The sequence below is a fragment of the Haliotis cracherodii genome, unplaced genomic scaffold, assembly GCF_022045235.1.
Source record: "Haliotis cracherodii isolate W230 unplaced genomic scaffold, xgHalCrac1.p SCAF_17, whole genome shotgun sequence".
NCBI classification, from domain to species: domain Eukaryota; kingdom Metazoa; phylum Mollusca; class Gastropoda; order Lepetellida; family Haliotidae; genus Haliotis; species Haliotis cracherodii.
Window position 1 is genome coordinate 862666 of NW_027266272.1, and position 144179 is coordinate 1006844.

At 41.0% G+C, this 144179-nt stretch overlaps 6 protein-coding genes across 6 annotated transcripts; 1 reads left to right on the plus strand and 5 right to left on the minus strand.

The window, feature by feature from the left end:
• Window positions 1-10880: 10880 nt before the first annotated feature.
• LOC139464813 (aquaporin-11-like) lies at window positions 10881-34800 on the plus strand. Its single transcript, XM_071246331.1, has 3 exons — window positions 10881-11123; window positions 23081-23723; window positions 25393-34800. The coding sequence occupies exons 2-3, from the start codon at window positions 23084-23086 to the stop codon at window positions 25650-25652; spliced, it is 900 nt and encodes a 299-aa protein (XP_071102432.1). The 5' UTR covers window positions 10881-11123; window positions 23081-23083; the 3' UTR covers window positions 25653-34800.
• An 11035-nt stretch (window positions 34801-45835) lies between these two features.
• On the minus strand, window positions 45836-46438 carry LOC139464212 (uncharacterized). Its single transcript, XM_071245735.1, has one exon. It carries the CDS (start codon window positions 46436-46438, stop codon window positions 45836-45838), a length of 603 nt encoding a protein of 200 aa, XP_071101836.1.
• A 3370-nt stretch (window positions 46439-49808) lies between these two features.
• LOC139465093 (uncharacterized) lies at window positions 49809-54065 on the minus strand. The gene is made up of 2 exons (XM_071246786.1): window positions 51155-54065; window positions 49809-50164 (listed from the first exon to the last, which is right to left on the minus strand). Exons 1-2 carry the CDS (start codon window positions 54063-54065, stop codon window positions 49809-49811), a joined length of 3267 nt encoding a protein of 1088 aa, XP_071102887.1.
• Window positions 54066-57110: 3045 nt separating this feature from the next.
• Window positions 57111-64132, minus strand: LOC139465095 (sodium- and chloride-dependent glycine transporter 1-like). Its single transcript, XM_071246787.1, has 7 exons — window positions 64120-64132; window positions 61558-61670; window positions 60266-60394; window positions 59524-59623; window positions 58924-59024; window positions 58557-58727; window positions 57111-57215 (listed from the first exon to the last, which is right to left on the minus strand). Exons 1-7 carry the CDS (start codon window positions 64130-64132, stop codon window positions 57111-57113), a joined length of 732 nt encoding a protein of 243 aa, XP_071102888.1.
• Window positions 64133-64145: 13 nt separating this feature from the next.
• On the minus strand, window positions 64146-71100 carry LOC139465096 (sodium- and chloride-dependent glycine transporter 1-like). Its single transcript, XM_071246788.1, has 7 exons — window positions 71088-71100; window positions 68526-68638; window positions 67234-67362; window positions 66493-66592; window positions 65894-65994; window positions 65527-65697; window positions 64146-64250 (listed from the first exon to the last, which is right to left on the minus strand). Exons 1-7 carry the CDS (start codon window positions 71098-71100, stop codon window positions 64146-64148), a joined length of 732 nt encoding a protein of 243 aa, XP_071102889.1.
• A 13-nt stretch (window positions 71101-71113) lies between these two features.
• LOC139465097 (sodium- and chloride-dependent glycine transporter 1-like) lies at window positions 71114-84931 on the minus strand. The gene is made up of 13 exons (XM_071246789.1): window positions 84817-84931; window positions 84281-84412; window positions 79939-80215; window positions 79477-79609; window positions 79119-79253; window positions 78337-78440; window positions 77257-77381; window positions 75498-75610; window positions 74202-74330; window positions 73461-73560; window positions 72862-72962; window positions 72495-72665; window positions 71114-71218 (listed from the first exon to the last, which is right to left on the minus strand). The coding sequence occupies exons 1-13, from the start codon at window positions 84929-84931 to the stop codon at window positions 71114-71116; spliced, it is 1740 nt and encodes a 579-aa protein (XP_071102890.1).
• Window positions 84932-144179: the final 59248 nt, after the last annotated feature.

The window sequence follows — 144179 nt, forward strand, 5'->3', positions numbered from 1 at the left end:
AGGCGTCCGGCCTCTGATCAGAAGGTCCGTGGTTCGAATCCCATGACGGGACTCGGAGTCTTTATGGCTGCTTCATGTAAAAATAAGCGAGGCATGTGGGATGTGATGAGCAATACAAGCGATATGTTCAATCTTACAATCATGTCGTGTACAAATAATTTGAAGCACTTGTAAAATGTCCCCGCTCTGTCCTCCCGGCCACTGGATTGGCTTTGCGGGAAGATCATGTACTCTGCAGCCGCGGACTTCTGCAATGTGACTTATGTGGCATAAAACAATATTTACTCACTAACACTTTGACAGGCTCATGGTAGTGTAGGCGTCTTGCATACATCACACCTACTGGCGCAGTTCACCGAGAAAATATACAATGATTTGTATTCATGATCATTCTGCAACAAAAGCGATCGATGACTATTGTCATGGGGATGTGACTATACACGCTGTTCAGTGCTAATGGTTTCTGACAACATAAATAGACACTGAAGGAAGCTGCCTAACACAACAACGCCAACACCAGTTGGCTCTTCATCATTCTAACCCGGGGGCGTTTGGTTGGATGTTTAGGAGAGGGTTTTCTCGTCAAACGAAATGACCGGGTTTGTTCCCCAAATGGGTACAATGTGTGAAGTCCATTTCCGGTGCTTAGGAGGTGGACAACTTTACTCACTCATTCACTTTTATAACCGCGTGCACTGACATAAACTATGGAAACACTTGGTCCTTGAGTGTTTGGTCTACTCGCTCCGTCGATGGCGGTGGGGTGGCCCAGTTGGTAAAGCGTTCGCTCGTCACGCCGAAGGCCCGGGTTTGATTCCCCATATGGGTACAATGTTTAAAGCACTTTTGTGGTATCCCCGGCTGTGATATTGCTGTGATATTGTTCTAATATTGCTAGAAACAAACATATTCTCTTACTCCAAGGCCTCCGTGGGGCTGTAGTATCTAGTAATCTCTAACCGAAGTGCCTGTCATGAGACAATCGGTTCGAGAGTAGCACCAGTATTCCTTCACACTAACGTGCGGTGTTTAATGTGATATTCATGCTGTGGCGCATACTTAGTATTACCATTTATCAGCATTTCACCCCAAAGTATCCAATGTAACTATTGAGAGTTGTGCGTATATGCAACGTTCAGATTAAATTGCATTTGAAGTTGGTGCGTAGAAAGGTAAGGCCATCTCGAACACAAGTGTTTATCACCTTTCTGGTTTTAAATGGATAATGGTTTATTTTTAATTTTATTTTTAATTTCGATTTTCCAACTACAGCTACGTTGGTACTAAGTAAAACAAATGACACCCCTTCAATCCACCAAAAACCTCTGCCCCGACTGGTTTCTGGATCCTCCGCGTGGTATCGCTCCTCTTCCTTCCAAGCCTGTCGCAGGAACGAACGGGAACCAGTCTACCCGATTTACAAACTCACAAACGACGTTATATTTACTAGTCATCGGGACCGGTAACACTAAAAAGTGCAACTTCAGAATGTTAAAAAACGATAATTTTCTAAATAATGTGGAACCGGAACCTCATGCTACATACGCATAGATGACTTTTTGAATTTCGAAAGAATAGGTTCGGGCAGATTGCAGGGGCAGACTTTGATGAGAAATGATATATTTTATGTGGCCTTCTGCGGACCATGGGTCCAGTGATCGCTTCAAATCGTTGTCATTTGAATGTTTTTTCATCTGCAATGTGTTTTTGTATCGGAATGTTTAACCTTTGCATTGTTTACGCAGAATTGTTAACATTTTACCACAATCTAGCCTTGTTAATAAAACTGACATTTAATGGCTGCTTTGTTATCGTTGATATTTTATTATTCACATTCCTCCATCACCCGTCAATGCCAAAGACCGGTTGGAGGAAATTGCCATGTTAACCAACGCATGAAGCCACGGCCTGGAGGAGTACCAGTGTGGGTTCAGACCAAAGAGTACTCAAATAACATCAGCAGTATGTCTAGTGCCATGCGCAGTAGTGTTGGCACACAGCCCATGGACCAGTGAAGATCGTGGATAGAATTGGTCTTCAGCAACCCATGCTTGTCTCCCCCCGTGAAGATCGGGGTTAGAATCGGTCTTGAGCAACCCATACTTGTCGAAAGAGGCGACTAACGGGAACTGATGCATGTCATCGTATACCAATTGCATGGATCGATGCTCATGATACCATTCACCTGATTGTCTGGTCCAGACTCGATTATTTACAGATCCCCGTCATGTAGCTGGAATATTGCTGAGTGCGGCGTTAAACAACAAACAAACAAACAAACAAGGTTTACAATAATTGAATGTACACGCTGATGGCAAAAGTGCCAAATAATGCCTTCTGTAAATCTCAAGAGGCGAGGACGAAGCAACAGGAATGATGTTCACCATTAGTCGATCCATTACGTCACTTCCTCAAAGCTACGTTTATATTGTGCCCAACGTGTCGCTCTGCTTGTAACTGTAAACACAGTATGCTTGAAGTTTTCAATACGAAAGCAAGGGGCCTGCAACTTTATGTCAGGGGAGGATTTAGCTTCATGACGGCGGTCTGTAAAAAATCGACCAATAATCTTGTAAGTGAAGTTAAACCTACGTTTCACCTCACCTTTGCGCCAGTAGAGACTCGTGAAGATGCGGGTTGAGAATAGGTCTTCAGCAACTGATGCTTCCCGTAGGAGTCGACTATGTTTGTCGTTACAGGCGCCTAACGGGACCAGGTGGTCAGACTCGCTTACTTGGTTGAAGCATGTCGTATCCCAACTGCGTAAATAGATATCACTGCTCATGATGTCAATCACTGGACTGTTTGGTCCTGACTCGATTATTTACAGACCGCTGTCATATAGATGTAACATTGCTGAGTGCCGCGTTAAAAAACAAACTAACAAACAAAGCATCTGTTGAGTGAGTGAGTATGGTTTTACGCCGCTTTTATCAATATTCCAGCAATATCACGGCGGGGTACACCAGAAATGGACTTCACACATTGTACCCATGTCGGGAATCATCTGTTGATGTGAGCTCGTACTTGCGACCATCCTCGGGAACACGCAGTATTGTAGTACCAACTTGTCAGCTGAAACATGATCCTACACATTTACAAACTGAGAACAATGTCACATGTAGATATTTGCTAAAGGTACTTACGAGTACAGGTGATAGGGAAGTAAAGCATGGACGGTTCGTAACGCTGTCCCTGGTGAATGCTAAGATACAACATTCAAGTTGTACTAGCCTGGGGATACCTTAAGACAAAACAATGGAGAGCACTAATATAGTTCTATAGAGAGCACTAATATAGTTCTACCCTCAGAAGCTCCATGATAACACATAATTGCGTCTTAAAGTTAGCTGTCTTTTGTCTTGCGGACATGTATGTTAAGGTCCAAAAATAGCCATTAACAGGCCTGGATATTGCGTGAGTGAATGTTTTTTTACGCAATATTCAATTTTTCGATTACTGCGTTACAGACATGCACGCGTTGGTCTATAGCAGGAAGCTGGAGACTATCCCCGTCCGTGCAACTTTGATTCCAACGGTTATCTGACGACTGAACCTGGATTTGAATCAATCTAACAGTTTAGGATTGCAATGATGAACTATATAAACTGTCTCAGATTTGCGCTCCATTTAAGCTCGGTTATGACCTATGCGAACGCGAAATCTGAGTAACAGCAAATACCATTGTGTGCGTGATGATTCTTAACTGCGAATTGCTGATGGAATATTATCTATCATTTCTGCTGTGACAGCCAGCTGCTGCTTTATTATAGATGTAATGAGTAAATGTGTCAGGCATAAATTAGTCTGCTCAACATTTTCGTCGTTTCTGTTGCCAGTTAAATTAAAATCTGAAAGCGATATGAGTTAGTTTCATAGTCAATTAGTTTCCACCAGCTGCACATAGACTTTACCGATGGTATCGGATCTGCATATATACGTCTCGCCTGTCACACTGAAATATTCTCCTGCACATGTTCAAGCAGCCACAGATGAGTTTCACTTCGTTGAGGAAATTCGTTCTGAAGTTAATCCCAGCTATTGCCAAAAGCCGCTTTCGGCTTTTGGCAATATTACAGCAATAGGTGGAGAACATCGATACGTGTGTATGTGTGCGTGCGTGAATATGTCATGCGGTTTGAGAATACGAAAATTCTGAATATAACGAGGTGTCATCATTTGTGAGTGAGGGAGGGAGTGAGTGAGTTGGGTTTTTAACGCCGCTTTTAACATTATTGCAGTTATATCACGGCGTCTCAGCTTAATGTGGGAGGAAAGGCCGAGGTGATTCAGATCTTAGACATTTACCACTTCCGTGAAACCCACGAGCACAGGTATAGTGCTGTCAAACCTAGAAACATAATATGTGCGAACCGGGATTCGAACCCACAGTCATGGGTTTCTGGCGTGCCCAAGGGTCGCAACCCTGCACAGCGAATCGCGGCGCCTTAGACGACTGGGCCACCCGTGCCCACTCTTTATTTGTGTTGTGACGGTGAGTGAGGGAGTGAGTAATTCACGACTGAAAACACCATTTACGTTATTTCATCTCTCAGGATAATGTGAGTAAGATCAGTAAAGGCCAACTATTTGCGATATACTGTAAATATTCTCCCACCGAACATAATTTATGAATATTTACGCCACTGCTACTCGTTCCGGCAGCTGTGTTCCATCCCGTGTCAAACCAAAGGCAAACTAGTATCCCGTTACTCCAATCTGATAATGAATTAGTATTAGATGTTCATCATTACTGATACTGAGTTCCCATCACGCCCATCTCCTTACTCACAAGTCACGGGCTGGAATCCATCGACTCCTGAATGGACAGTCATTTCTTGCTCGTATCGATTTCCATATTGGCATCAAATGGATTGATTTATTAACATTTATATTGTTTTTTTTTATGAATATAGTAGAGATCATGTTCCGTACAGTTCACATATGCTGTAATAGTCATGCATGGTAGTCAAAGCTATCTGACATACTTTATTATAATCCGTTTATGCACGTTGCCCATCATATTTTTCCATATTCACACGCGCGCTGCTCATTTGAATGAGTTTGGAATATAGTTTACTTTTGTCACTTCCTATCCCTGTTCTGAAACACTTTTTTAAATTTATCTGAGGATATATAAACTTAATATATAGTAAGGAAAAACCTATATACTTGCACATGCATCTGGTTATAATAAGCGTACCTTGGAAGATATACTCTTAAAAAAATAAAACGCACAGTTCATTTGACATGACTATCAAAAATCGGTATATTAATTTGATATATGTTATTTGAAAATGTTGTTGGCCTGATATTCGACAAACGGTGCGTCAAAACGCAACCATTGTCGATTTGCAATGTCTTAAACGGCGTTGTTTTCACACTTGTTCAAAAATGGCATGGAGGAAAACAGTGAGTGAGTGAGTGAGTTAATATTCAACGTCACATCGGCAATATTTCAGCCATACCGTAACGAGAAGTTATACATTAAATATACATATATTTAGACTTTATAAAAACCTGTCATCGATGGACAGTATGATAACTAGAATATCATAGATACGATTTTTTTAAAACTAGTTTAGGAACATCTAAAAGCAACAAAACTAAGTGAACAACACAATATATAAATGGGCTAGAGATCGCCAGTAACTAAAGGGAGATCACCATACCAGGGATCATGGGGACTTACAGTACCTTTGCTTCCTGCATGGACCAGGAAAACAGTGAAGCAACATGCACGTGCAAGTTATGGCATTCGTAACTCGTGGTAGTGGCTAGAAAAAGGCAAGCATAAGCCAATAATTGTTCATTCAATGCCGAGACTCAGCGCTACCGATCGGAACATCGCCATAGGACGTATCCAAAGAGGGAAATCGCAGTCATCTGTTGCACGCCACTTCAACGTCCACCACAGCTCCATTTGCCGTCTTTGTGGCCAATACACACAGTTCAATTCCACTGCAGACCGTCCGAGAACCGGCCGTCTAAGACTTACCACCCCTGCACAGGATCGCTACATTCGACATACGTCATCGCAACGCCACAGCTGCAGAGACTGCAGGACGCATCCCTGGTTTGAGGAGGATATCGGACCAGACTGTCATCATCCTACATCACGAGATCTGACTTCAGGGAAATGTGACAGCAAATCACTACATGAATCAAATTCTTCAACCTCACCTTCTTCCAATCATTGACCGCCAGAGGGAGCTGTTTCAACAAGACAACACTCCACCGTACACAGTTCGTGTCACGGTAGACTATCTTCATAATGCCAACAACAACGGCTTGCCCTGGCCGTCGAGATCTCCAGATCTCAACCCAATCGAACACCTCTGTACGTCAACGTCAGAATACGCCAGAGACACTCCCGCAACTGGCCAACGCGTTACAAGCAGAATGGCGCCTATTTCCGCAGGACACAATCTATACACATATTCAGTCAGTGTCGAGGAGATGCAGAGCCACGATTGCTGCCCGGGGCGGTCACACGAGATACTGTGTTCAGCGCCACCTTGTGGCCTTATGTGACATGACAATAAACAGTTTTCAATGCCTTTGTACAACGACAACGTGTGACTATCGAGCTCCAAACTTTCATATTTGTATCTATGATATTAAATTAAATATATCGACTTTATTAGGTACAATAAATTTACTGAAAATATACCTGTGCGTTTCGTTTGTTGGAGAGTGTATATTCCATGCATTCACATATGCATAGACTAACAAAAGAAATTGTAATTATTCGTAAGAACCTTTCCTCTTCTGCTCTTCATGTGCGGAATCAAGCAAACTAGACTTGGTTATTTTGATCTGGACTAATTCAATCTCCTCATTTTCACGTGGATCCATGACGTACATGGCTAAACGTGATCCATTTTGATCTCAAGAAGATGAAGGTATATGTTACTTAAATAATAAATTAACTTGTACAAAACGAAGACTCATAGGCCGGTTTATTGAACCTTTGTCCCCTAACCAAGCAGTGATCGAGTCATTTACTTCACAATTTAAACGTTCAACTGAACCTTGGACTTGTGGGTGTCTGGGCTTCCCATTGGCCACCAGAAGGCCATGGACACTTGAGCCCAGTGACAACAGATACAGTAACCTCCCTACAATATCACTCTTCACAATTTGACTTAGTAGTAGAGGTGTTAGTAGTAGTACCAGTGGAAGTAGTAGTAGTAGCAGTAGTAGTAGTAGCTGTAGTAATAGTAGTAGTAGTAGTAGTAGTGGTAGCGGTAGTAGTAGTAGTAGTAGCAGTAGTAGTAGTAGTAGTAATAGCAGTAGTAGTAGTAGCAGTGGTAGTAGTAGAAGTAGCAGCAGTAGTAGTAGTAGCAGCAGTAGCAGCAGTAGTAGTAGTAGTGATAGTAGTAGAAGAAGTTGCAGTAGTAGTAGTGGCAGCAACAGCAATAGTAGTAGTATTAGAAGTTGTAGTAGTAGTAGTAGCAGCAGTAGTAGCAGCAGCAGCCCTTAGTTTGCAGTTGTATATTACAAGCATAAGAAACAACAGCAGCAGCAGCACTGTGATCAGTAACGCCAGTACTATATGGAAACAAGTAGACGGAGCAGCAGCCACAACAGTGACGTTAGTAGCTTGACATCATTACAGTAGTAGTTGTTGTAGCAGTTATTGTACTAGGCTGGAGGTAGTAGCAGCAGCAACAACAGTATCAGGACAGTGAAGTACATGGCTATACGTGGAGTTGTGCTGATGAGTCGGTAAGACAGACAAACCAAACAGACATCACCACGCTGACAAACAACATGTCAGCATGTTCGCGATGTACATGCACAGACTTTTGTAACATATGAAAAATCAAAGCTGGATCAGGTGATACACTCCATGTCTTATAACGTGGTCATATGATCAGAATAATTAAATGACTGCTGTGTCGGTTTATGTATAATCCATCGGAATTTACGGTTTGTGTCATAAGTACTTGACAGATTTGTAACAGCAGATATATCTGGTTGTATACCGCTCAACTGTTGGAAGGGGTACAGAAATATGTATACTGTTAGTCAGAAGATAGGAACTATCCAATTAAGGGGCGAACATTTGATAATGCTTCATTGTGTTGGGAAAAGGAATTGTCTGCCACAATAATTCCATTGTTGCAATGTGTTTTGTAGCAAAGATTAGTTAGTCTCATATTTTTACTAGAAAACAATTCTGCTTTTGTAGCAGATGTACCTGAAACATATCTGGTCTCTATACAAAATCCCTGCCCACTTCAGTGATTGATATCATGAGCATCGATCCACGATGACATGCATCTGACCTCCCGATCCCGTTAGTCGCCTCTTACGACAAGCATAGTCGCCTCTTACGACAAGCATAGTCGCCTGTTACGGCAAGCGTGGGTTGCTGAAGACCTGTTCTACCCCTTATCTACATAACTATGTATAAATTGGATATAAGTTATTGGAAAATTTTAGTGGCCTGACATTCGACAAACGGTGCGTCAAAACGCAACCATTGTCGATTTGCAATGTCTTAAACGGCGTTGTTTTCACACTTGTTCAAAAATGTCATGGAGGAAAACAGTAATGGAAAATGCACGTGCAAGTTATGGCATTCGTAACTCGTGGTAGTGGCTATAAAAAGGCAAGCATAAGCCAATAATGTGTCATTCAACTGCCAACATTTTTCGTGTTCGAAGATACCGAGACTCAGCGCTGCCGATCGTAACATCGCCATAGGACGTATCCAAAGAGGGGAATCGCAGTCGGCCGACCAAGAGTTACCCCTCTTGCACAGGATCGCTACATTCGATTGTTCCACCTACGTCATCGCAATGCCAGAGCTACGGAGTCTGCAGGACGCGAACCAGACTGTCAGGAACCATCTTCGCGAGGCTGGAATCTGAGCCAGAAGACCAGTTATCGTCCCTGTTTTGAAAAAAATCCATCGACAGTGACGCTTGCGTTGGTTATTAACGTTTTGCCCCACATTGTGTGTGTGTGTGTGTGCGTGTGTGTGTGTGTGTGTGTGAGGGGGGGGGGGGGGGATACCCTACACCTCCACGAGATCTGACTTGGTTGTGGTTCAGTGAAATTTGACAGCAAATCGCTCCATGAATCAAATTCCTCGACCTCACCTACTTCAAATCATTGACCGCTAGAGATAATGTTTCAACTGAGCAACGCTCCAGCGCATACAGTTCAGCGATGAGCATCGGTAAGGACATGACGATAGCGTGGAAAAGCATCAAAAGTATGCAAATATACGGATTAAATACACTATAATATGTACAAAGGGGATGACGATGCGCGCCCACTGTAGACAATCTGTCACATGCTGCCTATGGAAATACTAATATAACAGATAATATGTGATAATAGAATTGATTTCGCAAGCTCCGACGTTCATACCATGGTTGGCCCTCACTCTATGAACGTTTAGACTCCAAGGAACACACAGAGTGAAAGTCAATTCTTATCATTTTTCTTATACATACATACGTTAACAAGTGTGCAACACTTTAATCGCGTGAAATCCTAAGTTGGCTACGATCCTTACGCAGCGTGCCTGGGGCCAATAATTATAAGATACAAAACGTCAGCGCCAGAGAACATCGTCTCGACCATCCATCTAAACAGACCACACTGACCGCAAAAGATAATTAACGGTGAAAGTCACATGAATGGATCGGCGAACACCTGTGATGCCACCAGGTGCCATGTAAACAACCCCTATACTAATTACATTTATGATATTAACCTGTTTATATTGAAACACAGATGAACTTAATCGAATTTCGAAATTATAAATGACCTTTCTCTCACGAAAGGCTCGCGGCTTGCACTATTCATTCACTCGGGACAGATCGTGTGTACGTCCTCGCAGCTTATTGGCTTTACTCTCATTAGGATTCGGGGGTATTTTTATTAAATCGATTATCTTTCTCCGAGTGGTTTATGTTATCAGTTACAGGTGGCATGGACAAAGGACATGTTTTGTGATAAGTGTACTCCCAAAGCACTTGTCATGGTACCAGTATTTAGAACTAAGTTGTTTGTTTGTTTGATGTTTAACGCCGCATTGAGCAATGTTCCAGCTATATGACGGTGGTCTGTAAATAATCGAGCCTGGACCAGACAACCCAGTGATTGACATCATGAGCATCGATACAAGTAATTGGGATACGATGACATGTATCAACCAAGTCAGCGAGCCTGACCACCCGATCCCGTTAGTCGCCTTTTACAAGCATAGTCCGCCTTTTACGTATACGACAAGCATGGGTTGCTGAAGACCTGTTCTTCAGCGGTACTTCATAACTAAGTGTAACCACTCGTGTCCCGAGTATATTCAGTGTGTGACTGTCTGGTGTATTTGAAAGTTAACGCCATTGTGTTCATCCGCCGTCCGTGTATATTATGTGTGTCACACTGCCCTGTATAGATCAAGTTAATAACGTCAGTATATAACTGCGTACATAATTTTAAAAATTACATGAAAAAACAAAATTGAGTCTTCACTCGAGCGAACTTTAACAAATTCTGTCAGTCTGCCTCAGGGGTAAACACGCACGCGCACGCGCACGCACACGAATCACCACTGATTCACCAGGTAGAATATGCAAACGGCAGTGAGATTCTCTAGTGCAGGTTGGTAAAGTATTAGACAATGATTGCATGAACATAACGAATTACAAAACTAAAACTAAAGCTATACAATTTAAAGAGCAAAATGCTTGAAAAGGAAATCGTTTTCTCTGTGCGCGACTGTGCCACACTCCGTTGTTCCATCCGATAGTTACCTCCCCTGGTGATATACAACACCCAGTTGATATCAAAAGGCCTGATTCAAGTGTCGTGCCGCAGCACCGCGCATGCGCTCTATGCACAAGCTGTCACCGACTTGTTCTCGACGTGAGACGAGCGTGGCAATGTTTACAAGCGGCGGTGGGAAAGTGACATCGAATTCCAATACACGAGGGTCGACAACAGTTAGGAGATAGCCCCATTCGTAGACCTGTACACCGACATCGCGCCTGTCAACTGATCGACTCGCACGAGCTGGGACGCACGCCGGTACCATCTCGAAAACTCACGATTTCACTTCAAGTTGTCAGTCAGTCAGCGATTGGATTCGGAAAGTCACGGTAGGAGGACATTTACACAGACTGTCACGGAGACTACATACCGATATAGTCTCTGATTTACAGTTGTATGTTAGTTGTCACTCCTGCTGCACAAGGCTAGGCCGATTTTTTGTGTAGTCAGGATCGAATTTTAAGCAGTTTATGAATGAGGTGAAGACTTAGGCTATCAGAGGTACGTGCCATGGGCCACGCCGAGTGTGTGTTTACATGTAACATAATCATTGCGTTACTTTTATAGGCATGCTCTTATCTAGTTGACGTAAGTTACTGACAGTCTACTTTGTTTGATCACGACAAGGAGTATTATGGTTAATCCATAATCGTTATTCATACACAACGCTTCCGGACTATTTGTGTTTGTTTGTTGTTTAACGCCACACTCAGCAATATTCCAACTGTATGACGGTTTCTGTCAATAATCGAGTCTAAACCAGACAATCCAGTGATTGACATCATGAACATCGATGTAGGCAATTGGAATTTGCTGCTTTGCATTATCCAAGTCAGCGAGACTGACCAACCGATCTGAAAATGAAGAGAGTCTCTGCGCTCCTTTTTATTATATTTTTTGTTAAGATAATTTAACAACTGTTTTTTTTCTGTATGATATCTACTTTTCAGATTTTAGTCTACTCGATCCCCTTAGTCGCCTCTTATGACAAGCATAGTTGCCTCAAACGACAAGCATGGGTTGCTGTAGACTAATTCTAACCCAGATTTTCCCGGGTCTCGAGACTATTTAAGTGTTCCTTTATGATAGAATTAGCCCCAAACGTTGTGTTTGTCTGATCAAAGACATCCATACATCTTTATACGTCTTTGGTATAATTATTATAATACCTTATACATTGATGTTTAGGTGTTATAACCATACTACTCCTTGTCATGTTGACATACAACGTCTGAATGCCAAAAAGACTCATACACTATTTGAATAATAAAAAGTCTTAATTAGAAACATTATATTGCTGTTTTTATTTTATAGTTGTTTAGTTTTTGTACAGATAGCTAATTGAATATATTGTGATGTTCTGAAACATTGCACCTATTCTGTCATTCGTTGTTAATATATATCACAGCTGTCATGGCAATAACTGGTATGTAAATTCACAAAAAAATGTAAAAACATAAATTCTATTTGGAGCATTATCAAACTTATCATAGACTCATAGATATAGTTATAACCTCGATTATGTAAATATATGTTATAATAGCTGTAGCTCAACATGTTGTATGCAGAATCAACATTATTATCTATAAATGGTATTCTCTTATCAAAGTCTTAACAGTAAATTGTGTATTATCTAAATTAGGTATACAAGCTCGATCATCTTCAGTATATTTGTGACCTGTGAAATCTGGGGTAGATATGTATCCAGCAGCCCATGCTTGCCGTGAAAGGCAACTATGCTTGTCGTAAACGGCAACTCATGGGATCGGGTGGTCAGGCTCGTTGTCTTGATTGATGCATGTTATTGTTTCCCAATTACGTGGATACGTCCAGACTCAATTATTTACAGACTGCCATCATATAGCTGGAATATTGCTGAGTGCGGCTTTAAACAACAAGCAAACGAACAGAGTTTAAGTTCATAAGTACTTCTACAATCTGGTATTTCTGCATTCCATTGAAACAGAAAACATCCCACACTTGTTTGCCTGGTCCTGTAACGGTGTCTCACTGCTCTCAACACTCCCAGTATCCCATGAAATAAACACTCCATGTATCCCTAGCAAACAGGAATAGCATTCCCAATTATGCAGTCTGTGACGTGACGCGCTGCAGTCTGAATCTTGAGTCTATTAAATGTTTTCTGGTCAAGTATAATCAGCTTATACTTTCCACCAAACTCGTAATCAGATCGTGTATTTTGACATGATAAGTCTGTGAATGAAGACCTGACCCTCTATCGTGTCCATAGGAGGTCAAGTCACGTGAGCACTTAAAGAACTTTGATCACCCAATCTGACTGAAGGATACTTGTGTTCTTGAGTCAATCAGATGTCTGCTTTCTAAGATGATTCATCTGCATGTCTTTACCATCTTGATTCTGAAATCTTGATTTGTACAAAAGAAAACCACAAGTTAATGAACACAAATATCCCTAGATGCAGTGTCTGAAACTCAGCAGTGTGAACCGTGAGCCCTAAGGGCCAGGACATTTAAACAACTGTAGGCCCAGTAGAAACACTGTGAACCCCAAAATGTTAGCTGAAGCAGGGAGACAAATTCTTGCAATATTAATAACAAAACACAACCAACCAGAAGCTATCACACCGAGTTCCCAGAGACTCTGTGGTGACAGATGAAGCCTACATTTATCAGGAAATTATCAGCTTGTAAAACATCTTTGCGACTACATGTATACTCGGACCCCATGGTACCGCGGCATTCATCGTATCGCGGCATTTGTGATTTCCGATAGTTCACGCGGGACATGCCTCTTAGCGGCTGTCTATTAATGCAAATCGGTAACCAGGAAGTGCTCACTTCGTAAACAATTTCAATTTCCTCGGAATGTTCTGTCTGCTGTAAGTAAGGAGTTATTAATCCGTTGATACATATTTCTGGCATCTGTTGTAATATTGCCTTACCCCCATCTATCCATGGCCAACGATATAACCCGCAGTTCCCCAAGTAAACTTTCTCTATCGACCTGAACTAGATCATCTGCATATTCATGGCGACTAATGAGGTAACGGAAGTTATGTAGTCTGTACATTTTTTCCCGCTCTGTGCCCAGAATCTATTGGGAGATCATAAGGGCCATAATGCCAAACTTAGAAATACGTTCTTCACTAGTAATCAAAAGATAAAAACATACTTTGGGCATACTAGGGGTGCTTTTTATATATTTATTGTTGGCTTTTAACGTTTTTCCATTTTGTGACAAATTATTGCCACCCAATTTTTTTTAGACAATCTTAAAATATCATTTCTGATATTTTGTTGTTGACTTATAAAAATATTTTTCTCTTACTTTTCGGTGAAAATGCATTGAATACATATTGCCGATAACACATTTAGAATTTTACTTGTGCTGTCTTTGCACTTGTCTGGACAAATCACTGATGTCTGGCATGATCATACCAAGTGGTTTGTAGATTTATGTCCAATTCGGACCTCCATACACAACTTTTCTCTGTACCGCGATATGATGGAGTTCTCTCCCTTGTCAAACAGAGCGCGAGGCCCGGCTTTTACTCGGAGCTACTAATGTAAATAATTAACTTTTATCAGTAAAATATGCGTTGTTTGATAACATGAATGATATCTGATACAGAGAACACGAATAATCATAAAGGTTAGTGAGTGCATTTTGTTCTGTTTAGTGTACATGACAAGTACCGCGATACCCCGAGGTTGCAGGCTACTAACCATTTGAAAGATCTAATCCTACTGCTTATACAAATTAAAGTGTTAATCACATTACTTAAATAATGCTTAATAAATTATTACTTGAAAAAACTTCAGGCTGTAAGGGCCTGCTGAAATGTAAAATTATCAGCCCAAGAACAAATCTGTTGGCATGGGGCCTATTGGCCGATGTCTTTTTTTAACCCTGCCTAGATAGTAGAGCAGGGACGATTAACAAACTGTGCAATCTGATAGGTATCACAATAGCTTGCTCACGATCAGATATGTGTCACGATACTTGTGCTCGGTACAACGGGTGAAAGTTTTTACGTTTTCACTACTAATCACTGTTTGGTGTAACAATTATAAAAGCAAGCATTAAAGTTAAGAATCAATATTGTTTACTTAGTGTGCAACTGTGATCGATTCTTATATTGAGAAGTAAAACATTGCGATCTATCAATGCATCAGTTTATTGTCCCACGACTACCAGGTGGTACTCCCCTGTTGGGTGTAGATGGCAGTCAGATGTAACAGGTGTATAACATCAGTGTTCAAAATACCTGCCTGCCTGACCGTCCGAGACGGGTTGATTTCAACTTGGGCTGCCAGATTTTCAAATCCCCCTGCCCGACGGTCGGGTTATATTTCATATGTGAAAATATTCTAAATATTTCCCGATGATAAGCATTAATTCACATGTAAAGATGAATGATAAAATGTAACCAAAAAGAAATGTTAGCTTATCCTGAGAAACATATGATTATAGTGGGCCGGCAGGTTTTGGTCAGGGCTGGCCAGTATTTTAGCTAGCCAGTCCTGTGGTCTGGCTGAAATTTTAGGGAGTTTCATACCCTGATAACATCCACAAGAGGAGAGTGGGAGAGTCAGTTTAATTTTACGTTCAGAGCTACAGATAAGCAGTGTATTTGCATAAAATACCTCCCTGATCCCACAAAATATTCCACACCCAATCACTTTCAATTAACTTGCATACAGAAACGCATGCATAAAATGAAAAACTCAAATGTATAAAAACAGCTTGCATAAATACCCAATGAAGCTTTTCTTAAAATGTTCACTAATTTTAGGAAAACCCAATATAATGAGTGATGAATAGATGAGTGAAAAAATATTGATTACCCAATGAAGAATGTAATAACCCCATTTAAATGGAAACATTAGAGTAAAAACTCAATTGATCAAAAAAGTTATCTGGAGCTCTGATGTGCTTTTAGCAATATTCCAGCAATATCACGGCGGGGAACACCAGAAGTGGGCTTCACACATTGTACCCATGTCAGGAATCGAAACCAGGTCTTCAGCGTGATGAGCAAACGCTTTAACCACTAGGCTACCCAACATAAGAATGGAGGCATGGCCTATATAACCTTCATCCAGAAGTTGTTGCTTGGGTTGTGTTCAGGGAAAGAGATCAGATATGCTGGTCGGAATCTTTTGCACACTTGTACTGAGAAATGAGAAGTCTTGATGCTGAATGTTCAATTGACACTACCTCCTGATCGGGGTCACCAGATCTTTACATGAAGAGGTATCGTATCAGGGTAAAAGATCTGATAATTATGATATCTTGTAGTAAACATTTATGTTATAACACTAAAATTTACTGAAAACGATACCAAACTTCAAGCTGGGGCATGTCAGCATGTAAGCTTATGGCATTAACATAATGAGCTGAATATGGACATGAAAATCATTCAGATTGCAAAGTATTTCAGATATTTGTTGGTTTGCAGTGAATGACCCTGATTTATCAATAAACATGAGGGGCGGTCTGGTAGTCTAGAGATTAAAGAGTTTGCTCGGCACACCCAAGACCCGTGTTCGATTCCCCCATGGGTACAATTTGTGAAGCCCATTTCAAGCCCATTTCTGGTGTCCCACGCTGTGATATTGCAGGGATTATCGTGTAATATTTTACCTATGAGAGAAAATCTCCTCTGGTCCAGTGAGATTTTTTGTCGTGTAATGAGATTTTGCTAATTTTCAGAGATATTTCAACTTCACACAGTGGAAACTGTATTTAATTTTCGGTACTTGTGACTTGAATAATGTTGCAAATAATGGTGCAAGATTATATGGATATATCCCCGGATATCCTATTTTCGAACATTAATTATTTCTCTGCACATATTTATAAATAATACGTTAGTATTAACAAAACATAACATTAGTACTTATATTTTTGTTGATTGTCTACTTCAGGAGAAATTACACTATTATTTATGTATTTCTGTCCATTGTCGACTTTACGGGGAAATATTTGCGAGGACAATTATAGATCATATAGGAGGCATGTTTACCACCATCAGATGTTCATTTCATTGACAAGCAGGAAGCAACAATCTGAAGTTATCCAATTGTTTTGTAGTGAAAACAGTACCAGCGTTTGGGCAACCATATCTCAACTAAAAATTCATTCTGGTTCAAAATTGTTTTGTTTTCTTTGTTCTCAGTTATGCAAGTGTGCCAAGGATTGTTCCGTGAAGTGATTGAGTAGTAAGTTTGAAGTAGACCCCACAGTGTTCAACCATGCACGGCTGTGTTTAACTGGATAGAAATCAATGCATAAAACAATTACAGAACATATGTCACAATAACAGCGGTGTTGTTTGAATAGCTTAGTGCCACAATACCAGCAGTAATTTTATTTGCTGCAGCTATCTACTTGCTCAAACTGTCTTTAACATCTTTTGCGTTTGTTCTTACTTAAAACATTGCTAAACAGCAGCAGAACATACATCCCATCACTGGCTTGATGACTTTGTAGATGTAAGTGATGGCTGTGACCATCCTCGATTACCCATTGTATTATTACCTCTCCATTCGATTATGATATACACTCAAACACTGTTGTGTCGAACTTTGATTTTGTAGAAACATACTGACTGACTCGATGTAAAAGTTTGGTTCCTGCATATACTTTCTTTAGTCATCATTTTCTGTTTTGTTGAACCTTGCATAACTCGAAGTATTTACTTAGGTCCCTTCAACTTTGACTCAACAGTGTTTGACAATACATACTCTTGATCTGACTGTACATACCCTGGATCTGACTGTACATACCCTGGATCTGACTGTACATACCCTTGATCTGACTGTACATACCCTGGATCTTACTGAACATACCCTGGATCTGACTACATACCCTGGATCTGACTACATACCCTGGATCTTACTGAACATACCCTGGATCTTACTGAACATACCCTGGATCTTACTGAACATACCCTGGATCTGACTACATACCCTGGATCTGACTGTACATACTCTTGATCTGACTGTACATACCCTGGATCTGACTGTACATACCCTGGATCTGACTGTACATACCCTGGATCTGACTGTACATACCCTGGATCTGACTACATACCCTGGATCTGACTGTACTTACCCTGGATCTGACTACAAACCCTGGATCTGACTACATACCCTGGATCTGACTGTTCATACCCTGGATCGGACTGTACATACCCTGGATCTGACTACTTACCCTGGATCTGACTGTACCTACCCTTGATCTGACTGTACATACCCTAGATCTGACTGTACATACCCTGGATCTGACTGTAAATACCCTAGATCTGACTACATACCCTGGATCTGACTGAACATACCCTGGATCTGACTGTACATACCCTGGATCTGACTGTACATACCCTGGATCTGACTACATACCTTAGATCTGACTGTACACACCCTGGATCTGACTACATACCTTAGATCTGACTGTACATACCCTGGATCTGACTACATACCTTAGATCTGACTGTACATACCCTGGATCGGACAACATACCCTGGATCTGACTACTTACCCTGGATCTTACTGAACATACCCTGGATCTGACTGTACATACCCTGGATCTGACTGTACATACCCTGGATCTGACTGTACATACCCTGGATCTGACTACATACCTTAGATCTGACTGCACATACCCTGGATCTGACTGTACATACCCTGGATCTGACTACATACCCTGGATCTGCCTGTACATACCCTTGATCTGACTGTACATACCCTGGATCTGACTGTACATACCCTGGATCTGACTACATACCCTGGATCTGACTGTACATACCCTGGATCTTACTGTACATACCCTAGATCTGACTGTACATACCCTGGATCTGACTACATACCCTGGATCTGACTACAAACCCTGGATCTGACTACATACCCTGGATCTGACTGTTCATACCCTGGATTGGACTGTACATACCCTGGATCTGACTGTACATACCCTGGATCTGACTGTACATACCCTGGATCTGACTACATACCCTGGATCTTACTGAACATACCCTGGATCTGACTGTTCATACCCTGGATCTGACTGTACATACTCTGGATCTGACTGTACATACCCTGGATCTGACTACATACCCTTGATCTGACTGTACATACCCTGGATCTGACTACATGCCCTGGATGTGACTACATACCCTGGATCTGACTACATACCCTTGATCTTACTGTACATACCCTAGATCTGACTGTACATACCCTGGATCTGACTGTACATACCCTGGATCTGACTACATACCTTAGATCTGACTGTACATACCCTGGATCTGACTGTACATACCCTGGATCTGACTACATACCCTGGATCTGACTGTACATACCCTTGATCTCACTGTACATACCCTGGATCTGACTGTACATACCCTGGATCTGACTACATACCCTGGATCTGACTGTACATACCCTGGATCTTACTGTACATACCCTAGATCTGACTGTACATACCCTGGATCTGACTACATACCCTGGATCTGACTACAAACCCTGGATCTGACTATATACCCTGGATCGGACTGTTCATACCCTGGATCGGACTGTACATACCCTGGATCTGACTGTACATACCCTGGATCTGACTGTACATACCCTGGATCTGACTACATACCCTGGATCTTACTGAACATACCCTGGATCTGACTACATACCCTGGATCTGACTGTACATACCCTGGATCTGACTGTACATACCCTGGATCTGACTACATACCTTAGATCTGACTGTACATACCCTGGATCTGACGACATACCTTAGATCTGACTGTACATACCCTGGATCGGACTACATACCCTGGATCTGACTGTACATACCCTGGATCTGACTGTACATACCCTGGATCTGACTGTACATACCCTGGATCTGACTACATACCCTTGATCTAACTACATACTCTGGATCTGACTGTACATACCTTAGATCTGACTGTACATACCCTGGATCGGACTACATACCCTTGATCTGACTGTACATACCCTGGATCTGACTACATACCCTGGATCTGACTGTACATACCCTGGATCTTACTGTACATACCCTAGATCTGACTGTACATACCCTGGATCTGACTACATACCCTGGATCTGACTACAAACCCTGGATCTGACTACATACCTTGGATCTGACTTTTTATACCCTGGATCGGACTGTACATACCCTGGATCGGACTGTACATACCCTGGATCTGACTACATACCCTGGATCTTACTGAACATACCCTGGATCTGACTACATACCCTGGATCTTACTGAACATACCCTGGATCTTACTGAACATACCCTGGATGTTACTGATCATACCCTGGATCTGACTACATACCCTGGATCTGACTGTACATACCCTGGATCTGACTGTACAAACCCAGGGTCTGACTGTACATACCCTGGATCTGACAGTACATACCCTGGATCTGACTGTACATACCCTGGATCTGACTACATACCTTAGATCTGACTGTACATACCCTGGATCTGACTACATACCTTAGATCTGACTGTAGATACCGTAGATCTGACTACATACCTTAGATCTGACTGTACATACCCTGGATCTGACTACATACCTTAGATCTGACTGTACGTACCCTGGATCGGACTACATACCCTGGATCTGACTGTACATACCCTGGATCTGACTGTACATAACCTGGATCTGACTCCATACCCTTGATCTAACTACATATCCTAAATCTGACTACATACCCTGGATCTGACTACATACCCTGGATCTGACTGTACATACCCTGGATCTGACTGTACATACCCTGGATCTGACTACATACTCTGGATCTGACTACATACTCTGGATCTGACTGTACATACCCTGGATCTGACTGTACGTACCCTGGATCTGACTGTACATACCTGGATCTGACTACATACCCTGGATCTCTCTGTACATACCCTTGCTCTGACTACATACCTGGATCTGACTACATACCCTGGATCTGACTACAATCCCTGGATCTGACTGTATATACCCTAGATCTGACTGTACATACCCTTGATCTGACTGTACATACCCTAGATCTGACTGTACATACCCTGGATCTGACTGTACATACCCTGGATCTGACTACATACCCTGGTCTGACTGTACATACCCTTGATCTGACTGTACATACCCTTGATCTGACTACATACTCTGGATCTGACTGTACATACCCTAGATCTGACTGTACATACCCTGGATCCATGTCCCAAGACTTCACTTGTGTGGCTTACATAGCACAGTTTACACTCAACAACAACTCAGAATAACTCTTATTAACAAGAGTTTTGCCTGGAACCATATGCAGCATCTAAGAGGCCTCGTTCAAGCAAGCCTAGACATATTTAAAATGAATGTTTTACTATAAATCAGAATGAACTTCCATCTGAAACAGATGTTTCTTGAGTATGAAGACAGGCGAGGTTTGTTTGTTTGTTTGTTTGTTTGTTTGTTTGTTTGTTGTTTAACACCACTCAGCAATATTCCAGCTACGTGACAGTCTGGACCAGACAATCCAGTGCTTGACATAATGAGTATTTGGGATACGATGACATACATCAACCAAGTCAGCAAGCCTGACCACCCAATCCTGTTCGCCTCTTACAACAAGCAAGGTCGCCTTTTATGGCAAGCTTGGGTTGCTGTGAAACCTATTCGGAGACAGGCGGTAGTCCTTTTGCTACCAGGTGTTCAAGGGTGTATTTGAAACAGTACATAATACAAGACAAGTATATGTGATATTGTTACTGCAGAGTACCAGGTGTTACCAATATCCTGCTATTCAATTGGATGACTATGTTTTAGTGTTGTGTCTTTCGACCTGGACTCAAAACGAGGCTTTTGTGTGAGATGGGTCCAGGGTATTTATTTACCATAAAAGATTGGAGACAGGGTACACTGGATGATCAAGGATGTGCTGTGATAATTTCATCGTGTCTGTTTCAGTGCGTTGTGCCTGTAATACATGTTTAACATGGTGGCAGAATACCTTTTGAGGGGTCAGATTGTTATTTATGAATAGCTCTTGAAAAAAGCACAAATGTTGTTCAAATTGCTCTTCACCATTGTCCGAAATAACTGCCTGGCTGCCTGTGGCTGGTAACATTTCTGTTGGGTTGAATGAAATTTTACTCCACCTGTCTGACTGTCTGGCAGATAACTTTAAGGCTACCTACATATTCAGTTTCATTCATATTTATTATAGTCATCATCTGGTCTGTCTGTCTCTCCGTAATTTGCTTCCGGAGCATAACTTGGATACCGTGAACGATTTTTCACCAAACTTGGTACATGTATTCACCAGGGGCTGAAGTTGTGCCTTTTGCTGTTGTGTGGCCGGGGGATTTGTTGTTGAACTTGTTATTCTCAAGTAGATATTTGCATTATTTCAACTGAATCAATATGGCGATTTTTCAATATTTAAAATGTCTGAATGTGGGCAGGCCTTTATAGGTCACATGCCCTCCCATCTTGTTGGGTTTAAAAATGATTTCAAACACTACCCCACACATACGAGTAGGGATATATCTAGACCTGCTCAGAGGCTGATATTTGGCAGCAAATGTTAGTTAAAATTCACAAGTTTCAATTAAATTATCTCAAGTCCTGTTATTGTAGTGACTTAAACTTATCAGAGGTGACTTGTATTTCACTGACAACTGGACCAATAAACAGTGAGAGGCTCCAGCGATTAGTTATGCATTAATACATTGAATGCAATCTCAAAATACCTCTGACTTTAAATAATAAAAACTGAAGGAGAATGTAAATAATGAGGGCAAGTAAGGACTTTTTAAGTATTTTTTTATAATGACAAAAGTGTTGAGGGAGGAATATTTTTTATTTTCTTCCCACCAAGCATACTAACAAAAATGAAACAACTCTGTGCACATTGCACCTATCTCTTTAATGCAATGTCGGCTGTAAAATTGTCTGCTTCATCTGATGCATGGAAGTTTGATGCAGAAAATAAAAATGACTGACACATGTGGTTAAAGTGACACACTAATATTTTGTTCGAGGTTACCATGATTACTGTGTCATGGTGGTCAGTAAGGTGCCACAATTCGTTGTGCAGAGTTCTGTCCCATGGTCTTGTTAGTATCCACCAATCGTAGGTTCGAAAACAAGATTGCCTCTGATAATGATTCTCCATTTACCATCACCATGATCACCATATCTGCAATAAAACGGATGTGCTATTGAAAGTGACCCTATTCCACACTCACTAAGTTTAGTTCAGCTGATGTTTCTGCTTTTGATATTTTTTTGTTTCTCTCTCCAGAAAATGAACTGGCGACAGCTATGGGCGATCACAGTGGGGCATGACCCATCAGTTGACTTCCTCCATCCTCTGATAGCAGCGTTCCTGTTCTACATCATCGCATACACCGCGTGTTTCACGTTCTACACAATTTCCTACCAACTCTTCCCAAACTCACTCAAGATCTACATCCTCGACTTCTTCAAGACCCTCGTCATTTGCTCCTATCCGTACGGCCATGGACTTGTTCGCAATTTTTCCGGACATGTTGGATACTGTGCAGTTGCCGTACCCTTAGTGATGTTGACGTTGCACACGTTCAAAGAAGGGTCACCATCACCGCTGTCTGTGTTTGAAGACTTCCTTGCCAAAAAGTTATCCCTGTTTAAGACTCTTGTAAGAATCGTTGTCCAGACGGCAGCAGGGTTCGCGTCATTCCGGCTTGTTCACTTGATCTGGTCGCTTGAGTTTCACCCTGATCATGTTAAGAGCATGAGAGCAGTGGGCTGTGACACGGACCTCAAGGTTTCCATATTTGTGGGCTTCCTCATCGAAATGATGGGAGTGTTGTATGATACTTGGCTCTCCTATCAACCTCTCTTCAGATTCTCACTCCTGGATGAAGCAGTGAAGACCTTGAATGGCACCATCTTGGTTTGCCTTGGTAAGGCAAAAATATTTCTTAATATTTGTTCATCACCTCACTAACTAATTGGGAGATATGCATACAGTGTTTCCAGTGTACAGCTAGGTTACCTGTAGATTTGACCGTGCCAAATTGAATTTGGAAACGAATGTGCAGCAAATGTTAAATTGAGTGCGGATTTAGTCTACAGGTAACCTAGCTCTACATTGAAACAAAATATATTTATCTCCATTCTACCAGGACTAAATAAAACACAAACTCTTTGGTGTTAGTAAATATATTGAGTGAAGCGCCATGGGTTGAGTCCAGTGTTTTGAGTGGGTTCTTGATCTTAATTACGGAATTACCGACAACTGCCATTTAACAAAATATCATGCTCTATATACTCGAGCAATTTGTTGACACCTTAATGGTGTCACTATTATCATGTCATATTCCGGGGTGGAATAGGTCTTCAGCAACCCATGCTTGCCGTAAAAGGTGACTATGCTTGTCGTAAAAGGCGACTAACAGAATCGGGTGGTCAGGCTCGCTGACCTGGTTGATGCATGTCATCAACCCCAATTGCGTGGATCGATGCTCATGATATTAATCACTGGATTGCCTGGTCCAGACTCGATTATGTACAGACCGCCATCATATAGCTGGAATATTGTTGAGTGCGGCGTTAAACAAACAAACCAAAAAGATATTATTATTTAAATATGCCTACTGACAATGGCTGAAAAAAGTACTTTTCTATGAATATTAGCCGCCGCCATGATGCTGCCATAGTTTCAGAGGGAGTTTGAATAAGACTGACCAATCAGAATGGAGTAATTTCCACATTCATGGTAGAATTAGCCTTTATTGCCCCGTTGTACCTGTCTGTAGATGCAGAAAATTGCAATGTATTTTACCATTTTTATCTTACCAGTGGCAGAGTGAATCAGGAGGTTTAATTAAAAAAATGTTCTTCCATGACGCTGACAAGTCCTTCGTGATCCATCATTTAATACAGGCTGGGATTTGTGCAAGGCACAGAACATTGTTTCGGTCACTGCTTCAAAGTACATTATTTTCTTTGGAAGGAGGAGTCCTAAAATTATTTTTTTAAATCATATTTGCAGGACATCCCGCATGTCCAGTGAATTGTTTCGTCTTTTCTGTGTAAATCCTGAGGACAATTTTTTTTAATATATGCCATGCCTCTTCAGAATATTGAATGGTCAGTCCCTTGTCATCAGATTGTTGCTCATTATATCAATCACTGGATTGTTTGTTTGTTTGATGTTAAACGCCGTACTCAGCAATATTTCAGATATATGACAGCGGTCTGTAAACAATTGAGTCTGGACCAGACAACCCAGTGATTGACATCCTGAGCATTGATCCATGCAATTGGGATACAATGATATCCATCAACCAGGTCAGCGAGCCTGTCCACCCAATCCCGCTTGTCACCTCTTATGACAAGCATAGTCACTTTTTACGGCAAGAATGGGTTGCTGAAGGCCTATTCTACCCCGGATCTTCACAGGTCAGTCACTGGATTGTCTGGTCCAGACTTGATTTGCAGGCTGCCATCATGTAGCTGGAATATTGCTGAATGCTACGTTAACAACAAACAGCATTTAAGATTGATATAGTCTGATGTCACTTCTGTTATCTCATTGTTATAATGCTGACATAACACATTTCTTCACAGGACTTCATCTGACCGGGATGTACATGCAGCCAGCGATGGCCTCCGGTTTGTCCTTCGGATGCAAAGGCACGTCGGCATGGGAACACGTCTTGGTATACTGGGTTGGGGCGTTCCTTGGTTGCTATGGTGCTATTGTTCTCAACAAGTACGTACACTTCAGCCTGGTGAAGGGGAAAGACAAGTCTGCCACCAACGGTCATAGAAAAGGAGTCAAGAATGGATTTCACGGAAAAAATACTAAACTGAAGAGGAGCAATTAGATTATATTTGCCAATCAGGGTGATTTGACCATTAGTTGGTGACGAGTATGTATTTCATTATTAAGTAACAGTGGTCAACCCATTTGGGGATTCTCAGCATGAATGTAAGGGAAGAGGGATGTTCACCAGTCATGATGAGCTGTTTATGCACAGCTCATCTGTTGACAGGGATGTTCACCAGTCATGATGAGCTGTTTGTACATGGCTCATCTGTTGACAGGGATGTTCACCAGTCATGATGAGCTGTTTATACACAGCTCATCTGTTGACAGGGATGTTCACCAGTCATGATGAGCTGTTTGTACACGGCTCATCTGTTGACAGGGATGTTCCTTTTGTAGGTGGTGACTGAATGTAAATGATTGTGTAGATATGTTGGTATGGAAGTGGACATTGCCAATGAACCAATGTGTTTTCATATCTACACATTTCCTTACGATCTTGTCCAATGTTTGTAACAGAATGAAACATCACGATATTGCTTTAAAAAATTGAGAAGAATATGTTAGATTTACTACAATTTTCCTGTTTAACAGTAAACAGTTTGTTGACCTTTTTCACTAATTTAACCATGTAATAGACCATGCTTATGAAATCTGACTATTCACACAGTATTGAAATAATATGTTTGGAATCTTACTGTATAGGGAATACATATATAAACCTGATTCCTACTATTGTGATATGAGTATTGGCAGGGAGAAGGCCTATAACATGTGTAAGGTTGGGGCACTAGTTCAGTTGAATAAGTTCTGTTAGTTCCCTGTGCAGCCTCAGATCTGTGTTCATCATGTACATGGGGCGGTCGGGTCATCATTTTCAGGCGATGCCAGTTTTCTGATTGTGTGTCATCAGCCCACTGGACCAAACAGAATTTCACTGAACTTGGGCTTTGCACTAATGTATTACGTCACAGGCTGGATGTAAGCATGACACTTGAAACTTCAGTTTGTGAGGTTGACTACTGATAACTAAGGTATGGCCATTTTAAGGCAATATATATGTTTCTTTTACACACAATGTCCCCCACAGTGAGCTTGCCTGATAAAAGTTCATCAGATTTTTATATCTTGTCAGCAGCAGTAGCAGCTGTGAATTGTTTTGTTTCCTCAATGTTTATTTTTCTTAAAATGTTGATTGATATATCAGCGTCATGACATGTTGTTCAATTTTAGCCATCTTAGGATGTTGATTCAAGAAACAGCTTGACATTACTTCTTTGTAATGAGTGTTCAAGTATTTTAAGATGTTTGTTTATCTTTCATTTTTAATAAAATTTCCATTTTTATCCAGACATAAGACACAACCATGAAATATGGTCTGTCTCAATCGTCCACTGGAATATGTCATTTCCTGGACAAGTTGGACCTTTTAACATTTTTAGATACATTTACATTTACTTTTACTCAACGTGCTTAATGAAGTCTTTTCTGTATTCTAGCTTTTACTTGTCTTCCAAAATATACGTCAGTGGTCACGTTTTGTAGATGGTACATAGGTTAATCATTTTCTGAGTCATTAGGTCAAGGTTGGATCTTATACAAAGTGTCAGTCAGTTGGGAAGACTGGTTATCAGAGCATGATCCACCATGTCCACCCCAAGTTGTAACGTAATCCTGACCAAGAATTGCACCATCATCAAAGTGATATAGTTTTATGAATCAGGCTTTCATGAATAATGAACATTAAAATGCATTTAGAAATCAGCCTCAACTCAACATAGACAGACATATCAGTTCATATGACACATGGGAAAAGTAGAGAAATTCCTTTGGGTGATGGAGTGATCTTTGTTGAGGAAGCAGAAAGGGTGAGGATGACAGGGACTTTGTCGATATTCGACCACAAGACATCAATAATTGTTAGTAAATATCCCCAAATTGGATTTACAGATGTCCAAACTCACCTTATACACTAGTAACTAAAGTGACGGTTTTGTAGAGGGGACTTGTTTTTCACTGACAAGTTTTAGCAAATTAGCAATTTTTTGGGTCAAAAATTTCCTGTCAAGGGCATTAAATTTGGAATCCCTGATAAGTCTGGGTGATACATTTAGTGTTGACTTGGGTTTTAGGCTTTTTTTTAACATATTTGGTTATTGTGAGTGCATTTTTTTATGTATTGCATGTCCAGGACTTGTACAGATATCTAAATATAGTTTGCAGTTTGAAGGGGTAACATTGCACAACCTTGTACACTGACCACGCTCTCCATGCTTGACAAGTCAGATTTTCTGATATAAGGTAGCAATTCAGTTTACATGTACAGTTTTGTTTTTAAGACCACAAGGCTTGTTTCTATGTTTATTTAACATGTAACAGATTTTTCAAATTCTCAAATTCACATGTGCGCACTGATCCCAACATAACCAGTTTGTTTGCACAACTCATTCTGATTTTTTTTCCCATAGAGCTTGCCTGTAATGAATTAAAACCTTTCTGGCATACTGGTTCATGGTTGTGTATGTGTGGCGTCATCTTTGTAATAAATAGAGGTGGATTTAGGTCTCTATCTATTGTTATGAAAGTTACAAACATCAATATCAGTAATTATATTCCTTTCCATACAGGATGTCTTCACACAATACCAGAATGATTGCCTTCATTCAGGATTGCAGAAACAAATTAATAAATATTATTATACCAGAATCTTGGAAATCTGATCTGGGAAGTAATGATATCTGTATACAGGCCCTGTGCTATCTCTACCTCTGTTCATTTCTAGTCCACATGGAGGGCCCTGATAAGAGAAACTGAGCTGGTAATATCCCTAACACATGCTGGTGTACACACGTGTCCATGGTGTAGCTCAGTGTCTTATCTTGATAAATTAAGTATGTCATTTTCCTGATCAATGTTCTATGTATACTTGACCGTGTTTCGATGTACAAGTTAGGTGAGAGAATTGTTTGTTGATAAAACGCCTGGTACAAAATGACCAAATATCAAAAGCATTACATTAATGATGTCTGCTGAATAGACGTCCTTGAAGACAGATGTTTCTGAAGCGCTATCATCTGACCAGGCCTGAAAGGTGGTAGGGCTGATGTTGTGGCAAGTCAAAGTCATCTATCGGTGAAGGCATACATAAACGTTTTACATTTTCAATTTCTCTCTGAAATGGATTCGTGGGTTCAGCTGTGTGGATGTTTCTTACAGTAGGGTACACGTTTTGTCTATAGCACCATAAATGGAATTTCAATAAAGTTGCCAGGTAGATATCATGGACTTTTGAAAAAATAAGAAAAATGAAAAAATCTTCTCCGTGTACTTGGAACTGGGTAGTTCTGAGTTTTCTTTGAGGCAACTTGATCAAAAGTCAAACATGGCTGACAGCAGCCATATTAGAAAATATAAAACAGTCAGTGAAGCTGAGACTTCATGTGCCTGTTCCCACCCCTGTTCCTACCCTTTTTCCCACCCCTGTTTCCACCCTTTTTCCCACCCCTGTTTCCACCCCTTTTTCCCACCCCTGTTCCAAACCCCTTTTCCCCACCCCTGTTCTCACCCGTTCCCACCCTTTTTCCCACCCCCGTTCCCACCCCTGTTCTCACCCCTGCCCCCGTTCCCACCCATGTTCCCACCCCCGTTCCCACCCGTTCCAAACCCCTGTTCCCACTCCAGTTCCCACCCCTGTTCTCACCCGTTCCCACCCTTTTTCCCCACCCCTGTTCCCACCCGTTCCCACCCTTTTTCCCACCCCTGTTCCCACCTGTTCCCACCCCAGTTCCCACCTGTTTGTTCAGGAGGGTGAAGTATGCAACATAGACAACACTGGGAATTGATTCCCTTCTTGTTTTTTATATGATAATTCCATATCTTCAATGTTATAACTTGTGTCTATTATGCCCTGTTTTCGAGGTAGATTGAGTTACATTATGTCACAACAACACTCCCAAACACTCCATGCATGACCCTTCCAGTTGCTCAGTCGATTGCACACTACCAGCAGGTATTCTTAAATGTGTTAACATGGACGTATGGATTATCACTAATCTTAGAATGTTGTTTGCTCGCTTATCCATAAATGATATTTATCCTCAAGCCTCTTATCTGAAGATTATATTTTGAGCAGATTTGTGCTAAGTCTTAATCATGTTATGCAGGACCTATTGCCTTGCCACCTGTATTGTTCATTGTTCAAACCAGACTTGTGTTCGTGCTTGGAACTTGATTTTATGTCTTTCCAAAGAAATTCTATTTTACCCATATTTATCCTCAGAGAATTAACTTACATGCAATTATATGGATAAGTTTTAGTTCAAGAAAAACAACAGTTTTATAGATTTTATTGGTGCTTCTATTTGTTCATGTTTTGTGTGAATTTGGCTGCATACCTACTACCTGTGTTGTATATAGCCTTGGGTGTCTGTCTGTTTGATTGATGTTTATGTTTATACAGTTAATTATTCCTAAACTAAATGGTTATATTTTAATATTAGATGGATCATGGCCATGGACAGTAAGACATGAGTGAGAAATGTCAGATGACTGACTATGTTAATATTTATGTTTCGACCGTGGTAACTCTGGAAAGTGGCAGCATATGGAGAGGGAATTAGTTAAATCAATGAAATAATTGAATATTTAATTAATAATTCTATAGATAACATTTATGATTGTCGTGTCTCTGTGGAATATTGTAATGTTGCAAACATTAAGTACCAGGTATTCAAAATTTGAATTTCATCATTTTGGGACTGGCTCAAACAGGAACAAATTGACAAAAATTACTTGCAAGTCAGCTAAACAATATTAGTAGATGTTTTTATTAATTTTGGCAATATTGAAAAGTATTAACAAGTATATAGTTTTTTGGTTAAGTATTTACTGTGTTCTTGGTACTTCTGTACATGTATGTCTAAGTGTTTTATGTGCCTTAATACCTGTTATTTCTTCAGGTGATCATCACCAGGGCAACAGGTCCGTGTTTTGCCTGTAAAGCGTTCTTGGCTGGCTGTGTTACACGTCTTTTTATTGTCATGTTTACTTAATCAGTGTTCCTTCTATATTCCATTGTCCACAAACTTGACCTCCACAGTCTCATCCATTATAAACGCAATGTTGTACTTTTCCATGTGAAAAGTTTAATTTACAGGATGCAGTTTTGTGTGTTTTTGATTCTTAACATAGTGGATTGAGTGGATAACCAGATTTATGCCAGTATATTTATATTTGTTGTCTTTTCTGAAATGAGTTTTATATATGTCGTGATGATGGTATTGATCTACCATAATATATCCTCCAAACAAACTTACACTGTTTTAGCCTCTTAGTTTTTCATTACAATGTTCACACATTTAATCCTCCGAATTCACATGGTCCATGGTCAAAATATAAATGGAATAACATTTCAAAACAGTTTCTGTTTAAGCTAACACTCCAAGGTTTTGCTGAGGGATGAATTAAATGAAAACATTTTGAAGTCTCAAGTTTTTAATTTTATTCAACATTTGTGCCATATTTGGTGAACATGTATGTAAAACACGTTATGGAGCAAATGTGCTGTATTTTGACAGCAAACATGTTGACAGATGTTCTGATTGTGTTCCTTTGCAGTTTCTCCCATCATTCCACACTCCGCAGACCAATTTGTTTTTTCTTCAAGTTGCTGTGTCCAAAGTTCTTGTTTCAAAATGAGGCAGCATTTTGATTCTTACCAGCATACATCTTTAAGTGACCCTATTCTCATGGATTTGCTCAGTTGTCATGGTTTCATGTTTAGATTTGTACATGCTGCTCAATATGTTTTGATCATATTTTGATGATTGTGTAACTTGATCTTGTGATCTGACCCTATTAATGATGACATGTTAATTGATTGTGTTCACTGTTGACTGCACTCTCTGTTGATCAGTTCATTCAGTTTAGTGGCAGTGGGGTAGTCTTGTGGGCAAGGGGTTTACTTGTGATGCTGAAGGTCTGGGTTTGAAGCCGGAAATAACATCCTGCATTTTGGGTTTCACAATACAATAAAAATCTTTAAATTTTCTACGGAGTATTGTGAAAAGCTTTGTAAAATTTCAGATTGAAGTTACATTTTTGTCATGCTTAGTCTGATCACGACGGTATGTATACACATGGTATAAATTTAGAACTTTATTCATCAACCAGAACATTTTTACCATTTGCATCATGCTCACCATTGTCTTTTTTCTAGTGTATTCTATCCCATTCTGTTGTCAATACCCTGGATTCATTGGCTTCAATAGCTTCATTTTGAACCATATTTGAAATGCTGCTACAATTAGCTATCAGTTCAGATTGAGTGAGAGCATCACGTACCGTGATAAGATGGACATGTGGACATCACTTCTGAAAAGAAAATTTTGTGGCGAATGACTGACTGAGTTAGGGGTTTTATGTGCGCTTTCCGAAATATTGCGTATTTCCCACATAGGCCTGCCAGGCCATTAGTGGATTGGTCGAAAAAGAGTTGTCTGAAGAGGTATGGCAACCTGTTGGATTTTTTTTGTTTGTTGCTTAATTAAATTTGGATAATAATTTGGAATTTTGAAAAATGCCATGCAAAAAAATGGGGAGGATCTCAGGGAGTGTTGGTGTGGTTTTAGTTTTTTTTTAGTTTTAAGAGCTTTTTAGGTTTTTTGTTGTTTTGTGGCATGGGTCCAGGGTATTTATCATAATAGATAGGAGAAGATGAAGCAAAAAGCATTGCTTGTATTTCTCAAGCCCATGGGGTCCCCCACTAGCAGGCAGGCCAGTGTGGACGGTGTGGAGCTGGTCTTGTATATTGTTCCAGCTTCAGCACCTGCCAATCAAGGCGGCCTGAAGCATACAAGACTTACACGTTTCAAGTTGTATTGGTGATTGGGTATGCTAAGTGCAAATATGTGAGACAATACTTCCACAGACTTGTTTTGGTGATGTGGTTATTATACAACTGGTATAACGTGACTACAAAACGTTTCATGGAGTTTTTGAATTCATATTACAATTGCTTGTTAACTTGTTTCACAAAATGCACTACCGTTTCCTAAAAGCTGTAGGTGCACGTGCTTCAGTAACATGATGTGAACATGTTCCTGAGAACATTGAAAAGGTTTTTGTGTGAATTTTGACACCAAACTGTCGAAAATGGACTTGCTCAAATCTCCTTTGTTTTTTACCCTAGTAGCAGTTTCCTCTTTCAAAATGCAGATGACTAGGGTTTTGTAGAAATATGTTTTATTTGTATTTTGTGTCAGATTGTTACATTTTTTCATATGATTTTCTCCTCTCAGAAACTCAAGCTCAATCAGCCCTGAGAATTATTTTTATTCTGTTGTTTTGCTAACTTTATGTTAACATGTTGGCTAAGAGTATCTGCCAACCATTATTAACAATGTTAAACTATTTTTAATGATGGAATATTCACTTGCTCAAACATTAAAGGTTTTTCTTTCTTTTTTTGACAGTTTCAACATCATGCATCATTGAATCCGAGTTTCAATTATAGATTCGATTTCACCCCACAGAAACATTGAATTAAGCAAGAGTTATCTGAGTTGCTATGAATGTTGTGTTACACTCTCAGAGCCATGTCCTATTTTAGAGTATAACCAGATTTTGCAGTTGGATACGAATTGTCTGTTATTTTACAAATAGCCTTGCTCATGGTTGAGAAACTAGTCACTGAAGTTTTGCCAGATGTTTTCATTTTGGTCAGGCCTGCAAGGTGTATGTTGTATGTGCCAGTAGAGAACTTGGAAGATGTCAGAGCCATGCTGGAGGTTGTTGAAGTCCAAACGTAACATTTACCATATTTGACATATTAAGTGCCCTGCTCCAATAGTCACCTCCTGTGCAGACTGAAAATTTACAGGACAGTCCATATTTTGTTGTGTGTAACACACAATTTTTAAGAAAACAGCTGCAGAGCAGATGTATAATTGCCAAGTGACTTTTTGTTGAAATAGTTTTAGTTCCATTGATGTTTGACATGTTTTATGAAACAAAACAAACAGTGCCAAAATTGATGACCGATGCTATTCCCTATTTTGACGAGTATCATATGTTCCTGTGTTTTTTCAGGTGAACAATTAAATTGCCTTTGCATGTGTTTGTGACAGGTGCCACCGGTGGGGCAGGATACGCTAACCTTTTCGCGAACACATGGTATCATTACTATTTGATATTGATTCATAAACACATGCTCATGATGTAGTCGGAGTCGTACGATTGACTATGATTTATGCAGAGATTTCTATTGGATATGGAAAGGGTTTTGTCTCTTTATTATTATTATTATTATTATTATTATTATTATTATTATTATATGACGTACAACATTTAAGTTGGCCAACTTTATACCATGTTTGAGGTAAAAGACAATAAACGAGACAAAACCCTTTCCATATTCATAAGAAATCATGATGGTACGATTGCAACTATGTCATGAGCATGTGTTTATATATAACTATCAAATAGTGATGATACCAGGTGTTCTCGAAATGAGACTATCCTGCGCCACTGGTGGCATCCATCACAAACACATGCAAAGGCCAGTCAAGTACTGGATAGAAGACAAGCGTCCTCATGGCTATTTAGGTATTATTATTAACAAATAACCAGTGCATAACATGTTATTATTTGGTATAACCAGTGTGTAACTTGCATATGACAGCTATAAAACTGCTTTTAATGTGACCAACATTATTAAATAGAGGTGAAGCTAGTTAATACCATGTAGATGTTTTGGCATAGCAAGTGTACAACTAACTCATTTAACAATTTATATCAAACTAGGGACCAGTTGCATCCTTCTGTAATATGTTGGAGACAATATTGGAATAAAGCTTTTGGTCAGGGATGAAATAATTGAACTTGTTACTGAAACAAGAAATATTCAGATATGAATAAAATGTCACTGTTATATAATTAGTCATTAGGATAACAGTGATCCTGATTATCTTTTACAGATGAGAATTTATGTTTATGTTTATGATGCTGCCAATTATCCAGGTTTTTTCTATCCAAAGATGCCTTTATATTTAAGTGATGATGTGCGTTGTCTTGTGTTGTTATCATGTTCAGTAGTATCACTGCTGTATGAAGGCATACAGACTTCCTCCCTGTCATTTTACACAGACCAGTGATTGCCTTAAATGCCTTTTGAATATGAAAGAATGTTGAATGTGACAATAAAATATTTATGCACCTCAGTGAAACTTGTCATCAAACTGTTCAACCTCAACAGGTAAGATAAAATGGGAAAAAGAGCCATCATCATCATCATCATCATCATCATCATCATGCCCTGTTGGCGGCTTAATGATAGTGTCACCATATCGAACTGGCAGCTGTGAACTTAATACCTATTATGATTACGGAAATAGAGCCGTAGGACCCAACCCTCTACAAGGTGACACCATTCCTTGTGCAGAGCGGCACCCTTTAGACACTGCCAGCAACTAATTATCATGGTTTCGATAAAAGATTTGCCCTGATTTTGTTTCTTTGCCAGCAGCACCTTATCCATGCTGGTGGGTTTTCTAAATCACTAAGGCTTACTCCTCCTACTGGCTGGTGGATTTTCTAAATCACTAAGGCTTACTCATCCTACTAGCTGGTGGATTTTCTAAATCACTAAGGCTTACTCCTCCTACTAGCTGGTGGGTTTTCTAAATCACTAAGGCTTACTCCTCCTACTGGCTGGTGGGTTTTCTAAATCACTAAGGCTTACTCCTCCTACAAGCTGGTGGGTTTTCTAAATCACTAAGGCTTACTCCTCCTACTAGCTGGTGGGTTTTCTAAATCACTAAGGCTTACTCCTCCTACTAGCTGGTGGGTTTTCTAAATCACTAAGGCTTACTCCTCCTCATGGCTGGTGGGTTTTCTAAATCACTAAGGCTTACTCCTCCTACTAGCTGGTGGGTTTTCTAAATCACTAAGGCTTACTCCTCCTAATGGCTGGTGGGTTTTCTAAATCACTAAGGCTTACTCCTCCTACTAGCTGGTGGGTTTTCTAAATCACTAAGGCTTACTCCTCCTACAAGCTGGTGGGTTTTCTAAGTCACTAAGGCTTACTCCTCCTACTAGCTGGTGGGTTTTCTTAATCACTAAGGCTTACTCCTACTAGCTGGTGGGTTTTCTAAATCACTAAGGCTTACTCCTCCTACTGGCTGGTGGGTTTTCTAAATCACTAAGGCTTACTCCTCCTACTGGCTGGTGGGTTTTCTAAATCACTAAGGCTTACTCCTCCTACTAGCTGGTGGGTTTTCTAAATCACTAAGGCTTACTCCTCCTACTAGCTGGTGGGTTTTCTTAATCACTAAGGCTTACTCCTCCTACTAGCTGGTGGGTTTTCTAAATCACTAAGGCTTACTCCTACTATCTGGTGGGTTTTCTAAATCACTAAGGCTTACTCCTACTGGCTGGTGGGTTTTCTAAATCACTAAGGCTTACTCCTCCTACTAGCTGGTGGGTTTTCTAAATCACTAAGGCTTACTCCTACTATCTGGTGGGTTTTCTAAATCACTAAGGCTTACTCCTACTGGCTGGTGGGTTTTCTAAATCACTAAGGCTTACTCCTCCTACTGGCTGGTGGGTTTTCTAAATCACTAAGGCTTACTCCTCCTACTAGCTGGTGGGTTTTCTAAATCACTAAGGCTTACTCCTCCTAATGGCTGGTGGGTTTTCTAAATCACTAAGGCTTACTCCTACTGGCTGGTGGGTTTTCTAAATCACTAAGGCTTACTCCTCCTACTAGCTGGTGGGTTTTCTAAATCACTAAGGCTTACTCCTACTATCTGGTGGGTTTTCTAAATCACTAAGGCTTACTCCTACTGGCTGGTGGGTTTTCTAAATCACTAAGGCTTACTCCTCCTAATGGCTGGTGGGTTTTCTAAATCACTAAGGCTTACTCCTCCTACTAGCTGGTGGGTTTTCTAAATCACTAAGGCTTACTCCTCCTACAAGCTGGTGGGTTTTCTAAGTCACTAAGGCTTACTCCTCCTACTAGCTGGTGGGTTTTCTTAATCACTAAGGCTTACTCCTACTAGCTGGTGGGTTTTCTAAATCCTTAAGGCTTACTCCTCCTACTAGCTGGTGGGTTTTCTAAATCACTAAGGCTTACTCCTCCTAATGGCTGGTGGGTTTTCTAAATCACTAAGGCTTACTCCTCCTACTAGCTGGTGGGTTTTCTAAATCACTAAGGCTTACTCCTACTAGCTGGTGGGTTTTCTAAATCACTAAGGCTTACTCCTCCTACTAGCTGGTGGGTTTTCTAAATCACTAAAGCTTACTCCTCCTACTGGCTGGTGGGTTTTCTAAATCACTAAGGCTTACTCCTCCTACTAGCTGGTGGGTTTTCTAAATCACTAAGGCTTACTCCTCCTACTGGCTGGTGGGTTTTCTAAATCACTAAGGCTTACTCCTCCTACTAGCTGGTGGGTTTTCTAAGTCACTAAGGCTTACTCCTACTGGCTGGTGGGTTTTCTAAATCACTAAGGCTTACTCCTACTGGCTGGTGGGTTTTCTAAATCACTAAGGCTTACTCCTACTGGCTGGTGGGTTTTCTAAATCACTAAGGCTTACTCCTACTGGCTGGTGGGTTTTCTAAATCACTAAGGCTTACTCCTCCTACTGGCTGGTGGGTTTTCTAAATCACTAAGGCTTACTCCTCCTACTAGCTGGTGGGTTTTCTAAATCACTAAGGCTTACTCCTCCTACTGGCTGGTGGGTTTTCTAAATCACTAAGGCTTACTCCTCCTACTAGCTGGTGGGTTTTCTAAGTCACTAAGGCTTACTCCTCCTACTGGCTGGTGGGTTTTCTAAATCACTAAGGCTTACTCCTACTGGCTGGTGGGTTTTCTAAATCACTAAGGCTTACTCCTACTGGCTGGTGGGTTTTCTAAATCACTAAGGCTTACTCCTACTGGCTGGTGGGTTTTCTAAATCACTAAGGCTTACTCCTCCTACTAGCTGGTGGGTTTTCTAAATCACTAAGGCTTACTCCTCCTACTGGCTGGTGGGTTTTCTAAGTCACTAAGGCTTACTCCTCCTACTGGCTGGTGGGTTTTCTAAATCACTAAGGCTTACTCCTCCTACTGGCTGGTGGGTTTTCTAAATCACTAAGGCTTACTCCTACTATCTGGTGGGTTTTCTAAATCACTAAGGCTTACTCCTCCTACTAGCTGGTGGGTTTTCTAAATCACTAAGGCTTACTCCTCCTACTAGCTGGTGGGTTTTCTAAGTCACTAAGGCTTTCTCCTCCTTCTAGCTGGTGGGTTTTTCAAGGGAGGTCACTTTACAATAGAAGCTGACGTTGGACTGTCGGCCAACAGAACACTTGACATTTTATGAATGTTTTATTCTACGAGCGCTTCAACGAGTTGCCACTAACACTCATCAGTATACTTACAATAAATACTGCCACATAACACTTAAAACACAAAATAATCAAATGATTTTTATGCAGTATGATGTAGACAGTACCCGTAAACGAGTTATTGGGGTATAGTGTATACCCTGCACCCCATTGCTAGTCGTAAACGTTGACCGAATTGGGTAATCCAGTTGCTGTGGGTGGAAGGCAGAGGCTGGTGTTTGAAGGCATTGGAGCCAGGGAGAGTATTCCTTCTGCCCAACACATGTTTAGATCCATACTTCACCAGATGGGGGTAGTAATGGGTCGGTTCTTTCGTCCTGTCGAATTTGATCATAATCTTATATTTAACATCGTAATTATGAAACATTATCAGTTTTTTATTTTGTCATAAATTTGATCTCGATTCATATGCCTGGCGTCAAATATTGCCATTCTACACCATTTTACCAAAATGCTGTAAAGTAAGCATCAAGCCCTGTGCTTATGATATATTGACACGAATGTGTGTATAGAGGCGTGGGGACAAGTGTAAAACAATGGAGCGCTCAAACAATAGATGACGATTATTTATAGGCCGCCGTCATATTGCTGCAATATCGCTTTGTGCATTAAACAACAACCAACGAAACAAACTAACAAAATCAATGTGAACAGTTAACCTGTCAATGTTTCACATCTTCGTCCATGAACCAGTAATCCATTTGTTGTTGAAGGATTTAGAAAAATTGTATAAGAGGAAGAAATAGTCTCTTATTACAATCATTGATTACAATCAGACTACATATTCGCCATATTACGGCAACATAGACGGATGAACCACGGCGTGGGCGGTATCAGTATGTTCTTGTTTAGCTTTAAAGACTTTTGTATCGCTATAGATAATTAATCAATTTATCTTTGAAAATATTGATTGTTTCATTGAACTTGAAATGTACAGATGTATAAAGTTTGAAAATAAATTTGAGAATTGTTTGATTATGGTTACACTGACAGCCTATCGTATTGCATTGTGTAAATAACGTTCAATCATGAACTATTAATTGAAGAAGGGAGAAAGATGGTTAGTCCGTTTAGTTACGAATGAAAGATTATGTCCTTTGTATCGTTCCAATAATTGAGTCAATGTTTCGAACAGTACATATGTTATCAATTGTTTGGCCCAATATTTGTTTACAGCTCGAAAAAAATCGTGTCAACTTATTCGTCAATATATGATGCTTATTTGATTGTATGGCATATCGTTCGAGGATACTGTCACATGCACTGTATCATGACCCCTTGACGGAAATGAACTCTTCTCTCATCCACAATGGAACCAACGACAACCTTAGAGCCTGTGAGTGACCTCTACATGTGGAGGAGGGTTGTCAACGACTTGGGAACTTGATCTTTCATGCAAAAAATGAATACCATTAGTTTGGTTTTTGAAAAAGCCATTTTCAATTGTTCATTTTCCAAATTTGTTGAGACTGTGTCTCGATGGTACGCATATTGTTACCACGACATAAAATATTAAAATCATCCACAAGAAGGGACCCAACAATGAAAGACTATCAATCTTTATACAACAACACAGTGACCGATAAAATAACTGCCTTGTGGGACACCCTGCTCCTGATTATAATGGTCAGACAGGGTGGAACCCACACGAACCTGACATTGTCTGTCTGTTAAAAATTGGGATATCAACTGAGGCAAACTGGCTCTTAACAACAAATCACGTAGAATGTTTAAAATACCATGCTTCCAAGTGGTATTATAATTTTTTTATGATTTTTCTTTATCGAAAAAGATTGATACTGCAGGTTATTCATTTACAATGACATATTTAACAAAAGATTCCCAACGTACCAGATGGTAAGGGGGACTTCTATTTTGATGTAAACCACTCTGAATGTTACTGATGAGATTGCACGTACCACACCAGTCGATTATTTACCCTTCGTTCCATGATTTTGCAAACACGGCATGTTAGTGATATTGGTCGATGACGAGAGACATCCGTATGGTCCCTACCTGGTTTAAGTATAGGAACAACTATGGTATTACGCCACGAAGGAGGTATGTTCCTGGATGTCCAGATCTGATCAAATACATCTACACGTGTCGGGCAAATTCTTCAAGGGCTTAAGTGAATATTATCAGCTCTCCTTGCAGTATCGTGATCTTGACCTAGTGAAGTATTTAGCTCGTGGAGCGAAAACACTTCATTATAATCTTCTCAATTATGAGAAGTAAAATCAACCCTCTTCCTTTCCTGTTGTTTCTGATACTTCTGAAAGTGAGGAATATAGTTGGAAGAGGAAGAGTGAATGGCAAACGTTTTGCCCTTTTCATTTCCAATGTCTGATTGATCTATTACGAGCTGATCACCTTCTCTGAGATGGTGAACAGTCGATTTTGATACTTTGCCATTAATTTTTGCAATCATGTTCCACACCTTCGGTATTAATTTTAGAGACATCATTCCCAAAAGGTGTCTTGGCACGTGTCATTTTAACATGATTAAAATTATGTACAGTTGGATGTCTTCAACATATTTCTCTGCTTTATTGGCTGCACTTTGTTGCCTGTTTGTACTCATTATCAAACTATGCTTTTCTAATGTGTGGATTTTCGAATCATCATTTGTGTTGGCATTTCTCACAACAGGGATGGTGGAGGCGGCGATTTTGATTTTGATTTTTTTTTTGTACATTTAGTATCTACTAGTATATTGTAGTCATATTCTCCACTTTGATGACATTTCTTGCGATTGTTACATGAATGTGCACAAACTGTTGGCATTTGTAACATCGAAGTGGGTTTGGAATGTATTGATCCAACTGGTGTTAAAATGTCCTGCCTTTACATATTTTGGGCGAGTTGGCTTTAAAAATGTCATGAGAAAAGTATTTGAGTTGAGTTTTTTGTATGTGAAACGGTTCACGTATGTACCTCCCTGATGTTTCAGTTCGTCAGCTATTTCAATTTCTGTAATATCAGAGAGACAATGTTCCCTATTTCTGATAATACCTTTGCTGGAATTTAGAGTTTTGTCAGAGAAATCAGAGTAGAAACTAAATGTTAAGCCGCGTTGATGATCGTTTTGATTTTTACATTCAACATTCAGATCTAATCCTTTTGACATCATGGATCTCCAGTAATGCCATCAAGTGCCTTAGAAATGGCAAATGAGTTGAGTTCTAACGATGTACCATCAATGGCGGAAACCACTAAAATCTAGACCAGTAGTAGAAGAATTCTTTAAACTGGTATTCTCCTCATCTGAGGAATCCTCCAATGAACGTTTTGTTTTGCCACGGGTTGTGCCATGGTAACTGTGTATTTAGTTCATCACGCCAGCTCACTACCAACCATGGAGTGCCATGATTACGATGCTTATAATTAAGGTCTCCTCCCATTAGTAAGACAGCCCAGTTGTGAGACACCTTAAAACAACAATGTCATACCTGGTTGCACATGTTAATCAGGTAATTAACCCCTATCATGAAAATGGACTTGTCTTATTATAGACAAAAGAAATGACTCAAGATGATTGATACCCTCTTTTACATTATTTCATTAAACATTTTAATTCATCCATCCCTTAAATCCGTTGTTTTAAAATATTCGCCACTAAGAGTTCAGTTAAAGTTAATTTCACAGTTCACATCACAGTTCACATCGAGGTTGTCACACTGACACAACCTTAATCCATCATCAGAAGTTTGCAAACAGCATCCAAGAACTGGAGTGGTGTCTTGACACCCTGGGATAGCTGATCCTTCAGTCTGGAAAGTCGATTGTCAATCTCCTTGTACACACGCTTTCTTGCTGGTGGAGCTGCACCTAGGTCTAACTGAGATAGCTTGGTCTTCTCAGATTTCTCAATCTTCTGGATGATCTCGATGAACCTGTAGAGATTAGGATGACGATGATTCAGTGATGCATTGAGGCGACTGTGGAAACCCTCCAGGTTGTTGTTGGTACTTGGACCGAATGTCTGGTGATGGTTCCACAGTGAAAGAGGGAATCTGGCTTCATAATCCACCCAGTTTGTGACTATGTAGTCGTTGAATTCGTCAGCATTCGGTACATCGGGAGACTGGTTCATGGAGTCAATCCATGCATCCTGAACCTGTTGAAGAGGCAGCAGAGGCAAGGCAGCAGCTCGTCGGATCCACTGTTCCACAAGGGGGTTATCTCTGTATCCAACAGCAAGACCAAGCTCCAAGCCAAATCGCCTGGGTAAAGTGGAAGAAACACCCCTTGATGTCTGAACCTTAGAAACTCTGCCCGGAGGGCTCTAATGGTTCTTCTCTTGCTCTCTTCCTTAAGCTGCCAAGGAACTGGATTCTGCTGGTGTCTTCTGGTGGGTGGTTGTGTACAGTGAAATTTCTGACAAAATTTCCAACTGTTGTACATTTGCCAATGCAGGTCTTAACGGTACATCGCCAGTGAGTATCAGTTTGTCTTACTTTGTTCTTGTAGTGGAGATATCCCTGAAAGGGGACCTGGAGAGTACCTCTTTGACTGGTAATGAACTCAACCTGCTGCAGACCTGCCATGATAAACTCATTTATTTCCTGAGAATATTCAAACAGAATTACTGGCCTACTCATATTAATTAATCTGCTAATCATGGGCTGTGACCATTGTTAAGTGGGTAGACTGGCTGTGTTTGATTAATTAATCCCACCTACTCCACTGTCTTACAATGGGTGTCTCACTAATGGGATGTCTTACTAATGGGATGTAACCATAATTAATACCAGTGCGTCACCAACTGGCGTCACCAAGGATACTGAGATACTCATGCAGACAAATTAATTGAAAATTAATTAATCAACCAGATTGGCCTATGAGCAACCGCCTTCCGAGCATACGACTCTAGGCAAATGAAACACTTATTTGTTTTTGTGAACAGGTGAAATTGAATAAAGTAACTTGAACAATTTCCCCCCAAAATAGAATTAGAGATCAGGGGAGCGAGCCGGCCATGGGATGACATTCACTTTGTTTTGTTGAAGAGATTCTTGAACAAGTCGAGCAATATGAGGCCGGTGTCCCGGTATAAACTCTCCCCCGTACAAATTCTCCCCCCGGAGATTTTATACCGGTACAGATTCTCCCCCGGAGAATCTGTTCTGAAATAAAATCTCCCCCGGGCGGATATGTTTCGCGCCCCCCTCAGTATAAAGTCTCCCCCCTGTTTGTTGCAATGTCTTTCAGTACTATACCGGTCGTTGTCATGTTGAAAGGTTATGCCTGGGCCATGACGACGCAAAAACAGTAGAACAACAGGGCCGATGATCTCGTCGCGGTAGCGCTACCCATTGAGATTTCCCTCTACCACTATCATACGGGTCCTCTGTCTTGCTGTAATCCCACCCCATACCATAACGGTATTGCCTTGAAACCGATCTTCTCCCATGACACAATCATTGACGTAACATTCACCTCGACGTCGGTACACTCGAATCCGTCCATCGCTGTGGCTGAGGTGAAAACGAGACTCGTCAGTGAATAGAACTGCATTGCCGTCCAGCGTAGACGCTGTCTGCACCACTGTAGACGTGCTTGGCGGTGTTTTCCTGTCAGAATGGGACCTCTGGCGGGTCTTCTGGCGACAATCCCTGCACATCTGAGGCGACGACGTACGGTTTGTGAAGATATTCGTCGAAGGCCAGGGATGCTTCTTGCAGTCGCTGTTGCTGGCTGGAATCGATTTAGTAGGTGCGTTGTTCGAATCCAGTTGTCTTGTCTATTATTGGTTACGCGTGGCCTGTCACTCCGAGGATGGTCTCTGACTTCATTCGTCTGTTGCCAACGTTGCAATAAACACCTAATGGTGTTTCTGTGGACGTTAAATCGTCTTGCAACATCACGTTGACTCGATCCTGCTCCAAACATACCAATGGCTCGCAGACGCTCATTTTCGGACAGGCGTGACATTGATGTTGGCGTAATATTGAATAATTGCGTAATACCCTATGACGTAAATTGTGAAATTGTGTTGCAAGATACACCAGCGAAACAGCCATGTGGCGTCAGCCTGGCAACAGGGTGCGCTGGGGTCACCGAGTGTGCATAAGCTCCTCTCAATAATCTATCATCTCTACATGCAATGTCGTTGAATAAGCCCAGGGATGGTGAGCTTTTTCGTATTTGTTCGTGAAATTTGTTTCCGCAGAACATGAGCACGCGCGTTGGTATTACACATCATGTACAACAACTGTATGTTAATTAAACGGGTGATCTCTTCACGGGGAAGTAACAAATTTGTAAGTGACACCGATTCCCGCAGTCAATAAGCACCCGCTTTGGTATTCAACATTCTGTTATACCAGCTTAATGTTATTAAACAGTGGTATCTTCAACGGGCGAGCAATAGATGTTTAGTATTATTTCTGGGACTGTATTGCAGGTGTGTCTCGTGTTATATGCGAGACAGTGGCATTGGCTCGGGTCTGGTCTGTTCCCGAAGTCCAATATCCCACCCTTTAATATATCACTGTATTGGTGCCAAAAAAGGTGTCTATCCTTATTATAATTCTCCATTTTATTTTCCACTTGCAGGATATTAAATGACGTTTATAACACTGCTTTGACTATTTTAAATGACGTCATATCTTCTGTTATGCGTGCCAGACGTTTTTTGTTTTTTTGGTTTGTTTTGTTTGTTGTCTAACACCGCAGACGTTTTGTATTAAGTTGAGACAACGAAGCACATTTTCCTGTATTTCGGTTAGGTTGATATAAGATTTTGGCATGACGATGGTGTTTGAGTCTTCTTCCAAGGTTTCTGTATGACGGGCAGAACGTTCATTAAGACGTGATGGGATTGTGTTAATGTAGCAGATTGACATCTCATAGGCTGACACATAGATGTAGCAGTCACATACAACTATAACGTGGACTGATACTGAGACATATGGAATTTAACGCGGCAAAAATTAATGATGATGAGTATATTATAAGCTCCAAAATGCCTATACATACATATATATATATGTGCTGAAACACATACAAACATTAATTGATCGAACGAAGGCACCCTTTTTAACTGTCTTTTATTGAGGTATTGATAGGCAACCCCATATTTTACACAAATCATGAATTCCCAACTAAGCAAACAAACACAATTATTATTGTACAGGTTAGCGAATAAATGACACCAGTTCAGCCCTTGCCTGATGGGTATACAAAGTATCACAAAAAAATGGTCAACAATAGTAGTTAAGTACTTCGGTATGGAACCACCTCAGGATTATGGAACCACTCAGGATTATGGAACCAAGATGGCGGCACATCCTCTGTGACGTCACTTCCGGTCACGTGACCTGCGCAGTGCATGATGGGACTCTGCGCGTGCGCCTCCAAGATGGCGTCGCTTCCGTTTCCGGTGGCGCGCGCCTCCAAGAGGGCGTCGCTTCCGTGTCCGGTGGCGCGCGCCTCCAAGAGGGCGTCGCTTCCGTGTCCGGAGGCGCGCGCCTCCAAGAGGGCGTCGCTTCCGTGTCCGGAGGCGCGCGCCTCCAAGAGGGTGGCGCTTCCGTGTCCGGTGGCGCGCGCCTCCAGGGGGTGGCGGTGGTGGAGGGAGGGAGGGTTGGTGGTGGTGAAGGGAGGGAGGAAGGAAAGGAGGAGGAGACGGGTTCATGGTGTGGGTGGGTGGGTGGGAGGGTCGTCAAAGCAAAGGAGGAAAGTTGTCTTTCGGGAGAGATGGGTGGCCCTGAAAAGGGCCGTTGGAAAACAAACTGGAAACTGGAAACTGGAAACGACAGGAAACGTCAGGAACACTGGAACACTGGAACACTGGAAAAACTGCAAACGATGGGACACTGGTAAAAAACAGTGGGGTAGCATGGCCCCATGCGTTAGTCACTTTGTTCAGATGATCTCTCTTCTTCATCCTCTACTTCCATCTCATCCTCGGACTGAAGGTGTCGTCGGCGCTTTGAAGCGTGCTTTCTTGAGAGGCTTCTGGTCCGTTTTCTTTTCTCTACAAGAGGTGTGATGTCCGCCCGGAGTTGTGCGAGGCATTCTTTTAGGTCGAGGACATCGACGTGCACGTCTTCGATGAGATGAACCACTTGTGTCACGGGTGTCACGGGTGCCACGGGTGTCACGGGTGTCGACGTGGACGGTGTTGCTGACGTTTTCTTTCGACTGGGTTCTGGGCAATCTGCAGCGAAATGACCCAGGGCTTGACAGTTGTAACAGTGGTCCAGGCGATGGGAAGTCTTCTTTCGACTGGGTTCTGGGCAATCTGCAGCGAAATGACCCATGGCTTCACAGTTGTAACAGGGACCCAGGTTCCGATTCTCCTGCTTCTCTTGACTGTTCATCTTCGGACAGACATAGTGACGGTGACCTTGAGTGCCACACTCGAGGCATGTCACTTCAGGGCAGTACAGGTAACTGTGACTGTCGGTCTGGCACTTCATACAACTGTATCGAGCTGGCATGATGGGTTTCATAGAATGCAGTGTGTGTGTGTGTGTGAGTGGCTTCGCTCTTGTTTTGTTTTTTATAGGAGAGGTACTGACATCCTGCTTCCTGATTGGTTCCCCAGGCCGCGCCCCCGATTGGTTCGTTTCGGGGCCTGGTCTGCACCTCGGTTTTCCAAAACGGACCGACCCCTGTGTTTCTTTTCCATAGGAAATGGATTTTACCATGGGAGAGAAAGCACAAGCCCGGTTCGACCATTCAGAGTCCCGCATGACCCGAGCACGGTCTCTGATTGGTCGACAACCCAGGCTTCGGATTGGTCCAATTTCGATCCGGTTTTTTTTATCGGGGTGTGCATTTCGATCCTGTTTTGTTTTTCTTCATCCTACAGACCACAGAACACCACTATGAGTTTTTAAAAAAAAATTTAATCCCCTCGCTCACATGAACCAACACCACAAAACAAAAAGTCACAGGATGAGGGGGGCCGTCCCTGTGACTTTTGTGAACACTGGGGGTATGAACGTCTGTACACTTTGAAAAAAGAAACGTTGTCACTTGGGGTGAACAAGACACTCGACTCTTCTCTTCCGTGCTTCTTGGGACACCAAACGTCTGTATTTTTCGTTCACTTCTCCATCAGGACAAAACACACACAAGTATTCGCAGGGCACTTTGGCGTGCTTCAGATGTTCTTTCCAGGGTTGGTCTGTGGCTTCCCATTGGCGGAGTGCCACACCGCAGCAATAACAGGTCACACAGTCACCTTGTCCTGGATAGAAATAGCCAGCCATGGCCATGTCATACGGGGTCTGGGTCATCTGTTGAGGCCACGTTTTAAAAGATCTCAGACGTTCTTGAAATGAATCATAGTGAGGATGAGAAGGATGACACAGGGTGTAAGAAGGAAAAGGTCCCTCCAGAATGTCACTGAGTCGCCACGTGTCGTCCCTAAAGAGGGAACGTTTTCTCGCTTCTTGTTCTCTCGCCTTTTCAGACACCCACTCGGAATCGGTGACGACATCTCGGGAGGATGACATGGCATTCATAGAACGTCTTTGCTCCATGATGACGGTGACTTCACTGAAAGAAGGTCTGAGGGTTCGCCTGCTTTTATGAAACTCTCCACCCTACTCCCTTCCACGGAAGGTCATGACCTTAGCTTCCACCTCCTCCACCTCATCACGTGACGTCATCCTGTGTTTGGGTTGACGGACACACGGCATGATTCGTGACACGATCCATGACATGACATGGTACACGGGGAGGGGGTGTGGGGATCGATGCGTACTGGAATGACCGACACCAGGCAGCTGATCTTTCAAGCATGGCCTTTCTCTTTTATCTATTTTTTATTTTAATTTTACACTTGGGTGTGCACTGACATGACAGATGCACAGACAGACAGACGGACAGACAACGTCAACGACATCTCAACTCAACCTCTACCCTCGGTTCGGCACTCTATTGGAGTTGAGATCAATCAAGACACAAAGAGTCAGTTCAATCAATCACTGTTTAATCATGAAAAAACCCAATCACAACCAGATACAATGGAAATACGAAAAGTCAATGGAGGAGGGAGTGCTTTGCATGTCCCTACAACAACCACAACAACAACAACAACAATAACGCGACAACGTTTTCCTCTTCCATCTTCAAGCCCATAAGAGGTGGTCCTCCCTCAACCCTGTGAGAGGTCCATCCGTTCAACACGTACAGTCTATGGTCTCCCTGAAACAGACATGACACATCACTTGATCACGGTTGCAGCTTACGTGTTGACAAGTTCTTCGAGTGAAGAGGAGGATCACCATAAGATGTGATCCTCAGCAGATGTGATAGGCATGTCATCATGTGTCATTATGCGGTCATAGGTCAACATACTACAAGTACAGTCTATGAGCTCCAGACCACAGGTATGACACATCACTTGCCCGCTGTTGCAACTGATGTATCTTAACATGTTGTTGTGTCGGCAAATATGACATCCGCGTTGTAGGGGAGTGAGTTGAGCTTCTCCATAAGGATCCAGGTCAATGTCGTTGTCATCAACATCATCATCATCATCTTCATCATCGTCGCAAACCAGGGGCGTACCTGAGGAGTAGACATGATCATCTTCCGGGGATGTTGGTGACCAAGAAGCCTCAAGCAGGGGGAGCGTGTCCAGATCCATGGAAGGGAGAGTGGCCAGCTTGAGCGCTTCATGATCCTCACGGTCACCCGTCGTCATCGTCACAGCAGGGGCATTCGGTGAATAGGTGGGCTCCCGAGGGGTTTGTTCCCACCACTGTTCTAGCACGCCCTGGGCTGAACTGACATCAGGGGTCCTGTCAATCATAGGACAGAGTCCATTTATCATAGGAATAGGTCATGAATATGAATCACATCAAGAATGACTGAGACAAAGAAGAGCAAGGGTACTTACAGCTGTTCTTGAGGAGAGATCTTCAGAGATAATTTCTTCCGTGATCGTCTTTTTGCAGGCGTTGCAGGTTTCAAAAAGGATGTCCCCATCGTTTCGATGTCTGTGGTCGCTGCAGCCGTTGTTGCTGTTGCTGCTGTGGTGGTGGTGGTGGTGGGTGTTGCTGCTGCTGCTGTGGGGATCACAACGACTGTGGGCTTGCTTGTCTTTTTCTTCTGGATCTTCTTTATCGTCTTCTTCGATGTGTCTTTCTCGGGTTCAGTCAGCTTCCTCATCTTTGAACGTATCTGTTCGCACATCAGGTTGTCGCCCTTCGCACGTAACTTGGCGTGCGCGTCGTCGGTCTTCATCTTTAAACACAGCAAGTCGTACACTTCACCCCACAGTTCAGCAGTCATGTCACCGTTCCCATCTCCACTGCTTCCTTGGCCACTCATGTCGCTTCGTGTCTTGTCATTCAATCGTTTCGACATGATGTTGTCCGGATGTTCTGTTCGTTGTTGTTTCTTTCCAAGTCTTCACGGAGGTGTGTCAACACTTGATGGTACTCTCTCCAAACACGTGTTTCTTCCAGATAAAACGCCAACAACCAACACAACGTGAGGAACATCAATCAGAGGGGGCGATGTGGTTGCTTGGTCCGTTCAGTGAAAAGTGATGACCGGAGAGCATCGGGCGTATTAAAAGCCACGGAGGTCCTGCTTTCTGATTGGTCCGTTCCGGTGTCTGGTCTGAGTCTCCATTTTTCCAAACTGGACCGACCCTTGTGTTTCTTTTCCATAGGGTTAGGCTTGTAGCGTGAGAGAGAAAGCACAACCTCGGTTCGACCAATCAGAGCCCACCATGGCTCGAGCACGGTCTCTGATTGGTCGACAACCCAGGCTTCGGATTGGTCCGATTTCGATCCGTTTTTTTTTTTTCTGTAAGGGGTTCATGTCGATTCAGTTTCGATCCCCTTGTCATGCAAAAAATTATAGAAAGTCGTCTCTGTACCCAAAGGGGAGCGTGTCTACAGGTAGGCCTGTGGTGTCGTCATAGACGACACGTCGCTTGTCGTACACGGTACGATAGTCTTTTCGGGTGGGACGGGTCACGAGTGCGTTTTCGTGCCGAGGTCCTTTTCGAATGATCTGATGAGGGTAATCCAAACTGATTTTCTCTTCCTCCTCTTTCCCAGACCGTTGTCCCAGTATCAGTCCTTTCATGGTGTCAAAGTTGAGATGGCGTTGGTTTCGGTAATTCAAAGTGAACCCTCGCACTTTGCAGGTCGTGCGCGTTCCATCGGATCTGGGGTTCATTAACTCATAGCCATAGTTTTTGGGACCTCCTGACACAAACGTCTTGATGGTGTTTCCGTCCAGTTCATCCGTAAACTCACCCAACGAATGACCCAGCTCTGGATTCGCGTCGTGGGGTCGATGAATGTAAATGACGCTGTCCGTGTCAAAGTACAAGACCCTGCGGCCCACCAGGGCAAGGGTCTCGTACAGCTTGAGACGTGCTTGGGCGGTGACCCAAGCAGCGATGGCGACATTGAAATGAGAATGAGGGGTTTGGAATTCTTTCTGCTGGGTATAGGTCACTTCCACCATGTGTTCGTTGACAACGGTCACATCCTCGATGGTATTGCGGTCATCCCTCCACAAGGCAAAGTACTGTGCAGGATCGTTCATATAGACGTTCTGACTGTAGTCTACCCGTTGCCCAAACTTGCCCCAGAGCGAATTCAGTTGCATCTTGGCAATCGTGCGGCGTCCTGGATTTTTTTCGATGCGGTCCTTGTCCAACCGAATGCCTTCTTTGTCGTAGATCTCCTGGATGTAAGCGTCGTGATCCGTACATCCTTCGGGGTATCCGCTGGCTTCGAGCTTCTCCTTGAAATGTCGATCGATGTAAGTGTCAAAGAGTCCCACTTGCTGGGTGTCGGGGTCATGCTGTGCAAAGGTGTCAAAATGCCAAACGTCGTAGATCTGAAGCACCCGGTAGTCATACTTCTTCACGGCTTCCTGGAGTTCTACGGTGGCGTACGTCCCCACCCATGACCTCTCTTCGTCCGTGTGCTCGCAGGGGGAGTCTGACCGGGTATCGGCACACGTACGGCACAAAGGACAGAGCAGTTTGCCGCCCGATCTGTAAGGCAGTAGCGGATGGTAGAGTCGTTTCGGGGGTAGGACACGGCATTGGATCAGGCCTTTCAGTTCAAACAACGTGTCCACAGGGGGTTGATGGAGAAGGGTCGGGTGTCCCGTGGGAAACGCTCCGGTCTTACAAATGTAGGGATAAAGGGAACAAATATCAATGTACTTGATGGTTTCACCTTCTTGGGCTTCGTAGCATAATCGCGTGGCATTGGTGCGTCCTCCATAGAAGGCGTCGCGAGGGTTGAGCGGCCCGGGGACGTGACGACAGTGGGGTCCCTGCAAGAAAGCACGTAGAGCGGAGTCCTCCCGTTGCATTTTCGTAAATTCGTGCTCCCACAGGGCGACGACCCGTTTCACCTCAGGGTGTTGACTCAAGAGACTCAAGCGGTAGTGGGTGTCGGTGTAACGGGCTCCCAACGACGTGCCCAGGACGGGATGCGGTTCTCCACGTCGGGTCTTGTGACAGGTGTTGCACCCATGCCAGAAACAGCCCAGGAATTCGTAGACGGTGCCTGTCGCTGGATCGTACCCATCCACGCTGTACCGATGTTGGCCCTCTCCACAGGTGAACTCTTTTTCACCGCCATTCCTGGCGTGCTGGAGGTGCAGATGGGGGTCCCTTTCCATCAGAGAGTGGAGCCAGTGCATACAGGCCTGGGAATAGTTTCTCTTGGGTTGGTAGCCTTGAGGTGGAAGAATGGCGATGGTATTGGGTTTCAGGTCGTGTTTTCGGAAGGATTTCATGGTGAACGCAGCAGCTGTCATCACTTCCACAAAGGGATCCATGCCCACCGAGTGGATGGCGTTCTGTCGGAAGTCGGCGCATCCCCGTCTCAAAATGTCCACATCGCTCTGGCAGTAAGCTAAAAGTTCTTCTTGTAAGTCGAACAAGGCTCCTTCTTGCACTTTTTGGGTATGCCACTGGAGGAAGGCTGAGCGTTCCGCGGGAGACATGCCATCGGGATCGTACGTGACGGCTGGTGGATAGGGACCTCTGTAGGTCTGGTTGACTCTCGTATTGAAAAAGTGTGGAAAGTACCCTTTCTTCATTTCTTTCAACCCAAAGCTCTTGGGAAAGGCTTTCAGGGGGTAAGGGATGAAATTTAAGCTGTCTTCGAAACACAGCCGTCCCAGGGTCATCTGCAAAATTTGTTGGCCATGTCGAATCTTGGTGGGGAGCGTCACCAGGAGGGGGGACAGGCCCTTCAGGATTAAGTGTAAATCATAGGATCGTGCATTGTGGGCCATCACATAAATGCGATCCTCCTTCGGGACTGTATGGCAGGAGGTGTTCTTGTTCTTTGGCTTCTTTGTTTTCTCCACTTCCATGACCTCTTCCACCTCCTCCACCTCTTCCGTCTCCTCCGCCTCCTGCTGGGGTGATGCATGCCGTTGACGTTTGGTAGCGTCCTTTCTTGAGGGGGTGCCATCCCGTTTTCTTTTTTTCCCCAGGGGGGCTGTTGTCCCCTTGCGTGTGCTGCCCTCCTCTTCCTCCGGGTTGGGCTTCTTCTTCTTGGGTATTTCAGACAACGTGGTCAACCACATACACACATCATGTCGCGTGGTGGGCCCTCGAAACACGATCTCACGGCTGGGACCATACCCTTCTTCTCTCCATGGGCAGTGTTCGCACAAGTTCTTGCTCACTTCACTGATGCATCGTCCACATCCTAGTTGCACCACGCACAAATTTGGAATGTGTTCCCCCGTGTCTTGCATGCATTCAAAATCGTAGAAGACGTATTGGACGTCGTCTTGTACGTGATGTTGTTCCTCTTCCCCCTCCTTCTCCGTTTCCTCTCCCCCCTCCCCCTCCTCCTCCTCCTCCCCCTCCACGTTTTCTTCACGGAGAGGCGTCATGTAACAGCGATGGTCTGGGGTCATGGGTTCTCGGCACACCAAGCAGGGATGTTCTTCGTCGAAGCACTCGTGGTGAACCATGGGGGTCTCCAAGACGCGGACCAGCTGAAAACAGTTCGGGCACCTGTGAATCGATTGACAGGCGCTGGGTTTTCCCTCTGACGGTGACTGGAGATGTCGGGTGTAACACGTTGGATTGGGGAACCAACCTTGACATGTCAAGCAAGGGATCCCGAGCTCTTCCTGGGGTCCGCAATAGCTAGAGTAGAAGCAGCGGTGACAGCGGTATTCCTTGGTGCAGGGATGGGTTTCGGGATGGTCGTAACGTTTGTCGCAGCGTTCGCAGTAATGGACAGACCCGTAAAAAGCGGACATGGAAGTGATGACATCGTAGTGCTGATCATGATGGTATAGATGCAGCACCGTGGCGTGAGGTGGAGCCTCATCACACTTGTACAACAGTCTCTGACCCACCTCTTGACTGTAGACTTTCAGTTGATAATGCAGGAGGGTCAAGGCCCGTCCCACGCGTGCGAGGTCGTCCAGCCCCCGACAGGGACCTTCAGGCAGGCCAAGGCGTCGAAACAAGGCCCGTGCCCGTAGGCCTTGAACGTCGACGCGATTCGTTCTCGTCAGTCTCACTAACTGGGCTTTCCATGCTGGGGTCAGAGGGTGAGGCTTGTGGGCATAATGCTGTGCCACCACCAGGGCCCGTGCCAAACAGGATTGATCTTCGTTCTTGATCCGTACGATGCACCTTTTGCGTGTTAAAAAAGCTTCGAGTCCAATCACGTTTTTCACCCGGGGAGCACCACTGCCCGATCCTAACCTGTCGGGATCTGCGACGTGTACTAAAGTCACATCCATGGTGGCATCGATGTTCAGGTCTTTGTTGGACTGTTGGACTTTTTCCACGGCCTGCAAAATATCCGGCCCATGGAGATCTTCAAAACGTCGAAAGGGAATCCGTATGGGGGTGTTCAAAGCGGGATGATCGATACCTAGACCAATACGATCTCCCTTCTGACCTGACATCTGTTCATAAAAGTCATCGATCACCCTGTCAAATAAAGCTGGCAGTTCCAGGGGGACGCGTTCCGGTGGTACGGTGTCCAAGTAGTCTGGGTTGAAAGTCAAACGATAGGTATGATTAGCAGTTCTTAACCGTCTGGAGCGGGTGGTATCTTTCCTCTCCAAACGATAGGGCGTACTTTGGTTGCTCGTCATGATAGCGATGTGTGTCTGATGAACGTCTGTACTCTAAGAGGGTCTGAACGTCTGATGGATGGACAACCCTTCCCCAAAACAGGATCGAAATCGGACCAATCCGAAGCCTGGATTGTCGACCAATCAGAAGACAGCCTCGACCAATCAGAACACAGCACCCGACCCGAGTTGTGCTTTCTCTCCCATGGTAAAATCCATTTCCTATGGAAAAGAAACACAGGGGTCGGGTCGTTTTGGAAAACCGAGGTGCAGGCCAGGCCCCGAAACGAACCAATCGGTGCGTTGCGTTTTGGACCAACCAGGAAGCAACCCATTTCGATCCGGTTCTTCCCCCATAAAACAAGAGTGGATTCGAATGGGTCAGTGTCACTTGTAAAATTGATGTGATAAAATCAAGAATGGCTGAAACAAAGAAGAGTGGTACGACGACGCGTGGCGAAGATGTGGGAATGGAGGGTACAGATACTCGTGGATGTTGGAGTAAGAGTCATGCCGAGGAGGCGGTGTCACTGCTCAGTCAAACACCATCGCACTATTATCTGCGCTTTGAAAGAAGGCTCGCTTCGTTTGAGACGTGGCCCACGCAAATGTATCAGACTGCTGAAGAGATGGCTCATGCGGGCTTTGTCTACACTCAGGGTGCCGATGGTGTGTGCTGTTTCCAATGTGGTGTGCGGCTGAGACAATGGGCACCCCACGACAATCCTTGGGCGGCACATCACAAGTGGTCCCCAGACTGCGATTACCTCAAGCTAACCGGGCTGGTGAAACACCAGAAGCAACTACAACTACACTATCTCTGCGAAGAGAAACAGAGGTACACGAATGACGTAGCAGAGCCGGTTGCCTAGGAGGACGACGTTTCCCGTGTCCTGCGTTCCCGTTCAAGTTCCCGTTCAAGTTCCTGTTCATACGGCCCTTTTCAGGGCCACCCATCTCACCCAAAAGACAACTTTCTACCTTTGCTTTGCCAACCCCAACCCCAATTTGAAAACACACACACACACACACACACAGGGCACGACGTTTGCATGGCAACACACAAAGTACATGACGTTCACATCGTGACACGAAGTCCATGACGTGTACAAACTTAACGTCACGTAGGTGTATCGATCTTTCTCTATTCATCTCAATACGACACTACTCAATACACACACACACACACACAGGACACCACGTTTTGCCTGACATTCCGATTGGCATGGGAGTGACACACACGTACATCATGTAGGCATTCCCACGTTCATGTCTACCTATGAAGGTCCACCTTCCTTTAGCATTCAGACGACCGTCTACCTCAAAAAAATACCAAGGCTACCCAAGAAGAAAAAAAACCGGATCGAAATCGGACCAATCCGAAGCCTGGGTTATCGACCAATCAGAAGCGGCGCTCGGGCCATGGCGGGCTCTGATTGGCCGAACCGGGGTTGTGCTTTCTCTCCCATGGTAAAATCCATTTCCTATGGAAAAGAAACACAGGGGTCGGTCCGTTTTGGAAAACCGAGGTGCTGACCAGGCCCCGGAACGAACCAATCGGAGCTGCGGCCTGGCGAACCAACCAGGAGGGAGGATGTCAGTACCTCTCCTATAAAACAACAGTGGATTCGAGTGGGTCAGTGTCACTTGTAAAATTGATTTAAAAAGAAAGCATCATCATGAGCAACAGCAACAACAGCAGCAACAACATCAAGTCTGAAAACTGGGATTTAGAAATCGCCACAGTGAAACAACCTTTGCCCCTGTGGAAAGAAGCATCACCACCACCACCATGGTCTCCAGCATGGCAATGCAACAGATGCCAAGGGGGCCTGCCTGTGTACGCCCTTGGTACAAGGGCACGGGATGGGACTTTCGAATGTGTGTACTGCGGCACTGTGCTGAAGGACACCTACGTGCGTCGGTTAACGCACACCAGTAGGTGTCCTGTCAGACGTCAAATGAAAGTCCACCCGTGCCTTTGCACGTTGGCGTGCACATGCATGTAAACATCAAAACGGCCCTTTTCAGGGCCACCCATCTCTCCCGAAAGACAACTTTCCTCCTTTGCTTTGACGACCCTCCCACCCACCCACCCACACCATGAACCCGTCTCCTCCTCCTTTCCTTCCTCCCTCCCTTCACCACCACCAACCCTCCCTCCCTCCACCACCGCCACCCCCTGGAGGCGCGCGCCACCGGACACGGAAGCGCCACCCTCTTGGAGGCGCGCGCCTCCGGACACGGAAGCGACGCCCTCTTGGAGGCGCGCGCCTCCGGACACGGAAGCGACGCCCTCTTGGAGGCGCGCGCCACCGGACACGGAAGCGACGCCCTCTTGGAGGCGCACGCCACCGGAAACGGAAGCGACGCCATCTTGGAGGCGCACGCGCAGAGTCCCATCATGCACTGCGCAGGTCACGTGACCGGAAGTGACGTCACAAAGGATGTGCCGCCATCTTGGTTCCATAATCCTGAGTGGTTCCATAATCCTGAGGTGGTTCCATACCGAAGTACTTAACTACTAACAATGTATGAGTTATGTTCCGGAATTTATATTTACCCTCATTTGAACCCACGTCCAACTTGTTGCGAAGCAAACATAAACAATGAAAATTTAAAAAGAATGCCCAAATACCAGAAGGCGCCAGTTCACATCATGCCCCATATGTATACAAAGTTTCATAAAGAAACATTGAAGGTTTATGAGTTATGAGTTCATTTGACCTGAATTCCAACTTGTTGACTTGCATTCGCAACAAACACAAACTGAAAAAACTTTCTGAACAGCAATAGGCTCCATTTCCGAGCATGTGTCATGTGTATTGACAGTGTCATGACGAAGTATACACAGGTTTGTGACGGACCCCGTTTCTATATACCCGGCAAATCATCGTTCAGGCAATGGACAACAACGAAATTATTGTTAAATGTGTATCTGTCACCACTGTGTGACAAGCTCAGTTAGTGATATCGAAGTCTAGAAATAATACAGGAATATATGTTATATTGATGAGGCTCTCTATATAGCCATTCTGACCATGGGTTCCCATGTTGTTCTATGTTCTATTGTTCATCCTCTGACGCTTGTTCTAGGGGTACATCACTTAGGGCGCTCTCTGGGGAGGGACGGTGCCAGCGTCTGTTGGGCTTCAGAGAAGTCCGCAATTTCTGAAAATAGAACTGTCGCTGAATACACAGAATATGGCTTATAATTGAAATTATTTTATCATATGAAAAATACTATTGACATTTAGAATGGAATCCAATATATTGAACCATTCAAACACGTGTCACTTATTGGGATAAAAAAACAACTCCAGCTTCGATGCAAAGCCTAAAGATCCAGATTCATTTCATTTATCCATTTTAAAGCCGTACAAAGATATATATTTACGGGATCCAGCAAGTGAACGATCAATTCCTGTCTTAGAGATTAACCGTAAACGAAGGAATCCTGTATTCACAGAAAATATTTGTGACAAATTAAATTAGAACCACGTGGACTCAAAAACTCAAAGGATTTGCTTGGATGTGTCCGAATCTCAGAAGCGAACCACGTTCATGTCAGTAGCGGTTTACAAACGTATGGGAAGACTTCATTCATTGATTCAGGGGGCATTGGTCACTAAAGGTGGTGACAATAGATCTAGTTTCGTCTCTCTCTTGAACGATTCAGGAAAATTTGTCAAAAATGAAAGCAAATGTCATCTGAAGTTTACTGAGTAATATCTGCAATGCTAAACATCCTCATTGGTAACATCAATGTGAAATTCGGGGATAAGATATTTAGAATTTTGCATCCCCATGTACATTAATAGTGCTCCCTATCTTGCTGATGTGTTTTTGTATGAATTTGAGTCAGGCAAAATCGAAACAAGTCAATTTGGCCAATACTGTTAATTTCAGGCATATTAATCATCTGAAATAAATTAGAAACAGTCAAATAGCCAATCCCCTTTCACTGAGTTACTCATCTTTACTAAACATATAGAGATATTTGATACATGTTTGTTCTAGGACGTCCTAAACAAAATGAGGTAAATGACGGCATTGCAACTCTGAACCACTTAAAGGCGCGTTTGTAACGGATTTGGGCTCAGATTCGCAATCTTAATCAGACGGCATCGTCTATTCTGTATATTAATCTTCAAATTTTGCTAGATCTGTCAATAATGGACAACAGCTTTCAATAATATCCATATTTCGAAAAAGAATCGACAGGGCCTCATTAATCAAAACATCAACATTTGTCTTCAACCGCGGTTTAATCGTTCATCGTTAAAACAAATTCATAGGCATTTGAATTTATAAATGCATGCATGCATTTCAACCTAGAGAAGTGGCTGAATAATCGCTGACGCCATTGTGTCGTAAGTAAGATAACGTTGGGGTTGGTTTCACTCAGACAGCTTCAAGACAAGAAAACCTCATATAACATTTGTCGTGGGTCGCCAAGATTTCTCATAGCCATGACAACCTCGTGAATAGGTCCCCACGGCTTCAGCTTACCTCCTTTAGCGTATTTCCGGGAGTGTTGTACACTGTCCACAGAAACACAGCGGGGAAAGGAAGGATAGACACACTTGAAATCAGCCATCCCACACGTGTGGCCCAAGTAGGGTAGTCGTAGTCACCGTATTTTGGAGGCCGGTACGAATACAGTGAGTTGCAGTAAATAATCTGTAGGAATACAAAACATCAGAGACCATTAATGATCGTTCTTCTTTAAGCTAATCGTCTTAAAATTTAATTTGCAAATAAACTGCTCTAGGTTCGACACGCTTATTGCTGAAGCTAATGTTTGTATTAATTTGTGACGGATATACGGAGAGAGCAACTGAACCAGCATCTGCATGGATCTTTCCATAAAGCTCACCGTCAACAACACAGGACAGATGAATCGGATTGCTGTCATGATGACCCTGGGGGTGCTCCTCCCCCACATGATGAGGATGTCGTCTTGTAGTTTCTGTGTTCCTGCAGTTTAAGTTGCCAACTCATCACATACGTATTAAATACAAGAACTGCAAGGATGGGGTAACAAGCCTTGAGAGTAGATCTTCAGAACGATAGTTACTTAAACTGCTGTCACCGAGGACATTTTATTAATATGGTAAGTGTCTCAATTGCATTATATAATTTAGGACCCGTGAAGATCCGCTTTAGAAGAGGTCTTCAGCAACCCATGCTTGCCGTAAAAGGCGACTATGCTTGTCGAAAGAGGCGACAAAAGGGGATCGGGTGGTCAGGCTCGCTGACTTGGTTAATGCATGTCATCGCATCTCAATTGCGTGGATCGATGCCCATGATATCAATCACTGGGTTGTCTGGTCCAGACTCGATTATTTACAGACCGCCGCCATATAGCTGGATTATTGCTGAGTGCGGCGTTAAACAACAAACAAATACAATTAAATAAATAGATATAACATGATATGAGTTTCTGTTATTGCAATATCGGCATATGACTTCTCACCATAACACCAGCCCACCACAACACACTCCAACATGGCGTAGAGGGCAAGTGAGGGGAAATAAGCAAACCAGTCCACAAGAGTCAGTACGTAGATGCCACCCTGAAATATTGATACATTTCCAAGTATTCCAGTATGCAGGTAATATGTCAAAGACATTTGGTCCGTCCTTGGTGCCAGTCTCTTACCACATGACCAAAGCAAATTTAATGTTTAGTCTACTATTTCTCTGACATTCTTTAGATCCTAAGCACGTCATGCGAATAATACAGAACGTTTCATGGTAGCACATGTGTATGTAGTTTGTACAGAATGTCAAATTGTCATGATATAGATGATGTAGAAACTATTACCACGTCAACATGTACTTTTGCGCGAGCGCGTGTGTGTGTGAGAGTCTATAAGGTGGGTGAGTGTGTTAGTGGGCGAGTGAGTGAGTTGGGTTTAACGCCGTTTTGACAGTGTTTCAGTTATATCCCGACGTGTCATAACGGAGGAGGAAAGCCCAAAGTGATGCAAGCCCTTCCGCTTCGGTGAAACCCACGAGCACGGGAATGGTGCTGACAAACGTAGACACATACTCGGGGCGAGCCTGTAGACGTATTGGCGGAGACACCAACATGTAGAGTATACAAAACGGATCATCAAAATTGCATATTATTTAAAAATATGTTTTATTAGAAATAACAAGCCTGAATATACGAATCCATTAAGAAAAAGGGGCCAAGCGTCCCTGATCTATACCTGTGTAATATACACGATGCCCATAAGGAAGCTGCTCAAGAGAATTCCACCAATGGCAAGAAAGCGCCACCTCTGTATATTAGGGAATAGATCCCCAAATGCTTCCATCAGTATTTCAACAGTTGGTACCTAAATCATAAATTGTAAAAATTTGATTATGCTTGAACATACGGTCTCATATAGCATATTTACTTCTACATGTCTGTCTATCTGTCCAATATATATAGCTTCTGGTATATATATATATATATATTTGGTTGTGGCAAATGGAAATGATATCATCATATAGGGAGTAGGCGTTAGTTGGTGTGATGAGATGGTGGCGCACATGGTCGCTAAAGACGTCGGGGGTCAATTTCGAAATTTGCATTTTGCAGCCAACGTCACTAATATCGGGTAAAACCGCCTCTGTTGGCCAGACAGAATTCTTAGGGGCATGCTTCTGATGAGTCGACAAATGTCGCTTGATTCATGCTGTTCCACTCGTCAGTTAGAGCAACATCGCGTTCTTTGAGAGTGGTGGTGGATTTTGACGTTGACGTTCACGTCTGCCAATGATCGACGTTCATGGGTTCAAATGACGTGTAGTTAATTGGGAGATGACACACACATGTCATATGTTCAGACGGCTTCTCGTCATGCCGAAGACCCGGGTTCGATTCCCGACATGGGTACAATGTGTGAAGCCCATTTCTTGTGTCCCCCGCCGTGATATTGCTGGAATATTGCTATAGCGGCGTAAAACCATACTCACTCACTCACTCACTCACTCAGACGGCTTCTCAGCGTCTGGGCATGTTCTGTTGCAGCAACTGCCTGTTGAAAACCGGTCCCTTATCCGAGTGGCAGTTTGCAACCGACATCTTAATGCCATCGTTTTTACTTATCTGTCCTGAGCGTCCAGAGCGGCGTCGATCATCGACGTCATGTGTTTGTAGGTATCTGGCCCACACTTTGCTGATGACAGACTGAGAAACATGCAGCGTTTGAGCAGCATTATCATGACACGTGCACACCTGCAACATGGCTATGGCACGTAGACTTTCGGCATATTTCACACGTCGCATGACCAATGCTGTTGCTTCCTTAATGCTTGAATGTGTTTTATAAAGTATCTTGGGGCGCAGTGTTCCAAGAAAACAAGATCCGTCGTCACAACCGAGTTTGAGTGACATTGGTAAATGTATATCTATATGTATGTATGTATCCAAAGTATATATTATACTATCTACATGTACATTCATTTCACCATTGTATCTAGTGAGTGAGTGAGTTAATGCTTTACGTCACACCATTGTATCTATGTGAAGGGTCATCAGCATAACAAAGGTCAACACAGACCACAGCTGCGGCAAAGGAAGGTAAGTCAGGATTTCAGGAAAGACGATGAATGCCAGGTTGAATCCTACATATAAAAACAGAAAGAGATGCAACATCAGCTAAAACCTATATTGAAATAATAGTTAGCATAGGTCCCCGGTGTAGGAGGATCAGGTCACTCTCGGGTGATTACATCCGAAGAGACCCGCGAAGATCCGGGTTAGAATAGATCTTCAGGAACCCATGCTTGCCGTAAAGGACTACTAACGGGATCGGGTGGTTAGGCTCGCTGACTTGGTTGATGCATGTCATCGATCCCACATGCGTGGATCGATGCTCATGATATCAATCACTGGATTGTCTGGTCCAGAATCGATTATTTACAGACCACCGTGATATAGCTGGAACATTACTGAGTGCGGCGTTAAACAGCAAACCAAACCAAAAAAATATCCGAGGATCAAATCACTCCGCATTGGATCAAAACACTCCCTCTTTGCAGAATGAAAACACTCCCCAGGGCGAACATGCTCCGAATTCTTCTTGGTGTATTGGCAACAGGCAGCACCCTGCCCTAATTAATTACTTATCAAAACCTTTAACTTGGCTATATATACAGGTTAAATACTTCATTTATGCGTCAAGATTTAATACAAAAAAGATCCTCACAGCTCTACAAAATATATTTCCAACTCGCCCAATGTTTCTAATGTTTGATGTGACACCCCATCCTTCACTATCCTAACCTTCAGAATATGTGGTAATATTCAATGCTATCAAATGTAAGAGTAATACCAATTACGCTCTACTGCATTAAACAATTGTAAATATAAGTTGATAGAGGACTAACTCTGTTTTGTCAATATACTGACCTATTCTAACCCGGATCGTCACGGTATCGTACTTGTGGAAAGCATGCATACTCGTATACCGTTCACTAGTTCACCGTAAAAAAATCACAAGACTCGAGTTGGATTCATTGTAATAATTATTCTGTAGGGTCTTGGAGACAGATAATACCCAAATTCAGTCACATTAATGTCTGTGTGGTGGTCAAGATTCACCCGTTTTCATTTTCGCTTCTAAAAGGGTCTATTCGTGTTTGGTTTCTGTTAAGTTCGCAATTTGTAATATTCCCAGTTCCTTTAAAGTTCTGAAATGTGTATCAAGCAACCATATGTTTACCTTCCATACATGTAACAAGGGGAGGTAAATGCTCTTGGGTCGGGCTTTTTCAAGCAATGTGGTCAGAGAAGGCACGTGTCAAAGTCACCAAGTCGTAATTATGGTCTAAAACAATGGTAAGCCAGTTTCACAACGTCACGCCTCAAGCAATTACTGCAAATGCAATGTTACATTACATATAGCATCTATATCAAACTTTGAGTTACCTAAAGTATGGTTTATAGAACAGATATATGTTTCCCCATGTGTGTGTTAGTTCACCTGTGTTAGTTTTTGGTTTGTTTTGTTTGTTGTCTAACACCGCAGACGTTTTGTATTAAGTTGAGACAACGAAGCACATTTTCCTGTATTTCGGTTAGGTTGATATAAGATTTTGGCATGACGATGGTGTTTGAGTCTTCTTCCAAGGTTTCTGTATGACGGGCAGAACGTTCATTAAGACGTGATGGGATTGTGTTAATGTAGCAGATTGACATCTCATAGGCTGACACATAGATGTAGCAGTCACATACAACTATAACGTGGACTGATACTGAGACATATGGAATTTAACGCGGCAAAAATTAATGATGATGAGTATATTATAAGCTCCAAAATGCCTATACATACATATATATATATGTGCTGAAACACATACAAACATTAATTGATCGAACGAAGGCACCCTTTTTAACTGTCTTTTATTGAGGTATTGATAGGCAACCCCATATTTTACACAAATCATGAATTCCCAACTAAGCAAACAAACACAATTATTATTGTACAGGTTAGCGAATAAATGACACCAGTTCAGCCCTTGCCTGATGGGTATACAAAGTATCACAAAAAAATGGTCAACAATGTATGAGTTATGTTCCGGAATTTATATTTACCCTCATTTGAACCCACGTCCAACTTGTTGCGAAGCAAACATAAACAATGAAAATTTAAAAAGAATGCCCAAATACCAGAAGGCGCCAGTTCACATCATGCCCCATATGTATACAAAGTTTCATAAAGAAACATTGAAGGTTTATGAGTTATGAGTTCATTTGACCTGAATTCCAACTTGTTGACTTGCATTCGCAACAAACACAAATTGAAAAAACTTTCTGAACAGCAATAGGCTCCATTTCCGAGCATGTGTCATGTGTATTGACAGTGTCATGACGAAGTATACACAGGTTTGTGACGGACCCCGTTTCTATATACCCGGCAAATCATCGTTCAGGCAATGGACAACAACGACATTATTGTTAAACGTGTATCTGTCACCACTGTGTGACAAGCTCAGTTAGTGATATCGAAGTCTAGAAATAATACAGGAATATATGTTATATTGATGAGGCTCTCTATATAGCCATTCTGACCATGGGTTCCCATGTTGTTCTATGTTCTATTGTTCATCCTCTGACGCTTGTTCTAGGGGTACATCACTTAGGGCGCTCTCTGGGGAGGGACGGTGCCAGCGTCTGTTGGGCTTCAGAGAAGTCCGCAATTTCTGAAAATAGAACTGTCGCTGAATACACAGAATATGGCTTATAATTGAAATTATTTTATCATATGAAAAATACTATTGACATTTAGAATGGAATCCAATATATTGAACCATTCAAACACGTGTCACTTATTGGGATAAAAAAACAACTCCAGCTTCGATGCAAAGCCTAAAGATCCAGATTCATTTCATTTATCCATTTTAAAGCCGTACAAAGATATATATTTACGGGATCCAGCAAGTGAACGATCAATTCCTGTCTTAGAGATTAACCGTAAACGAAGGAATCCTGTATTCACAGAAAATATTTGTGACAAATTAAATTAGAACCACGTGGACTCAAAAACTCAAAGGATTTGCTTGGATGTGTCCGAATCTCAGAAGCGAACCACGTTCATGTCAGTAGCGGTTTACAAACGTATGGGAAGACTTCATTCATTGATTCAGGGGGCATTGGTCACTAAAGGTGGTGACAATAGATCTAGTTTCGTCTCTCTCTTGAACGATTCAGGAAAATTTGTCAAAAATGAAAGCAAATGTCATCTGAAGTTTACTGAGTAATATCTGCAATGCTAAACATCCTCATTGGTAACATCAATGTGAAATTCGGGGATAAGATATTTAGAATTTTGCATCCCCATGTACATTAATAGTGCTCCCTATCTTGCTGATGTGTTTTTGTATGAATTTGAGTCAGGCAAAATCGAAACAAGTCAATTTGGCCAATACTGTTAATTTCAGGCATATTAATCATCTGATATAAATTAGAAACAGTCAAATAGCCAATCCCCTTTCACTGAGTAACTCATCTTTACTAAACATATAGAGATATTTGATACATGTTTGTTCTAGGACGTCCTAAACAAAATGAGGTAAATGACGGCATTGCAACTCTGAACCACTTAAAGGCGCGTTTGTAACGGATTTGGGCTCAGATTCGCAATCTTAATCAGACGGCATCGTCTATTCTGTATATTAATCTTCAAATTTTGCTAGATCTGTCAATAATGGACAACAGCTTTCAATAATATCCATATTTCGAAAAAGAATCGACAGGGCCTCATTAATCAAAACATCAACATTTGTCTTCAACCGCGGTTTAATCGTTCATCGTTAAAACAAATTCATAGGCATTTGAATTTAAGTAAGATAACGTTGGGGTTGGTTTCACTCAGACAGCTTCAAGACAAGAAAACCTCATATAACATTTGTCGTGGGTCGCCAAGATTTCTCATAGCCATGACAACTTCGTGAATAGGTCCCCACGGCTTCAGCTTACCTCTTTTAGCGTATTTCCGGGAGTGTTGTACACTGTCCACAGAAACACAGCGGGGAAAGGAAGGATAGACACACTTGAAATCAGCCATCCCACACGTGTGGCCCAAGTAGGGTAGTCGTAGTCACCGTATTTTGGAGGCCGGTACGAATACAGTGAGTTGCAGTAAATAATCTGTAGGAATACAAAACATCAGAGACCATTAATGATCGTTCTTCTTTAAGCTAATCGTCTTAAAATTTAATTTGCAAATAAACTGCTCTAGGTTCGACACGCTTATTGCTGAAGCTAATGTTTGTATTAATTTGTGACGGATATACGGAGAGAGCAACTGAACCAGCATCTGCATGGATCTTTCCATAAAGCTCACCGTCAACAACACAGGACAGATGAATCGGATTGCTGTCATGATGACCCTGGGGGTGCTCCTCCCCCACATGATGAGGATGTCGTCTTGTAGTTTCTGTGTTCCTGCAGTTTAAGTTGCCAACTCATCACATACGTATTAAATACAAGAACTGCAAGGATGGGGTAACAAGCCTTGAGAGTAGATCTTCAGAACGATAGTTACTTAAACTGCTGTCACCGAGGACATTTTATTAATATGGTAAGTGTCTCAATTGCATTATATAACATAGGACCCGTGAAGATCCTCTTTAGAAGAGGTCTTCAGCAACCCATGCTTGCCGTAAAAGGCGACTATGCTTGTCGAAAGAGGCGACAAAGGGGATCGGGTGGTCAGGCTCGCTGACTTGGTTAATGCATGTCATCGCATCTCAATTGCGTGGATCGATGCCCATGATATCAATCACTGGGTTGTCTGGTCCAGACTCGATTATTTACAGACCGCCGCCATATAGCTGGATTATTGCTGAGTGCGGCGTTAAACAACAAACAAATACAATTAAATAAATAGATATAACATGATATGAGTTTCTGTTATTGCAATATCGGCATATGACTTCTCACCATAACACCAGCCCACCACAACACACTCCAACATGGCGTAGAGGGCAAGTGAGGGGAAATAAGCAAACCAGTCCACAAGAGTCAGTACGTAGATGCCACCCTGAAATATTGATACATTTCCAAGTATTCCAGTATGCAGGTAATATGTCAAAGACATTTGGTCCCACCTTGGTGCCAGTCTCTTACCACATGACCAAAGCAAATTTAATGTTTAGTCTACTATTTCTCTGACATTCTTTAGATCCTAAGCACGTCATGCGAATAATACAGAACGTTTCATGGTAGCACATGTGTATGTAGTTTGTACAGAATGTCAAATTGTCATGATATAGATGATGTAGAAACTATTACCACGTCAACATGTACTTTTGCGCGAGCGCGTATGTGTGTGAGAGTCTATTAGTGGGTGAGTGTGTTAGTGGGCGAGTGAGTGAGTTGGGTTTAACGCCGTTTTGACAGTGTTTCAGTTATATCCCGACGTGTCATAACGGAGGAGGAAAGCCCAAAGTGATGCAAGCCCTTCCGCTTCGGTGAAACCCACGAGCACGGGAATGGTGCTGACAAACGTAGACACATACTCGGGGCGAGCCTGTAGACGTATTGGCGGAGACACCAACATGTAGAGTATACAAAACGGATCATCAAAATTGCATATTATTTAAAAATATGTTTTATTAGAAATAACAAGCCTGAATATACGAATCCATTAAGAAAAAGGGGCCAAGCGTCCCTGATCTATACCTGTGTAATATACACGATGCCCATAAGGAAGCTGCTCAAGAGAATTCCACCAATGGCAAGAAAGCGCCACCTCTGTATATTAGGGAATAGATCCCCAAATGCTTCCATCAGTATTTCAACAGTTGGTACCTAAATCATAAATTGTAAAAATTTGATTATGCTTGAACATACGGTCTCATATAGCATATTTACTTCTACATGTCTGTCTATCTGTCCAATATATATAGCTTCTGGTATATATATATATATATATTTGGTTGTGGCAAATGGAAATGATATCATCATATAGGGAGTAGGCGTTAGTTGGTGTGATGAGATGGTGGCGCACATGGTCGCTAAAGACGTCGGGGGTCAATTTCGAAATTTGCATTTTGCAGCCAACGTCACTAATATCGGGTAAAACCGCCTCTGTTGGCCAGACAGAATTCTTAGGGGCATGCTTCTGATGAGTCGACAAATGTCGCTTGATTCATGCTGTTCCACTCGTCAGTTAGAGCAACATCGCGTTCTTTGAGAGTGGTGGTGGATTTTGACGTTGACGTTCACGTCTGCCAATGATCGACGTTCATGGGTTCAAATGACGTGTAGTTAATTGGGAGATGACACACACATGTCATATGTTCAGACGGCTTCTCGTCATGCCGAAGACCCGGGTTCGATTCCCGACATGGGTACAATGTGTGAAGCCCATTTCTTGTGTCCCCCGCCGTGATATTGCTGGAATATTGCTATAGCGGCGTAAAACCATACTCACTCACTCACTCACTCACTCAGACGGCTTCTCAGCGTCTGGGCATGTTCTGTTGCAGCAACTGCCTGTTGAAAACCGGTCCCTTATCCGAGTGGCAGTTTGCAACCGACATCTTAATGCCATCGTTTTTACTTATCTGTCCTGAGCGTCCAGAGCGGCGTCGATCATCGACGTCATGTGTTTGTAGGTATCTGGCCCACACTTTGCTGATGACAGACTGAGAAACATGCAGCGTTTGAGCAGCATTATCATGACACGTGCACACCTGCAACATGGCTATGGCACGTAGACTTTCGGCATATTTCACACGTCGCATGACCAATGCTGTTGCTTCCTTAATGCTTGAATGTGTTTTATAAAGTATCTTGGGGCGCAGTGTTCCAAGAAAACAAGATCCGTCGTCACAACCGAGTTTGAGTGACATTGGTAAATGTATATCTATATGTATGTATGTATCCAAAGTATATATTATACTATCTACATGTACATTCATTTCACCATTGTATCTAGTGAGTGAGTGAGTTAATGCTTTACGTCACACCATTGTATCTATGTGAAGGGTCATCAGCATAACAAAGGTCAACACAGACCACAGCTGCGGCAAAGGAAGGTAAGTCAGGATTTCAGGAAAGACGATGAATGCCAGGTTGAATCCTACATATAAAAACAGAAAGAGATGCAACATCAGCTAAAACCTATATTGAAATAATAGTTAGCATAGGTCCCCGGTGTAGGAGGATCAGGTCACTCTCGGGTGATTACATCCGAAGAGACCCGCGAAGATCCGGGTTAGAATAGATCTTCAGGAACCCATGCTTGCCGTAAAGGACTACTAACGGGATCGGGTGGTTAGGCTCGCTGACTTGGTTGATGCATGTCATCGATCCCACATGCGTGGATCGATGCTCATGATATCAATCACTGGATTGTCTGGTCCAGAATCGATTATTTACAGACCACCGTGATATAGCTGGAACATTACTGAGTGCGGCGTTAAACAGCAAACCAAACCAAAAAAATATCCGAGGATCAAATCACTCCGCATTGGATCAAAACACTCCCTCTTTGCAGAATGAAAACACTCCCCAGGGCGAACATGCTCCGAATTCTTCTTGGTGTATTGGCAACAGGCAGCACCCTGCCCTAATTAATTACTTATCAAAACCTTTAACTTGGCTATATATACAGGTTAAATACTTCATTTATGCGTCAAGATTTAATACAAAAAAGATCCTCACAGCTCTACAAAATATATTTCCAACTCGCCCAATGTTTCTAATGTTTGATGTGACACCCCATCCTTCACTATCCTAACCTTCAGAATATGTGGTAATATTCAATGCTATCAAATGTAAGAGTAATACCAATTACGCTCTACTGCATTAAACAATTGTAAATATAAGTTGATAGAGGACTAACTCTGTTTTGTCAATATACTGACCTATTCTAACCCGGATCGTCACGGTATCGTACTTGTGGAAAGCATGCATACTCGTATACCGTTCACTAGTTCACCGTAAAAAAATCACAAGACTCGAGTTGGATTCATTGTAATAATTATTCTGTAGGGTCTTGGAGACAGATAATACCCAAATTCAGTCACATTAATGTCTGTGTGGTGGTCAAGATTCACCCGTTTTCATTTTCGCTTCTAAAAGGGTCTATTCGTGTTTGGTTTCTGTTAAGTTCGCAATTTGTAATATTCCCAGTTCCTTTAAAGTTCTGAAATGTGTATCAAGCAACCATATGTTTACCTTCCATACATGTAACAAGGGGAGGTAAATGCTCTTGGGTCGGGCTTTTTCAAGCAATGTGGTCAGAGAAGGCACGTGTCAAAGTCACCAAGTCGTAATTATGGTCTAAAACAATGGTAAGCCAGTTTCACAACGTCACGCCTCAAGCAATTACTGCAAATGCAATGTTACATTACATATAGCATCTATATCAAACTTTGAGTTACCTAAAGTATGGTTTATAGAACAGATATATGTTTCCCCATGTGTGTGTTAGTTCACCTGTGTTAGTTTTTGGTTTGTTTTGTTTGTTGTCTAACACCGCAGACGTTTTGTATTAAGTTGAGACAACGAAGCACATTTTCCTGTATTTCGGTTAGGTTGATATAAGATTTTGGCATGACGATGGTGTTTGAGTCTTCTTCCAAGGTTTCTGTATGACGGGCAGAACGTTCATTAAGACGTGATGGGATTGTGTTAATGTAGCAGATTGACATCTCATAGGCTGACACATAGATGTAGCAGTCACATACAACTATAACGTGGACTGATACTGAGACATATGGAATTTAACGCGGCAAAAATTAATGATGATGAGTATATTATAAGCTCCAAAATGCCTATACATACATATATATATATGTGCTGAAACACATACAAACATTAATTGATCGAACGAAGGCACCCTTTTTAACTGTCTTTTATTGAGGTATTGATAGGCAACCCCATATTTTACACAAATCATGAATTCCCAACTAAGCAAACAAACACAATTATTATTGTACAGGTTAGCGAATAAATGACACCAGTTCAGCCCTTGCCTGATGGGTATACAAAGTATCACAAAAAAATGGTCAACAATGTATGAGTTATGTTCCGGAATTTATATTTACCCTCATTTGAACCCACGTCCAACTTGTTGCGAAGCAAACATAAACAATGAAAATTTAAAAAGAATGCCCAAATACCAGAAGGCGCCAGTTCACATCATGCCCCATATGTATACAAAGTTTCATAAAGAAACATTGAAGGTTTATGAGTTATGAGTTCATTTGACCTGAATTCCAACTTGTTGACTTGCATTCGCAACAAACACAAATTGAAAAAACTTTCTGAACAGCAATAGGCTCCATTTCCGAGCATGTGTCATGTGTATTGACAGTGTCATGACGAAGTATACACAGGTTTGTGACGGACCCCGTTTCTATATACCCGGCAAATCATCGTTCAGGCAATGGACAACAACGACATTATTGTTAAACGTGTATCTGTCACCACTGTGTGACAAGCTCAGTTAGTGATATCGAAGTCTAGAAATAATACAGGAATATATGTTATATTGATGAGGCTCTCTATATAGCCATTCTGACCATGGGTTCCCATGTTGTTCTATGTTCTATTGTTCATCCTCTGACGCTTGTTCTAGGGGTACATCACTTAGGGCGCTCTCTGGGGAGGGACGGTGCCAGCGTCTGTTGGGCTTCAGAGAAGTCCGCAATTTCTGAAAATAGAACTGTCGCTGAATACACAGAATATGGCTTATAATTGAAATTATTTTATCATATGAAAAATACTATTGACATTTAGAATGGAATCCAATATATTGAACCATTCAAACACGTGTCACTTATTGGGATAAAAAAACAACTCCAGCTTCGATGCAAAGCCTAAAGATCCAGATTCATTTCATTTATCCATTTTAAAGCCGTACAAAGATATATATTTACGGGATCCAGCAAGTGAACGATCAATTCCTGTCTTAGAGATTAACCGTAAACGAAGGAATCCTGTATTCACAGAAAATATTTGTGACAAATTAAATTAGAACCACGTGGACTCAAAAACTCAAAGGATTTGCTTGGATGTGTCCGAATCTCAGAAGCGAACCACGTTCATGTCAGTAGCGGTTTACAAACGTATGGGAAGACTTCATTCATTGATTCAGGGGGCATTGGTCACTAAAGGTGGTGACAATAGATCTAGTTTCGTCTCTCTCTTGAACGATTCAGGAAAATTTGTCAAAAATGAAAGCAAATGTCATCTGAAGTTTACTGAGTAATATCTGCAATGCTAAACATCCTCATTGGTAACATCAATGTGAAATTCGGGGATAAGATATTTAGAATTTTGCATCCCCATGTACATTAATAGTGCTCCCTATCTTGCTGATGTGTTTTTGTATGAATTTGAGTCAGGCAAAATCGAAACAAGTCAATTTGGCCAATACTGTTAATTTCAGGCATATTAATCATCTGATATAAATTAGAAACAGTCAAATAGCCAATCCCCTTTCACTGAGTAACTCATCTTTACTAAACATATAGAGATATTTGATACATGTTTGTTCTAGGACGTCCTAAACAAAATGAGGTAAATGACGGCATTGCAACTCTGAACCACTTAAAGGCGCGTTTGTAACGGATTTGGGCTCAGATTCGCAATCTTAATCAGACGGCATCGTCTATTCTGTATATTAATCTTCAAATTTTGCTAGATCTGTCAATAATGGACAACAGCTTTCAATAATATCCATATTTCGAAAAAGAATCGACAGGGCCTCATTAATCAAAACATCAACATTTGTCTTCAACCGCGGTTTAATCGTTCATCGTTAAAACAAATTCATAGGCATTTGAATTTAAGTAAGATAACGTTGGGGTTGGTTTCACTCAGACAGCTTCAAGACAAGAAAACCTCATATAACATTTGTCGTGGGTCGCCAAGATTTCTCATAGCCATGACAACTTCGTGAATAGGTCCCCACGGCTTCAGCTTACCTCTTTTAGCGTATTTCCGGGAGTGTTGTACACTGTCCACAGAAACACAGCGGGGAAAGGAAGGATAGACACACTTGAAATCAGCCATCCCACACGTGTGGCCCAAGTAGGGTAGTCGTAGTCACCGTATTTTGGAGGCCGGTACGAATACAGTGAGTTGCAGTAAATAATCTGTAGGAATACAAAACATCAGAGACCATTAATGATCGTTCTTCTTTAAGCTAATCGTCTTAAAATTTAATTTGCAAATAAACTGCTCTAGGTTCGACACGCTTATTGCTGAAGCTAATGTTTGTATTAATTTGTGACGGATATACGGAGAGAGCAACTGAACCAGCATCTGCATGGATCTTTCCATAAAGCTCACCGTCAACAACACAGGACAGATGAATCGGATTGCTGTCATGATGACCCTGGGGGTGCTCCTCCCCCACATGATGAGGATGTCGTCTTGTAGTTTCTGTGTTCCTGCAGTTTAAGTTGCCAACTCATCACATACGTATTAAATACAAGAACTGCAAGGATGGGGTAACAAGCCTTGAGAGTAGATCTTCAGAACGATAGTTACTTAAACTGCTGTCACCGAGGACATTTTATTAATATGGTAAGTGTCTCAATTGCATTATATAACATAGGACCCGTGAAGATCCTCTTTAGAAGAGGTCTTCAGCAACCCATGCTTGCCGTAAAAGGCGACTATGCTTGTCGAAAGAGGCGACAAAGGGGATCGGGTGGTCAGGCTCGCTGACTTGGTTAATGCATGTCATCGCATCTCAATTGCGTGGATCGATGCCCATGATATCAATCACTGGGTTGTCTGGTCCAGACTCGATTATTTACAGACCGCCGCCATATAGCTGGATTATTGCTGAGTGCGGCGTTAAACAACAAACAAATACAATTAAATAAATAGATATAACATGATATGAGTTTCTGTTATTGCAATATCGGCATATGACTTCTCACCATAACACCAGCCCACCACAACACACTCCAACATGGCGTAGAGGGCAAGTGAGGGGAAATAAGCAAACCAGTCCACAAGAGTCAGTACGTAGATGCCACCCTGAAATATTGATACATTTCCAAGTATTCCAGTATGCAGGTAATATGTCAAAGACATTTGGTCCCACCTTGGTGCCAGTCTCTTACCACATGACCAAAGCAAATTTAATGTTTAGTCTACTATTTCTCTGACATTCTTTAGATCCTAAGCACGTCATGCGAATAATACAGAACGTTTCATGGTAGCACATGTGTATGTAGTTTGTACAGAATGTCAAATTGTCATGATATAGATGATGTAGAAACTATTACCACGTCAACATGTACTTTTGCGCGAGCGCGTATGTGTGTGAGAGTCTATTAGTGGGTGAGTGTGTTAGTGGGCGAGTGAGTGAGTTGGGTTTAACGCCGTTTTGACAGTGTTTCAGTTATATCCCGACGTGTCATAACGGAGGAGGAAAGCCCAAAGTGATGCAAGCCCTTCCGCTTCGGTGAAACCCACGAGCACGGGAATGGTGCTGACAAACGTAGACACATACTCGGGGCGAGCCTGTAGACGTATTGGCGGAGACACCAACATGTAGAGTATACAAAACGGATCATCAAAATTGCATATTATTTAAAAATATGTTTTATTAGAAATAACAAGCCTGAATATACGAATCCATTAAGAAAAAGGGGCCAAGCGTCCCTGATCTATACCTGTGTAATATACACGATGCCCATAAGGAAGCTGCTCAAGAGAATTCCACCAATGGCAAGAAAGCGCCACCTCTGTATATTAGGGAATAGATCCCCAAATGCTTCCATCAGTATTTCAACAGTTGGTACCTAAATCATAAATTGTAAAAATTTGATTATGCTTGAACATACGGTCTCATATAGCATATTTACTTCTACATGTCTGTCTATCTGTCCAATATATATAGCTTCTGGTATATATATATATATATATTTGGTTGTGGCAAATGGAAATGATATCATCATATAGGGAGTAGGCGTTAGTTGGTGTGATGAGATGGTGGCGCACATGGTCGCTAAAGACGTCGGGGGTCAATTTCGAAATTTGCATTTTGCAGCCAACGTCACTAATATCGGGTAAAACCGCCTCTGTTGGCCAGACAGAATTCTTAGGGGAATGCTTCTGATGAGTCGACAAATGTCGCTTGATTCATGCTGTTCCACTCGTCAGTTAGAGCAACATCGCGTTCTTTGAGAGTGGTGGTGGATTTTGACGTTGACGTTCACGTCTGCCAATGATCGACGTTCATGGGTTCAAATGACGTGTAGTTAATTGGGAGATGACACACGCATGTCATATGTTCAGACGGCTTCTCGTCATGCCGAAGACCCGGGTTCGATTCCCGACATGGGTACAATGTGTGAAGCCCATTTCTTGTGTCCCCCGCCGTGATATTGCTGGAATATTGCTATAGCGGCGTAAAACCATACTCACTCACTCACTCACTCACTCAGACGGCTTCTCAGCGTCTGGGCATGTTCTGTTGCAGCAACTGCCTGTTGAAAACCGGTCCCTTATCCGAGTGGCAGTTTGCAACCGACATCTTAATGCCATCGTTTTTACTTATCTGTCCTGAGCGTCCAGAGCGGCGTCGATCATCGACGTCACGTGTTTGTAGGTATCTGGCCCACACTTTGCTGATGACAGACTGAGAAACATGCAGCGTTTGAGCAGTATTATCATGACACGTGCACACCTGCAACATGGCTATGGCACGTAGACTTTCGGCATATTTCACACGTCGCATGACCAATGCTGTTGCTTCCTTAATGCTTGAATGTGTTTTATAAAGTATCTTGGGGCGCAGTGTTCCAAGAAAACAAGATCCGTCGTCACAACCGAGTTTGAGTGACATTGGTAAATGTATATCTATATGTATGTATGTATGTATCCAAAGTATATATTATACTATCTACATGTACATTCATTTCACCATTGTATCTAGTGAGTGAGTGAGTTAATGCTTTACGTCACACCATTGTATCTATGTGAAGGGTCATCAGCATAACAAAGGTCAACACAGACCACAGCTGCGGCAAAGGAAGGTAAGTCAGGATTTCAGGAAAGACGATGAATGCCAGGTTGAATCCTACATATAAAAACAGAAAGAGATGCAACATCAGCTAAAACCTATATTGAAATAATAGTTAGCATAGGTCCCCGGTGTAGGAGGATCAGGTCACTCTCGGGTGATTACATCCGAAGAGACCCGCGAAGATCCGGGTTAGAATAGGTCTTCAGGAACCCATGCTTGCCGTAAAGGACTACTAACGGGATCGGGTGGTTAGGCTCGCTGACTTGGTTGATGCATGTCATCGATCCCACATGCGTGGATCGATGCTCATGATATCAGTCACTGGATTGTCTGGTCCAGAATCGATTATTTACAGACCACCGTGATATAGCTGGAACATTACTGAGTGCGGCGTTAAACAGCAAACCAAACCAAAAAAATATCCGAGGATCAAATCACTCCGCATTGGATCAAAACACTCCCTCTTTGCAGAATGAAAACACTCCCCAGGGCGAACATGCTCCGAATTCTTCTTGGTGTATTGGCAACAGGCAGCACCCTGCCCTAATTAATTACTTATCAAAACCTTTAACTTGGCTATATATACAGGTTAAATACTTCATTTATGCGTCAAGATTTAATACAAAAAAGATCCTCACAGCTCTACAAAATATATTTCCAACTCGCCCAATGTTTCTAATGTTTGATGTGACACCCCATCCTTCACTATCCTAACCTTCAGAATATGTGGTAATATTCAATGCTATCAAATGTAAGAGTAATACCAATTACGCTCTACTGCATTAAACAATTGTAAATATAAGTTGATAGAGGACTAACTCTGTTTTGTCAATATACTGACCTATTCTAACCCGGATCGTCACGGTATCGTACTTGTGGAAAGCATGCATACTCGTATACCGTTCACTAGTTCACCGTAAAAAAATCACAAGACTCGAGTTGGATTCATTGTAATAATTATTCTGTAGGGTCTTGGAGACAGATAATACCCAAATTCAGTCACATTAATGTCTGTGTGGTGGTCAAGATTCACCCGTTTTCATTTTCGCTTCTAAAAGGGTCTATTCGTGTTTGGTTTCTGTTAAGTTCGCAATTTGTAATATTCCCAGTTCCTTTAAAGTTCTGAAATGTGTATCAAGCAACCATATGTTTACCTTCCATACATGTAACAAGGGGAGGTAAATGCTCTTGGGTCGGGCTTTTTCAAGCAATGTGGTCAGAGAAGGCACGTGTCAAAGTCACCAAGTCGTAATTATGGTCTAAAACAATGGTAAGCCAGTTTCACAACGTCACGCCTCAAGCAATTACTGCAAATGCAATGTTACATTACATATAGCATCTATATCAAACATTGAGTTACCTAAAGTATGGTTTATAGAACAGATATATGTTTCCCCATGTGTGTGTTAGTTCACCTGTGTTAGTTCACCTGTAGCTGCTCACCTTACTTGCCCATCACGTTCAAATATCAGCCTAATTTTGGAGTTAATTATCGCTTAAAACGAAGAGACATTAAATTGTTTGTTTTGCTCAACACCGAGACAGCTTCTCATCTGTTTCAGTCAATCTGCATTGTGTAAAAGATCAAAAAGACAATAGATAAGAGGGGAAATGAAAGAAACCAGAATAAAGAATTAAGATCACAAGCTACTTGGTTATAATTTGTTAACGAAGTTTGAAACATTAACTTTCTCACAAACCCGATGATTCAAAAGCTTCCACAGCTACTCCGCTTTTAAACGCAACGTGGCCAACAATTGCAAAGAAGGCAAATCCAATGAAAACCGTAGACAGAGAATCCACGACACATACCACAACAGCATCTCTGTGGGTAGAAAATGTGTGTAATAATTAGGGACAGCATGGTCATCAGTGCAGTTCGAATCAAAGCCAAAATAAAACAGAAGCTTCTTATATCAATTACCCATCTGAGATTAATGTCAGCTCTTTATTTCCAAGTGACACTGTTCTATGCGGATTATATATGAAACATAAAGCGTATGATATCTTTTCTTAAAATAAGAATGACAAATCTCCATAGTACCAATGGAAGCAAACCCATACTGTTTCTGTTGCCTGATAGAACTGATAGTACATGTCGGATACAAAGCAACGCAATCCCATATCCCGCAAGTTACACATATAACGAATGTTTCTTTCGTCTGATTACAGAATTCCATTTCGGGGAACGCTTGAGGATAGGTGAATTAACAATGCTGACTGGTAATTTCCTATTATACTACTCAAAAGAAGTTAAGGATCACCTGATTCTTTCATATTACTATAGTTAATCTCTCATATCATGACAGATTAACTTTACCATTATGAAAGAATCGGGTGATCCTTAACTTCTTTTGAGAAGTATATATACCCTTGCAGTTGACCCAGTTCTGTTCAAACACAAAGAGATGAGAAGATGGGGATTAACGTCGCTTTCACTATTATAGCCACGTGCATGCACGTGTATGTGGTAGCTTGTACTTGTCCCTACCGTCTTGATAGTGCTAGCCCACTGATATACCATGATATACCAGTTTACCATGAATACCCCCTCAGACATGGTATGCTGGCAACGAGCGAACCAGTCATTATAATGCCAAGTGCAATCAGGGTAACAAGAAGATTTATCTTTTAACGACTTTAGATATATATTACGCGTCCAGGACCTGGAAACAGTGACCTACCCTCCCCGGCTCTAGACGCTCCACTGGACCAGGAGGCGGTCTCAAACTCGAAGAAAACCTTGACGGATTTTAAGGAAATAGTATGAATCTGTTTACCTGAAACAGTTGTTGTTAGATTTGTTGTGGCCAGACAACGTTATGATATATCCCATCGCAATACTCATCGAGTACAAGGAGAAGCTACACGCCTCAATCCATATCTGTGGCAAAAGAAAGAATGAAAAGTAAGTCGCGTCAAAGATTATTGCACTTAAAAAGCGAAGTGCATGCACGTGTGTGGCTGCTTGTACTAGTCCGGACTGATGCGGATTTATAGTGCTAGCTCACTGAGATACCATGCCCCGGTTTAACATGAATACCCCACTCAGACACAGTAATCTGACCCAGAGCCGACCAGTCCTTGTTTTAGTCCCTTAATGCCGAGCGCCAGACAGGGTAACAACAAGTACCATCTTTTAACGTCTCTTGGTATGACGCGGTCGGGGATCGAACCCCGGTCCTTCCGCTCTCCGTGCGGACGCTCTACCATTAGACCATGGAGGCGGTCTAATGAATATTTGAGATAGCATTTCAAACATGGATTTTATGTTCAAGCGAAATGCATTAGTTAACTGTGTAAGTTTGTTTGTTGTTTAACGCCGCACTCAGCAATTATCCAGCTATATGACGGCGGTCTGTATATAGTCGAGTCTGGACCAGACAATCCAGTGATTGACATCCTGAGGATCGATCTAAGCAATTTGGATCGATGACATGCATCAACCAAATTAGCGTCCCTGAACACCCGATCCCGTTAGTCGCCCCATACGACAAGCATGGGTTGCTGAAGACCAATTCTAGCCCGGATCCTCACGGGACTAACTGTGTCAGGAACATACTTTCGGTTCTAGGAGTTTTTGGAACTGTGGATATATGTAGAAGTAAATCCCGTCCACTGCACCCGGAAGTAGACATCCCCGGACGAGGAAGGTTGTGACGAGGATGTAGGGCATGCTGACGGTGATGTATGCTATCTACAACAAACCATGACAATAAATGCAGGTTGCCTTTGTTCGCAGCATATCATTTGCTGGGGAAGCAAAGTATGTTAACTTGAACTGCAGGGATATATTCAACGCTTTGTAAAATCATCTTCCTGAGGCAAGAGAGTTACTGACTATGAAAGTCCAGTGGAAACTGGACTTTTAAAGTCAGTTAACTCTCTTGCCTCGGGAAGATGTGTAAAATATGCTTTACCTTTCCTGACACTTTTATCCCCCGAAACACACACAGGTATACAATCAGGTGAGTGCAGAGTAAACAGCCCGCTAGTGGCCATCTTATTCTACCTAGGTCATCTAGGCCATCTGTCATTTCCAAAACATTGAATCTGAAAGTGCAGAAAGGACAATACAAAGTTCCGTGTCGTCAACTGAAGGAATCCCACTAAAATACAGATAAAACAGCGGTTTAAAGAGCAACCACACGATATGTGGTGGAACTGAAGTCTATAAAATACTACATTTATATGTTTCTGTGCATTTGAATCCACCTTAAGTCCGATTCAGAACGATAGATATGGCGCGATGTCCTTAACGTAAACTTTGGTAAGTGAACACGGTTAATAGAAAGGTACATAACACTGGATAATCGAGAAAGAGAATTTCAAATTGATCAATTATCGCATTATACGTTTTTTAATAAAGTTTAAAAGCATACTTCCAGAATTCCTCTGTGGCAGTCATACGAACAACACTGTCAGTTAAGTTCACAGTCCCATCGATCAAATTTGCAGGTAGGTCTGTAATGTTAGGATACGTCGTATTGACAACTGAGGCGCCAGATACACACGCTGGTGTGTTCCAGGGATTGTCACAGTGTGACCAGGGAAGGGTGGAGGAGAACGAGCTGTACCCGTAGAACAGGAACCACGAGAATATCACGTTGTAGTAGGAATAAAAGAGCCAGGTTGATACCACTATGCCAACTCCAATACCTGTAAACGTACACCGAATTCACCATCGACCAAGTCTTTGAAAGGCATTTACAAGTGAAACACATAAGGACGAGAATTTATGGATGTCAACTTCTTGTGAGGAACACAAGAGTATATGTCGGAGTATATGCAGGTGGATGATGATGAAGGAGTAAGCATATACTCTGAAACGTTCTCAATCCATTCTCTTCCTTCACCATCAATATTCACAATGATTATTAAACTTTTTCTAAGTGGCATGATAGACATACTCAATCACTTTGGTGCCATGTTAATATGTAACCGAGGAAATCCAACCTTTACCAGCGATAATTAATGAGTCAGTAGGAGCATTTAGGCCTGACGCCACAGATGCCAAGTTTTTGATTGGCCATAACAATGCTGTAATAGGGAGCTCATTTATGAAATTTTGCAAATGACATCCAAGAACATATCCATGTTATACCACTTCAACACTGGACGAAAACACGTACATGACCTTCATAAATGTATGCCAAGGCGTGTCATACTTACATCCGTTAATTAATACATATCTTCATGTGTACGAATGTGAGAAGTGGTTATTTGGAAAGAGTGAAATTCCATTTTCGAATGACACACGTTCCGGATTTATGAAGTCAACAGCATTCATAAATCACAATGGAAATGTTGATAAAACTATTACCCCTTCTGTTCTGGCAATACCTCTATGACACATGTTTGATAATATCCAGGTATGATGTGGCATCACTTGGATACATAAAGGTCAACAATTACATTACTAGTGGTCTGGGTATCCGAGTGGTCCTCCAGATCCTTCACGAACACATCAACTTACCGCAATCCTTGTGATCGTGTACAGACGACGCTTCCACATTGGAAACTAACTCTTCTCTTTGCAAGAGGTAAGTTTGCAAATATGTTTCAGTGAAACATGTTCCTGTATTTCTCGAGTTCAAGGCATTTATGCCAAACTCTGTTCAATGTTGTGTTACGTGTCGACTTCCAAATTGAAACAACAAGCTGAACCAGAAATCTATACCCAAAAGAATTCAACAAATAACAACGAAATGTTATACCATTAACAATTGTATTTATAACATTAAATAGGTTTACAAAACAATACAATTACTGCAAAGTAATTACAATGCCAGTAAACAAAGGAGCAGTAGTAACAGATGCAATGCCAGTACAATTACAACGGCAGTACAACAGCAGTGGTAATAGCCTATCCAGAGTGAAAATATGATCTTCACGCAACCGCTGGTCTAGATGTAATGTGAGATGAGAGAGGCCTGAGCTTGCCCCTCATACAGTCTAAGTGCCCACATCAGTCCTAAAGATGTTCTTAACCCTTCAACATTGTCTCCATTCACAGGAAGCCAGCTATGAACGTTCGTGGAGTAAATGGTAGAGTTTCAAGTGAATAAAGTGACTGCAGAATGATTATCATTTCCATCCTTCTGTTACGGTCATTTGATAGTCAACCATGGATTCGGGGGCACGGGTGGCCCATTCGTCTAAGCCCCTGCGATTCGCACGCCAAAAAACCTATGATTGTCGATTTGAATCCCTGTTCGCCCCGATTATGTTTCTAGGTTTGTCAGCACCATACTCCATGCTCGTGGGTTTCACCGAAGTGGTAAACGTCTGAGACCTGCATCACTTCGGGCTTTCCTCCCACATTATGCTGATGCCATGATATAACTGGAATACTGTTAAAAGCGGCGTTAAACCCAACTCACTCACTCGACCATGGATTCATAAAACAAAGTGTGAGAGTTTTACCATGTTCACGTCATTACTGCTGCAATTTATACTGAATCGCAAAAGAAACGTCACCATTGATAAATATATGAGAAACCTTTTTGTCCAAACACTGTAAACATACTTTGAGACATATTAAAAAAATGAAACTTGGCAAAACTGATCATCAAGGTTGAAATTAATGTGTCAAATGTTCTTAAAGTGAAACACAAAACTAGTCTCTGAGAAAATGGTATCACAAGTCAGTATCTCGTGTGTCCGCCATGTGCATTGATGACTGCCGTGAAACGTCGATACATGGATGGATGAGGCGGTTGATGAAGGCCACAGGCACTTGAGCCCTCACTCTGAGGAACGCCTGACGCAGTTCAGCTGCAGTTGTCGGCCTTGATCGGACGTCATTCAGCCGTCTTTGACGTCATTCAGCCGTCATTCAGCCGTCTCTCGTCCCACAGGTGCTCAATGGGATTTAAATCGGAACTGAGGGCAGACCACTGCGTGGTTCTGATGCCATTCTGCTGGAGGAAGTCTCTTGTTGCTCTCGCAGTGTAGGCACCAGCGTTATCATGCTGAAACTCATGGTTGCGGCGACGTGCCAAATGAGGTATGGCGTGTGGTCTCAAGACTTGATCAGTGTACCGAGCTGCTGTGACACCGTTGCTCCTCCCTTGACCGATGTTCTGGAAGACCACAAGGCTGACCCTCGGTACAAGACCAATTCCACCCCACACCATGATGCGCGGACCACCCTACAGGTCTCTCTCAACAACACAAACATCTGAATAACGTCCCCCACGGTGTCGCCAGACTCTCTGTCATCTACTGTTGAGATACAGTAACGGCTCACGTCTGAGAAGAGGACTCTTTGTTACTGCTGCCCACTTAAGACAGTCCCGGCGATGACGTAGTGTCAGAATGGGTCCTCGGTGTTGCCTGTGACAGTGGATGTGCCTGCTCACCACTCAAAGAACACGTCTACATGGTAATAGTTTTGAATTTCAATTTCAAACTTTTGAAAATTCAAAAGTAAATTCGAATAATGCACAACTGCTGAGAGGTATATTAAACATCTGATCTTTGAAAATCAATAACTTAGCATTTACTGGAACAAGGTTACAATATTTGAAAACATGGTCGGGGTCATGTTGTTACACATTTCTTCTTATTATGGCTTTATTAAACTAATTTATTTTTACACAAAATTTGCTCAACCATATATTACAAACCGTTACAGGAATCAGTGATGTTTAAATAGACAAAATCCGATTTATTAGCAGTTCTTTCATTTCCCATAAACATATGAATATAAACTGTCTATGCAAGAGAATAACCAGCCTAGATTCCATTTGGCGTAAAAGGGAAAATAGCTGTGGAACTAATATGAATGGACAGATGAAATTCAGTGACGACACCAATGACACATACATCTGGGAAATTAATTGACTGTTGATAGTTAAGGACTGTGTTTGTTGTTGCATGCTATTTGGAAGAGCATCTTTAAGAAAAACAAACCGGAACAAATTTACCATTGACAATGTTATCCCTGATGTTATCCCTATGGTAGAACGTAGTGTCCCACTGTATCCGTTGACATGCAGGCAGCATCATTTTCATTTGTCTGAGTAACTTTGGGGAGCATGAGCGATGACCCTCTGTACCCTACCCGTGAAGATCCGGGGTAGAATAGGTCTTCAGCAACCCATGCTTGCCGTAAAACCAAACCAAAACCATCTGTACCCAACCTTTCAAGACCATACACTGTTTTTGAAGTTGGATCTGCAGGGCCTGGGCGAATGCTCTGTTCTGACGGCACCCCAACCACATGTCCAGGGAAAGTAATTGTTACTGGGGTGACTGGTTACTGGATTGTTGGGGTGGGGCTGCATGATTATCATACTCATCACAAGCTGAGTCCTTGCCGACCCACGTATCGGCCTTGACTTCGGCTGTGGTATCACAGCTGAATGATTGCTGGACGTCTTTCCCTCAACACGTGCCTCTTCGATTTGGTTTGGTTTGGTTTGTTTCTTGTTTAACGCTGCACTCACAAATATTTCAGCTATATGATGGCGGTCTGTAAATAATCGAGTCTGGACCAGACACTTTTTTTATTGATATTATGAGCATCGACCCACGCCATTTGGATCGATGACATGTATCAACCAAGTCAGCGAGCCTGACCACCCGATCCCGTTAGTTGCCTCTTACGACAAGCATAGGTTGCTGAAGACCTATTCTACCCCGGATCTTCACGGGTTATATGATACAGTTTAGTAGATATCTGCGTTAATTCCTGAAAAAGACGTGAGTGTGTTCTACCTTTAAATGGTGGACACAGGTTCCAGACTTTGATAAGACCTCCTTGAGAAAACTGACCCACTACCATTTCCAGGAATACACAGGGAATGGCGGCAATGATGGTGAAGAAGGCGAAGACTATGAGATATGCCCCTACACACGGAGTAAAGAAACAGTCATTATGGTTTGAAAAAACCCTGCTTTTTGTATTACACTTCAAGCGTTTGCACATTTTCAGAACCATGAAACATAACCTATGTGTCTATTTCTATACTAACGTTGCGAATATCCGGTTGCTGAATATGATTCCAAAGCTTACAGTAAGTAAATTACATTTACAACGAACACGCGGACGAATTATAACTTTTTTTGGTTCCATCCATTTGCTGTATATATGCTGTATACCACAGTTAACAGTATATATGAAATATGCTTATAACGAACTACGGTTATAACGAAATAAAATTAGTGGTCCTATTGAGTTCGTGAGTAGCAAAATAAGAACTGAATCAACTATGTTTGTCATGCTTCCGTAAGCTACTGAATAAGGACAGTACCTCCTCCATTACGCATACAGAAATAGGGAAACTTAGTGAAGGAACCCGATCCGATGCTTGACCCTAGCATGGTGACGATGTAGTCCAGATGACGACTCCATCGTTCTTGTGGCATGGCTGGAAATATACACAGAGAAAGAAAAGAATACAGTATAAATAAACATGGAGACGAATAAATATATTATGAACATCGTTTGTCTGTTTGATTTACATTTTGAAAACAATATCTTTTCAAAATTTTCAATACGGATTCGCTTCCTATATTTGCATGTAGAACGAAATAACAGTGATGTCGGGAACATGTACGTTTTCTGCATATTGTCAGTATATGACAACACGCCAGGAAGGTTAGCGTATATCATAAAATATTTTTATGTTAAAAGATAAGAGCAAAGATTAAACTACAAAGCTATAACTATATATCTATAACAAGATGTATACAAGTTCATGTTATGAAAACAGTATGGTTACGCTCTGTTACGTTCATTGTGTCTAGATTGCCAGTCGTGTAAACATTTTAGCAAAACTAAAACTGTCCTTCACATATCGCCCAGAATAAGGAAACCTCCTCCCTGCATGTCGATACTTGTATTTCTGTGACCGGTCCGTACATCAAAGTCATGATCGTATGGTTGTTCTAATACAGCGACTCTCGCTGCTGTTAGTTATACTAAACCGTTCACTGCTTGTACGTGAAAGGGTTTACTTATTCATAGAAGAAATGTGTCCGAGACGCAGCATGACTACATAGTAACGGCGTTCTTTATGTCATGAGTGAGAATATTTATGGGTTCAGTTTCCTCTTTATTGTTGTTACTTTCCGCTTTGAACATACCGGAATGGACGCGTGTCGTGGTTGTTATATAATATATGCAAATACGTAAAAGGTCATGGCCATACATGTAGCGTATGCATTTGCGAATACGAGAATGATTGGAATGAAACTTTCCGGTGTCCTTATATTTTCAGATGAATGTTGTCTTACTCATATAAATATAAACCTCTCTCCTCCTTGTGTATATATAACATTATTTATCACCAGTTATACTACAAAGATGTTTCAGAACAGGGATGGGGAAAGACAAGAGAAGAATTTATACGAAACTGATTCAAGTGAACAGCGGTCTTGTTTGAATGTGGAAAATATGTTGAGCGGTTTGCATGAGTTCGCTTTGTAAATGGAATATAATAAAGCATGTCAGATAGACCACCAGGCATGACACATGTACACAGAAGAAAACTAGTACAGATGTATGAGATATGGCTTACATAAAGCCACAGAACACCAGACTTCATTCAGTATAGATAGGCGTCTCTTGTTCGCTTTATTGGTGCATTAGTCAGTTACATATCTACCTTTCTAAGCATTACATGTGTTAGATGTGCGCACTGTAAACGGGTCAACATGTATGTAGGATAATAGGCTGCAGCGTAAGCTTGATTACAACAATGTCAAGGCTAGCATAGTATGATACTATTTCAATCTTCCAGTCGCTGTTGTCTGAACGACCTGCAATCTGGTGAAGGGAAAGAGGGATGACAGGTGGATGATAGTGAGAAGAAGAGGGGCAGACGAAGGAGGTCAAATTAACAACCGTAGACTATGTCTCACTTATGACAGTAGGTTCAGTCATCAAGTCCATACTATCTCTCACTCATGCAAGGATGTCCATCTTACAAGCACCAGCATACTCTGTGACAACAGATTTATACAAGACAACTTTGACCGACCGACTCTCCCTCATACATATCTGAATATATATTAGCGCTTAAGCACCGAATCGACACTTATTTATATAGATTTATATACTGCCAAACACATGTTTGAACCAGTGCTTTCAATGTTCACTCAATAAATAGTAGCTGAGTTACATTTCTTTCTCTGAATAGAGGACTGGAGTGGTTTGGGCAGGAGAGTGGATAGAGAGCTAGCGAGTTGAGAGAGTGAGCGTGTGAGTGGCTAGATAGATTAAGAGGGGTGATGAAATGAGAGTGATAGACAAAAGAAGAGAGGGAATAACAGATGAAGAGAGACAACCAAATGTTGCCCATGCAATTCCCTCGTACCACGAGTTTCTCAGCACACGTTTATGTTGAATGCCTCTGGTAGGGTAGGATAGGCTCACTTTTTCGCGAACACCTGGTATCATTACTACCTGAAAGTAATTCATTAACACCTTTTTATGATATAGATTTCTAAAAATGGACAGGGACAAGGGAAATGTAAATAACAATTCAAATAGTATCATGGCACTATTGATTCTTCACACAGATCTTAATTTCCAAACAGTGAGATAAACTGCCTAGCTCTGTCTACTTCCTTTGATACACTAGTCGTGCCAATACTGTTTCATGGGTGCTGCATGTGCAAATTTGAAATAATCTTGAGAGTGAAGCTCTTAACACTGGCTAATGTAGTTATTTTCTTTCCTTATCCGAAAAATATGAATGATTCTTAAATATATACTTATCAACATAACGGAAGAAATCGAAATCTCTGGTTAAAGAATACCAACCTTATTATCTGTAGTTGTGGTCTGCCTAATGTTACCAGTAGCTACATTTTTACAACAAAACGCATGCAGATTTGACTAGCCAATGTGGATTGTTGTTGTGTGGTATATGAATATATTATTAACCAGATGTCGTCAATCGTCATATGCTGCATTATTATTATTATTGCATATCTGGAATACAAACTGTCTCGGATGACCATATATATACGATTATCCTGCATCGAATTGGGCTGAATTGACAAAAATGTGTTAATTCCCATATACAGAGGTTCAAAGGTGTTTTAAATATCTTAAGGTGTTGTCAAAGGAGTAGACACCTCAATATGTTTAAGTACCTGATTTCTTGTTCATAGTTGTTTTCATTCTTGTCTTTTTTTATAACCGTTCATTTCTTTTGAAAGGCTCTCGTTGAGTGTGAGGTTCAGGTTGAATATGAAGGTCTGTTTCAATTTCTGTTTGAGTAGGTGTGTGGGTATGCACATAAACATGTGTACACAATGGTATTGTTGTCAATTATCAACTTACGGACGCGAGCTAGAAAGTGCCGTAGAATAGGGTTTTGTAAAAGGCGTTTGTGAACTAATTGGTACCATTTCGATTTTCCTTCAGGAAAACAGATATCTTTTCAATTCTAGAATTTGGGATTGTCTTTCAAAAACTGGACATGATTTTGAAAAGGACATGTGTTCGCCATTTCAGTTTGCACACGTGATGTCATTTGGCAGTACAATATTCAATCGCAATATATAATATGACATACTGTGGTTATAGCAAAGTCAGTGATAATAACACATAATCACCCAGCGAAAGTGGTCAAGCTTCCGTGATGTGAAAGGCAGGAAATGAGGGATGATGAACGCTCCTCACATGAAAGCTGGTCTCGACGTGATGAAAATGCACGTGAGTCCCGTCAACACGCTATTGTCCCCTTATATATCTTACCAGATACTGAAATGTTCAATATAATACCCTCACCACGTTGAACATTATAGAACTTTCGGTAGCATACTAGCACCGTCCGCGTTATTCCGGACACGGAGGTTTACACATCACACTGGCACCTAAATATGGTAACTTCCTGAAGACAGCTTACATTGTCCCCATAAAATGCAATGAACGGCTACGGAATCTCAAGAGAAACAATGTAACACAGTTAAAACGACTGTTAAACGACAAAATACACTGCCATATAACAACTTGAATATCAATGATTCAGATTTGAACCTTACTGTAATTGTTAGATTTAACTTTTCAGACTTATCAGACTTACGAACACGACAACCCAAACAGCCTGACGTCGATGTAGGATTGACAACATTAAAGAAGATGTGTGTGGATATTTATACAAGTCCGGACAGGGTGAGATACCATGTCCCAGTGTAACATGGTGTACCTCACTCAGACACATTATACTGACTCACAGTGAAAGGAAATATTTATTCGGAATCACATCTTTCACAAACTCAACTGGTAGGCGATTTAAAATATTGATTGTACTTAGTAAATGCTAGGAAATACGGGCGTTGTTGGCATTAGAATATGTCAAACAAAGAGTGGCATTATATATCTTTTAGATAGAAAACCCAACGAACACTTAGACAGCATACGCGACATAATCCTTTCCATCATCGTAAGAAAAGTGCTAAAAACAAAGTCCATTGTACCTTTCCAACTCTATAACAGACATGTGTGGATGAATCACTATCAAATAGTAGGACCCCGCCCAACCAGTGGCGCCCGTCGCAAACACATGCAATCTATTGCGACATTCAGCAACACAGCCTTACATTTGGCGTTACTTCATCACCTACTGTGTAGTTATGTCTGTCCCGTCACAATGATTGGTTACCTGTGTCTGTAGAACTTTATGACGCATAGTGTTGTGTATAAATGTTATATTACAAGGGTCTCTTCATTTTATTTTATCTAGGTAAGACTGTTCGAATAATAGTTACAGGGTATCTGTTACGGCAAAAATGATAAACCAATTTTTTGGTATTTGGGGATAACTGCTGGGATGTGGTATGTTTTATTTTGGAAGTATGTAGCCTGCCATCATGGCCATGAGGGTTGTTATTCTTTAGGGAGAACAGATACAAACGGTATGAATTACTTTATTCGCAGTCTTTGCTTGGAAGCATTTTGTGTTAATATAATTAACTTATCAGCAGCACTTTCTATAGTATTCAGTCACGTTATTTAGTCTGTATTTTCACATGGCTTTTGAAACTGTTTGCTGCATTCAAAACTCGCTCCTTTGCACGAGGTGTTAGAAATAGATTTCGCAATAGTTGTTTAGCGAGGACTTTTCAAAGTGATTATTTAACAATAAAACCTGACTGACTTTGTAGATATAGACTTTGTAAAAATATATCTTTATTGGTGAAGTTTGATACATAATATTGTAATAGTATTACCATGTAAAATAGCATTATGCCATGCTTTTGTAACAGAAGTTTACACTCTACACTCGCCACAACCGGAACAGGAAGTTACCTTGGTTCATACGGGTGTTTTTAACATCCGGGTTTTTGGAAAGGGATACTTAAGCTCGTGCGTGCCGCACGAGCGGCAGTCAGCGTCTGGCTCCGGGGACAGGCTTGCCGGAATCTGTGCACACGTGCGTTCGGTATGGTAAGATAATTGTATTAGTAGTAGTTTGTTCTTTTTATTTGCCCAGTCACACCATTGTTTCTTTATGAGTAGGTTATCATGTTTGTTATAATGGGACAGATTTAACACGTAGCTTAGTAATATTTTCTGCTGGAAATTGTGTGCTCGTGTTGGTTAGGCTAAAGAAGTTACAAAACTTTGGACCCGGTGTGTCAACCGAGTGTGTTAGATATGTTCGAGGACTGTGACTAGTGAAAGCGTTTGACGCCTCCGTGTCTATAGTTCGATTTTGGTATTTTTATTGGTTTGTAACCAGTTCTGTTTGAACTTGTAACACGGGTATATCGTTCGATATTAGTACGTCCATTGGTTGGTAACCAGTTGTGTCTGAACATGTAACACATGTATACTGGTCGGTAATATTTCCATTGGTTTGTAACCAGTTGTGTATGAACTTGAACCGCCCGTATACTGGTCGAAAATACTTCCATTGGTTTGTAACCAGTTGTGTATGAACAGGTAACACATGTATACTGGTCGATAATACTTCCATTGGTTTGTAACCAGTTTGTGTCTGAATTTGTAACACATGTATACTGGTCAATAATACTTCCATTGGTTTGTAACCAGTTGTGTATGAACATGTAACACATGTATACTGGTCAATAATACTTCCATTGGTTTGTAACCAGTTATGTCTGAACAGGTAACACATGTATACTGGTCGATAATACTTCCATTGGTTTGTAACCAGTTTGTGTAGGAATTTGAACCGCCTGTATACCGGTCGATAATACTTCCATTGGTTTGTATTTAGTGGAGTCTGAATTAGAAACTCATGTATATCATTTGTGAAAACTTGAAAATTGTAATAAATCAGTATGTGGAATAATTTTGTAGTTTGTCCCTTGTTTAGGATTCAAGTATTACTCTCTCACTCAGAGTGCCACCCAAACTGGGAGAACCTCTTGTTTGAATCTTTGTAAGCGTAACAAGAGTTTATGCAAACTCTTGAGGCGGGAATGAGGCTGTGGAAGTAAATCGCTTACACTTTGCCTATTTTCTTATTTATTGCAGTTACTATGTCACAAGTGAGACTTCAACATGTTAAACAATATTTAACAGGTTAGGGAGGAGGTTTATTTTCAAACTGCCATGACACGGAAAATCGAAGAATTAAAATCAAACTCTTTTTAAATAGTGGAATGGAATTTTGTGGCATCGGTTGAATCTGATATTTTCAAAAGGTTTTACGATCGGGTTTATTGCTCGCAGTTTTGTTTTTATTTACTCGAACCATAAGTTTACCTAACTTCTTTTGCATCTTAATAGGCATCCTAGTCATTTAGGGGGCACGGGTGGCGCAGTCGTCTAAGGCGCCGCGATTCACTGTGCAGAGTTGCGTCCCTTGGGCACGCCAGAAACCTATGATTGTTCGCCCCGATTATGTTTCTAGGTTTGTCAGCACCATACCCGTGCTCGTGGGTTTCACCGAAGTGGTAAACGTCTTACACCTGCATCACTTCGGGCTTTCCTCCCACATTAAGCTGGCACGCCGTGATATAACTGGAAAACTGTTAAAAGCCACGTTAAACCCAACTCACTCACTCACTCACTCCTAGTCATTTGCGTTAACTTGCATCCTGGAGAATAATAACAGTCACTTATAGATATACGATTTAATAAGGGATTATATTGAAAATAAATATCAAAACATACACGCATTACATGAAAATGACTTTGAAAGTGATGAGAATTAACTGTTAACTTGAATGAAAGGGGGGTAACTCTTGCCTTGGTCTCTTCTTGTGGGCATTTTCACTCACCTGAAAAAAAGACAAAAACATATATAAGTATGGAAATAATGGAATCTATATTTTCATTCAATATGTTTGCACCTATATACACACTCAGAATCATTATGAATACACATAAAGTATTATTTAAAGAACACTATAAAAACACCAAACTCTGTACAAACACGTCCATGGTCCATCACTGTATGGAGCTCAGGGGCGTCTGCTTCACACAAATATGATATTTCTTTACAATTATTAATTAATGACCTGTTCACTATTACACAGTGACCTCACAAGAATAGTATTTAGAGTTATAGCCCCTTACTCTCTTGACAACTTATGTTATAGCAGTTGATTACTCATGCACCTCAAATGAATGAATGTGAATATATTGTTTGGTAAATTATTCAGATAATGTAGGACTTCGCATCCCATATAGAATGTAACATAGTATAAATGTTTGTGTAAAAAAATGATAGATTGAAGTTCCCATGGCCCATCAATTAGTGCATCCTCTCCCCAAAACAGTTACCAAAAAGTGCAATTTTTAAACCTAAAAAAAGGTGCAAATGTTACGGTGTATATTCACAAATGGTTTTCATATTTATCCCAGAGTGAATTTTTTTTGGTGTGTTTCAGAGTCGTTTGAAAGTCATAAAAGTATATACAAGAACCTGTTACCATCAACATTATTTAGTGATACTTGTTTCAGGGTTAGAAATTGGCACTGGTCCTGTGGTCCAAGGCTAACTGCCCAATAATGACGGCATAATTAGCACTAGTAGAAATATGACCTTTTTGAAGGGTTTTGCTATAGATAAAAGATACAAGTAGACTAAAAGTGCTAGTTTCTAACGCCGTTTCCTGTATAGTTTATTCCTTCCTTTATGCCTGTATATCATATATATGTTGATCGTACTTATTTGTATAACAAACCAAGATAATGTAGAAGGAAATGGCAATCGATTTACACTGCAAAAGAAAAAAAACGCAAATTGATTTTACATATTATAAATGATAAACAGATGTGAATCTATTGTTAAAAAATTGGCACACATTGTCATTGACGAAGGTTCCGACAGTATATATTAAAGGTGAAGGTCATCTGTCCTCAATATGTTTTACATGCTTCCTAACTAGGCCCAAAATTGACTGGTATTGTGTCCCATGGAAGCAATCATATTGAAATGTGGCCTGCGGAATGTCCACCCATTGTTCCTGCAGTGGTTCTGCCAACTGAGGTCTCTGGTTCTGGTCATTGAGCCGTAGCCTTCCTATAAATGTTTCATTGGGTTTAAATCTGGAGACCTGGAGGGCCATGGCTGGACCTGATGTGATTCCTGAAAAAAAGCTGTTGTCTGTCTTGCCATGTGAGGTCGTTGTCTTGTTGGAAAATGACGTTCGCTTGTTGCATTTGCTGTCCACATTACACAAGCACCTCCAAATATGTGAACTTCCTGTATGAAATTTCGTTCAGAACGTTCCCCGTGACGCCTGTAAACAGAATGTGTAACATCCGCACAACGAAGAATAAGAACTTTTCCCCATCACAGTTGTGGCATTTGATGTTGCGACAGACGATGCAGATCCGTCTATATGACACCTCAAACTTGTGTAGCGAGAATACCTTCAGCGTGTACACGGTTCCTCACTGTCTGGGCTGACATCCTGGTTTTTGCGTAGTGGAAGCTGTGCAGCGATAGAAGATAACAGGTTTTGTACATGAGTCCGTGTGATTATAACATAGAGCATAAGCCTTAAAAATGTCAAATTGAGGCTAGTCCTTATACCTGAACTATTCGGCAGTTTGCCAAGGACTACAGGACTAGTGGCAGTTTCTAATGCTGCAGTGTAGGTTCTGTCATGTTAGATATGTCAACACATCAATCAGTCCTGTGTGTGATACATGGTCAACAGCATGTGGGAAGGTCTCTTGTCCTGTGTGTGTGATAACGGTTGCACAGTCTTATAATGGTGATTTGTCCACATAGCATCAAACTGGCTACAGCTGAAGATGATTCTCCTGTTGGCAGTTAGCCGATGGCCTTGTTGTGTTCGTCTTCAGTCAGTCGTGGCATTTTCCCTCTGTTCAGCAGCTGTAGAATGGAGACGGCATGATATCCCAAAGTTTTCCAATCACAACAAGTACTGTTGCATGTGGAGGTCATGTTGGTGGGTTTTGGCACAAGCCTCTCACATGGTTGTGTTTTTTCATTTGTTCGATCTATTCTACAGTACCTCATTGTAACCACTGAAAATTAATCCCAATTCATGCAGAAATGGCTATTACATTTTACTTATTAATGTTATATGGATGTCAGCAAGGCTGTCACATTGGTGATTGGTCATATGTAACTAGTCTGCAGGTCTTTTCAGACTAGAAGTTTTGTAGCATACTGCAGTTGTGGAGGAAACAATTAGCCTAGGCATGAATTAACAGACTAGTTAACTATAGTCATGATAGCAGTGGGACGATACACCGATGCACCGTTTTAAATAAATGTTACACAAAACACTCATATCTAGCGAAAATAAGTAGTGAAAACGTATTTCTTTTCATCCATTGCACCATCTTTGATACTGCCAACTGTAAATTATTAGTAATTTAGTCATCCTGTCTAGGACAAATATGGCTCCAGCACCACAGAAAAGTGCAGATGCAAGTATACATACATGTATCGTATCGTGAGCAAGGTATCGTGATACGTATTGGATTGCACACTTGCTGTATCATCCCATCCCTAGTTAACTATTTGGGGTGAACATATAGTTCTTTCAAATAAAACAAGTACCACATACAAATCATATTTGCTTCTTTATGTCTCATTGCTTATGCAATGGTAAGTGCATATTCCTCTCTTCTCAAACATTCATCATGAACACATATATGTTCATACCACACTATCTCAATCGTCTCTGTATGTAAGTTGTTATTTACAAGTAAATACTCATGCTGTTAAATTGAAGACCCATATACCAAAGACGTAACTTGAAAATGTCTGTGCAGTTGATACCTTTCACTGCACATTGTGTTTGAGTAATAATATCATTGGTGACAATTGTTATACATTGCATGAAAGGAAGTAAGTATGTATCCTTCTGGATAAAATTATATACACATCCAGTATCTCCATATAACTCCAATGACAAACATTCATAATATACATTCTATTTACAATGAGGTTAAAGATGAACTAGATCGAGGTGATAGAGATATAATGATTTTGTGATCAGGGTTCGCTTTGAACACCCTTATCACATCAGTCCAAAGCAGTATTGCACATTATACATATATATACACACATTAAAATTGGTGAAGAAGAGCAAGATCCAGGTTAAAATATGAGCAAGATGATATAGTGATCGGGGTTCACTTTGAACACCCTTATCACATCAGTCCAAAGCAGTATTATACAGAGAAATGTTGACAAGTTGAAGATGATCAAGTTTCAGGATACAGAAGAGGCAAATTATATAACTGTAGCTCATAACAGTGTCTCGTCCTGAGGATCTACACTGATGACCATGCGCTGTTGGTCTCTGTAGCACTCCTCAATTACATCCAGGTGAAGCCGCCTCAGCCACTGGTGTGACAGAAGGTGCAACAAGATCTTCTGTCGACCATGTGACCCAGTTAAACGCTGACTGACCCTTCTATGCCGGCGGGCGCCTCTGGTTTTTAGCAAGTCAGCGTTAAACATCAAAGAATTTTTCTTGAATTGCTTATTAAGCAATGTGATCCCCTCATTAATTGAGTCTACCTGTCTTATAACCTCACGATCATGATCTTCATAACTACATGGCATGGAACATCCTTTGAACCAATTGTACTCCATGACAGAATAGTATGGTACACCAATTAATTTTATGTGGCAGCCCTGGCTAAAGGCATATTTGCTCATGTCCTGGAAAGCACTTATGACTTAACGAGGAACTGAGGTGCCTGGAGTGCGTATACCTATCATTTGGGTACGTCCAATCTTTTTTGTGATATCACAAGTACCACTCCATACATATATAGCGGTCTTCTTTCCATGCTTGTGTATGAGCTGTGGTAGCTCCCTTTAAAGAAGCTGAAACAATGCCTGTGTCCTGCCACCAGCCTTACACAGGTATTCCACAGGAACACCACCAGAATCCTGGACCCTCTCTAACCAGAAAACCTTGCTGTCCGACAGCAACATTGGAAAGTGGTGACACCATTCCTGCGGGGGGGGGGGGGGGGGGGGGGGGCAGACTGGATTGGAGCCAAGATATCTGATGATGTCAGTGGAATCACTTGGGGAAAAAACTCTCTATAAAAAAAATTCTATTCACTTGAAAGAGAGATTTTTTACACTTATCCTCTTATAATGGTAGTTAATGTATGTTCTATGGTCCTATGGCCTGAAACTTGGAGGAAATAAACTCTACTAAAAAATAATGGTAGTTACCTTAATCCTTTCTAATAATATGTGAAGGCACAGGATCTGGAAAAAAAAACAGACTATTAACCTTCCAGTATGCTGTTATCTTAATTTCATAAACGCTATTATTATTTCATAACCTTATGGAATATCTACAAATATGATTAATTGCACTCACCTAGTATGTGACTGCAATATGATGATATCTGAAATATAAAGAAATTGGTGTTTGTTAGCACTGCATGAACGTTAATGATGATATTATTATGGCATGATTAATAAAACCAATCACATGCATACAATAGGCATTAAGGCTATTCACAATCGATATACTTACACGTGTGTAAAATAACATGAGTTTAGTTGTACACCTATTCTGGCATTGTGTATGACATGTATAATAACATAGAATATACAATGCCTTAATGTTGACAATAATAATCATGAAGGAACAAGGGAACTGCTAGTGTGCGGGTACGTTAAAGGATAACCAAACATTCATATTCAATGTGTGTGCAGTATAAATCACCTCGGCCAACATAAGAGGTGCTAAATCAAACATGTCCAAAGAGGTAATTAATGTGCTTCTCCGAAAATGTGCAAAGTAATAATTGCATATCATTCACCTAATATTTTACATTAGATTGGAGAGTTGTTTTGTTGATGAGGAGAATTGGGTTTGGGCAAGAGGAGAATTGGGAAAGGAAAGTACCGTTGCCAACAATATGCTTTGTGTAATCCAACACCACACAACAGGATGATGGCAGGAGGTGCAATTTTAATGTTATTCCAGTGTTACCATTAAGAATCAAACACCACATCTCCCTTGTGCCGGTCCTTTTCTATACGAACTGAGCTGATGTCTTCATATCCATCGTATTTAATGTCAAAGAGCATGTAATTCCTTGCATCAGACTCATCATCATCTGCATAGGATGGCATTGCACCTGCAGCACTGGCCAGGAGTACAGTACCTCTGTACCACCTGTAGCTTTTCCCTGTACTTGACTGAAATCTGTGGCGTATGTTTTTGCCAACAGGGTTGGGCCTATCAGAAATTGATTTTATTCTTTTGTTAGCACCTTGACAATTATTAGATTTGTCATAGGTGCTCAGAATGGACCACTTGGTAACATTAATTTTCTTTTGACGTGTATGTGGTGACACAACAGTAGACGATGATGGTGGAAGAGATTGGACATTTTCAGAATGGACTTGTAAAATGTGTTTTAGTTTCTTTTTCAGAGCAGCTGAATAAAATGAACCTTTTTTTCAGAGAGGAAGTAAGTTTTTTGAGGAACTCCTTTGGGCTTGACGACATCACGATAGAAAATTATTTGTGTTGAGAGAAAGGCTACTTGCTCCTTTTGATTCTAACCAATGACGGCATGATCAACGTCCTCTGGGGTACTGCAGTGGCCTCCTTGGGTGTTACTTCCAAACGCTTGACTGCATTACGGTGTTCTCGATTGGTCTCTGCCCGTTTCTTTTCCTGAAGACGTAACCTCTGCTTATGAAGGTTCTCACGACGTTGCTGCCACACGAGTCGAAAATCCTTCATTTGCAGGCGGGCTTGCTCCAGCTTGAGGAGACGATCTTCAGGAGACAGAGACTGTAGCCAAGCATATGGTTTGTTGTGTGCCCAGACGATGTTGGCTTCCAGGTGGGGAGTGCTGGCATTTGTCTTGAAACGCCGGAGATGTTTGAGAAGAGCAAATTGGCTTTCTCCAATACTGTTTGATTTTGGTACAGATGATGACTCTGTTCAAAGTTAAGAGTATCATCTACATGACATCCTCATGACAATTGATTGGCAACAAGACGAGTAAAATCAATAAGAGCATATGTACAAATGAGTCCAAGACATTCTAAAGTGAGATCTACATAGGGATTGTTTTCGGAAGAGGATACTGAAAGAAAAGAGGGACTTTGTTTCTGAAAAGATGGCCACATGATGAAATTGTTTAAAAATTGTTTAAAATGGATAGGTAGGTTGTTTGTTTTCATATAGGAAATGAAGTCTGCGGAGAGTCCAGCAGCAGGATGGCCTTTGGTGTTGATGAGGGATGATACTGATCATACGACTTCCTCAGCACGGCTATTTTCATTTTTTTTGTCAAGGCTAACAGATCTTTTTAGAGAGTTAAGATTTCCATCATCAGTAAGAATTTTTTCATATATAAAAGGACATGTAAGTGACAAAACCATTGATTTATATTGACAGTTTGAGTTTTTACCGTATCGGTCATTGACATCCAGCTTTTTTCTGATTTTGACAATATAATTTGTCTAATTTCTTCTAATTTCTTATTCAAAACTTTGGTGACAATATGTTGATCTGTCATGAGATTTTTAAAGTTGAGAAACATTTCTTCATACAATTCTTTTGGGTCATCATTCTTTGATAAAAGAAGCTTTGAAAAATCATCCAAAAGCGTTGACAGCTGGTTCAATTGGGTTGTTGTGTCACCACAGTTTCAACCATACACATGGCCATGCTGGGCAGCGATGAAGTGGACACTTGAAACCCATAGAAATGACGCTGGTGATCACTCGTGCATCAACATGCAAACAGCTGTTGGGATGATTCTTCAATACCCCAGCAACTTGCAATTTTCCAACAAGGCTGGCTTCTTTAAGAATATTGCAAATAGTTGCATGACAAGGTAGTCTTTTGTGTGTCAATATTGACCAGGCCTTCAAGTACGGTTTTAATTGTATCAGCCATGTGGTGTGAACAGACACCGTTTGCTCCAAGGTGCATGATAATTGCTCTTAAATTATCACTATAGAAGCCATCATTGATGAAGTTGAGATTATGCATTTCGTTTAGGCCACTGTGAACTTCATTCATCAGTTGAGTAATGGTTTTGTCCTGTTCTTTCATTTTATATTCCATGACTTGATCGGTTTCAGCTGCTGATTGAACTTGAGAAGGAAGAAGTGAGATTTTTTTCATTTTTAACCGTACAATGGTGTTCAAGTTTTTTTAACTTTTTTATTTAGATGAGCAATTTCCACCTCTTGTTGTTTTTTTAATGAAATGATAGTTTTGTCTTTCTGGTCCAGAGCCGTTGTCAAGTGTTGTGTTTTTCAGAAATAATGTTTCTTATGTCTAAATTCATCTGAGTTATTGTTGAATCCTTCCTTTAGAGAGTACGCTGTAAATTTTTGGGATTTAACGATTTCAGTTGTTTCTCATTTGTATGAAGCCTGGTATTTAGGGAATCAATTTTTTCATGACAAGTCGAATATTTATTTTCAAGTTGTTAAATGTGGTTTTCCAGATTTGGATATTGTTAATTTTTGCTGGCTGTTTTCTTCTAAAATTTCTGTGGCAGTTGATGAAATAAAATCTAATTTCAGCTGAAGTTCCTGGTATTCTTTTTTTATTTTTTCAATTTCAATGACGAGACATTCATTTTGTATTTGAAGTTGTTGCGATGAAGAAGAGGAGGAGGAAGGAAGACATTTTGAAAAAGAAGGGGCAGGTGATGATGCAAAAGGAAGATTTCTGAAGCTCTCAATATCTGTTTTATGATTTCTATTTTTTTTCAGTTTGACTTTTGTGAACATTATTCAGATGATATAAACAAAGCAGTGAAGATATTTCATTTCCCTCGGATCGAAAAAAGATTTACATAATGTGTAACTGTTTCATATGTGAGGGATCCTTTGGATGCATGTATGTGAGGGATCCTTTGGATTTCATTGGTTAAAATCGTACTTGTCATCTTCTGTAATTTATGTAGATGTTTAAATGCAATGCCTCGGCCGGCAAAAGCATTGCCGATGATGTCAGGATCTTTACATTCACATAACCATTCAACTGCTTTGGGTTGATTTTTTTTGGATTTAATCTTGCTCTTTATGTTTGTCACTGGAGGTAAAACACCAGACCAATTTGGTTTAAGTGTTAGCAGCACAGATGTTAGTGTGCGGGCTAACACCTTACATTTTTTTTCAATAGATTGTATAAGTTTTTCTAGATGCCCATATGTAATGGATTGAGAACAATGTCATTCACCTTAAAAACAAAACAACGTCTACTGTACTCTTGCATAAGCCAAGTTTTAGTGTACAATATATATATAATCACATTTACATAAATTCATTGCAATATGTTGTTGATCTTGTTATTGGTTTCTTTTAACCATTATACTTGGGGCCAAAATTTATTTTGGCATATTTCAATAATGATATTACGAACTGAATGTATGTTCAGCTTAATCTTGTAATAATACTATTTCACATCGCAATCACATACAGTAATACAAGTAAAAGCAGTATGATATATTTAGGTATATGTCGCAACAAAAAACAATAAGTATTTTCTATTTTCTATATTCTTATTACGAGTGGCAACTGAATATATTCCTTGCATAATGTATGCTACAAATATTACTTACAATGCTAATAGGGGGAATTCCTGAAAAGTTATTAATAGTTACTATACGTGCGGGAGCAGTTATTATAACGTTTTGAATTTGGTACGGTAAAGGTAAAATAAGCCTCAAACCGAAGCGAAGTTTTTCAATTTAATATACTATAATAACATGAAAGATACATTCACACTCAGTGTTAATTCGAACTAATTTATTTCACTGCTCACTGAAAACATTTGGGACCCAAATGTCGTAACTGTTCTATCCCGAAAAAGGCATAACAGTCCATGAAATACATATGTATTATTCATCTAAACTAATGTTTTATGTGACTAATAAAGTATTAAGTGCAACAATTTCAATGCTATACTGACGGGGTATCTGTAGATCAGTTGTTAGAAGCTCTATTTCTTGCCACGTCCACATGCTGTTGAGTATTCTTCTCGTGCCACCCTAGGTGACACCCGTTTATATACCAAAGCAAAGTAATACGGGGCATGTCACTTCCGGTTAATTTTATTGCACAGTATTAATCAAATCCGTTATTTAAACATCGGAAAAAATCACTCTTACCGGCGATATTCACGGTTTATTACGATGGATTTTATCAACTGCCTTTATCTTCGAGATTATTATCCTGAAGATTTTCTAATGATTTAACAGTAACGATTTCGGGAAAATAATTATTAACATATGCCCATGTTAAACTAGAGGGTCATAAAGTATTCATTCATAAATATTCTTTTTATTAACACAAAGAATAATTCCGTATGCATTAATAAGTACGGCCGACGTGAATGATCAATCAGCACAAACGGACGCCATTACAGCCCAGTCGGGAACGGGCGTGGGATGGGCAGTCTGCATTTGGATGTTACTGACATGTATGAAGAAGCTGGCCTATGCTGATTTCATTATAAATATGTTAAGTATGGCTATTATTTCTTATGAAGAATGTTTATCTGTCAGAAGAGTGTATTTTTAAGGAGGATTCAAGGTTTTATTTCGAGCCTATTTGCAGTTTGTAAAGCCCACTCATGACGAACCGGGGATTCCCAGGACGTCATTAGGATGCCTAATCTTAATAAGGCAAAAACTTTATTTGGCGCAGATACCATTCTTCTTCACAGTAGATATATCTATAAAACCAATTCAGAAAACAAGCAAGACTGAAGACTAAGTTTATATCAAAGTTTAGTTCATATTTCATAGATCTAGTGTTTAACAGGTTAGGGAACTCCACGAAACGGGCTAGCCCAATTAGGCTATACGAGAACGTTTTCGGAATTGGGAGCGGACCCCCATAATACCGCATTTGCGATACCCCATCAGCACATCGACTGACATCAACCATCTATGAAAATAAGGAAAAAAACACAAATTGTTCAAGAGGTAGATATTCACAAATATACACACCCGACATGCTCAAAGACTTTCAGACAGCCATAACGTGACCAAACAGAAAAAATGTAGTAATGAAAGCCGAGGCACACCACACCGACACAACATGCAGCCATTGGGATGCAACTGCGCATGAACGGAAGCGACATATACGTAAAAAAAACGGAAAATATACATGTACAGAAATTGATTTGGGGAATGTATGGGAGGTGGATATTGACATAAGTGTAGTTATGCACTACTTGGAAATAAGAAACAATGACAAAACGAAACATGAAAATGAGGCCTCATGAAATTTTAAGTCATTGATTGGTTGCAAGAAATACACAATTACTTGATTAAGACCTGGGAATAATCATTCCCACACAATACAGCAACATGGAATGCGGGTGCAAGAATCATTGTGAATTTTCACATGGAAAGAGCTTTAAGGTACTAAAACTATCTTTGAAAAAAATACCCAAATGCATTGAGAAGAAATTAATTGAAAAATATTGTTGACAGAAAAACAAATCTGCTTTGCACTGCCTGTGCTGATTATTGCCGTGATAATATACTCAATGAATATTCACAAAGTATCACAACTATCATCGACGAAATTAACAACGGCAAATGTACTCTGGACGAACAAGCAGCCATTGCATCAGCGTTTGGCAATTGTCAACATGATGCAATGCAAAAGGAAGCTCGTGCCATGAAATGCTTATCACTTGACGATTTTATGAACTATGACGCCCAAAAAAATGGCTGAAAGACAGAAACCCAATATTTATTGCATTCCTAAGGGGATTATGCAACCTTCTGGGAGGCGATTGCAACAACAAAAATATTGTCCATGATATTCTTTGTTGAACAGTCATTGTTATGCTGTTGTTTGTCAGTTGTTGCTCCTCTTTCCTTCATGACAAATGTTTTCACCTATCACTGTACTGGCAGCAAAAATGCATGTCACCTAAATTCAAAATCATCCCCATCAGGCTCATACACCACCATTTGCAACTGGCTAAATGATCAAGCAACTGCTCCCATAAATTGCCCCACTGGTTATCTCATAACATTTTGTGATAATAACCAGGTGTTGCCAAGAAAATGGCGAGTAATTGTGAAAAACACCAACCGTCTAAGCTGTGTGACGACACTGATCCCCATCACCCCGTCCCAGGACTATGTCCTGCAAACACAGCCTCAGTTGTCGCCGGTTAAACATGAGCCCCGCTACCCTGAACGTGACCAGACAGGTTTATGATTCAATCATAGATGATAGTAACAAAGGGAAGGGCAAGGGTAAGGCTAGTGCAAAAGTTAACAACAAACGTTACAGACAATAAACATGTTTCATCATCCCCACCACATTACACTGCTGTGTCATGTGGAAGCGGTGCCAGTGTAAAAATGAGAAAGGTGACAACAGAAGCAAACAAATATGACATGGTTGAAGCCGTACCAATGTTCAAACCTAAAATTGATGTTGGTAATCCTATTATGGTGAACCCATGTTCTTAAAAAGCAGTTAGGGTCATGGGTTCCATCCAAAAACAAACAGTAGACGAGACTCCTCGTTATTGGACAGTGATTGGTTGTGACGGTCTCCCATACAACCTTGCTTCCAGATTAGTGACGTCAGAGTTCACATGCGACATATGTGACGAATCACTATCTGGAAGTGAGGCCTGTATGGAGCATCTGAAAGCTGTCCACAAGGATGTTTATGATGTAACAAACCTCAGAAGCTTTGGTAATCTACTCCTCGTCCCTGGACCTGGTCATAAAGAAATGAACATGGTAAAGGGGTTGTTCAACATATTGTGGGAAGTATTATTGAAGGACATGGCCCATATGTTGCATTTCAGATCCCCCAAAGCAATGGCCTCCTGTAAAAATGCCTCTGACCATCACAAGTCGTGGCAAATGGTTGAAATTCTGTTATTTGGCACAAGCCGTGAACTTCTTGTGCCATATGTCAGAGAACGTATAATGTGTGGCAAGAAACCTGACTATCATTCCTTTACGGAATGGGTCAATTCTATCACAAACCTTAATGTCAGGTTTCTCACAGACATCATTTTCACACACGTTTTCGCCCTACATATTTACCGTGTTGCTAGTCGTAGGGTCGATTCACGTTTGGCAAGGAGGGCCTACCTGAAATACAGCGAACTGTTCTTTGGCGAACATGTATAATTATCAGGAGCTTCCATTTCGTGGGCTGCACACGTACGTCAATGCGCCTGATGCTGTGAAAGACTTTATAGACTAAACAACCACAAGGTCTTAATCAGGCCATGATAGCAAGGGAGAGGGAGGTGACTTCATTTTGGAGAACTACAACAGATAGATCAAGATGTGGATGCCTCCTGGCCTCCCTAAAACTCAAAAGTGGGAGACCATCTGTCGCAATCTCGACAATTTAGAACAGGTACATAAACCAGTGAACATTTACAGTTAATAATGTTATGTGAATTTTCAACAATTGTTCATCCGTCACTCACAAATGCCACTATATGTTTATAAGGTGTAGCCATACTGTTTTCCCAATTCGCTCACACAAGTATAAGTAACGGCAAGGAAATCTTCATGAAAAAAAAATTGGTGTATTTTGGCGATAAAACCACATGCGTTTTAAATATTATTATTATGAGCAATCTGATTTTATGCCTCCGATGTAATAATTGAGCATGTACAATAACTAAATACTAATATATTTATAATTGTCAGACTACTGATGTATATTATACCGTTTTCAGGCAAGATCACACCTGATGGATCTCATTGGTGCTGAGATGGCCGAGGACAATAACGGATATGAGGTCTGTTTAGAGAGTGAGATAGGACAATGGCGCACCGATGTCCGCGCATCTCAATATGTGGCTAATCCCCATGCACAATCTCCACATGTCTCACTGTCTAACAGTCCTTTGGATGCAGGGCTCGTGCAATTCGCCAGCACCTGCAGATCCAGTAGGGATGAGTACTTCCGTCAACTGGACAGTGGCATCCAGTTAGGAAAGTCCCACAAACTCAACCCCGTTCTCGTTCTGCCAGGGGATAGGGATCAGCATCACTCTCTATCAAACAAGACGAAAACCGAACTTTCTGACTTAATTTCCTCTGCTCACGACCGTTTACGCTCACTGGGTGCTACTGCAACTGCAACAGCAGATGCCAAATGCCACCTATTTGAGCAAGATATCAGACTCGGAACCAAGTTGATGTATTTAACACATCTGTCTGATGTTCAAGAAACTATCCTGGACGTTCTAGAAACAATTGAAGCTGGTGAATCTGGTGAGATTTTATACTTTTTAATTATGCTTTAATATCACTATTATTTACTTTGTTGGCAAGGCCTATACGTGTAATATAAAATATTTACATCTGTTTGTGTTACATGTCGATAATTAGAATGTTGCAAAAAGGATATAACATGTATGATTTATTGCAATACTGTTATTTCATCATCAGGTTTGACCGATTTAGATGACATACCCATGGACTAGAGGTAATCCCTTTTTTTTAATGAATGTTTTAGGGTATAAGTGTTTTATTAATTACCTTATTGGAACAATCGTATGTAACCAAACAGGGTGTGTAAATGTATAAACACAAACAACGTATATACTCCAATGACAGTAATTGGTAATATTGACGATTCCAATGTTACATTAAAAGTGAAGTAAAAAAAAAACAACACAGATAATGTTTTATAATATTTATTGATGTCGTGCACAGTGAAAAGGTATTTTTTTAATTATATTTGATTTTTGTTTACTTTTAAATCCTATGCACGTCATGTGCACCCAGTAGTGACAAACTTCATTATTGCAACCCACCCACAATCCCTTATCTTCATCATCCGTTGTTTTATATTGCACACCACATATGGAGCAGTGGTTTTCATCACTCTCCTTGAAGGTTGATTCGTCAGTTTGTGTCCCTTGGCAATGTACCGTTTCTTGTCCGGGGGATGGGAACGTTACGTCTGTGCTTGAAGTGGACAGCTGGGGCTCCTTCTTTGTCGTTTCTTTACATGTATTCTAAAATATTGGCAATCGGTCAATGAATGTGATGTTCATTTAACATATATCATTGTATATCTATTGCACTTCGTCACTTCAAGCATATGTTACTTAACAGTTATCGCAATCAACGTTTATGGCAATGGCATTCCTGTTTCTATTTACTTTAAACTTTATTCATACACAGATTCATTATGTACATAATGTTCAACTTTCAAACCTTGTAAGATTTCACCATACCTTCTGTTCCCCAGTGCCGTTCCGTCTTTGTCTTTACTTCTATGTACACTTGGGAGCCAGTAATTATGGACAGTTCCCTTCCCTGTGAAAGGTGAGTCATGTTATAGTATTCTATGTCATGTCATTTATCAGCACAAAAACATAATGAATTCGTTATTATTTATGTTTTGTTAATTATGTATTGTAAGAGGGTTGCTCATTGAAGATTTCCCCTGACCCACTTCCGATAGACCTAGTGGAATGAAACTTGGCATAGGCATTAGTCTTTCTCCACATACGAACCACCAAGAGTTACACTTCTCCCATCGTTTTATGCAACTATGGAGACCTCTCTTGTAAAAGCCCTCATTTTGCGTCTCAAACCAGGACTTGACTTCAGAAATCAGTGTTTCATCATCTGTGAAACGTTTTCCCTTCAAAAATGACTTCATGGTTGGAAAGAGGTGGAAGTCAGATGATGCAAGGTCAGGAGAGTAAGGAGGATGTGGAAGGATTTCATAGCCACAGGACCGCGCTTCTGTCTGGGCAACATGAGAGTTGTGTACTGGAGCATTGTCTTGCAGGAGACGGACACCCTTGATCAGCATGCCACGCCTCTTAAGCTTGATAGCGTCCCGCAATTTCCGCAGCAGTGAAGCATAATAAGCTCCTGTAATTGTGGTACCCTTTGCCAAGAAATCCACCATCACTACTCAGTGCTGGTCCCAAAACACCGTGAGCATGACCTTGCCTGCAGAGGGTTGGACACGTGCCTTCTTTGGGGGTGGTGACTCCACATGCTTCCATTGCATCGACTGAGCTTCAGTCTCAGGATCATAGTGATGGACCCATGTTTCATCTTGTGTGATAAGTCTGTCAAAATGGTATGCCTGTTTTTTTTCCAAAAGATTCTTTGAGCAATTGACTCGTTCCTGCTTTTGGAAAGGTGTGAGCAGCCTGGGAATCCATCGTGCAGACACCTTATGCATGTTCAAATTGTCATGGATGATTTCTTCCACAGACCCTACACTGATCTTGACATCTTGTGCTAACTGGCGAACAGTTATACGTCGGTCTGCCAAAATGGCGTTCTCCACTTGATGGATAGTGTCCTCATTAATGGCTGAATGGGGGCGACCAGGAATGGCAGCTGTTTCCACAGATGTCCGACCACACTTGAACTGGCGATGTCAGTGTTTAACAACGTCATATGATGGGGCATATTCCCCATAAGTTGCTTACATTTCATCGAAAGTTTCTTTTGGTGTGCGACCTTTCAAATATAAAAACCTAATCACTGCTCGGTATTCTACTGGCTCCATTGTCACACCCTACTCGATCATAACACCTGTAAAAGTGGTAAAATTAATAGTTCTGTGCTGCAAATTCAGACATAACCCATAGATACATGTATCATTACACATGTGAAATTTCAACCAAATATGATAACCCTAAGTGGTTTAGGGGAAGTCTTTAATGAACACCCCTCGTATTTATTTATATGTATTTTTATGCTGTCCGATTACCTTTTTATACAGTGTTGACAGCCGCTTGGACTGACTCCCACTCCTAGCCTTGGCATCCGTCTCGTATACAATGGGGATTTGGCCTGTATGGTGTACCTTGCTGGTTGCATCCTGCCCCTTGACTTGCTTACCTGGGTTGGTTTTTCTTTTCATTTTGAATACGTACTTTGAATATATTAAATATATTACTGCTTTTACGACATTTATTGGTCTTGGTATCATTTATGTCTTAGTTATTTGTTATCTGCATAATTTATTTTTCAATTATTGTTACTTCAATTATTCATCGATTTATACTAACATTTCCATGATGTTATAATTATACTTACCTCTTCCCCTGAATCGCTGATATCGCCCATCATTCACTTTCCACGAACTGGTGTATATCATATTTTCATTATCCGCTTTTATACTGTTTTGTGGGTTGTTTAGAATTACGGAACCAATGCCATGCGTTTACGTGGCATAACATCGTGTCTTTCCATGTAAAAATCATACTGTTTTCACATGACAATGCAACTTTAATTTATGGTATTATGTCCCTTATGTGTTTCCATACCTTATGGTTTTCTTTCTTTCATTTTAATTTTTTCCCCGATTTTCATCGTCCGCGTTCAGTCGCTGACGTAGTACGAACACATTGCCGAGAAGACAGAGCCCTGCTGGTGGCAGCGTGACTTTTGCAACTTTTTACCCAGTTTTGTTCCCGTTATGGCTGTCTGAAAGTCTTTGTGCATGTCAGGTATGTATATCTGTGAATATCTACCTCTTGAACGATGTGGTTTTTTGTGGGTTTTTTCCCTTATTTTCATAGTTGGTTGATGTCAGTCGATGTGCTGATGGGGTATCGCAGATGCGGTATTGTGGGGGTCCGCTCCCAATTCCTAAAACGTTCTCGTATAGCCCGATTGGGCTATTCTGGCCCGAATGGGCTTTTATAGCGTGGCTTTCCCCAACCTGTTAAACTCTAGGTCTATGAACTATGAACTAAATTTGATATAAACTTGCTTGTTTTCTGAATTGGCTGTATAGATCCTTCTACTGTAAAGAACCGTCTACTGTAAAGAACAGTATCTGCGCCAAATAAAGTTTTTTGCCTTATTAGGATGCCAAAGAAGTTAGGTAAACTTATGGTTCGAGTAAATAAAAACAAAACTGCGAGCAATAAACCAGATCGTAAAACCTTTTGAAAATATCAGATTCAACCGATGCCACACAATTCCATTCCGCTATTTAAAAAGAGTTTGATTTTAATTCCTCGATTTCCCGTGCAATGGCAGTTCGGAAATAAACATACTGTGTTTTCAATATAGAGCTTTCAAAACGTTGATTCGAAACCTATAAATCCAATTCAAAACCAAACGCGTCAACGAATCGGTCTATCTTCTTATCACCTTTACGACTGACTGACTTGCCTAGTCTTTGATACATCGTCGTAATGTATACACTACTGCGAGGAGGTTCATTCCCCTTACGCACTGAGAACGCATGCAATACGCGTTGAAAACGCGTGCAACACGCACTGAGAACGCGTCCAACACACATGCGACAGGGGTGCTCAACGCATTGAGAATGCGTGCAACACGCATGTGACACGGGGGAGCATAGGGTTGCACATCAGTAAGACAAAACTGACGTCCGATTATGTTTTTAGGTCTGACAGCATCATAACTAGGCTCGTGGAATTTAGCGACAGATATGATTTGTCTCCTAGAAGTTATTACTATGAGCCAAATGTCTTAAAATTCCACAGTTTGTTTAATGATACAAAAAGAAGCGTGTTAAAAGTCTGTATAGTTTTGTTTTATTGAACAAACTTCGATGCAAACATATATGTCCTCTGGTATAGGAATCTGTGTATATATCATATGCACTTTATTGCTGTAAATTGTACATAATCTACCCTGCTGTCATGTTACTTGAATATATTTATATATCATCGTCATATACCACTGTCTGTAGTCAGAAAAGCAAATAAAGTTAAGTCTTATGACCTGTAGTCTAATCCCTGCTGACGTAAGAGGCGAGTAACGGGATAACGAGTGGTCAGGATGGATGACTTGGTTGAAGCATGTCATCGATCCCAATTGCGTGGATCGATGATCATGATATCAATAACTGGATTGTCTGGTCCAGACTCGATAATTTACAGACCGCCGTCATATAGCTGGAATATTGCCGAGTGCGGCGTTAAACAACAAACAAAACTTACCAAAACGATATACATGTGTTGATAAACTGCGCTGACGCAGTTAAGCAAATACATAATTGTGTTGGGCAAATATTCAGCTTGTATAATTGTTTGTAGATATGAAACATTCTTGTTAACTGTGGATACACTGGGCCCAAATACATAACAAATGTCATGACAGATGAATTGGTGCCTTCATATGCAACGAGAAAGAATCTTGTTATTTCCACGCCATATTGTTCATCGTTGGTTAATGGCAGGATGAAAGGCGCCGCGGTGTATATATTAGACAACAGACAGTGTCGTCCGTTTCTCTTTGAACCATCACCACCCTGTAGGCAGGAGTTATCCAATCTCTGCGCAAATAACTGTGTCCGGTCTACATCGGGGTGTGATGCGGTGTCAGTGCAGAATGATTTGTGACAGCCGAGAACCGAGGAACCAAGTATTACTCACATTCAAACACGTAAGCAAATTATCGTAGATATATTAATCAATAAAACCTGAAACTTTACAAACTTTCTGCGAAGTTCCTGTGTAGTTTCTGCAAAAACTCTTCGCATTGTAGTGTAACAAAAAGAAGTGTCAACATGACATACAATTTATACGCAATATTTTAATTAATTTCAACACATTAATATCAACGATAAGATAATTAATAAGTCCATGGATAAAGCTTTGTTGCACGTTCATTGTTTTGTTTTCATTTTTACAATATGTACTGCAACAGAGTTAGAGAAGGTTTTGGAAATGGGATTCCTCCAGCCTAAAATAACAACTGTTGATTATTAAACAGAGAGTGTTTTGTGAAAACATTGACTACTTATTTCTTCTCTTAGTTTCCAGTTCAAATCATTTCCATCTCTTTCGAAACTGTTTGGAAAAACGTTAACATGATCAAAAGGTCATGAATCTGTTGAATGTTACCCTGTGAGATTTATCACATCTATCACTAAGTTGATGCTTTCTCAATGTTCCGTGTGTTCCAGTATCCCCCACCAGTTATTATAAACAGATAAAAACGCATTTGCATCCTCATTTTGCCCCGTCCTCCATGCATGCAAAATGTAAACGAATACACTGTACTTATTCAGATCTGTATATAATCCATACAATTAATTAATGTTCATTCATTAAAATATTCATGATTGTGGGTAATGTCCCTCTGTTGACAAGGAATTGTAATAATAATAAAGTCCATTTCTTCAACGCCATTTCCGTCACATCATAGCATCTCACACAGGGTCATAGACACATCTAAAGAGATAAGTCTTTAGTTTTGTCTTGAAAGTGTCCAGAGTTGGAGATTGTCTAATTTCCTCTGGCAGGGAATTCCAGAGCACAGATGCAGTGTGAGCAAAAGTTCTGTTGCCGAATGCTTTGAGTGAGACCATAGGGACACTAAACTGGAGTTGATGTGCTGATCTGAGATCTTGTGCTGGCTGGTGTAGAGTAAGAAGTTCACTCAGATAGGAAGGTGCTGTACTATAGTAGCACTGGTATGCAAGCACACGACTTTGTAGTCAATCCTAGATCTTATTGGAAGCCAGTGTAATGATTTTAATAAAGGAGTGACATGTGCACGCTTATTTCGTCTACATAATTATCAATCTGGCAGCAGCATTCTGCACACGTTGCAATTTGCTACATAGATCCTGTTTGATGTTAATAAGCAGACTGTTAGCATAGTCCAACCTGGATAGGATAAGTGATCTCACGAGCTGATGTGCCGCATCGTATGTCAACATGGGTCTTATCTGACTGATATTTCGAATGTGGAAGTAGCAACTTTTGCAGATATTGTTTACTTGACAATCCTGTGCTGAGTCACCAGGTGTGAAGACTTTCATGAGCTGATTATCATTGTAGGGAAATGTCTGTGTGTGGAGCTGTCCGACTCCATGATACATTAATAAGAATGACAAATGCATTGATTTAAAAGAAATCGTCAGTTCATTTCATGGTGTAGCAGATAGGCAGCATGATAATGAAATTATAAAGTGTTTGCATGGGATCGTACCGGCATTTACGTCACGTTGATATAGGGTTTCAGCAACATGTGTTTGTAACACTTTTTTGTAATGCTTTCAATTCCAAGTGTCAGTTGCTACTATCGTTTGAAAGGTGTTGAATTCTTTTACCTTGTCAAACGTTGATAAAAATTGTCTTCACATGCAGCGCTTCATGTGTTTATATACATATATTTTGAGGTTTAAATTATTTGTATAGCGCTTGTAGAATAATTAAGCACTAAAAAACCTGACACACACAAATGATGTTATCCGAAATCTGCCGGTTTGTTGTCTTTATATCTTTTCAATCTTACCCGACTTCAATAAGACTATGATCTACACATCAATGATCACATATAAATTGTTAACGTAATCGTTGATTAAATAATCAAAACTCATGTTTTAGTGTCGCAAATACATACAGGTGTTCATAGAAGTTTCATGACACAAAATTTAACTCATTTTAACTAAATTCAACGATGTTATAGCGATATTGAAATATTTCGACTATGGGCGGGAATATTTTTTTCCTTTGCTCAAAACTCATGGTTTAGTGTCGCAAATACATATATGTGTTCTTAGAAGTTTCATGACACAAAATTTAACTCATTTTAACTTAATTCAACTATTTTATAGCGTTAGTGAAATAGTTCGCCACTGGACGAGAAAGTTTTGTCCATGGGCGAGAATATATTTCTTTGCTCAACAGTGCTCATATATATATATATATATATATATATATATATATATAAAATTTAGTTTCGCAAATACATAAAGGTGTGTCTACAAACATGACACATGATTCAACTCATTTTAACTTAATTCAACTAATTTGTGGCGTTATTATAATAGTTCGCCCATGTTTCCGTCAGTCCCTTTAAAGCCTTAACTAATTGTGTGCAAAGTATATTGTATCATGTGAATATCATATATTATTACATTACTTTTTAAAAAGGGCCTTTGGTTGGATGTTTCCTTTATAGAAGTTTTACAAATTTCACCATTTTTACATATTCTAACGATCTTTAATGAACCCGGCCTTACCTCCCAACGTTTTGATAATTTTACACACGAATGCATGCGCATGCACTCCAATTCAATGGGACCCGTGAAGGTCCGGGGAAGAATAGGTCTTCAGCAATCTATGCTTGCCGTTAAAGGCGACTATGCTTGCCGTTAAAGGCGACTATGCTTGTCGTAAAAGGCGACTATGCTTGTCGTAAAAGGCGACTAACGGGATCGGGTGGTCAGGCTCGCTGACTTGGTTGATGCATGTCATCGATCCCAATTGCGTGGATCGATACACATGTTCTCAATCACTGGATTGTCTGGTCCAGACTCGATTATTTACAGACAGCCGTCATATAGCTGGAATATTGCTGAGTGCGGCGTTAAACAACAAACAAACAAAACGTTGAGGAATTCATGGCCGTTAGGTGATATAAGGAATGTAACATCCAGTTGAGGACTGCATACCTTAGTCTGTTCGCGAACTTTTTACAATTAATATTTTGAATAAGCCGTTAATACGCCAGTTGTGACAGGGATGATGGTATGGTAGCTTTAGCAGACAGATTACGTGCGTCACTAGGTTATTAGTGCGGCATTGGCCTTGTTGATTGTTACTATACTTTGAGGATTGCACGGGTTGCACACAAGTGGAGAACACGTTGCACACGGGTTGCACACAAGTGGAGAACACGTTGCACACGGGTTGCACACAAGTGGAGAACACGTTGCACACGGGTTGCACACAAGTGGAGAACACATTGCACACGGGTTGCACACAAGTGGAGAACACGTTGCACACGGGTTGCGTCACTCGTTGCCCATGCGTGTGAGGGGAATGAACCTCTAGGCAGTAGCGTACATATGAATGCAATAAATATGTAGTGAAAAATATAATCCATATTTGTAAGTTGAAGTGCATGACTGATAACCAATGGATTTTCTCTGTGACGGATAGCATGTATTATGTATAACAGAGATTTATTACGATTATGGAAAGGATTTGTTCGCTTTTATTTAGGATAAGAGAATCATAATGTGTTGCCTCTGTAAAACCTGTCATGCACGCCATAGGATGGAGGTAATAAGACTCTATTACACAATTTATCTGTAGTTATGGTAATTCCTCTAGCACATCGTAATGTGTCATTCCCGATTATACTTATTCAATTCATTTGGGGAGAACACCCAACCAAACATTTACCTTAAACTTGTAAGTCCGTCTGCGGTGGTTCAATATTGCACGTTATTTCATGACACTTACCAACCTCATATAAACTGAGGAGAGCTGTTTAGATTATTTTGGGATTACAATCCTTTGAACTGAAGTGGAAATATGCTCAATGACATTTTGATTTTCATTTTTCTTAAGTTTAAAATTTAGGTAAAGTTTAATAATTTGAAGCTGAAGTAGTTGGCTTGACAAGGTAATAATGTTATGGAAATACGCTAGGTTTCACACTCAGAATTACTGTCTGTAATATCCACCAAAAGTAGATGTACTTCTTCCCAAAAGTTTAACACAGTTCAGCTGTTGATAAGTGACACTTTCATATCACGTCCTTCCAATTTAATATGATTAAATGCTACATATTAATTAACTGAAATGGTAAAGGAGTTAATTTCAGTATAATGATGACGAAACATCCTGATCCAAGCTAGTTTATTGGCCATTGAGGGAAACATGATGAGATCACACAGATCTGAGATAAATACCAAACAGATATCGGTTGATGTGTGGGAATTGCTGCCTGATATATGTGAAATCTTTAGTTGTTATAATGTATGCCACATGCACGTAATTCCATTGGTCTGGCACTGCAACATTTGTTTACATTAGAGTTGGAAGTCATATCCATGTATATGCTGTATGTAGCATACAGGACAGCTGTGAACCTGAACGTTATTTAGTTATGTGGGGGCACGGGTGGCCCAGTCGTCTAAGGCGCCGCGATTCGCTGTGCAGAGTTGCGTCCCCTGGGCACGCCAGAAACCTTTGATTGTGGGTTCGAATGCCGGTTCGCCCCGATTATGTGTCTATGTTTGTCAGCACCATACCCGTGCTCGTGGGTTTCACCGAAGTGATAAACGTCTGAGACCTGCATCACTTCGGGCTTTCCTCCCACATTAAGCTGACAGGCCGTGATATAGCTGGAAAACTGTTAAAAGCGTCGTTAAACCAAACTCGCTCACTCACTCACTCATTATTTAGTTATGTTTTGTTGTACAATTATTGTCAAGTCATGAACCAAGCGGCTGGTCAAGAAACAAAAAAGCACGGATAAAACTTCACCTGGCCAATGCCATGAGTTGACCAGAACCTTTTTTTCAACTGTCAAGAGTTGGCTGAAGGAGCTAACAATATTAACAGAATTGCTATTGTCAAAAATGTATTGTCTCTTGCATGAAGTTCGCAAATACCACATTCAACATGTTCAAGCCACGTGACCCTGACTGATCTACTACAACAAGAACCACTTTCTTTGCGTCGGAAAATGTGATGTTACGTTCATGGATATCACTCGCGTATTCTTTTCCAAGTGGAACCTTCCCTTGAAGAAGAGGGATGATTGCCAGATCTGGAGCTGTTCACCCACGCAGGAGGGGTGTCACTGAGTTGAATATTTTCTCATATTCCACTACACTGATGAACTGCAGCTGGAATGTGGCACGGCTTTGATCCATGGCCATACTTTATGGCACCTGTAACACTTCAAGGGATAAGTGTCAGTTGATGTTAACGCCGCTTTAAACAGTATTCCAGTTATATCATGGTGTATCAGCTTCATGTGATGCACAGATTTGAAGAGGTCATTATGCGACGATGTCGTATTGGCCACAGCAGATATACTCATGAATATTTACTAAAAGGTGAGGATCCTCCGTTTTGTATCCCTTGTGATGAAAGAATCACGGTCAAGCATGTCCTGCTTGACTGCATTGATTTTTCCATCACTAGGGATATATATTTCAATTCGTCATCTCTTAAGGATCTTTTTAGCAGTATCGATTCTCGTTTAATCATTGGTTTTTTAAAAAAATAGAGTTGTGTGCAAAATTTTGATTGTATTTTGTGAGATATAGATGTTTTATGATAGGTAGATTAAATTAGCAACTGAGAATGTTAGTGGCTGTATCCTCGAGGGGGGTTAAAGTACTGTAAAACTATTGTCCTCCTGAGAGGGTACATAAGTTCCACTTCTTTCAAGGTAAATTTAGAACTACCGTGTTTTTAATCGTAGAATATGTGTCATTTTAAGATGTTAGGCTAACTCTGCCAATAATCGCCACCACTTGAAGGGATGATGTAAATCCTGCTGGGACCCATGCAGGTAGCTAAGGTACCGTAAGTCCCCATGGTCCCCAGTATGGTGATCTCCCTTCAGGGGCTGGCGATCTATACCCCGTTTTTATCATGTTATTGTTAAGTAAAAGTGTTATTTTTTATGATTCCATACTAGTTTTAACATCTTTTTCTGTGATAAGTCTAGTACTTTTTACTGTCCTTCGTTGGCAGGTTTTTATATAAGTATAATTGTATTTATAAACATAAAACCTTGATAGTCACGATATGGCTGCAATATTGCCGATGTGCCTTTAAATACAACTCACTCACTCACTCACTCATGTGATGCAGGTGTCAAATGTTTAGCCCTTTGGTGAAATCCACGACGGTATGGTGCTGAGAAACCAAGAAACATGATCGGGGCGAATCGGGATTCGAACCGACAGCCATAGGTTTCTGGCGTCCGCAATGGACGCAACTCGATATGCGAATGCGCCTTTGACAATAATGATAATGGTGACCTGTTTCAAGAAATTCTAAAAATTCTGATATAAGAGTAACAGAAGTAGAAGATGCTGTAAAATCACTCACAACAAGAAAGTCTGCTGAATTGATACCAAACTGTTTCAGTCGCGGTTCAGGTGTTATGTTACCACACTTAAACTAATGTTTAATCATATCTTCTAAAATAAAAGCTGTTCCGATGATTGTTCTAAAGCAATTATAATGTCTTTACATTATGGTGGATCATTAGAAATATTGTCGACGTATTTTATTTTGTCGTTACATATGTAAGAAGCAAGAGTTTATTCTGTGTTGTACTGTCCACAAGGCCATATCAAGCCCGATAATGTTTCTTTTCTACGTAAATGACTTAGTAAAAGAATGTGGGAGAATGAGATAGTCATGATAAACAGTTTTCCCCCGAATAAGTACAATTATTCGCTTTATTCTCTTGAGACTGATTCGGAGGGTTACGACCTCAACAAGATGCCTTGTCAAACCTTTATGTGGATTCATGTTTATATGTAAACTTGTGAAAGTACAACTGCTTGTTTGTAAGCAATATTTACATTTGACAACCCTTTGCTATACTGCCCTTGGTGAATGCGATCGCATTCCACTGTATATTGCGCCAATGGAAAGACCTCTGTAGTATTGGTTGAAGATGATAGAAATACCAGAATACAGATATATTAAAAGATGTGATATATTGCTTTATAGAGGGGATGAATGTAGAAAACATATCCTTGGTAACAATGATAAGAACCATATTAGTAGTTCATGGAATTACGTATGCATGTGACAGTCAAGGCGTTATTTGTACAGAAACGTTCTGTGATTTTTGGCAGATATGAATGTTACATTTATTACTGATTGGAATTAAGTCTTGAACAATTCATCAAAACGTAGACATGATAGAACTTATATATTGTTTTTTTGCCCCTGGGGGTTATCGACACATTCTACTAGACTTTAGTCCTGCCGGGGTCCTTGCAGGTAGCAAAGGTACTGTAAGTCCCCATGGTCCCCGGTATGGTGACCTACCTTTTGGTTGCTGGTGATCTATAGCCCACTTTTACGTTGTATTGTAACGTATTGTATTATATGAATTGTGAATTTTTATGATCATTTACTAGTTTTAAACCTACACCTGTGATAATCTAGTACTTTTACTGTCCTTTGTCGACAGGTTTATATTCTAAATTGATGTATTGTCTAATTTGTTATAGTCACTATATGGCTGAAATATTGCCGATGTGACTTTAAATCTTAACTCACTCACTCACTCACTACTAGACTTTAGTGGTAAATCTTACATTAATCAAGCCAAGGAAATCAGACACCAACTATGCAACTAATTCACCAGCAAAGATGTAATCATTTAAGACAAGGGGGCACGGGTGGCCCAGTCGTCTAAGGCGCCGCGATTCGCTGTGCAGAGTTGCGTTCCTTGGGCACGCCAGAAACCTTTGATTGTGAGTTCGAATCCCGGTTCGCCCCGATTATGTTTCTAGGTTTGTCAGCACCATACCCGTGCTCCTGGGTTTCACCGAAGTGGTAACGACTGAGACCTGCATCACTTCGGGCTTTCCTCCCACATTAAGCTGACAGGCCGTGATATCACTGGAATACTGTTAAAAGCGGCGTAAAACCCAACCCACTCACTCACTCATTTTAGACAAAACGTAAATATCTATATTCACAGAAGTATCCAAGGATGGAGATGCAGTCGCTAGGGCAACTTGGATTGGATCCAGAATGTTGTTAATCAAGACTACCAAACAGCTGTTTGCAAAGCCGGTTTAATATATCTTGTATGTATTAATATACTATCTAAACATACACAATTTGTTATATTTCTTATTCTCTCTCATGTCATTAAGCAATAAAAAATAATGCATGCGATCATTCACTTTTTGGGGGAATTGTTGAATTATATATGAGTTTGCAACCAGACGGCCAGCCATGTTGGAATCACTGATAACAAACACAGTTGCTGATGGTAATTCAAAGGTGCCACTCACAAGTCTGTGACACCAGTGCTGATCCCTGTCAGCGATTACAAACCCATAATTAGATTCTACATCCGATATGTTATCGGAGTGGGACACCCAGGTAGATATTGACAAATTACATCAAATTACACCAACTGTCGGTCACATCTACTTGGCTTGTTAGTCTAGAATTGGAGTGATCATTCTGCGACGATGTCGTATTGACCATTCTAGGTATACACAGGAATATGTTTGGAACGGTAAGGATCATCCGATGTGTATCCCTTGAGCTGCGAGACTCACAGTCAAGTAGACCCGTGAAGATCCGGGGTGGAATAGGTCTTCAGCAACCCATGGTTGCCGTAAAAGGTGTCTATGCTTGTCGTAAGAGGCGACTAACAGGATCGGGCGGTAAGGTTGATGCATGTCATCGTATCCCAATTGCGTGGATCGATGCCCATGATGTCAATCACTGGATTGTCTGGTCCAGATTCGATTATTTACAGACCGCCGCCATGTATCTGGAATATTGCTGAGTGCGTTGTCAAACAACAAACAAACACAATCAAGCACGTTACTTCATTGTCAAGTCATAAATATTGCTATGTTTTATGTCTCTACGCTCCCACTCACTCTTCTAAACAACGGCTGACATGGAAAGTGGAATGCCACTTTTGTGAAATCAGAATGACGCACAGCATGCCTTCTAAATTTTGTTTTTAAAACACTTTGTGTGTTCATTCAATATGAAATTTGAACTTTGCTTTGCATTCCATGTGTTCTTTACACGACTTAACGTGACATTTAAGACTAAACTAATAGAAACGACCTCACACTACCCTAGTACGTCTTGACAAGGGTCTTTGTACAGTCTGCAGATCAAACAATATGTAAAACTATAAATTACATTTTATAATAATTATGATTCGTTTTCAGTTATTGACAAAGTTACTTAATCACAATAACTTTTTGTATTTGAGTACCGATTACATAAAAGGCTTTTCGGGGGATCTTTAAAATATACTGTAGAGGTCTAATACTTTTAAAAGAAAAGGGCGGTCGGGTAGCCTAGTGGTTAAAGCGTTCGCTCGTCACGCCGAAGAGTCGGGTTCGATTCCCGACATGTGTGAAGCCCATATCTGGTGTCCCCTGCCGTGATATTGCTGGAATATTGCTAAAAGCGATGTAAAACCATACTCACTCACTCACTTAAAAGAAAACAGTTTTTGAATTCGACCGGGAATTTACATTGTAGGTGTTGGTCTAGGGCATGTATTTGATTGACATTCAGTCAGTGGTCACATGGCTAGTCGTAGACGAATACATCCGCCAATTTGCAGTGCTTGTAAAGACATCTTTAGAGGCAAACAGTGATATCAGACACGATTGGGCGTTGACCTAATTGAGATTGACGCTGTGATGACGTTCATACAATTAAACCCTTCACCCTGGTGGTAATTCAACTAATGTGGCACTGTAATGTGTTTGTAATAGCATTGTCCCAACATTAGGAACAATCACTTGATATAACCAAATTGTCATCGTCTGAAATTGCTGAAGCAGTGTCTGTCAAACCGCACAGTGACACACTGCCTAGCTTGTCTTCTTTTTCAGTGTAGGCTTTTCATGCTGTATTGGGCTTCATGGAAATCTGATTAAAATCTCTACGTAATGATCTGAAGAAAAAAACTCCATCGAAAGTCGCGTCAGGTGAACCTTGAGCTAACTTTGAACGCAAAAATCTTTGCAACAGAAATTAAATATGCGTCAGTGCCTTCATTAGTAGTACCGAGAACTTAAAATCCTGATCGGTTAATTACTAAGTTCACCTGAAGGGACAGGTTGTGGATGTGTGATCGATCTTCACTCAAGAAAAATATCGTATCGGTGTAAAAGATGGGAAATTAAGGAGATTCAGCGTCGTTCGCAAATAGCGGCCTCTCAATACACGAATCTAGGACGGGGGCGGGAGTTAGGACGGGGGCGGGAGTTAGGACGGGGACGGGAGTTAGTGCGGGGGCGGGAGTTAGGGCGGGGACGGGAGTTAGTGCGGGGGCGGGAGTTAGGGCGGACATACGTAAGAGCATGAGCATCAAGGTGGATTGTTGAAGGATGTCGTCAGGGTATGGATTTGGTAAAGATGGGAAGGGACTGGGTTTGGTTCGTTTATCAATGTATAATCATACTTATCCTTGTCGTAAGAGGCGACTAACGGGATCGGGTGGTCAGACTCGCTGACTTGAATGATGCATGTCATTGTATCCTAATTGCATAGACTCGATTTTTTATACAGACCGCCGTCATATAGCTGGAATATTGCTGAGTGCGGCGTTAAACAACAAATCAACCAACCAACCATACATGCAATCAAGGAGTCAAATGCAACATCATTAACTCACTCCTAACCTCTTGCAGACACGATACCACCAATTGATGTCCCTAAAAGAAGTACCTTAACTTGATTACCAAGTTGTAAATAGAAGCGAGAAAACATTTTTTCTTAATCACAAGAAATCTTGATTCAGCTCCATTGATTAAAGTCTTGATTAAATCCATTGCAAGATTCCGACTGTATCAAAAACATGGTTTTATCCACTTTCCCGAGGCAAGGGAGTGAACTGACTACGAAATTCCAGTTCCATCCTTTCCGAACAGGGGTGGTCGGGTAGCCTAGTGGTTAAAGGGTTCGCTCGTCACGCCGAAGATCCGGGTTCTGTTCACGACAATGGTACAATGTGTGAAGCCCATATTTTGTGATCCTCGCCGTGATATTGCTGGAATATTGCTACAAGCTGGGTAAAACCACACTCACTCACTCACCTTTCCGAACAAAGCTGGAATTTCTGTGCTCGATCGTAGTCACACCAACTTCTATGTCCCTTCTATGTTTCCCCTCTTGACCATTCAGATTAAACCTCGCATATCAGTTGCATTTGCTCAAAAAAGACGATCTGATCGATAATAGAAATCTATATTGTGATAAATCGGGTCCTACTAGGCGAATTGCGTCTCATCACGTGAGCACCTATATTAAAACAATGAAAAGATTTTGAAAATATCTATTGACACCGAGTCGACGGTCCACATGCCTTGCAAATTCTGTAATCGACCAAAATCTGCAGGCATTTTTGCAAATGGATGACGCTTTCGTCACGCAATGTTGATTGCACAATGCTTCGACTCGTTAAGAGAGCCAAAATACACCTCCAGCCTAGTTCGGCAAGGTAGGAAACTGCACTTTTGTAGTCAGTAAACTCCCTTGCCTCGGGAAGATGGCATTAATGGATAACTTTCAAAAAGTGATGACGTCAGGTGTTAGCGATGTCTTTACAAGTCTGAATAATATTGTAACCTAATGTCTAAATAACATATATCTTAGACGTTAATCGTAAATACAAGCAAACGATGTTATCTTAATTATGATTTTTAATAAGCAGAAAAGGAGATTGTGTTGATATATTCAAACAAGTCTATACAATAAATGAAAGGTACAATTAATTTTCACATTCAGGCAAAGCCAGAGCAATTCACAGTGCTTCTCTTACATTGAAATCCTGCCCATCTCTAACACAAATATCAGCAAAGATATGGCAACGAAAAAACACGTGTAATTGATTCTGGGTCATAAGTGAAAATTGCACATCCAAGGATTCAGTAAGGAATAAAATGCTCTTTGCAACAGGGACTCTCACAAACTATGTGGCAGATCATCATGTGAGGGACACGTTCAGTGGCATGTCATATAAGTCTGCCCTATCACACTCCCTCATCGAGACACGAGGAAATATTTCAGTGTTGAACTTGAAGAGGAAACACACAAAGTCTAATTGATGGCCTTTTTTTTGTTGTTTTACCAAAGTTTCTACCCATTGTTATCTGTTTGATGGAATATTATTTATTCGACCGCTTCCGCGGACGAGTGGATAAAGTGTAAGCCCTTAGAGTCTTAAGGTCGTGTTCGATCCCCTGGCCCCGTCATACCAAAATACGTAAGAAGGTGGTACTTATTGTTTCCCTGCCTTGAGCTCGACCTTATAGAGATAAAAGCAAAGACTGGTCGCATGAAATTTCTGTCTCTTAGTGGGGTTTCTATGTTAAACTGCTGCATGGTACTCCAGCGAGCAAACCGTAACAAAACAACCTACGTTAGTCCGGAACAAACAGCCCAACAGAAACGCACTTACTTATATACACGTGCAATAAACTTAAACGAAGACATGTTTCGAAACACTACAAATTCACCTTACCTCGCCTTCGGACGACAGTGGGTGAGTGAGTATTGTTTCACGCCGCTTTTAGCAATATTCCAGTAATATCGCAGCATGGGACATCAGAAATGGGCTTCACACATTGTACCCATGTTTTACAATCATATTGTGTTCAGAACATCTAGTTTTATCATAAGATCATTTTCCCAACTGTTTCTTTTGCTGTGTAATGATTTTAAAATGACAATAGACAACATAGGTATTTCAATAGGACAGAATCAACACCGAGAGCTACACAAATCCAAACATCTGAGCTTCAGTAAATACAATGAAACGTTGCCTATTTATTCTATTGTTTCACACAAGAATTTACTCCTCTCACTGCACGAGCGATCATCCCAAAACACACCCATCACGATGTGGGACGCCAGCGCTACGCAATCCTCTGGGTGTGAACCGGCTCGCCCCTTGGAAACGTTGGATGGCTGACCTCCACCCCAGAGGTTGTAAGTCAATGAACTGTTGTCTGTCCACACAAATGTGTTGGTGTCTGAGATGTCCTTCAGACCAATCCACACAAAATCTGCAGAAGAAATATGAACAAAACATTCGTCTCTTTCAAAAAGAACCTATTTGAAGTCTTCTTTGAATAATTGCATCTAGATGGTAAACATGAAGTTAGACATGGTGATTGTTGTGCATAACAACTTATTTATTGATCTTAAAGAAGCTTTTATCTGTATAAAGTATATTTCAACTTATACTCTTCCCAAACAAGGAAAGCAAATGCATTTTTGGTGACATTTGATGGACACATTCAATAGATCAACTGAAAACAGATGAGTGTTCTAAGATGACAAATAAATGCCAAACGCTACCACAGTAGACACAAGAAACAGATATGGGAATTTCAAAAGGTCATCTGTAGTCGTAGTCGTGTCGTCCAATTGACCTGCAGTGACAGTACCAACTGTGTCAAAATTTGTGGCTGTGATTAATGCCGTCGCACCCTTCTATCGAACTCATTCCACACAATTTCTTTGGGGTTCACATCTGGATATCGAGATCGACCTGAATGCCGTTGTATCATTTTGCTGTTGTGAGGCGTGATATGTGTGTGTTGTGACACTGGAGTGCTGGAATATGGCCTTGGAAGAATTTCATCTCGGCACCATTGCGCAATTGACATACCCTGTACGTAAACCAGGCTGGTACTGCCATTGTGCGATATTGCTGGCAACTCCATCACACCACGTCTGCTGTTACTTCCTGGATGCAGTTTGGCGCCAAACATTCATGTGAACGTCTATACACCCTAAAAAAAACGTGTCTAGCGATAGGCGCTGAAACCTATGATTCCTTACTCTGTGGACATGACACCACTGATATCGAGTAACTATCTACTGAAAACCTGGAGGCGATTATTTGTCGTAGGTGAGGAACCCGGATGTAGCGGGCCTTTGTCCTGGCGGTCACACGTGGTCTACCGGATCTGGGAAAGTCATGTGTTGAAGCTTGGCGTTGATAAATGAAACTCCCAGACAACGACCGAGCTGGATTCAGCCTATTCCAAGCGAACGATGGCGGTGTTTCTTTTTGATTTATTCAGTCGTGGAGTGTTCTTCATTTTGTTCAATCGCCAGAAAAAAGAGGACAGGTACACAAAAACTACTTATACAGGGTTTGCTTTTATGTTTCACGTGCAGATCGCACACATGCAATGGTCACGTGGATTTTTGTGGATTCGTCTTGTCGGCTTTGCATGTTTGTGAACTGCATTTTGCTTTAGCTGCAATTAGGCGACTGTAACAATGGCGATTTTTCGATCCACCAGAGAACATTATAGTCATGATTCCTGTATCTTTGCATGTACAATTCTGACATATGTTATTGATTTGATACATTTTGCGTTTCTGTTTGTGTGGAATTGTTTTGAAGATCATTGGCTCGTGTAAGCATAATTTACTGTCAAAATGTAACAATAAAAACTTTGGGTTATGTTTTAAAAAAGGAGAGCGCGTCAGTTGGGAATTACCTTCACCCATAGCAATGTTCCAGAGGCTTTAAACGTTGTACCACGTTGGGATTGGAACAATATTACTTCGGGGTGACAACCTAACGTATTAACCGCAAGGAATAATCGAAGAAATTTATTCTACATATGGTACAGGAACAGAAATGATTAATGTTTAACAAATAATTTGATGATTTATATACCTCTGTGATATAGCAGGAATAGTGCTGACTGTGGCATAAATGCACATTCACTGACGCTTAGATTAGCGAGTGAGCAAGTTTCGTGGCCTCAGCAGTATTCGATCAATATCACGAACCTGGGCATTGGGCGTGGCGAGCGAAAGCTTTAACCACTAGGCTACCCCACCACCCATCGGTCGCGTGGATTACCAGTATGTAATTGATTTATGAGGTTCAGCTGACGAATGTTTGTAATAAAGAACATACCTTCGCCAATGAAGGGGTTTTCCATGTCAATGTTGTGTATGATAACATTTTCTTTTTCGGGTGTTTTAATCTTGATCAACGACCCTCCCTCTGACTGACAGATCCGCAAAGCTGCATCCCATGTCCTTTTCTCGAAGTGTTGATTGAAATGAATCTTTCCATCCCGGGAAACGAAAACTTTTTCTGTGAACGAGTGAGTGAGCTATTTTTTTATGCCGTTTTTACCACTTTTTCTTTTATATCACGGCGGGTGACACGAATGGGTAGCACGTCATAGTCGGATATAGTGAGTGAGTGAGTGAGAATGGTTTTACGCCGCTTTTAGCAATATTCCAGCAATATCACGGCGGGGGACACCAGAAATGATCTTCACACATCGTACCCATGTCAGGAATCGAACCCGGGTCTTCTGCGTGATGAGCGAACGCTTTAACCACTAGGCTACCCGACCGTCCCAAGTCGGATATAGACGGAAGTTTATATTTGCAGTTTCTAAAACATGAAATACATTCTCAGATGTTTTTCCGTGTTTTCTGCCCAAAATGCATTGCCACATTGAATATAAGGTTACCACAACTCTGCAGTTTTAAACCTGTACTTGTATATATTATAACACTGCAGTTCCCGATACAACAACGTCCTCAAAATAAAGTCGAGTGATTGAGATGACGACAAGTATCCCAATTTGTTATACTTTGTCACGCAATAACAGAGACTGACAGGATGATTGTTCTCAATCAGTCGTCTCTTAGGACAAGCAATAGAGCTATGTGGACAATGCATGGTGCTGCTTTGAAAGCTTGATTAATGATGATAAAAATATCGACTACTGCAAGATGAATGGCTTCTTGTTGTAAGAATGAAAATGGGATTGGGTCAGGCTGACCAGGCTGACGGTGACAGAGTTACTCTAAAGGCAGTTGTAGCAAATATCAATAGTGTATTAAAGTTGTAGCAACTACGAATAAGGATAGGCAATGACATTGAAGGGCAAACGATGTTGAAATTCATGAATCTTCTCTTCATGGTGACTTTGTATATTTCTTGTTGAACACAGCAGCCAGCGATAGTCCAGTTATATGATGGCGGTCTGTAAATAATCAAGTAAGGACCACACAATCTAGTGATGGACATCATGCGCATCGATCTAAGCAATTGGGACACGATGGCATGCGTCAACCAGCGAGCCTGACCACCCGAACCCATTAATCGCTTATTACGACAAGCATAGACGCCTTATACGGCAAGCATGGGTTGCTGAAGATCTATTCATAACCGGATCCTATGGTTTCCACAACAGTGAAAAGACAGTGATTTATTTCAAAGTTTGGTTGTGGAAATCAGTACCATCGATGTTGTTATCTGTGTATTTTGTACCTACTCTTTATGCGTCTACGTCCTTTCGTTCTGAAATCGTTTGGGTGGACAGTGGCCACTTCGCTTTTTTGTTGAATCTGTGAATATTGGCCTGACATTAGCTGACAATATAAATTAAGCTTAAATAAATAAATACATTTCGAATTTCAGTTTTAAGAATTTACAGTTTTTAGTGACTGGTCGAGCTGGTTAAACTCGGCTTTTTAACCGTAGTCTTGATTAGCTTATACCAGCATATATATACAGCTTGATATGGGAGCACACCCTGAAGTGATGCAGTTCTTCGAATGTTACCATTTTGGTGCAACCCAAGAACACGGGTGGTGCTGACAAACCTGAAAACATAATCAGGGTTAATCTGGGATTCGACTTCACGATAATTGATTTCTTGTATGTCTGAAGGACGCAACGCTGTACAGGGAATTGCGAAGCCTGTTTTGACTGTGCCACCACAGTGAGTCCTGCGCAGATAACGGCTCACCACGCCCCCTGTGGCCATCACGTACTCGTTAAGCTCCGCGCACTAAATATTAACATACAAGATGACATTCACGTCTTCTCATTACATTCCAAAACCTGAACCAAAATGTTGTGTATTTCCTGCACCCTAATGAATGAGTTCTCCAAGTTGTACAGTTTTTGAACGCTCTGAGCTAGCTGCGTGTGCATATTGGAGTGTCACAGCTATGATTAAGTTTACACGAAATATTGAAATCTTTTTCATATGCTACAAAATCTTTTTCATATGCTACAAAATCTTTTGTCATATGCGGTTTTTTTTCAAAAAAAAATTAATCGTGTGGCATACCTTATATTTTCCTCCGTATTTATTTCAGCAAGAACTTCATTGGCAATCGATTGTCGTGTTACAATTACGACACAAGCAGTTCGTCGCCTTCACACTTACGAAGGAAATACTAATCGACGCTCAGGTGAGCATCACGCGCACGAGTAATTGCTTTGAGTGAGTGAGCATGGTTTTACGCCGCTTTTAGCAATATTCCAGCAATATCACGGCGGGGGACACCAGAAATGGGCTTCACACATTGTACCCATGTCGGGAATCGAACCCGGGTCTTCGGCGTGATAAGCGAACGCTTTAACCGCTAGGCTACCCGAACGCCCCCGTAATTGCTTTGAAAAACAAATCTTCGACGATCATTTCAATTAGCAATCACACAGTTTTCAAAGTCCAAATCATCTAAAACATATGGTTAACAACAAATTATATGATATTAATTGACAATGGTGGAAAGCCCCACACGATCAATCGCCCAAAGGAGCCATGTGTACCACAGTTAAAAATGAATCTCTGAATTTCGAAAACTATTTCAATATTTGGCGACTAGTACTTTTACTGTCCTTTGTCGACAGGTTTATATTCTAAATTGATGTACTGTCTAATTTGTTATAGTCACTATATGGCTGAAATATTGCCGATGTGACTTTAAATATTAACTCACTCACTCACTCAATATTTGGCGAAACTTATGAAAATTAAAGTCACAACCTCCAACTGAAACTGGAAGATGGTCAAAATACCTTTTACTGAAAAAAATGTCGGTTTTGAATATCATTTAATTGAGGTAATTTCACCTAATATGGACAAATTGAATTTGCTTTTTAATAGTAAAGGATTAGGAACACTCAGAAAATTATCAAACTTTTCTAAAAAATAAAATGCGGCTACTTAATTCTATCAATATGTCTCGTAACTGAACCCTTTCTTGTATCTTTATTTACTAAAGCCACTGCTCGGTAAATCTGTTGATATATATTATATGTTTGTATATAGTGATGTATGTTGATGTATCAATGCTATACCTCTAATGTCGCTGATAGCGGCCTGAGTGTAATAAACTTCAGTTCAGTTCAGAAGAAGAGCGCTGTGGAGGAGGTAGCGTTTTGGTAATTGTAGTGTCCTTTTTTCTGTCGCTACGAATACAGTACAGTTTTCATGCCTTTAGATAAGCCAGTGCATTGCATTGAGTCAAAACGTTCTCTACGGCAACCTTCCTTTTGAGTGTATATTAACCATCATTCTGCAAAAGTAAACGAATTCAAGTTTCAAAAATGAAAACCGCACGGTAGTTGAACATGGGGATTTTCGGAGAAGCGACTTCAGTCTGCCAAGTGCTTTGTATTTTTCAAACACCTTTACATTTTTAGAGCTGTAAACCGTTTTACTTCGTAGGCGAGGTTTGCTTTGCAACGGAAACTCGTGGTACTTGTTGTTACCCTGCTGGCGCTCGGCTTTAATGGGCTAAACCAAGGACTGATCGGTACTGTGTCTGAGTGGGATGATCATGTTAAAGTGCTGCATGGTATCTCAGTGGGCTAGGACCATAAATATCAGCATTAGTCCGGACTAGTACAAGCAGCCACACACACACACACACACACACACACACACACATAAAATTATCAAGCCACCCCTTCATGTCGCTTAAGATACTGTGTCTGTGGCAAAGCTTGGCATCCACTCACAATGTGTTGGTCAATCTCATTATATTCATTACATAATCTACATTTTCATGCAAATTCACACATTGACAATTTCGTGTTGGAAGTGAATATTATTATTATTATTATTATTATTATTTACAGATTAAAATAAAAAATGCAGCAAAGAGGGTTTGGGTTATCCTGGCACAGTAAGGTTGGTTAGGCTCATCATCAGCTCAGGACCCTTGCCCCCTCTACACGCAGCCCAGACAGCGAATGGGACTTCTCCCAGGAAGCGCTGTCTAGTCAAACCCACCCAGAACTTTTCGGAGAATGTGAAAACTCCCCAACACTGCAACCTTCTGCATTACCCAGATTGTCAAAAGGGTTGTATTCCTGGTAGCAAACCCTGGTACTCTCCCAATGTCAGTTAACAGATTGGTAGGTACCAAACCTAAGGCACCGAGAACAATGGGGAGCCGGACAACTTGGTACTTGGGATGCAAGCGTAACATTTCGAAAACGAGGACCACATATTTGCCATGTTTTTCCTCAGTCTTGACAATCACATTAACCGCCGTCATATAGCTGGAATATTGCTGAGTGCGGCGTTAAACAACAAACCAACCAACCACCAATCACATAAGTGTCAAAGGGGGCAAGAAATTCAAAGATACAAATGATTTCATTGGCTTTATCCAGTTCAGATTTGTTGGCCTGGATACGTCTAAGGCTGTAAATGGGCCTATTCCAAAGAACTCCACAAGCATCGCGAAGACGGTAATAAATTGATCGTACTACACCATCATGTCGTTTTAGATACTGTGTTTGTGCCAAAGCTGGGCATCCACTCACAATGTGTTGGACAGTCTCATTAAATTCATTACATAATCTACATTTCATATTTACATTTTGATGCAAAATCACACATTGACGGTTTCGAGTGGGAAGTGACTGGTCCTGAGCAGCAAACAGAAAGCCTTCTGTTTCACTTTTCAGGCCAGACGACTTCATCCAAGCGAAGGACTCTGCAGGATTGCTGATCTTCTCAACACACTGCACATACACTCGATGCAGTGGTCGTTCAGATAGCCTCTCCTTTAAAAACTGAGTCTGGGTCGACTTGATATGGCTCTTCGCTTGGTTGTCACTCATTTCTGTACCGCTAAGCAGTACGTAAACATCAACAAAATCAACACCGACATTGACCGACTATTCCACAGAATTTTGTATTGAACATTAACCATGACGCCCTCTACATACGCCATCTATCAACTTACGATAAAATAATATGAACTTAATCTCACAGTTTCCATAGCAAACTTACCAGCGTTCTGTTCAGCTCGGACGACGAGTTGGCGGCGGCCGCCACCACAGCTCTTGCCTTTCCAAACACTTTACATGATAACTCTGTTGCTGAGAATGAACATAGAAGATCGCTTGATCCTTCACACAGCAGTGCACACATTTTCGGACCGTATGGTTGCTTGTATTTCAGCAAAGCAAGCTCCAGACTCGCCACCGCAGGGATCAGCCACCAGACGCCAACGACAAGTCTCATGTCTCCTTAACAGTCATCAGGCATGAAAACAGTTTGTGGCTTTTCACCACGTGAAACTACTCAAAACAAAATAGACTCATACTTTGTTCCCTTGTGTGGCTTCTTGTCTCTGTAGTAGAGAAATGCCTTTATCATTTCCCTGGATATTTTGAATTTATAGTATGACAGACTAACATCAATATGGACAGGGTCACCGTTCCATTCATACAGATATCAAACAGAAAGTTCACCTGATGCATTATTCTGAAATATATTCATGGGGAAAACCTTCCCGCGGAGGATCTTAACATTTATCATATAATGGGTAGGTTTCTCGGCAGGATAAAGCCAACGGATAAAAACGATATCCGTTGGGGTCATATGCGGATAGAGATGCAAATATCAAAGGTCAAGTAGGACTACTTTCACTGTTTGTAAACAAACATGGCGTCGCCCTCGTCATTCGGCGATCGAGTCAGAATTAACCAGATAAACTACAGGGATAATTGCTATCATTATCAAAAAAACAGTCTAATATACTGAGAATCAGTGTCTAACTGTAGCTAAGGCATTTTATAAGTTTTGGCAACTTTGGAGATATAAATTTTGAAACAATTTTGCGAGGGCACGAGGCCTAGCCAAGCGGGATCAGTAGCCATATCTGTGCTTGTAGAACTCGGCGGCTTAAAACCTTCTCCACATATTAAAATAGTTGGATTGGGCCGAACTATGTTTGAATTGTTACCGTGTTTCGTTTTGTCGCTGTGTGTACATCTGACTACACTTCTTAACGTAATGACAGGACAGACCGAGTGTCAACAATGTCTGACCGTGGCCGTGACGTCTCATAGACTAGAGTTAGAGTAGCTTCCCTTTGACAAAGGGCAGTTACTCTAGCGGACAGGCCGATGGATTGCCGCGAAAGGCAATTAAAAACAACTGTTGTTTTGCGTATATGTTGCTTCGCCACTGTATAAGAAACAGATTTCAGTTGGAACTATATTGGCTACTGTCACTGTCCGACTGACACATCACTTACCCTGTGACGTAATAAATATTAATGCGCGCATTCCAGGAAAACTTGCAATGTTTCGATAATGTTTGTGAGAGAGGGAAAGCGATTTTGAAGCACAGAATTAAAGAATGACATTATATGATAAAGAGGTTATCACGCTTGTGTGTTTGGGGATGGTAAATATCCTGTATTAGGAATAAACACTATGTATTTAGCTCGCCAAGGCTCGCTAAATACAATGTTTATTCCTAATGCAGGATATTTACCATCCCCAAACACACTCGCGTGATAACCTCTATGTGCACAATCTAAACTTAAACGTGTCCACTGAAAAGTGGGTAAAACACCCAAATTGGAATTTTCACAGAAACTATGTTTTCAGCACATCCCTTGCCCTACTGTGGGAATAGATTTATTACCGACAAAAAATAAGGAAACTAATGATTTGAAGGAAGCTATCGTTGAGGGGTACATTTACATCCTACATGAACAGCATGCGATGCCCGTGCACACATGCTGAGATGTGTGTCCCTATATGGTAACTGGCAATAACTAATACATTTGAGATAAGTACAGATTAAATTATGCCCCAACTACGGTGTCTCAGTGAAGCGACAAAATGACGATATTGTGGGTCCGATATTGACATCTCGGGTTATTGTCGTGACAGGGACGTCAATATCCCAAGTTGCTCAAATGTTTGGCAAATGAAAAAGAATAATTTCTCAAATGTGGGACAAAGGTCAAAGGGTTGGGTAACAGTGAGCCCTGGGCGTGGCAGGCCACGAACAACGACACCGAGAGAATGCCTTCTCATTACTATAATGCAATGTGCAATAGATTCAGATCTGCTCTTGGTTCTAAAAGAGAATTCCGTACAATAACAGGGAGGCTAATGTCAACATTTACCGTTAAAAACTCTATGCAGCCCGCCTGAAAGCAAGGCGTTTTTTAAAGGGTGTGACCCCAACAGCTTACCCGCTGCGGCAAAGACTGGGGCGGGCTGGGCAACTACAGGTACGGGCTGGACGCCATTGACGTTACACAAAGTTTACAGACGAAACATGGTTTGGCCTCCGAAACACAGATGACAGAAAATGCTGATGGCAGCATAGCGGCGAGCAGTATTACCCTGATCAGAGTTTTTGCGGTAGCGTCATGGTGTTGGGCGGTAGCACGAACGACAGGCGGTTATTGTGAATGGACATTTGAATGACCAGCGACATGTTGACGACATTGTGTGATCTGTCGTTGTTCCATACGCTAGGATTATCGCCAGAAATTTTGATGCGACGAGAAAGCACATGGAAATTGTCGTGTCCACAATAGAGCATATGTGGGATGTTCTTGGGCGTAGAAATTACTCCAAAGACCTATCATCCTCCAAAGTGGCCCAATTTCGGGTAGCTCTTCGGGATGAATTACGGGTAATACCCAGGTCAACAACACCACAAGTTAATCAACAGTATGCCTCCAAGATGTGGTGCATATATCGCCCAACATGGTGGACACCCCAGATTTTGATCCCCACACTTGAAATAACTTTTACAGACATTTATCGTCATTACACCTTCAACCTATGATGTCATCAGTTCCCTTAACTTTTGTCGGTAGTGTATATCAATTTCGAGAAGAGGTTTTAGTGGGCTAATGGGTAGAAGAATCCAAAGCCAATTATTTTATATAGGGTACTGTTGATGATTACTGGGTAGAAAAAGACTTCAGTATTCCGTCATTATTTATATTATTCTAACTTAATCTTGATTATTTGGGGTAGAATAAGAAGTCAGTATTCCATGCTTTGTTCAAGTATTCTTACATACTCTTGATGATTACTGGGTAGAATACACTTCTCTCTATGGAAACTCTTTTTTTTTCACTACACATGCAACTCAAAACTGTATTGTTGACATGATTACTGGTGTCGCAGTTGCATGTGATCTGCCTCCAAACTCTCTAACAAGTACATCTGAAATATATTATACAGACACGTTTGTGTAGTGGGGGTGCAAGTATTGTAATATTACACCCATTATAACTATATGATTAATAAACTATCAGATCTATGTCGTAAGATCCTCACAACATTCATCGCCGCATTCCAAAAGTGTTTGACGAAATTGTTTTTAAAAATATATCTTTGCATAAATGACTCACTTGTGAATATATCATCTTGGTCTGATCGCTATATGGCTGAAATAATGCTAATGCTACGTTAAATTGTAACTCACTCGCTCACTAATCGCCGAGTCACTTACGACCTTGAACTTCGAGTAGTAAATGAGAGAAGCACCCCTTGGACTAAATGAACAGTCGTTAGAATTGTCGTCAAAATACAATCTCTTGTCGTGAATTATTCAGGCTCCGAAATTGAACAAAGGTAATTACAAACAATTTAATAACATGTAAACCATTTGCTGACGCGTATGGAATCACATAGCTAACATGACATGGCCGGACACCAGGAGGTCCCGTTTCACCCACTCGCTCCACTCACCAACATTGAACACAGTTATGAAGCTAATTTTGTTCCTTGAATGCAAGGAAACACTGCCGATGTGACGTTAAATGTTAACTCACTCACTCACTCACTCACCTTGAATGCAAATGTATGTAACTTGGGTTTTAACTGTTTTTTTGTGTATATAAATGCTATATAAAATGATAACCATCTTAAAGTTACTTACAATCGTCTTGGAGAAAAGAGCTGGGGGAAGAAACAGTCTATGGTAGAATCATCAGCTGCTAATGGTGTATTCATTCGCCAAGCTTCCAGCTTCTTAAACAAAAAAACGTCTTCTTTCAACGTGGGTTGTCGATAATGTGAAAAGTTTAAGTGAGTAATAAAGAAATTACTACACCCGTCTCCGTTAGATAGTGTTTATTTTTATTGCTACTCGTGTTTTTCAAAACGTATCTAACGAGGGAAAACTCTCTCGCGTTCACATGTAGATACGTTTTGAAGTACACGTTGTAATTAAGAAAACGTATCTGACAGGGACGAGTATAGTATATCAACTACACTGTTTGTACATCAAAAAGTATCTAGGAGCGAAATACACAAATTTGTAATGTTCTTCTTTCAACACAACTAAATCTAAAACACACATTATCTCAACCTTTGCTTGACCAGACGTGCGTGCGTGCGTTTTCGCTTGATATGCAACCACCTCCGTGTTCCAGTGGTAGAGCGGAAGACCCGGGGTTCGATCTGTTATACCAAAAGACGGTATCTCAAGGGGCTGGCACTAGAAAATCGGCATTAATCCTGACTAGTGCAAGCGACACACACACACACACACACACACACACACACACACACACACACACACACACACACACACACACACACACACACACGTCGCTATATTAGGACAATAATCTTGGACGCGACGTTCAACCCCATTTCACTTCACCTATATGCTGTTAAAAAAGTAGGGGATATTGTGATTCATCAAGTTAAATCTTCTGATTTGTGTGGCATTGGCAAATGGAAATCATATGATCGTACGTTCGGGGGTGTAGGCGATCAGATCTGACGGGTTTGAATGATTGGTGTGATGGGTTTGTCGTTAATGAGGTAGGGGGTCAAATTCGGAATTTGCATTTTTCCGCCAACGTCACAAATATCGGGTATGGTATCTCAGTGGCACTATAAATCGCCGACGCCCATTTCACCTCACCCTGCATGGCAACCAAAGTAGGTATTGTATTGTTTTTGTTTAATTCATGACGCCAACTTACAACTGCTTGGATGTTGTGCTGTTTTGAACCTAAATATAGAGATTTAGTAACTGGATTACAATCGCAGTATTAGATAAGTTATGGTGAGAATGATCTGTTAAGCAATGATTTTCCTGCAGCATCGAGGGTTTCCAGAGATTATACAAGTCGAAAAACAAAGCAAAACATGTGATCAATTGTAGATATATTGCTTAGAACCTGTAATGTATAATGACAAAAGACGATGAAACGTTCTACTGTTTTGTTTCTGGATACAGCCCTGGCCTCAACTTGTGAAATAAATCTATTATCTGGCAATTTGGAAGAGACAGTTTCGAATATTGTGACACTTGCACCCCCTACTTCGCCACATCCTAGGAACCATCATCATCAATTAGGGGGCGGTCGGGTAGCCTAGTAGTTAAAACGTTCGCTCGTCACGCCGAAGACTCGGTTTCAATTCCCCACATGGGTACAATGAGTGAAGCCATTTTCTTGTATGCCGTCATCTTATCCCTTCTCCTCTTTCAAGCACTTTGCCACCACACACATCTTTGCGTCCATCAATTATTCATTCAAAACATAATTGGGTTGTTCAGAGGGAATATCACTGGTGGTTGATGTTTAATGTTCAGAAGGCAAAAAGTGGTGACAATTATATGAGTGGAGTGAAGTACTGATAGTACAACATCAGATCACTTGAACCGTTTATTTTCCAAACCTCATTTTTTACAAAGCCTGCCTTTTTATATTTTAATGGCCTTATATACAGCTGGATGATTTTTATAATGTCATATTTGTCTAAGTCCACAATTGCATACATTAGTTCGGTATAAGCGTGTTCGTTATAAACGTAGTTTACTCTATGTTCAATGGTTGGCTGAAGAAGAGAGAAGGTATCGGGGAGGTTGTATTCTTAATTAGAAGTGACCCGACCCGTGAATATCCGGGGTAGAATAGGTCTCCAGCTACCCATGCTTTCCGTACGAGGCAACTAATCGGATAGTCAAACTCGCTGACTTGGTTGATGCATGTCATCGTATACCATTTTCTAGGATCGATCCTCATTACTTCAATTACTAGAATGTCTGGTCCAGACTCGATTTTTTACAGACCGCCGTAATATAGCTGGAATATTGCTGAATGCGGCGTTAAGTAAGAAACAGACAAACAAATGAAACAATTTACTGTGTTGTAATGCATGATGTGTACAACATGGTATGTGATTATGTTTTTTATACATTCATCAGCTTGGAAGCAGATTATTCCAGTGCAGAGTTACCACATGACGTAACCGATTACAAACATGTCACATATACGATCCCTCATTCAACGAAATTCCATTTTGGAAATCCCGCCTACTGTTGTCAGTGAACACGCCATTTTGTAAAATTCAGTCACCGGTAGTGATGCCACACAGTCATTGTTGTACATATTTGGTAATTTCTTTGAGGTGAAAATCTTTAACTCGTCATCCAGCGGGTTCTTTGATTTTATTTAGATTGCATTATCATCATACCTTTGATAATCCCCACATATAGCGGAATCCTTTTTGTGTAGGGTCGCATGATTTATGCGTTGTAACTAGTACATCACATGACGTCGCTCATGACCGTTGTGTTATGTATTAATGCACCACTGCGATCAAGAGAATAGACAATTGCATCCATTCGATGCTAAAAAGGTGCGAACTTAGGGTGTGTAAGAGGCAGATTGTCTGTCAGATACCATTTATCTTTCGCTCGTAGGATACGTTTTGAAACAACTCGGTGTTAGATACTAGTTAATCGTGTCTGACAGCCACTCGGGCAGTAATCTTAATCTATCATTACTTATATATCATCATGTCGTCCACTGTGACAAATACTCAGACATTACTTTTATCAGAGTACAATTAAATTGGCAAAATTTGTCGGGATTCTTTAAGGAATAACATGAGCTCGGAAAAACAATCATCGCCGTCTGCTTAAAAACAATCTCAGCAGCAAAGAGAAACTAAAGTATTCTACATCTCGCAGCGTTCACTTTTCAGAATCTAAAAATAAAATGAACGTCAGAAGCTTAACCGTCATTTGGGTGTTTAAAGCGTGTAGCTGACATGATGTAATTTATATCATGACAATACAAAAAAGTTGTTATCGGATAAGAACCACGTTAATATATCAAAGACATTATTCGCTGTCACTGAGTGAGTAAATAGGTTTGAATGGTACTTCAGTTGGCCACGGCATGATACATGACGGAAGCGAAATTTGTGATCTGTTTCCATTTTTACAAATAAAGACATGTGCTAAACATTGTATATGGCTTTCACGATTCGTTATTAGCGTACAAACCTTAATAAAAATGATCCTACATTAAGGAAAAGTTGAAGATATATGTTAAACTGGGAATTTTGTTTCAAAGTGGTAGTTACATTTGAAGGACACGATTAAGTGGACACCTTTAGACACAATTAAGTAAATATGTGGTCATTTAGTCTTACATCTCCGTAAATGTATGTACATTTAGACTAACAAGCATTCACAGGTAAGTAAACGTTGTTATGTATGCGTAACTAAAAGTAAATAATATATATCTTCAAAAACTCAGGACAATTTATCAAAATGAAAGCAAATGTCGACTGAGATTCACTGAGAAAACACTCTCCTAGTTAATTTCCATGTAAAATTTGGGGTTATGACATTAAGGAAAAAACGTAGGCATCCCAATGGACGCCAATTGTGCTCCCAGATATTGCGATGATCTGACGTCTTTCAGTAGTTGCCATGTAGTACATTCTGTCACTGCTTTCCCCACCTGAGCTAGGAGTAACAGAAGCCGCTGAAACCCTCACCTATTTCATTATTCAGATCCATCCATGAATATTCAGAATGAAATAAAATTATCCTCAATGCTGTATGACAAGAGGGATCACTTCAACTTTCCACTAGTCAATTGTCGCTTTATGTCATTGTAGAGTACATCTCAATTGGCAAGACATGCATGTCACTCATTTTCTTGATTAAAACCCGCTGAAATGCACATCAACCTGGACGTTTTCTAAAAGATGATAACATCATCCCTCAGTATCGCCATGTAGAATGTGTTTCCCATCAACTAAACTATAAGTTGAATTTATGTACAGTTAATTGATTTATTATCTTAAAATCTCATACGTGCTGCCAATTAAGAACAGATGTCGATGTCGACATGACTGATCAACATTTGTCACACGTCACGTTGGACAAGGAATTGTTCAGACACATCGCCGTGATAGCCGCCGGAGAAAGAAAATAATATTACAGTGACTTTATCAGCCACATGTTACAAATGTACTGGCTACAACGATCAAATCGCACAAAATGCACGTGCACTGCGAATATACGGGCTAATTCAAATGCAGCAGGGATATCGAAACACGAAATTAAAGTTTCTCACCAGTTACGAATGCACTGCATGAGATGTCCGTGCAGAGCATTTGTTGTGTGTTTATTTTCATTTATTTATTGATTTATTTTAACTTCCAGGCTGTGTATTAAATCTGCTCAGGCAGTATTTTGTTGCTTTGAGGCTCTAAGTCAAGTCAGATAATGCACGCAGAACTGGATATTCTTTTGTATATGACGATAATGGGTGTAATGAATGGGCCGCTATAGCGCTATACACCGATAGTTATTATGATGAAAAGAGACGATGTGGTATAGGGAGTGAGTGAGTGAGTGAGTATGGTTTTACGCCGCTTTTAGCAATATTCCAGCAATATCACGGCGGCGGACAGCAGAAATGGGCTTTACACATTGTAGCCAAGTCGGGAATCGAACCTGGATCTTTAGCGTGACGAGCAAACGCTTTAACCACAAGGCTACCCGTCCTCCCCCCGATTTGGTATAGCAGCCTGAGCGAACACATGTTATAACCATAATTGTCTAAGCTGAGGTGGGCTCTGAGCAGGACGACACGTGAGATAACATCACGTTCAGCTGCGTATATCTCATTAACTACAATATAAACGTTAACATCTTACAATGTGACGTTAATGGGGTACTGTTACCAAGGCACCCTCACAGCAACAATGAGTCACCACACGGCAAGAACAACAGCGTGACACTAGAAACACGGAGTACAGAGCGTGTTATGTATGACAAGTGCTGAACATCGATTATTCCGCTGACTCGCTTCAGACATAACAACCTGTGCTTTCGTGTTATCTATTTGTTTGTTTGTTGTTTCACGCAGTACGCAATATTCCAGCTATATGACGGCGGTGTGTACGTAAATGAGTCTTGACCAGACAATCCAGTGATTGACAACAACATGAGCATCGATCCATCGTTGACATGTATCAAAGAAGTCAGCGAGCCTTACGATCCCGTTTGCATAGTCTAGACGCCTCTCACTGCAAGCATGGGTTGCCGAAGACCTATCCTACCCCGGATCTTCACGGGCCGCTCTCATGGCCAAGCACAACAACATAAGAGTAAAAAGAAATGAAAAAATATTTTGTCTAAGATCAATGGGGGCCGATAACACTGTAAAGGAACCATTTTGCAAATCCCATTTCTGAATAAACAAAGTGTTTTCTGTGGGAATGTGGGAGAATAGGATAGTCATGGTAAACAAGTTGTAAATAGAAGCGAGAAAACACTTTTTCATAATCACAATAAATCTTGAGTCAACTCCTTTGATTAAAGTCTTGATTAAACATCTTGATTAAAGTCCATTGCACGATTCCGAATGTATCAAAAACATGGTTTTATCCACTTTCCCGAGGCAAGGGAGTGAACTGACTACGAAATTCCAGTTCCATCCTTTCCGAACAGGGGTGGTCGGGTAGCCTAGTGGTTAAAGCGTGTTGTCCATCGTGTTGTGATAGCATAATCCCTTTGTTGTCACACCTACCTATGTTATCCCACTCATGTATGCCCTTGTTGTTACTGTTAATCCTCTACTGTTAATCCTCCACTTGCTATATATATTCTGCACTATGTCCCTCATTCAGTCTTGCTTGACAACGGTATAAGGATCTATACCGAAACGTCGCCTTTAACAGTGTTAAAGAAGTTGTTATCCATAAAAATTGTGTCTATCTTGTAATACCGTAATCATTTTGAATTTATGGTATGACAGACTAAAATCAATATGGACAGGGTCACCGTTCCAAAATATATTCATGGGGAAAACCTCCCCGCGGAGGATCTTAACATGTTCATAATCTAAACTTAAACGTGTCCACTGAAAAGTGGGGAAAACACCCAAATTGGAATTTTGACAGAAACTATGTTTTCAGCACATCCCTTGCCCTACTGTAGGAATGGATTTATTACCGACAAAAAATAAGGGAACTAATAATTTGAAGGAAGCTATCGTTGAGGGGTACATTTACATCCTGCATGAACAGCATGTGTTGCACGTGCACACGTGCTGAGATGTGTGGCCCTATATGGTAACTGGCAATAACTAATACATTTGAGATAAGTACAGATTAAAAAATGCCCCCGCTACCGTGTCTCAGTGAAGCGACAAAATGACGAATTGTGGGATATTGACATCTTGGAATATTGTCGTGAGTAGGGCTGAAACGATATCGCGGGACACCGATGCATCGCGATTCACTCCATACGATACGGTGCGCGATTTGTGAGGTGGCTGTATCTCGATTTTTCACGATACGTTTTTTCAAAGAGGTATATATATACATACGTCTTTGTTTTCTTTTTGTAAAAACCTTTTATCACAGATACGTTTTAAATGTGTTGTAACTCTTCCAACACCGTAGGCCGGTAAAGCGGCCAAGAGTCCCCAGACACCGTAGGCCGGACACCGTAGGCCTCGCCACGTCAAAATAGTATATAATTTTAAGAACCTACCTGTCATACCATTCATTTATTAAATTTATCACATCTCACAATGTCAGATATACGTATTCTATTTTAATTTATAATTTTTCATAGACAGATTACAAAATTATTCACCATTTCCCGCAATGTTATTGAAAATATAATTCTCGGACACACACTTCGGCAACGGGTGCACATCGAACATGTCAAAGAGCAAAACAAAGACGTTTTAAGCAAATCTTTAAATATGTTATACAAAGTGATAAATAAAATCAACAAAAAATATATCTAAAAGTTGTCAAACTAAGTTAATATTTCCATCTTTTCGTGCGATCGCATGTAATGTTAGTCAAATGGCATCTCGACTTTTGTCGCCTCCAATTCTCGGGTCGGACACGATGTTCAATTCCAAAGTATATGCAAGAAACATCTTTGTCACAGCTTGTAAACTAGCATGATACATCCATGAAGCTCCATATTTTTAATATAGGTCGCGATTCCTGCTTGAAACGTTCAGAATTACACGATTTAACCAAAATATTTCGTCAAAATCTTAAATTCATGATACACGAGGAATTGTCATTTGATTGGCTGCCTCAGGTCACGTGCTCAAATTTGACCAATCACGAATCTTGTAGCAGATTTCGGAAAGAAAGCGTCATTAGAAACCAGTTTTTATCCAATGAAATCGTATGTTATAGCTACGAAAAGACTCCAGGTGATGTTACCAGCCAATCATCACCATTCGCCCCTTTCCTTAACCTGCAAGAAGACTCGTCCCCCTATCGATGAATGTTATGTGCGAAAATACGACAAACCAATCAGAATGCGCGTATGATTTCAAGTTCTTCACAAAAAAAATCCCTCAGAAATCTTTTTTGATTTGACATATGTCCTGCGTCTAAAAATATACCCAAGACACAGTTAAGTGTGTTCAATCACACTGTATAATTCCGCACGTCCCGATGTGCTTTAAATTGCATCTGAAATATATATAATATATGGGAAAATATATGTGAACCATTTTGCAACGAGTTGACAATTGTTTTAGGTATGCCCGTTTGCGCTAAGACGGAGCCCGGTCGCACAAAATGGCCATGAGAGGGACACGAGTCGCCATTCTGCTTGTCCCGGAATAACACGAGTTGGTCACGAATGGTTACGAGCGTGTAGATGAAAAACAAGCTTTCTAGCGAGGTGTCATATGTCAGTCTTCGACGAACGAGTTATTCATATGAAGCTTTCGAAAATGGAGGTATTTCTTCATGTTACTGAGCGGACAGTCGCTGTTATCTAGAGATGGGTGAAAACAGATATTATTCATAATTCTTTTTAAAATAATTTTCCAATTAGATCTACGTAAACATTGAAAATAAAAAAGTAATATAGATAAGTAGATCTTATAAAATCTTATATTTGCAGAAAATCGTCAAATTTTCGCTTCCTTGGTCCTTAATCTGGACGTTATGAATGTGTTAGCTTACATTTTTTTATGTACAACGAACTTAATTAAGTTGGAAATGCATTATTTAAATAATGTGATAAACATAACTTTCATATTTAGAAACACTAGGATTAAATCTTTCAAATGCTATGTAACATGACTGTTCCGAAGGTTGCCATAATTCTTTTAATTTGTTTTCCCTTTATACATGAAAATGGCAAATCATAAGATACTAGACACTGGCACATTTAGTATTTACTCCTACCATCTAATCACCTCACAAATATGTAGGACTGTTACTTTTGTGTTTGCTGACCATTACATGGAAATGGGAGATGATTCATTACGTTAAAATTCTCATTACAGTATATACTTTATTACTCATGAACATTCATTCACTTCCATCTAATTTTTCATTTTAATAAACTAAGTTTAATTCATTTACCTCTTGTCTTCTCATATCACTATGAGTATCGTAGCGTATCGAGATACGCATCGAATCGAGATGTAAGTATCGAGATACGTATCGTATCGTGACCTAGGTGTATCGTTGCAGCCCTAGTCGTGAGAGGGACCGCAATATCCCAAGTTGCTCAAATGTTTGGCAAATCAAAAAGAGTAATTTCTCGAATGTGGGACAAAGTCTAAGGGTTGAGTAATAATGACACCTGGGCGTGGCAGGCCAAGAACAACGACACCGAGAGACAGACATTTATCGTCATTACACCTTCAACATATGATGTCATCAGTTCCCTTAACTTTTGTCGGTAGTGTATATCAATTTCGAGAAGAGGTATAGAAGAATCCAACGCCAATTATTTTATATAGGGTGCTGTTGATGATTATTGGGTAGAAAAAGACTTCGGTATTCCGTGATTATTTATATTATTCTAAATTAATCTTGATGATTTTGGGTAGAAAAAGACGTCAGTATTCAATGCTTTGTTCAAGTATTCTAACATACTCTTAATGATTACTTGGTAGAATAAGACTTACACTTCTCTCGATAGACACTGCTATTTTTGTCACTACGCATGCAACTCAAAACTGTATTGTTGACATGATTACTGGTGTCGCAGTTGCCTGTGATCTTTCACGTAACTCTCTAACAAGTACATCTGAACCAAATTAAAAACTTCACAATCCTAAAATGTTAACATTTTGACCAGTTATCATTGTAGGCCCTTTTTGTGTATTTAAACAGTAATGCACACGTATTGTCTTCAGACAACACCCGTTTTTGTGCAGGTGAATCGATCAAAAGCGGTTTTTCACGTGCAACTGGTCACGTGGCCATAATACCGCACGTGTTTTTAGCCATACTTGTTAGCAGTCATTAAAAAAAAAAAACACAAGAAAACAAAAGTCATGCCACGCCTTTCAAATGTGCAACGTGAACGTGCCATCGGCATGTTGCAGACGGGAACGTCCGTACCTGAAGTCGCAAGTACGA

Excerpts from the sequence above, each read along its gene's own strand:
- LOC139464212 (XM_071245735.1), bottom strand. The coding sequence starts at position 46,438 with ATGAAACCCATCATGCCAGCTCGATACAGTTGTATGAAGTGCCAGACC.
- LOC139465096 (XM_071246788.1), bottom strand. Across the intron at positions 67,363-68,525 it reads CCCTTCACATAGATACAATG|GTACCAACTGTTGAAATACT; the intron begins GTGTGACGTAAA and ends TTTATGATTTAG. Across the intron at positions 65,995-66,492 it reads TGTGGTGGGCTGGTGTTATG|GAACACAGAAACTACAAGAC; the intron begins GTGAGAAGTCAT and ends CTTAAACTGCAG.
- LOC139465097 (XM_071246789.1), bottom strand. The coding sequence starts at position 84,931 with ATGCCACAAGAACGATGGAGTCGTCATCTGGACTACATCGTCACCATG. Across the intron at positions 80,216-84,280 it reads CCTGTGTCCACCATTTAAAG|GTATTGGAGTTGGCATAGTG; the intron begins GTAGAACACACT and ends GTACGTTTACAG. Across the intron at positions 72,666-72,861 it reads TCTGTCCTGTGTTGTTGACG|ATTATTTACTGCAACTCACT; the intron begins GTGAGCTTTATG and ends GTATTCCTACAG.
- LOC139464813 (XM_071246331.1), top strand. The coding sequence starts at position 23,084 with ATGAACTGGCGACAGCTATGGGCGATCACAGTGGGGCATGACCCATCA. Across the intron at positions 23,724-25,392 it reads CACCATCTTGGTTTGCCTTG|GACTTCATCTGACCGGGATG; the intron begins GTAAGGCAAAAA and ends ATTTCTTCACAG.
- LOC139465095 (XM_071246787.1), bottom strand. Across the intron at positions 59,624-60,265 it reads GCATCGTGTATATTACACAG|GGTGGCATCTACGTACTGAC; the intron begins GTATAGATCAGG and ends TCAATATTTCAG. Across the intron at positions 59,025-59,523 it reads TGTGGTGGGCTGGTGTTATG|GAACACAGAAACTACAAGAC; the intron begins GTGAGAAGTCAT and ends CTTAAACTGCAG.
- LOC139465093 (XM_071246786.1), bottom strand. The coding sequence starts at position 54,065 with ATGACGAGCAACCAAAGTACGCCCTATCGTTTGGAGAGGAAAGATACC. Across the intron at positions 50,165-51,154 it reads ATGCTACGAAGCCCAAGAAG|GAGGTCCCAAAAACTATGGC; the intron begins GTGAAACCATCA and ends CGTTTGTGTCAG.